We start from the raw sequence: 143678 nt of genomic DNA, 5'->3' as shown, positions 1-143678 counted from the left end.
GGGATTTTCCAGGCAGGAGTACTGGAATGGGGTGCCATTGCCACACATGAGTCTTACTTTCCCCAAAACTCTGTAGGAGTAGTATCTTAAAACTTCTTTTAGTTGACTTAGTTTTTTTTTTTTTTTTTTTTAATTCTAATCTCGAGCTATTTTTCTTTTTTTTTTCCAGATTGGCTTCTTTTATTTAGTAATATACATGTAAGTTTCCTCAATGTCTTTTCATGGCTTGACAGTTCATCTCTTTTTATCACTGGATATTCCATCATCTGGATGTATCACAGTTTATCTATTCACCTATTGAAGGACATCCTGGTTGCTTCCAAGTTTTGGAAAATATGAATAAAGCTGCTATACACATTATGTGCAAGTTTTTGTGTGGACAGAAGTTTTCAGTTCTTGTAGGTGAAGTGCCAATGAACACATTTACTGAATCACATGGTGAAAAAGTCCTAGCTGCCTGCAAAGTGACCGCCATCTTGAATTTCCACCTGCAGTGAATGAGATTTCCTGTTGCTCCACATCCTTGTCAATATTTGGTATTGTGTATTGTCAGTGTTCTGGATTTTGGCCATTCTAATAGGTGTGTAGTGGTTCTATTTTTCTTCTGATCGAGCTATTTTTCTAAGACATAGAATAACCAGAAGAAATAAATTCAATTTCCTTGGCCATAGTGTCTGAAATATTTCAATGGAACATCAATATAATGGAAAAATTGGGCCATTAGATATAACAATTTTGGAGGATAACCTAAAAGTTTATGTATAAAATACCATGGATCAAAAAATCACAAGTCTATTTTTACAAATTATGTAAAAACAGGTAAAAATTTAGTGAATATACTTATTGAATTAACATTTAAAGATTATAAGTTTTATATACATCTTTTAAAAATAAGGTTCAAATTCAAAAATTTAACTTATAAAATTGTATATACTTTTTTTAATCTATGTTAAAACATATGTATAGAAGATTTATAAGAAAAACAATTTAATGCATTGAGGACATTTCCTCCTGAATGTGAGATTATGGTTGATATTTTATTTCTCATGTTTTTCAGTATTTTCTAAATTTCTACAGCTTACATTACTAATTATATCATGAGAAAATAAATATAATTTTCATGTTTTGTCTTAGAGTTGTGATGTTGAAACTATGTTGTTTTAAATTGATTGGAATATGCATGAGAAAACAGACATAGGGAATTGTACTTTTGTAAATCATGGGACCCCAAGAAATATCTAAATATAATTTTAGTTAACTGCTTTAAAGTACATGAAATTGTTATCAATTCACCAACTAGACATAGAGTGAGGACACAACTGGCACTCTTTGACTTGAAAATTAGGATGAAGTGTGAGGCTTCCACGGCTGCCCCATGGGTCACTTATAGTTACCCTAAATCCCATCTTTATTCTACCAAGCAAAAATTTTGGCCTCTGCTTTTAACTTATACCATTTATACATATAGCCAATAAGTCCTCTGAATAATCAACCATATCAGTTTAAAGCAAAGTCTATTTCAACTTACTTGTAATAGTATACACACATTATTCAAATAAACTTTAAGGTAGCATATAAAACTAAGTTTTATAGGACATTAATAATGGCATTATTAATGTTCACTTTTTTCCTGGATCTCAGATTCTCTTATTCTCTTTAGGTATTCTTAAAGCAAAAAGGCAGTGAATAGTAAAATGATTTCTCCCAGTTACACATGGCCAAGTTGAATAATGAGTTATGTGGAAAGGAAATATCTTCCAGATGATCCCACATATTCTTCATTGAGAAGCTAGTTTTAGTGTTCCAAGCCCCAGAATAGTGGTCTCCCTTCTGGATAGCCCAGTGTATCACAGAATCCTTCCAGAGAAGGGAACACCTGAGGAACAAGTTGAATATACTTCTAATTGCTTCTCTTCCCTAGAGAAGATGGCCTTTGGGAGAACCAAGAAACAAATAATATGTTTTTATAATTTCCTGAGGGTCTGTATCAAAGGTTGGATTTCATGATCAAAATCACATAGAAAATTCCAAACATGACCCACCTGTTCTCATTATTTCACTTATTGCTTCAGTTTCTTGAAAACCTTAAAGTAATTAGAACTATGTTTAAAATAATTCTATCTTATCAATGTCTTTGATATCCTCTATTAACTGACAGACTCAAACACATGATCATTTTCTTCTTACGTACTAGACTTAACTATTCCTGCTGGTGCTGCTGCTGCTGCTAAGTTGCTTCAGTCGTGTCCGACTCTGTGCGACCCCATAGACGGCAGCCCACCAGGCTCCTCTGTCCCTGGGATTTTCCAGGCAAGAATACTGGAGTGGGGTGTCATCATTGCCTATTAACACTCAAATCCTCTATGATACATATGTTTGGGGAAATGAGAAATAATGTTAATCTCACAGAGTAATTCTTATCTCTCATAAAGGCATTAATACTACAATTGAGAGGCAATAACAAGCAGATAAACTTCCTTCCAATCAGAGAAACCTTTATTACTTGTTTTTTTTTTTTTTAAGTCCACAGCTCTTTCTTCCTTTAGTTATTTTTTAAAATTTTATTTTATTTTTAAACTTTACATAATTGTATTAGTTTTGCCAAATATCAAAATGAATCCACCACAGGTATACATGTGTTCCCCATCCTGAACCCTCCTCCCTCCTCCCTCCCCATACCATCCCTCTGGGTCATCCCAGTGCACTAGCCCCAAGCATCCAGTATCGTGCATCGAACCTGGACTGGCAACTCGTTTCTTACATGATATTTCACATGTTTCAATGTCATTCTCCCAAATCTTCCCACCCTCTCCCTCTCCCACACAGTCCATAAGACTGTTCTATACATCAGTGTCTCTTTTGCTGTCTCGTACACCGGGTTATTGTTACCATCTTTCTAAATTCCATATATATGCGTTAGTATACTGTATTGGTGTTTTTCCTTCTGGCTTACTTCACTCTGTATAATAGGCTCCAGTTTCATCCACCTCATTAGAACTGATTCAAATGTATTCTTTTTAATGGCTGAGTAATACTCCATTGTGTATATGTACCATAGCTTTCTTATCCATTCATCTGCTGATGGACATCTAGGTACTTGTTTAAATTCCATATACTCTAACATTATAAGATATAAACTTTTACTATCAATCTGCTTTTTCTCATTTTTAATAGAATGCAGAGATTAAATTTCCACCATGTGGTTCTTAAGGGCTTCCCAGGTGGCACTAGAGGTAAAGAACCTGCCTGCCAGTACAGGAGACATAAGAGACACAGGTTCAATCCCTGGGTCAGGATGATCCCCAGAGGAGGTCATGGCAACCCACTCTAGTACTTTTAACTGGAGAATCCCCAAGGATAGAGGAGCCTGGTCAGTGATAGTGCATAGGGCTGCAAAGAGCCGGACATGACCGAAGCAACTTATCACACATTGTTCTTATAATAATCTTAAAATGTTGTTGAGTTTTTGCTATGTGCTATCATTATACTGCTGCTGCTGCTGCTGCTAAGACGTTTCAGTCGTGTCCAACTCTGTGCGACCCCATAGATGGCAGCCCACCAGGCTCCCCTGTCCCTGGGATTCTCCAGGCAAGATCACTATACTACAAGCTTTATATACACTATTCCATTTAACAACACTAGTATCTGTAGTCTAAAGAAAAGTAAATGTGGTGAGAAGGTAAACAATTTGTCCAAGTCAAAATGATAAAAAAAAAAAATAAAAAAATAAAGTCTGTATTAAAAACCAGGATGTCTGGCTCTAGCTCTTTGGAATTTAGCTCTCTAGTGTAGATCCAGTTTACTACTGGGAATCAGCAATGTCAGAGTTCTGACAAAGCTACCACCTGTGACCATATGTAATCCATGGCAGCTATTTAGCTAAGCTGTGAGATGTACAGTTAGATGTTAATGAGTTCAGGATCTATTTAACAATTGCAGAGTTTTTGTGCCCTAAAATTCTTCCGGTACTAAGGAATAGTTCGGGAGTTTTGGATGGACATGTACACATTGCTAGATTTAAAATGGATAACCAACAAAGACCTACTGTATAGCACATGGAACTCTGATCAATGTTATGTGGCACTGAGGATAGGAGGGGAGTTTGGGGGAAAATAGATACACATATGTGTGTATGGCTGAGTCATTGTTAATTGGCTATACCCCAGTACAAAATTAAAAGTTAAATTTTTTTTTCTAGGACTTGTATTTTATCAACTCATATTCTCTTTAAAGATGAAGGAGCTGAGGTCAGAGAATAAACACAGCTGATTAGTAGCAGATAAGAATCCAAGTTTTCTAATGATTTTTTTTTTCCCACCACCACACCTTACCTTCCTTAAGATGACTGAAGTCCAGTGTATACAAGGGCAAAAAAAACAAAAAACAAAAAACAAAAAAACACCTTATGGTGACAAAGAAAATTAACTTTCATCTTTTATCTTCAGCAATATGCATCTTGCCTCTCTAAGATCAAAGTCTAAGTCTGAGGTCAGGGATGCAGAAATTCAGTCATATTGCAAAGACCACATCTATTTCCAGCAGAAATAAGATCTTACCTGGTTAGAATATCCAAGAATGTTTAAATATAATCAGAATAAAAAGTTACCCAGAGCTTGGGATTTAATGTATATTCCCAACTACAGCAAAGGGTACGTTCATTATAGCATTCTTGTAGATGCCATATATTAATGCATTTTCCACTTGGAATTCAATATTTGAGCTGAAGATTTCCTTCAAAGAACAAAATCTAAATGCTGACCTTCCCTTTAGTCCCAGGCTGACTTAAAAATTGACTTCAGAATCCACAAATTATAATCCTATTCTGGATAAATTACAGATAAATCCATATATATGGAGGAGAACAAATATTTCTGCAAAAGATCCCAGGGTATATAAAAGTAATCCATAAAATATTAGGAAGTAAATCTTTAATGATTTTCATTGTAAAAATCCCTTAGAAGAAAACAGAATTGTAAAAACTCGAGAAAAACAACAACAACAAAAAATAGCAATTCTAATTCACTTACCATGGTTGACTCTGTAGTTAAGGAGAATGCCCAAGGCATTTAGTAATAAGAAATAACCATTACTTGTAATGTCAAATCATACATATTTCTCAAGTCCCCACTGCCTGGACAATTCTAGAGGAAGCAGAGATGTAAAGATGACACAAATTTATTTAAATGGATTCAGCATCCTCCAATGCCTTGGAAAACCAAGTCAAAATAAAAGAAAATGCTCTGTTGAAACCCAAAGTCTTAGGTACTAAGGGGAATCTTCTGATCTTTAGAACCTAGTCTATGGCTAATAGAACAAGAGACACAAATATTTCTGTTACCTAATAAGCTTTTCTTAAGTTTTCTCTTAAAATTAGGAAACATCTTCTCCATGAATGCTAGTGTTTAGAGAGAATACTGAGAACATCAAAGAACCAATCTTTCTATCTAAGGTTTTATCCTCCCTGGAATTAATTACCTCTGTTTTGTAATATTTTGCCAGAAGCAGATATTCGGGAGAATTCATCCATGAGCAACACATTATCACCTTATTGGTTCTTTCCCTACACTATAACAGCCTACATTCTTGGTCTGGAAAATTATGTGGTAAAGCTGAGGCATGAAGGACTCTAAATGATGGAACCATGGTGTTTCATCCAGGTGGAATATCCCTGAGAAAATTTACTCACTGACTGATGTCACCAGAGGAGGCTGAGATACATATAGGTTCATGATTATTATATCTTGAGTAACTGACTATTTATTTAATCATTATAAAATGTCTTTCTTGGTCTATAGCAACAATTTATGGCCTAAAGTTTATTTTGTCCTATATTTGCATTGTCCATTCTTTCACCTCTCTTTTTGTTACTATTTCCATAATATATACTTCTTGACATTTTCACTTTCCACTGTGTCTTTGGATTATGAACCTTGTAGATAAAATATATATGAGTCATGTTTTTTGTCCATTCTGCTAATCTCTGCCTATTAATTGGAGTGCTAAACCAATTCTACTTTATATAATTATTGATAAGATAGGATTTACATCTTACATCCACTCCTGCTAGTTCTTTCCCCTTTCCACTCCTTCATCCTTTCCCCTGTGCAGGTCTATAAAATTATGGAAACCTTTTATTCAGGGCTCCCTCAGCAATGAGATGACTCGCATATCTGTGCTAATCCACCTGACTCCTGGCTGTGCAATGTTTCATGAGGGATGATGGAACAGGGGGAAGTTGATACTTACTCTACTTTTGACCTGTCACTTATACTATGTCAGCAAATGATTGCTTTCATTTGTGACTTATTAATTTATTCATTCCTCTGTCATCTGACAATTCAGTTCTCTTTTCCTCTCAGCTGAGCCCTTGAGTCTATATATAAAATTATGATATCTGTGAATAACAATGGTCTTATATTTTATTTTCCCATCTTGATACCTTTCATTTTATTTTCCTATTGTATTGTATTGAATAAGCTTCCCAGATTGTGCTAGAGAACCCATCTACCAATGCAGGAGACATAAGAGATACAGGTTCTATCCCTGGGTCGAGAAGATCCCCTGGAGGAGGGCATGGAAAGCCACTCCAGTATTCCTGCCTGGAGAATCCTGTGGACAGAGGAGCCTGGTGGGCTACAGTCCATAGGGCTGCAACTGAAGTGACAGCACAATATATTGGATAAGACCTCCAATATTATATTAAATATAATATATCCAATGTTATATTAAATTTCTGAGTCTTTTCAGAAAACAATTTTCCAGAAATCCACAGATTCTATCTTTTGACTCCTGGTAAAGTCATTAAATAAAAATCAGTCATAATTATTCATCTCCTGCATATATCACTTATAAAACAGAAAAGAATAGAATGACATCTGCCAAGCTGCTAATGCCTTGTATCATCAAATGAGGTGTGGGCATTTTTAAAAGAAGCATTTCATTTAACCAAATATTTCACCACAAACTTGTTCATAAGGATGCACGACTTTGATAACCGTTTTATCTCCTCTGACCACTAAAATTTAAACTTAAAGAAAAGTATCAATGTATTGATTATATAACAATTCATTGATTGTTAACTAACTCTAGTTCCTCCTCTAACACATCAGCTTTCATCTAATGAATATCATGGGGAGATTTTAATTCAATTTCCTAATATGTTTGATCATCAATATCAGTATTATCACAGATTTCATTGAAATAAAATTAATCCTACCAGTTATACCTGTATTAATCCCCCAAAAAGGTACACTATTATTTATTTATTTATTGGCTCCCTTTTTAGCAACAATTATTTCTTTCTATTATTTGAATTAATTTTCACTCAGATTCCCCTATTTGATATAATCCAGGGTTCCCCTTATCTTCCAGTTATCTAAGGCCCATTTTGCAGACTCTATTATGAATCCATTGGATACTTAGTGAGAATCAGTAGTCCATCTGATGCCACTACCATTATAATCCATTTCTCATTCCACAAGGAACGCCGCTCTTCATTCTACTCACTGAATGGATTTACATTTTCCTCTTTAGTGAATTAGTTTCTATGCTGCTACTTACCAGATTGAGAAATAGCTTTTCACTCTTGAGCCACCATTTGTAAATAATACTGATTTTAGGCATCTTCCAATAACTGATCATAGGGAGGGACTCCTTCAGCCATGAGGTTTTGATGGTCTTCAGGAGGATCTAGTATAGGGCTTGAAGGCAAAGCAGCCATTGTTCATACATGCAATGATTACTGTATTCACATATTCTTAAATTTGATTTCCTATTTGATAAAATAACTCTTCTGTTCATTTTCCTACATACTAGAATGATTATCTGACATAATTCAGGGTAGTTTAGATCTCAATAATGTATGTCCTCTAGTAATAAAAAGCAGTTTCAGGTAAAGTTCAATTACAAGCTAGAAAATCATCATTCAGTGTGTTCTCTTTAAGTGTTTCAGGTAAATTCTCAGTCCAAAATCCCACTGATTAACAATAAGTGGCAATTCTGGCATCCCCTTGCAAAAAAGCATTATTCAGAAAAGAAAAAAATTGTTTTATAACTCTTTTTAGGAACAGAGAAGCATCACTCAGAAGTGCACCCACATGTGGAGAAAAGGGAATGCTCCTATGGAAAATAGGATGGAGGTTCCTCAAAACAAAACAAAACAAAACAAAAAAAAAACCAGAGTTGCCATATGACCCAGCAATTCCACTTCTGAGCATATACTCAGACAAAACTAATTTGAAAAGATACCATTCCTACATTCATAGCAACACTATTTACAATAGCCAATACAAGGAAACAGCCTAAATGTCCATGAACAGAAGAATGGGTAAAGAAAGATGTGGTACATATATACAGTAGAATATTATTCAACCATCAAAAGAATGAATCAATGCATTTGCAGAATATGGATGGACTAGAGATTATAATACTAAGCAAAGTAAGTCAGAAAGAGAAACATAAATACCATATGATATCACTTATATGTGGAATCTAAAATATGACACCAAAAAATGTGTGGGTATATGTATATGTATATGTATATGTATATGTATATGTATATGTATATGTATAATTACTTCACTTTGCTATACACCTGAAGCTGACACAACATTGTAAATCAATGATATGCCAATAAAAATTTTAATAAATAAATAAAATATGACACAAATGAACATATCTACAAAACAGAAACAGACTCACAGACATAGAGAACAGAGTTGCAGTTGCTAAGGGGGAGATTGGGTAGGGGAGGGAAGGAATGGAATGGGAGTTTAGGATTAGCAGAGGCGAACTAGTATATACAGGATGGATAAACAAGGTCATATTATTTAGCACCAGGAACTATATTTAATATCTTGTGACAAATCATAATGGGAAATAATATATATTCTAAGTCACTTTGCTGTACAGAAGAAATTAACAGAATATTGTAAATCAACTATATTTCAATCAAATTTTTTTAAAAGTAATACCCAGAGTTTTTTTTTTTTTTTTCCTTAGCTAGAATTGTGTCACATGCCTATTCCTAAGTTTATCACTAGAAAGGAGAAAAACATAGTCATAGTTACTTAAACTAATTCAAAGTCACACTATGGTCTGGAGATGGACCACAGTTTCCCCTGAACACATGGTCACCTGGCACCAGAACAAATGAAGCTTTGGTTGAAAGAAAGAAGATGAGAAATAGCTACTCTGTGGACAACTGTCTGCCATACCTAATAATCCTCTACTGATTACTCCTTCTCACTCCTGTATCTATAACTTTATTACTCCTTCCCTGCCCCTTCCATTTCCCTTCCCCTCCTCCTTCCTCTGCCTCTTCCTCTTCTTTTCTTCTCTCCCAATTTCTCACCCTCCCTCATCTCCTCTCTTTTTAAGCTCTTCCATTGGTATTTAGACACGACCAACTTTCTCCGTTTTGAAAAACAACCATCTTCAATCCCATATCCCAAGATAGTACCTAAGTACCTAATTTGATTCTAATCAACCTATGAGATACTGTTATTATCTCTCTTTATAAGATAGAGGAAACTGAGGCACAGAGAAGTTGAATAACTAACCAAAGATTACACAGCTTAGCCAGGATTCAATAAATGATGATCAACAGTATTATAGTTGTGGAGAAATGCAAAATTTTCAGGAAATATTTTTATGCATAAAGCACTAATGGGTAATTGTATATGATATTTTTTGGTGTTCCTCCCAATAACCCCTATTTATTTAAGCTGTATTTAAGCTGTTTAACAGGTTCTGGTAAGTTCGATGACAAGCATAAAATCTACAGTAAATAGAACTGATCATCAATACACAGGTTCATGTCTTTGGTATATTATTTCTCTAGGACTCTACCATGCCCCATTCATATAGAGAATATCCCTGGTCCTAGGTCTGAACATCTGCTTAGTCTTCCATTCTACTCTGAAAACATCAGGAAATTTATAGAATGAAAACTCCCAAGAAAGTGCTTAGGACGATATCCCAGATAGGGGCCAAATGTGGAAAGGGAGATGAGAAATATTCTCTTTTCTCAATGGTCCTTTCTGGTCAGTGCTACACAGGGGGCATGTCTGAGGAATATGTATTCCTTGCCACTGGTGGTAGAAGCAAAGCCTCTAAATAATGTACAGTTGGTCTGAATCAGCACCTTTTCCCTCACCAATACCACTGCAAAAAACACATCACAGAATCAGTGCCTGGTGCCCTATAATAACATAATTGTTAGAGCTCAAGCTTAGAAATTAGACCAGCTTGTATTTCAATCCAAGGTCTACTTATTATTAGCCTTTTGATCTCAAAAGATGCTCACAGTAAACATCAATTTTAATTTACATAAAGTAGGAGTATGTGAGAATTAGATGAAATACCACACTTAGCGGAGTGACGTAAATACAGAGTGCTCATTATCTGTTAGTTCTCATTGCATCCACATTTCCTGTATCTCCTACAACCTTCCTAGGACTCAACTAAACTGTCAGATTTTTTAGTGAGAGAAGGCTGAACATCCATAGATTTCTGGACTATAGTGACTTTTGAATCAGTATTCAATACTTTAAAATTTAACCTTCCTTCTCTCTTAATTTCTGTATTTGTCCAGATTTTACCAGCCATAAGAATAAAGAAGCCATGTATGTGATTTGAGACAATTCTTTCAGAAACTTGAATCAGTCAAGCCATGTGCTCTGGTTTTGTATACAGAAAGTGACGAAAGACAACAGTGAGCTTTTGGTTTATGCCAAGCACTGTTGTAAGCACTTTACATGTGCTCACTCATAGAAACCCCACAATATCCTGTGACAGGTACTCCTATTGCCCTCTTCTTACAAGTATTAGAACTCAGGTATAAAGAAAGAGGCTGAGGAACTTGCCCAAGATCACATAATTAGCAAACAGAAGAGGCAGCAAAACTCTTAACAGTTAATCATGATTCATTATTCTATTACTAAAAGCAGTTTCTCTAGCCTGGCAGTTGCTCAGTCATGTCTGACTCTTTGCAATCCCAAGGACTGTAGCCCCCTAGGCTCCTCTGTCCATGGAATTCTCCAAGAGAGAATACTGGATTGGGTTGCTATTCCCTTCTCCAGGGCACCTTCTCAACCCAAGGACTGAACCCAGATCCCCTGCGTGGCAAGCAAATTCTTTACCTTCTGAGTCACTCTAGCCTACATGCCTTTATCTACTGGGCATTAGCAGTAGAATAGCAGTTCTGCAGGGACTTAGATATTTCCACATGTTCTCTTCCTCAATCCCCCCTACAACTCTGTGTGACAGGTATGAATAAGGCTGTTTTATGAACACTAGGGAGCTCATGCATCCATTATCCCATGACTAGGACCTTCTGTGCCTTGGGTCCCAGAGTCCAAGATAATTTTCTAAACACAGTCATAGACGGGGCGCAAGCCCAGCCCAGATGCCCCTCCCTCGTCTCCTTGATCACAGGCGCCATGGCCACAAGAGAGAATGGATAAACTGGTTTGGCTGCCATCTTGGTTGAAGCTGCTAGTTCTTATCCTCTGGGAGTTGAGAGATCAGAGACTTCCTAACTCCTTGCACTTGAGTAATACGTATTTAAATATTTCCCTGTAACCACACTGGAAAGTGTTGATAAAGATGAACCCCAGAAGACCATATAAGCATAACCATCCCCAGATCACAGAAACTGTGTGGTTTTGAGTCTCCAACACATTTGGATCCAGATTCCCAGGAACCAAAGAAGATCTCTATAGGCTAAGCACAAGTTTAGTAAGAAGAATATTTGAAAGATTTGCCAACCATTTGGCATCACTGACTCGATGGACATGAGTCGCAGTGAACTCCGGGAGTTGGTGATGGATAGGGAGGCCTGGCGTGCTGCGATTCATGGGGTTGTAAAGGGTCGGACATGACTGAGCAACTGAACTGAACTGAACAAATATTTATAACTGTACAGTGGGGTGGTATCATAGCAGAAAAAGAACTAGACCAATGACAGAAACTTAAGTGAGTGTCAAGAGTACAAATTTGTTCATCTCCAAAGACAATTCTGTCCACTTGCAAATACTTCTTCCTGAGTTTTTTTTTTTCCCTATCACATAAGATGCTGTGTTCTATTTTTGTAAAAGAAGGTCATTACCATCAAATACTCAAATGATCTGGAATGCTCATTGCTTGCAATCCCTCATTACCCCATAGTAAAAATAAATGGAAAGACAAAAGGTCCTCTATAAATAAATGAGCTCAGTTCTGAGAGTGCATTTGTAATTACAATTTGTAAGTCCAACTAAGTTAGCCTATGTACCCAATTAACACAGTCGGCAATATACGTTCATAACAGGTACAATAATATGTTTATGGTACAAACAAATAATACACATATAAAGAACAAACACAAAAATAAAGACAACACTTTCAATTTTACAGTACAGTACCTTTAAAAGTTCACTAGTACTCTTGCCTGGAAAATCCCATGGACGGAGGAGTCTGGTAGGCTACAGTCCATGGGGTCGCTAAGAGTTGGACAGGACTGAGCGACTTCCCTTTCACTTTTCACTTTCATGCATTGGAGAAGGAAATGGCAACCCACTCCAGTGTTCTTGCCTGGAGAATCCCAAGGACGGGGGAGCCTGGTGGGCTGCCGTCTATGGGATCGCACAGAGTGGAACACGACTGAAGTGACTTAGCAGCAACAGCAGCAGTACTGTGAAATGGCTGGCAAACAGGAGCTGACACCTATGTTCGCACTTTGAAAGTTTGCAACTTGAATGTCTGTATGTAGGGGGTTTACTGTATTAGTTATTTTGGCTTTTGATTAATAATTTAATAAATAGGGACACTAAAATACAATCCCAGAACCAAAAATGCTTTATTATGACAAATACAGAATGATTATAATTTCATTGATTTAGGAGACTTATACTTTATTATGCTGGTCAATAAGTCCAAGTTTCTCAGGTGCATAATGAAATAATGCACATGGGTAAGAAAGCAGGAGTGTTTCATTTACAAAGTACATTACAAGGTGACCTCTGTCCATCACTGAAATGGTAGCTATTAATAAGAGTCATTATAACAATGACATACCTTTATGTGCTATGAAAGTAAAGTGTAGATTTTTCCATCATAATCTTCATGGCCACCTTTATCATGCACAAACGTTGGGAGACACACTTTACGATTTCTTATATACTGTCTCAGTTATATGGATCATATGATTATTTTCAGTATGACTTTTTGCATGCTTTAATGAACTTTATATTGAAAATTCCAGTTTTAGAATTTATACTTACTCTTTGCAAGAGTTAAAACGTGGTAAACTTAAAATCATTATGATCCAAGGATATTGCTGACAATCTTTTTTGATTGCTTTTTAAATTTATATTTAATAGGAGGATAAATGTTTTACAAAATTGTGTTGGCTTCTGCCATAGGACAATGCAAATCAGCCTTACATATACATATGCACCCTCCCTCTTGAACCCCACTCCTACCTTGCACATCATCCCCCTTCTCAGTTGTCCCAGAGCACCAGGTTGAGTTTCCTGTGTTGTACAGCAACTTTCCATTAGCTCTCTGCTTTACATATGGTTATGTATATGTTTCAATGCTGCTCTCTCAATTCATTCCACCATCTCCTTCCTCTGCTGTGTCTGAAGCCAGTTCTCTATGTCTGAATTTCTATTCCTGCCCTGCAAATAGGTTCATCAGTACCACTTATCTAGATTCCACATATTTCACACCAGGGTGATTTTAATACAATATCTCTATACCCCAATCACTCTATACTCGAATATTTAATATCACTGATATATGATACATATATATATATATACCCATCCACCAACACAAACATACACATTATTTATGTATTATATGCTTCTCTATTATCCAAAAATAGGGATTTGATTTTGTATCTCATGCAACAAATTGGCCCCCAATAATTGTCTATAAAATACAAAGCAAAGATATTTTGAGCTATCTTAAAAGTTGAATAATATTTGATTATTTTAGGACCCCCTGAGATAGACAAGAGTGGGGAAAGAGGATATGCATTGCAGAGTGAGGGACCAGTCTGAAAGTGATCTTGAGTTTGAAGGGGCAAGTAGACAGAATCTGGTTCTATAAAGACCCACCAATTCCATGAACTTAAGTCCACTAAGCTGTGAAAACACATGAGTTTTGATGACTGATGCTTTAGATACCGCATCATAAGTTATATTGAAAAACAAAGTGTCATAATTTCAATGAAAAGCAATGTTTAAAGAATTATAAGTAATTCTGATCATGAAAACAATTTTCAGAAAACATAAATATTTTTCAACTATGAAAAGACTTGGAGAAAAGCATTTGAATGTATGACTTTATGTAAAGAAGCTCTGTATTAATTTAGATATTCAAAGTATTAATTTCACGCTTACTAGGCTATTTATTTCACATGTATTTACATTATGAGAGGAATGGGCATCAGATGATATGATGTGAGTAATGGAAAAATGACAAACGAGTTTTATTTCATTTACTTTAGAACATGTTGGAAGCTGAGCAAACACAATGTTAAAGGAAAACTACACAGAGGTGACTGAGTTTATCCTCCTGGGACTGACAGATCGAGCTGACTTGTAGCCTGTCCTTTTTGTGGTCTTCCTAGTCATCTACCTGATCACAGTCATTGGTAATGTGGGCATGATTTTGTTAATCAGAACTGACTCAAAGCTTCAGACTACAATGAATTTCTTCCTCAGCCACCTCTCTTTTGTAGATCTGTTATGCCACCAACATCACTCCTGAGACGCTGGTTCATTTCCTATCCAAGAGAAAAATAATTTCCTTCCTTGGCTGCTTTATACAGTTCTACTTTTTCATTGCCTTGGTGATTGAAGATTATTATATGCTCACAGTGATGGCTTACAATAGCTACATGGCCATCTGCAAACCCTTGTTATATGCCAGCAAGATGTCCCGAGGTGTCTGCCTCTCTCTTTTTGCTGTTCCTTATACCAACCTAGATAGCATATTCAAAAGCAGAGACATTACTTTGCCAACAAAGGTTCGTCTAGTCAAGGCTATGGTTTTTCCTATGGTCATGTATGGATGTGAGAGTTGGACGGTGAAGAAGGCTGAGCGCCGAAGAATTGATGCTTTTGAACTGTGGTGTTGGAGAAGACTCTTGAGAGTCCCTTGGACTGCAAGGAGATCCAATCAGTCCATTCTGAAGGAGATCAGCCCTGGGATTTCTTTGGAAGGAATGATGCTAAAGCTGAAACTCCAGTACCTTGGCCACCTCATGCAAAGAGTTGACTCATTGGAAAAAACTCTGATGCTGGGAGGGATTGGGGGCAGGAGGAGAAGGGGACGACAGAGGATGAGATGGCTGGATGGCATTGCTGACTCGATGGACGTGAGTCTCAGTGAACTCCGGGAGTTGGTGCTGGACAGGGAGGCCTGGCGTGCTGCAATTCATGGGGTCACAAAGAGTCGGACACGACTGAGCGACTGATCTGATCTGATACTTACGGCTTTGCAAATGGTCTTGTGCAGACCATCCTGATGCTCCGTCTCTCCTTCTGTGGACCCAATGAAATCAACCACTTTTACTGTGTGGACCCACCTCTCCTAGTCCTGGCCTGCTCAGATACTTATGTCAAAGAGACTGCCATGTTTGTAGTTGCTGGTTCCAACCTCATGTGTTCTCTCACCATCATCTTCATCTCCTACATTTTCATCTGTAGAGCCATTCTGCATATCTGCTCTGCAGGAGGGAGGCACAAGGCCTTCTCCACCTGTAAGTCTCATGTGACGGCTGTCACTATATTTTATGGGACACTGTTCTGCATGCATCTGAGGCCCTCTTCCAAGACCTCTGTAGAACTAGGCAAAACTGTAGCTGTTTTTTACATTTTCTTGAGTCCTATGCTAAACCCTTTGATCACTGCCTTCAGAACAAAGATGTTAAAAACTCAGTAAGGAGAATGATGCAAAGGAAATTTTTTCCCAAATAGGGTGCACATTTTGATCACAGATATGTAATATATCCATATTGTCTGATCAATTAGTGAGTTATTTAAATTAAAAAATAATTTTGGCTATGAATTATTCTTTTTCTTTTGAAATTCACCTATAAAACTTGGAGGAATGTTAGCCTATTGTTAGTTGTGACTTAGTGTATTAAAAAAATACCACATATAAATTAAAACACAAGACCAAGCAGCATTGTTATTGCTGTATAAAGTTAATAAAGGAAAGTTTATTCTACCCACTTTACTCATAAGTGTACAGAGTTTTAATATACAGACCTAAAGCCTTCCAAACAAAGATGTAAAAAGAGAAATAAGCAAAGTGTTTCAGGAGAAATTGTTGATCAATTCAGATACACATTTCACCAGAGGTATATAATATATTTGTATTCTCTAACTAATCAGAGATAATTTTCAGTACATAAATCACTCTTCCTATTTTTTTTTTTCTTTTGTAATTCACTTATGAGACTTGGAGGAATGTGTCAGATCATTAGCTTGTGTTATTTTAGTGTATTTAAAATAAATGTCACATAGGAATTTAATGACAAGACCAGACTGCATTGTTATTGTTATGTAAAATTACTAAGGACAGATAATTCTATTCACAGTGCTCATAATAGTCAGTCAGTCAGTTCAGTTCAGTCGCTCAGTTGTGTCCAACTCTTTACAACCCCATGAACCACAGCATGCCAGGCCTCCCTGTCCATCACCAACGCCCGGAGTTCACTTAAACTCATGTCCATCGAGTTGGTGATGCCATCTAGCCATCTCATCCTCTGTCATCCCCTTCTCTTCCTGCCCCCAATCCCTCCCAGCATCAGGGTCTTTTCCAATGAGTCAACTCTTTGCATAGTACAAAGTTATAAAAGACAGATTTACCAAACGGTGCTAAGACAATGAAATTTTTTTGATTTGGAAGGTTTATAGTTTCTGAAATATTTTCAAAAACTTGTCAGCCATATCATGAAGAGAGGTTTTTCTCTTTGTTTGCTTGATTTTTCCTTGGTTCACATTATGTATCAGTGAATATCATTGGGTATCTTAAGTTATTACTCTAAGAAAGTTGTTTAGATGTTAGTACTGGTCCAATGGAATCCTCATTCTTAAATCATTTGGCAGAAATGCCAAATTGCCTTTAGATTTTGAAAAAAAAGATTCTTATGATTTGTTTTACCTACAAGTGTCCTTTTAAAATTGATATTTTACTTTCTTTTTTTTTAATTTTATTTTTTTTTAATTTTATTTTATTTTTAAACTTTACATAATTGTATTAGTTTTGCTAAATAGAGGGATGGTGTGGGGAGGGAGGAGGGTTCAGGATGGGGAACACATGTATGCCTGTGGTGGATTCATTTTGATATTTTACTTTCATTAATAATTTTTTATTATGATCTTTTACCAGCTCACAACCATAAACACAAAATAATATAAAGAGCACTTGTCTAAGCATAAGAAATCATTGCTAAGTATTCTCACAATGACACTTTTGTTTAGGATTTTCACATATCTCCATGTCATGGACCCCACTGCTCACCTTTGGCATCTCTTTCTGAGGCATACAAGTGGGGGAATCTTATGGTGCTGGAAAATTCTCAGAAGAGATGGCAGTTGAGCAAAACATGGTTTTATTCTGCCAAGTTAGTTGATTTCTCTGCTTTTGTCAGATCTTCAGTATCCCCACACAAGTTTTATTGTTTCACACATAAGACATGAGAGAGATGTTTGTGGGTTTTTCTCTTTTCTTTTCATAGTTCTCTAAATATGGAGTTTATATTATTAAATTATGTCAAGTAATAAGTTAGTATTATTCCTCATATCATTTATAGTTTCTATCCCATCTCTGATACTTAAAAACTAAAAGTTGTTTCTGATAATCATAGTTCTTTAGCAGTACATTTATTGTTTCCAGTTCAGTCAGTTCAGTTCAGTTCAGTTGGTCAGTTATGTCTGACTCTCTGCAACCCCATGGACTGCAGCATGCCAGGCTTTCCTGTCCATTACCAACTCTCAGAACTTGCTCAAACTTGTGTCCATCGAATCAGTGATGCCATCCAACCATCTCATCCTCTGTCGTCCCCTTCTCCTCCTGCCTTCAATCTTTCCTAGCATCAGGGTATTTTCCATTCAGTCAGTTCTTCACATCAGGTGGTCAAGGTATTGGAGTTTCAGCTTTAGCATCAGTCCTTCCAGTGAATATTCAGGACTGGTTTCTTCTACGATAGAGTGGTTGGATCTCCTTGCAGTCCAAGGGACTCTTGAGAATCTTCTCCAACACCACAGTTCAAAAGCATCAATTCTTCAGTGCTCAGCTTTCTTTATAGTCCAGCTCTCACATCCATACTACTGGAAGAACAACAGCTTTGATTAGAAGGACCTTTGTTGGCAAAGTAATATCTTTGCTTTTTAATATGCTGTCTAGATTGAGGTTCCCTGGTGGCTTAGAGAGTAAAGCATCCACCTGCAATGCAGGAGACTCTGGTTCAATCCCTGAGTTGGGAAGATCCCCTGGAGAAGGCAGTGGCAACCCACTGTAGTACTCTTGCCTGGAAAATCGCATGGACAGAGGAGCCTGGGAGACTACAGTCCATGGGGTCGCAAAGAGTCGGACATGACTGAGCAACTTTCACTTTCCTAGATTGGTCAAAGCTTTTTTATTTTACCCACTGTGAATTAAATCATATTTTCTAAGCTTCTTTTCTTTTTACTCCTTGTTTGACTATGACACATTCTATCATCTATTTTCAATAAATTGACTTAAAATTTATATTCATACTTGTCTTAGTCATTAATCAGTACATCTACTTTATTATTAAATAATAAAAGGAGCTTAAAATATTTTAATTATGAATTTATCCTGCTTCTAACTAATAAACTTTCATCTGCAGGCACAGAATTCATCACTAATAATAAATTATTTAATAATGAAGTTTACACATTGTCTATGTAGTATATGATTTCAAGTATATTTATATTAAATATTGATTCAATATCCATGTTCCTTTAACTTTAGTGACATTTATCCCTGTTTCTGTAACAATTCTCTTTGCTGCCACTCTTCGTTTATGGTTTAGTTTTCTTCTGAGAGTTATGAACCCTTAATTAGTTCTTTTAGTGAGAGTCCCTTCAATCCACTTATCTAAGAATATCACTTGTCCATTCGGAATGGAGCATTCATTTGGGTATGAATCAGTCCAGTTCAGTTCAGTCGCTCAGTTGTGTCTGACTCTTTGCGACCCCATGAATCACAGCATGCCAGGCCTCCCTGTCTATCAACTCCCGGAGTTCACTCAGACTTATGTCCATCAAGTCAGTGATGCCATCCAGCCATCTCATCCTCTGTCGTCCCCTTCTCCTCCTGCCCCCAATCCCTCCCAGCATCAGTCTTTTCCAATGAGTCAACTCTTCGCATGAGGTGGCCAAAGTACTGGAGTTCAGCTTTAGCATCATTCCTTCCAAAGAAATCCCAGGGCTGATCTCCTTCAGAATGGACTGGTTGGATCTCCTTGCAGTCCAAGGGACTCTCAAGAGTCTTCTCCAACACCACAGTTCAAAAGCATCAATTTCTCAGTGCTCAGCTTTCCTCACAGTCCAACTCTCACATCCATACATGACCACTGGAAAAACCATAGCCTTGACTAGACGAACCTTTGTTGGCAAAGTAATGTCTCTGCTCTTGAATATGCTATCTAGGTTGGTCATAACTTTCCTTCCAAGGAGTAAGCGTCTTTTAATTTCATGGCTGCAGTCGCCATCTGCAGTGATTTTGGAGCCCCCCAAAATAAAGTCTGACACTGTTTCCCCATCTATTTCCCATGAAGTGATGGGACCGGATGCCATGATCTTCGTTTTCTGAATGTTGAGCTTTAAGCCAACTTTTTCACTCTCCTCTTTCACTTTCATCAAGAGGCTTTTGAGTTCCTCTTCACTTTGTGCCATAAGGGTGGTGTCATCTGCATATCTGAGGTTATTGATATTTCTCCCAGCAATCTTGATTTCAGCTTGTGCTTCTTCCAGCCCAGCATTTCTCATGATGTACTCTGCATAGAAGTTAAATAAGCAGGGTGAAAATATATAGCCTTGACATACTCCTTTTCCTATTTGGAACCAGTCTGTTGGTATGAATATGCCAAGACAAATACTTGTTTTCAGTATTTAAAATATATTTTATTTTCTGGCTTCTTCTAGTTTAATTATAGAGAGAGATGCACTATCAGATTATCTTTCTCTGTGGGTAAAGTGTTATCGTTATTAGTTTTCTTATTTTCAGTTTCAGTGTTGTGCTAGCTGTGGAAACCTGTCTTCAGGTTGAGGTATGGAAACCACCTATGACTGAAACTGTAGACAGTTTGGTTTCTGAAGGCAGGAACTCAAACACTACCTGAACACAAACTAGCCATGTAGGACAAGGTAAGTTAGTGACACAATTTTCCTTTAAAAGCATCTCTATCTGTTTAGCTGAAACTTCAAGAGTGAGTCACTGTCTCTTTGGGTTGTTTTGAGGAATCAACTTACCTATATAAATGATGTTTGCCAATCACTTTGCCAGTTTCAGACTCCTGTTAAAGCCTGACCTGTTCAAGACATGCACATGCATCATGAAGGATATTGATAAGAGCTCTGAATTTTAGAGAGGAAGTCATTTCATTATAAAAGAAAGGGAAAACATAAAACAAGCAGTCATCAAACTTTCAATTTGATATTTTTTGTGTGCCCACATACAGCTTTTAAGGCAAACAGTGGTTTGAAATTATGGAGAATAAGACTAAGACATGATTTTCTCTCTGGTCCCAGGTGTTACAATGAATCTCGAGAGGGATGATTCCCAATGTCACATTCAGGTCCCTACTTCCCATATCCTGCTAGAAATGTGGTTACATTTCTCAGCTTGCTGCTGCTGCTGCTGCTGCTAAGTCACTTCAGTCGTGTCCGACTCTGTGCGACCCCATAGACGGCAGCCCACCAGGCTCCCCCTTCCCTGGGATTCTCCAGGCAAGAACACTGGAGTGGGTTGCCATTTCCTTCTCCAATGCATGAAAGTGAAAAGTGAAAGTGAAGTCGCTCAGTCATGTCGGACTCTAGCGACCCCATGGACTGCAGCCCACCAGGCTCCTCTGCCCATGGGATTTTCTAGGCAAAAGTACTGGAGTGGGGTGCCATTGCCTTCTCAGCTTAGAGAGGATCAATGAACTATCTTAATCAGAGGTAGAGAAAACAAGTGCACATCCAAACCAGAAGTAAACCTTTGTGTTTCTACTTTCTCTTTTTAGTCAAAAGAAACTTTAGTAAAGTCTCAATCTAATGCCTACAATTTACACTTTGTTTTATCAAGTTATGTGCAGACATTCCTTTCTGTTTTCAGTGTCAGTTTGAAATTCAACTAATTTCCTAGGCAACAAAGTTATTGAAATGTCTATTGATCTTTCTGAGCAATATTTTACAGAGCTGTCAGTGGTGCAGAAGAACCAAGAAAGGCAAACATTCTGCTCCTCACATACTAATATAAGGACATGTCCTCAGGCATATGATGGACCTGATCTAGTACAAGAGATTTTATCATTAGAGGCAGACAACCTAAGAACCACTTGTATATTGATTTTTTGATTTCTTGTTAAGATTGTGTGGGGTTGCCTTATTTTTATTGAGGATCCATGATTTTAATATACTTTTGAAGGTTTTCATGAGATATAAAGCAAAGCAAACAAATAAAACAGAGGATGTGAAAACCATCTTACAGTGAATTCATGCTAAAATTTTACCTTTACTGATTTTTTCTGAAACAAAATATTTTCTCATTGACTTGTAATTAAATATCTTAAAAAATTCATCTGTACAAGTAGGTTGCCCTCTGTCTTACAGGAATGGTATGCTTTGTGTACATACAACTAGTATGTTAACAGTGTTTTGGTCTCAGAAACCCTTATATTAGATGCAATGCTCTCCTCTCATTGTCTTGAAATGCTTGATAGTTTTTGACAAGGATATAGTATATTTGTTATTGTACTGGATCTTATCTATAATGTACAAAGTCCTACTTCCAGGTTTAACAATTTGTAGCTTTCTACCATCCTTGAGCTAATCCTTTGATATATACTTTTTCCAACAGATAGAGGCTCTTCTTGGCTATGAACTAGTAAACCCATAAGTACCTTGTTCAGAAGATACTCATCTTCACTCCAGCCTGACCAGGCAGCCAGGTCAACTGTGATTTTCTTTCTGTGTATCCAAATTCTCTCAACAGGCCTTTTTTTTTTTTTTTTTTTTTTTTTTGTCTTTCCATTTATCAGTAGCTCTATTCTACTTCAGTTGTTGTATGTCTGGATCTCACATAAGTCATTGAGCTTATGAGTCAAGACTACTTTGAGTTCCACAGGCAAACATCAAGTGATACATAATAAATGAATCCTTCAACTGAACTTCTCTAGTTCAGTTTCCTACACATCTTTATACATTTGAAATTCCCAAGTCTTGATCATTTTCCTTCCATTTTTCTCTGTTCTGGTAATCACCACTTATTCTATCTCTTGAGTTGCTTGTGTGTTAAAGATCATGAAAATTTTCCTAAGCCATCTTGATGCTATCATACAAATGAATATGCTGTTTTCAGAGTGTTTCCTCCTAAACGCTCCTTTAGAGGACCTGTAACTCGGTGCTAACTCTTGTTCTCCAGCAAAAGTTGTTGCATCTTGACTGGAAACTCATAGACAGAAATGAGTCACAGCCTCAATGAAGTAAAACATTTGTGTTTGAGGGAGCAACTCACATATGATTTACTGCAGTGCTCTGTGCTGTGTGCACCCACACATGCCTACAGTTTCCAAAGTAAGATTATACTTTTTTACTAGTGAAAGATTTTTTTAAATTCTACAGTGCTTTAAAATTTTCAAGAGTTTCATACACATAAATATTCTCATAATAACTCGATTTTCCTGTAGCCCTATTCTGCCTTTCCCCATTTCCCTCTCCCCAATGGCAGCCATAGCTTGGCTTCTGTATCTGTGAGTTTGCTTCTTTTTTGTTTAATTCACAAGTTTGTTATATTTTTTATATTACACATGTGTGCGATATCATCCAACATTTGTGTGTTTTCTCTTTATGCATTATTTCGGTAGTTTAATGCCCTCCAATTTAATCCATGTTGTCACAAACAGCATAACTGTATTCATATACAATAAGTCCTTTACATATGAACCTTCAATTTGTGAATTTTCAAAGATGTGAATGTGTTGTTCACATGTCAGATCACATAAGTTAGTTCTTGTGACTGGTGTACATTATGTGTGCGCATCCTCTACAAGTGGTTGTGTTTTTGTGTATTCTACTGTACAGTATCTTTATTTCATCCAGAGGCAAGTGTAAAAGAAGTACTGACTTTGAAGGACATTTCAGATGCTCTCTATAGATTCCCACTTACCTACACTGGTTTGAATTGAAGTCTCTTAGTCATGTCTGACTTTGAGACCCCAAGGACTGTAACTTATCAGACTACTCTGACCATGGGATTTTCCAGGCAAGAAGGCCAGAGTGGGTTGCCATTTCCTTCTTCAGAGGATCTTCCTGACCCAGGGATCAAACCCAGGTCTCCTGCATTGCAGGCAGATGATTTACCATCTGAGCCACCAATGGAAATACATAACATGATGAAAAAGATCACTGCAGGTGCCTCATCATCAATAGAAATGTCCTTTTCTGCTCAGTGTGGTTGATACCCATGTCCATCTCAATCAGACATGCTGCTTGGTCATGTCAAGAAGGAGGAGGGAGTAACAGTCCTCTGACTATTCTGCTGTGCCTGGGTGACTCTAATTCTCAAGAAAGGGGTAGAGAGGCATGTCTAAGCCACATTCTCATATCCAGTTTTATCTGCAAGAATGCTGGTATTTTAGCTGGTGAAGAATCCACTTGCAATGCAGGGGGCCCTGGTTCAATTCCTGGGTCAGGAAGTTCCCCTGCAGAAGGGATAGGCTACCCACTCCAGTGTTTTGGGGCTTCCTGGTGACTCAGAAAATAAAGAATCTGCCTGCAATGCAAAGACCTGGGTACAATCCCTGGATTGGGAAGATCCCCTGGAGGAGGCCATGGCAACCCACTCCAGCATTCTTGCCTGGAGAATCCCCATGGACAGAGGTGCCTGGCAGTCTACAGCCCATGATGTCACAAAGAGTCAGATCTGTTGAGTGAATAAGCACAGCACAATGCTTAGCAGACTGAGGCACAAAGAACAGTGGCACTCCTCAGTCAAATTTGTTTCTTTGAAGTGGTTTCAATTTTGGTGAGTCCTTCCAACTCAAAATACTTCCAACAGTATTTAGAAGGCAAAAGCACCTTTTTTGAGAAAAACTTCCCCGTCCAGATCCATGAAACAAAAATAGATTTATGGTGAAAACTGAAAATGAGCACAGAGAAGAATAGCAAAGTCAGTGGTTTGGTCAGATGGGGTTTTTTGTTGTAGTACTTTTTGATTTCTGGTGTGTTTGGTGTTTCATTTCTAATGTGTTTTATAACTACAAAATGGTTATTACATTTTGTAGCAATTTAAAACCAAAGTTGTTAGCATCATTTTACTGTTGTACCAGTTAATATTCAGATTCCTATTAAATGTGCTAAGAATACTAAATGTAGAAGAAACAGTCTGGTAAACAGCATTCCAGTAGGAAAATAATAATACTATCCCACATTGGGGCTTGACCACAGTCCCCCTCGCTGGACATGTGCTGAGCTTCAGACCTTGATTGCTGGACTCCTGTCATTTAATACCTGTTTCTCTTTACAATGGCACCCCACTCCAGCACTCCTGCCTGGAAAACCCCATGGATGGAGGAGCCTGGTAGGCTGCAATCCATGGGGTCGCTAAGAGTCGGACACGACTGAGCAACTTCACTTTCATTTTTTCACTTTCATGCATTGGAGAAGGAAATGGCAGCCCAATCCAGTGTTCTTGCCTAGAGAATCCCAGGGGCAGGAGAGCCTGGTGGGCTGCCATCTATGGTGTCACACAGAGCCGGACACAACTGAAGTGACTTACCAGTAGCAGTAGCAGCAATGCTAGTAATTTTAATCTCTGACTCCTGCATGTAGTCGGCAAGTGATCCATGACCCAGAAGGATGGTGATTCAATGGCCCCTTTAGTATCCAGCAATGGTGAAGCCAGAAATATCACTTCAATCACAACATTTATTGAGTAATTATTGTGTAACACTCTGGTCTGACAAAACAAAATCCTACTCACATGTTTTAACTGAAGAGAATTTAATGGAAAGAATTTAATTTAATGAGGAGAATATTGGCAGTGTTAAATAAATCAGTCCAAGAATTTGAAGCACCTGGAGGCTAAGGTCATAAAGCAATTTTCATACAAGTCTGAAGCAGCCAATACAAGGGGCTCTGTCAGCGTTCTAGTGTCACAGGATCCAGGAAGAACTTGCCAGGCCACCTTTTCAACACACACCTCAACAGGAATTTTCCTTGAAAAGATGCAGCCACCTTAACCTTCATTGTGAAACTGGGAGAAAATGAAAATTAAATTTGGATACTTTTCCCTTCTTCTCATCTCTATTATGCTCCTGGTTTCTCTCGGTGGCCTAACTCAGATGGAAACTAGACACTTGAGGAGCTCTATTGATGGAATTTAAAGATTAAGCTCCAGGTAGACCAAAAAAAAAAAAAAAAAGATAAAAAAGACAAACTGTATAGATGGTCTAGACTGACAAACGAAGCATCATCAGCATATTTATATTATCTGTATATCCATGGTATTCCCTTTGCTAGTTATTTATTATTATAGCAATTTAAAATATAAAGAGCAGGGAGGGTATGGGGAGGGAGGAGGGAGGAGGGTTCAGGATGGGGAACACATGTATACCTGTGGTGGATTCATTTTGATATTTGGCAAAACTAATACAATTATGTAAAGTTTAAAAATAAAATAAAATTAATTAAAAAAATAAATAAAATATAAAGAGCAATGTTCAGAATCAGTAAATAAGTAGTTCAAATGCAGCAAAAGTTATCTGACTGAGGGTTTTCCTATATCATTCAGTCTTCTATCTGCATGGGAACTTAGTAACTTTTCCAAGTCAAGTCTCAAAATATCAAGACATTTAAGCATTAGTTTTTTTAAAAAAATGAGTCCCATTAGTATACCATTTCAGATTTGATTCCCTAAAGATACTGGGGAGAGGCAAGAAACATGTCCTCAATGAGTTTAAGATTTTAAAAAGAATAAATCACTCATGGTGGTTTATAGTCTAGATGATTTTCTGTGAGAAATAATTGAACCCTAGGGTGTTGGCCCCTCTGTGACAATTTTGGTATAAATTCCTCAGCTTCTTCATATCCATTCTGTCACTGGGAAATCATTCTTCTTTCACAGGTAGGACTACGTATTGGACAGTTTGCTGTGCTCTATGCTGAGTCATTCAGTTGTCTTTGACTCTTTGCGACCCCATGGACGGTAGCCCACCAGACTTCTCTGTCCATGGGGATTCTCCAGGCAGGAACACTGGAGTGGGTTGCCATGGCCTCCTCCAGGAGATCTCCCCAATCCAGGGATCAAACCCAGGTCTTCTGCATTGTAAGCGGATTCTTTACTATCTGAGCCACCAGAGAAGCCCAAGAATACTGCAGTGGGTAGCCTATCCCTTTCCCAGGGGATCTTCAGGACCCTGTAATCAGAATGGGGTCTACTGTTTTGCACTAAGTGAAGTTGCTCAGTTGTGTCCAGTTTGCAATCCCATGGACTGTAGTCTACCAGACTTATCTATCCGTGGGATTTTCTAGGCCAGAGTACTGCAGTGGGTTGCCGTTTCCTTCTCCAGGGGATCTTCCTGACCCAGGGATTGAACACAGGTCTCCTGCACTGCAGACAGATGCTTTACCCTCTGAGCCACCAGGGAAGCTCCTTCATTGCATGCATATTCTTTACCAGCTGAGCTAAATTCTATTTTTTTCATATTACAAATATTTATAAATATGCCATGGAGTGGTATCACAATGGAAAAAGAAATAGATCAAAGGCCACAAGACAGAACCTCAGGTTGAGAGTCTTTCAAGAATACCAAGTTTTATAGTGCCCAGAGCCACTTCTGTCCACGTCTCTCTAAGTTTTCCTTGCCAAGTCATCTCTTCCCATCAGGTGGCCAAAGTACTGGAGTTTCAGCTTCAGCATCAGTCCTTCCAATGAATGTTCATGACTGACTTCTTTTAAGATGAACTGGTTGGATCTCCTTGCAGTCCAAGGGACTCTCAAGAGTCTTCTCCAACACCACATTTCAAAAACATCAATTCTTAGGTGCTTAGCTTTCTTTATGGTCCAGTTCTTACATCCATACCTGATTACTGGAAAAACCACAGCTTGGATTAGACAGACATTTGTCAGCAAAGTAATATCTCTGCTTTTTAATATGCTATCTAGGATCGTCATAGATTTTTCTTCCAAGGAGATAGTCTCCTTTATCATGTACTAAAGATGAGAAATGCACTTTATGATTTCTTACATACTGTCTCAGTTTTATAGATAATATGGTTATTATTAACAGTATGACCTCTACAGACTCAAATTGAATCCCTATCATACAGTTTATTTTTATTTTCTGAGAGTTAAAATGAGGTAAAATTACAACAAAATTATTATGGTTTGGGGATGGGTCTGTCAATCACTCTTTAAAAAATTGTCTTCTTCTCAAGAAGAAATTTTTAATATGTTATTTTACCCCAATTATTCCTTCTTTTAATATTTAATACCACTGATAAATGTGGATATATAAAAATAATCATGTATTGTTTATGTACTGTATTTTTACCTGTATTTATACAAAAACACTGATTTAATTTTTTCCCATGAGCCAATTATTGCCCTAAATAATTGGCTGAAATATACAAAGCTAAGGATAGCCTGGGATATCTAACTGAAGTAAGATCTGGTCATGTGAGGGCCACCTGAGGTAGGCAAGGGTGCATAAAATGAACATGCAATGCAGTGTGAGGGACTACCTAGAAAATAACCTTGAGGTTAGAGTGGCAGGTAGACAGACACCGATTTTATAAAGATCTATTTGTTCTATTTCCCTAAATCATTCACCTGTGGGGAAAAAAACAATGAATTTCAATTATTGACACTTTAGACACTACATCAGGATTATTCTGAAAACAAAAAATCATAGTTTTAAAGAATATAAATATAAATCATATATTTAAAGGGATTGTAAGTGACCAATCCATGGTAATGATTTGTAGAAAAGATCTAAGCTTCTCAACTATGAAAAGACTTGCAGAAAAGTATTTGAAACTATGTAAATGTATCCTATATTAAGTTAAATATTGAAGCATCTACTACATTATTTCTGGATATTTAAAGACAAATTTGATGAGAAACATTTTTAAAGACTACTGAATTTCTTATAACATTGCTTCTGTTTTATGTTTTGTTTTTCTGGCCATGAGGCATGTGGGATCATAGCTCCCTAAAAGGGGATCAAATCTTTGTTCCCTGCATTGCAAAATGAAGTTCTAACCACTGGATAACCTAAAAAGTCCCTTATGTAACTTCTTTATGCCACATATATTTAGAAGTTTGAAAGAAGTAGGCATTGATGAAATGATGTTAATAATGGAGAATGATAAAAAAATGCATTTTTATTTCATTTACTTTAGACATCATTGGAAGCTGAGCAAACACATTGTTAAAGGAAAATTACACAGAGGTGACTGAGTTTATCCTCTTTGGACTGAAGATCAAGCTGACTTGCAGCCTGTCCTTTTTGTAGTCTTTCTAGTCATCTACCTGATCACAGTCGTCGGTAATGCGGGCATGATTTTGTTAATCAGAACTGACTCAAAGCTTCAGACTCCAATGAACTTCTTCCTCAGCTACCTCTCCTTTGTAGATCTCTGTTATGCCACCAATGTTACTCCTCAGATGCTGGTCAATCTCTTATCCAAGAGAAAAACCACTTCCTTCCTCGGTTGCTTTATACAGTTTGACTTTTTCATTTCCTTGGTGCTCAGAGATACCTATATGCTCAAAGCAATGGCTTATGACCACTACATGGCCATCCACAAACCCTTGTTATACGGCAGCAAGATGTCCCGAGGTGTCTGCCTCTCTCTCGTTGCTACATCTTATATTTATGGCTTTGCAAATGGTCTTACCCAGACCATCCTGATGCTCCGTCCCTCCTTCAGTGGACCCAATGAAATCAACCACTTTTACTGTGCTGACCCACATTTCCTAGTCCTGGCCTGCTCAGACACTTATGTCAATGAAACTGCCATGTTCGTGGGGGCTGGTTCCAGCCTCATGTTTTCTCTCACCATCATCCTCATCTCCTACATTGTCATCTTTACAGCCATTCTGCAAATGAATTCTCCAGAAGGGAGGCACAAGGCCTTCTCCACCTGTGGGTCTCATCTGACAGTTGTCACTATGTTTTATGAGACACTGTTCTGGATGTATCTAAGGCCACCTTCTGAGGCATCTGTAGAACAGACCATGCAGCTCTTTTTATGTCTTTCTGAGTCCTATGCTAAACCCTTTCATCTACAGCCTTCAGAAAAAAGATGTTAAAAGAGCAATAAGGAAAGTGTTTCGAGAGAATTTGTTTGTCAAATCAGGTACACATTTAGTCAGAGGTATGTATTCTCTGACCAATTAGAGAAAATTTTCTACTAATAAGTCACTTTTTCTCATTGACTTGTCTTTTTCTTTTGTAATTCACTTATGAGACTTGAAAGAATGAGTCCAGTCATTAGCTTGTGTTACTTTACTGTGTTCGAAATGACTACAACCTTGAATGGAGAAGAAAATGGCAATCCACTCCAATATTGTTGCCTGGAGAATCCCATGGACAGAAGAGCCTGGCAGGTTACAGTCCATGGGGTCTCAAGATTTTGACAGGACTCAGTGACTAAACCACCACCATCCACCATGCTGAAATTCATAAAGCATTGCTATTTTTCTGTAAAATTAATAAATGTCAGATAATTCTACTCATAGTACCCATAATGGTAGAAATTTATGAAATTTCAAATTTCATAATGCTAAGACAATGACAATTTGTTTGTTATGGAGGGCTTAATAATTTGCAACTGTTTACCAAAATCTGTCAACCATATCAGGAAGAAAGATTTTTCTTTCTTTGATTCTTTTGGTCAGTTTTTCCTGTTTTCACCTTATATATCAGTGAAGATCAATGGGTATCTTAAATTATTAATCTAAGAAACATATGTAGATATTAGTACTGATGTAATGGAATCCTCATTCATAAAACTTTTGAGAGAAATGCCAAATTTCCTTTAGGTTTTTAAAAAGCTTATTTATTTTGACTCTTGTTTGCTTGTTTTACCAATATGCTTTTCACTTTAAAAGTGATACTGTGTTTTGATTTAGTATTTTTTTTTATTATGAACTATTAACAGCTCACAGCCAGAAGTAGAAAATAATGTAAAGAGCACTTGACTATGCATAACTAATCATCAGTAAGCATTTACACAAGGACACTTTTGTTTAGGATTTTCACACATCTCCATGTCATGGACCCCACTACTCACCTTTAGCATCTCCTCCTGAGGCATACAAATTGGGGAATCTTATGGTGCTGGAAAACTCTCAGAAGAGATGGCAGTTGAGCAGAACATGGTTCTATTTGGCCAAGTTAGTTGATTTCTCTGTTTTTTTTCAGATCTTCAGCATCCCTACACATGTTTATTACTTCATACATAAAACATGAGAAAGGTTTGTGAATTTTTCTTTTAATAATTATTTAAATATTGAATTTGTATTATTGTATTATGTCAAGTAATAAATTAGTATTATTCCTCATATCATTTATAGTTTCTATCCCATCTCTGATACTTAAAATCTAAAAGTTGCTTCTGATAATCATAAATCTTCAACAGCACTTTTTATTGTTTTTAGTTGGTGCTTATTTATATATGTCCATTCTTTTAAAAATTAATTTATAATTGATTTATAATTTATAAGTTTCAAGTGTATGACATAAGGATTCACTATTTTTAGAATTTATAGGAAGCTTCCCCATTAGCTCAACAATAAAGAATGCCTACAGTGCAGGAGACTCAGAAGATTCTGATTTGAGGTCTAGTCAGGAATATGTCTTGGGGGAGGAATTGTTAAAAAAGCAATAAGGAGAGTGACTCAAGAGAAATTATTTGCCAATAGGATAGATATTTTGGTCACTTGTATATCACATATCCATATTCTCTGGTCAATTAGTGAGTACTTTAAATCATTTTGGCTATAAACTATTGTTTTTCTTTTTGTAATTCAGGTATTAGACCTGGAAAAATGTTTTCAAATAGTTAGTTGTAACTCAATGTATTAAACAAATACCATATATAAATTAAAACACAAGACCAAAAATCATTGCCAGTGCTCTATAAAATTAATTAAAGGCAGATTATTATGTCCACATTACCCATAAGGGTACACAGTTTTACCAGACAGAATTAAAAAATTATGCTAAGGCAATGACATTTTGTTAGATTTCTAGGGCTTTCTAAGGTTTCCAATCTATTTTCCAGGAACCTGTCAAAAATGCATGTGTATTGTCTGTTGATATTTTTCTTTTATTTACTTTTTTCCAAATTATATAAGAATGAAGATCATGAGATTTTTTATGTAAATGTAATATATCCTATCAGATCAGATGAGATCAGATCAGTCGCTCAGTCATGTCCAACTCTTTGTGATCCCATGAATCACAGCACTCCAGGCCTCCCTGTCCATCACCAACTCCCAGAGTTCACTCAGACTCACGTCCATCGAGTCAGTGATGCCATCCAGCCATCTCATCCTCTCTCGTCCCCTTTTCCTCCTGCCCCCAATCCCTCCCAGCATCAGAGTCTTTTCGAATGAGTCAACTCTTCCCATGAGGTGGCCAAAGTACTGGAGTTTCAGCTTTAGCATCATTCCTTCCAAAGAAATCCCAGGGCTGATCTCCTTCAGAATGGACTGGTTGGATCTCCTTGCAGTCCAAAGCACTCTCAAGAGTCTTCTCCAACACCACAGTTCAAAAGCATCAATTCTTCGGCGCTCAGCCTTCTTCACCGTCCAACTCTCACATCTATACATGACCACAGGAAAAACCATAGCCTTGACTAGACGAACCTTTGTTGGCAAAGTAATGTCTCTGCTTTTGAATATGCTATCTAGGTTGGTCATAACTTTCCTTCCAAGGAGTAAGCATCTTTTAATTTCATGGCTGCAGTCACCATCTGCAGTGATTTTGGAGCCCCCCAAAATAAAGTCTGCCACTGTTTCCACTGTTTCCCCATCTGTTTCCCATGAAGTGATGGGACCAGATGCCATGATCTTCATTTCCTGAATGTTGATCTTTAAGCCAACTTTTTCACTCTCCACTTTCTCTTTCATCAAGAGGATTTTGAGTTCCTCTTCACTTTCTGCCATAAGGGTGGTGTCATCTGCATATCTGAGGTTATTGATATTTCTCCTAGCAATCTTGATTCCAGCTTGTGTTTCTTCCAGCCCAGCGTTTCTCATGATGTACTCTGCATAGAAGTTAAATAAGCAGGGTGACAATATACAGCCTTGATGTATTCCTTTCCCTATTTGGAACCAGTCTGTTGTTCCATGTCCAGTTTTAACTGTTGCTTCCTGACCTGCATACAAATTTCTCAAGAGGTAGATCAGGTGGTCTGGTATTCCCATCTCTTTCAGAATTTTCTACAGTTTATTGTGATCCACACAGTCAAAGGCTTTGGCATAGTCAATAAAGCAGAAATAGATGTTTTTCTGGAACTCTCTTGCTTAATACTTTTATTATTCTGTTAATGTTTTAAAACAATTTATACCCCTATCATAAAACTAGTCTTGTGGTTTCACTTTTATTTATTTTTTGTTATGAACTATTTTGAATACACAGCCAAAATACAAACTCATATAAAGACCACCAGTTTCAGTAACTAACAGGTAATATCTTCGAGCAATGCAACATTTTTCTTTTTCATTTTTATTTGATACTGGAGCAGAGTTGGTTAACAATGTTGTGTTAATTTCAGGTGTACAGCAAGGGGACACAGTTATACATATACATGTAACTACTTTTTTCAAATTGTGTACCCATTTAGATTATTATAGAGTATTGAACAGTGCTTCCTATTCTCTAACAGCAGGTCCTTTTGTTTCATATATTTTAGAAACTCAGATCCTGCACCTCTCCATGTCATGGACCCTACTGCCCATCTTTGGCACCCCCTCTGAGGTACATTTGGGGGGAAGACTATGATGCTGAAAGTGCTTATAGGAGATGAGAACTGAGCAGAGCAGGGTTCTATTACTTCCATCTACTGCAATGTATTCCTAAAGATCTTCCATAGCCTTAAAAAAGTTAGAATTTTCTTATGCAACAATGGAGAAAGATGATGTGGATTTGCCTTTTTAAAAATTTTTTAAAATATATTGAGGCTGTATGATTAGGTCTAGTCAAGTACTGAACTAGTGTTATTCATTTTAACATTTATGGTTTCTATTCCTTATATGATATATAAAGTCTAAAACTCTGATATTCACATATATTGGGCAGTGTTTTTTTTTTATTTTTTAAATTTTATTTTATTTTTAAACTTTACAATATTGTATTAGTTTTGCCAAACATCGAAATAAATCCACCACAGGTATACCCGTGCTCCCCATTGATTTTAGTTGGTTATGCCTGTTATGTATATTTCAAAACTTTTATTTTCAGGTCCTGAGTCCTTTTAATCATTGTGTATCTTATTTTATTGTGAGGGTTGACACTTTTGAATATTTTCTAACAAGTTAATTTGTGCTTTTCACAAATTGTCTTTATGTGTTTTTCCCCCTTTACCTACTATGAATTAAATCATATTTTTAAGTTTCTATTATTTTTGATCTTTGTTTATCTATGACACATTCTTTTATTTATTTTTAATAAATTCCTGTAAATTATATGCATACTTGTCTTAACTTAGTCTTCATTAATCAGTACATCTACTTTTCTAATAAAATAGTAAAATGAACTGAGAATATTTTAATTGTGAATACATCCTGCTTCTAACTTATAAATGGTTATTTACAGGTATAGAATACATCACTAATAATAAATCATTTAACAATGAAGTTTAAATATTATCTATATTGTATCTGATTGCAATTATAATTATTTAATATCAATATTCCTTTAATTTTAATTATAGTGACAATTATAAATATATCACTCACAATTCTTTTTGTTCCCACTCTTAATTTACAGTTTAGTTTTCTTCTCTGTGTTATAAACCCTTATTTAGTTCTCTTTAGTGAGATTCTCTCCCTATTCACTTATCTGAGAATATCACTTGTCGGTTCTCAAAGAAACATTTATTTGGATATAAATGTAGAAAGTCAGATACTTGCTTTCAATACTTAAAATACTTTATTTTCCAGTTTCTTTTAGTTTGGTTATACAGATAGATGTACCATAAGATTACTTGTTATTTCTCCATTGGTAAAATATTTAATAATTTGCTATTTTTCAGTTTCATTATAGGGATTTAGTTATATTGTTCCTTTTATATTTCCAATGCTTCCTTGGCTGATCTCTTAAAGTCATATCCTTTTAGGATATGTTTTCAAAATAGCATATAATTTTAATTCATAGAAATTTGGCAACTGTAGTTTTAATATTACCAGTGTGATTGTCTCATGATTTTATCATCTGCAGTATTCTCAGTTTCATGAAGATCAGATCTATGGTTCATGTCTGGCTTTGCTCACTAACTTAAAGTCAGAAATTATTCCAAAACCTAGAGTTCTCAATAAATATCTACTGAGTTAATAAACTAATAAACTATGCCTACTGCATTATAGTTCTTTGAGTATTGCAAGCTCTATTCTCTTCCATTTCCAACACAATTTTCACTAATTCTTAACTATTTAAAATCTGATTGTACAACTTCTATGCCTCATCTCTCCCATCATGAAACAAAAACTTTTGAAGGACAAAAAAACATCTTTTGTCTTTTTCTTTCACTTTCTTCATCGACCATACAGTGGCAAACAAGGGATTATCTCTGAATATTTGATAACTATATGAACACATGAATGAATGGATTAATGGATAAATGAATGCCACTTTACCCAGAAAATGTGTAGTGAGAGAGTTAATTCGTATGTAGGTTGATAAGGAGTCTGGATATCTCAAGGAGGAAAGAAAGACAACATTTTTGTCTACATTCCTTTGCCTTAGACACGTAAGACTTTTTCCTTAAATTCTGAGTTATTATGACAATAATCTATATGACTGACTTCCTTTAAGCCTAGAGCTAATGATTATAGAACAAAACAACTCACCTTGTTCAAGGGTATGTTGTTCCTTAAGCTCTGTGCTGGAGCAGCCGTGAAGAGATACCCCACGCCCAATGTAAGAGAAACCCAAGTAAGATGGTAGGTGTTGCAAGAGGGCATCAGAGGGCAGACACACGGAACCCATACTCACAGAAAACTAGTCAATCTAATCACACTAGGACCACAGCCTTGTCTAACTCAATGAAACTAAGCCATGCCCATGGGGCAACCCAAGACAGGCAAGTCATGGTGGAGAGGTCTGACAGAATGTGGTCCACTGGAGAAGGGAATGGCAAACAACTTCAGTATTCTTGCCTTGAGAACCCCATGAACAGTATGAAAAGGCAAAATGAAAGGATACTGAAAGAGGAACTCCCCAGGTCAGTAGGTGCCCAATATGCTACTGGAGATCAGTGGAGAAATAACTCCAGAAAGAATGAAGGGATGGAGCCAAAGCAAAAACAATACCCAGTTGTGGATGTGACTGGTGATAGAAGCAAGGTTCGATGCTGTAAAGAGCAATATTGCATAGGAACCTGGAATGTCAGGTCCATGAATCAAGGCAAATTGGAAGTGGTCAAACAAGAGATGGCAAGAGTGAATGTCGACATTCTAGGAATCAGCAAACTAAAATGGACTGGAATGGGGGAATTTAACTCAGATGACCATTATATCTACTACTGCAGGCAGGAATCCCTCAGAAGAAACGGAGTAGCCATCATGGTCAACAAAAGAGTCTGAAATGCAGTCTCAAAAAAGACAGAATGCATTCTCAAAAAAGACAGAATGATCTCTGTTCGTTTCCAAGGCAAACCATTCAATATCACAGTAATCCAAGTCTATGCCTCAACCAGTAATGCTGAAGAAGCTGAAGTTGAAGACCTACAAGACGTTTTAGAACTAACACCCAAAAAAGATGTCCTTTTCATTATAGGGGACTGGAATGCAAAAGCAGGAAGTCAAGAAACACCTGGAGTAACAGGCAAATTTGGCCTTGGAATACGGAATGAAGCAGGGCAAAGGCTAATAGACTTTTGCCAATAAAATGCACTGGTCATAGCAAACACCCTCTTCCAACAACACAAGAGAAGATTCTACACATGGACTTCACCAGATGGTCAACACCGAAATCAGATTGATTATATTCTTTGCAGCCAAAGATGGACAAGCTCTGTACAGTCAACAGAAACAAGACCAGGAGCTGACTGTGGCTCAGATTATGAACTCCTTATTACCAAATTCAGACTTAAATTGAAGAAAATAGGGAAAACCACTAGACCATTCAGGTATGACCTAAATCAAATCCCTTATGATTATACAGTGGAAGTGAGAAATAGATTTAAGGACCTAAATCTGATAGATGGAGTGCCTGATGAGCTATGGAATGAGGTTCATGACATTGTACAGGAGACAGGGATCAAGACGATCCCCATGGAAAAGAAATGCAAAAAAGCAAAAAGGTTGTCTGGGGAGGCCTTACAAATAACTGTGAAAAGAAGAGAAGTGAAAAGCAAAGGAGAAAAGGAAAGATATAAGCATCTGAATGCAGAGTTCCAAAGAATAGCAAGAAGAGATAAGAAAGACTTCTTCAGTGATCAATGCAAATAAATAGAGGAAAACAACAGAATGGGGAAGACTAGAGATCTATTCAAGAAAATTAGAGATACCAAGGGGATATTTCATGCAAATATGGGCTCGATAAAGGATAAAAATGGTATGGACCTAACAAAAGCAGAAGATATTAAGAAGAGGTGGCAAGAATACACAGAAGAACTGTACAAAAAAGATCTTCACTACCCAGATAATCACGATGTTGTGATCACTGACCTAGAGCCAGACATCCTGGAATGTGAAGTCAAGTGGGCCTTAGAAAGCATCACTATGAACAAAGCTAATGGAGGTGATGGAATTCCAGTTGAGCTATTTCAAATCCTGAAAGATGATGCTGTGAAAGTGCTGCACTCAATATGCCAGCATGTTTGGAAAGCTCGGCAGTGGCCACAGGACTGGAAAAGGTCAGTTTTCATTCCAGTTTCAAAGAAAGGCAATGCCAAAGAATGCTCAAACTACCACACAATTTCACTCATCTCACATGCTAGTAAAGTAACGCTCAAAATTCTTCAAGCCAGGCTTCAGCAATATGTGACCCATGAACTTCCTGATGTTCATGCTGGTTTTAGAAAAGGCAGAGGAACCAGAGATCAAATTGCCCACGTCTGTTGGATCATGGAAAAAGCAAGAGAGTTCCAGAAAAACATCTACTTCTGCTTTATTGACTATACAAAAGCCTTTGACTGTGTGGATCACAATAAACTGTGGAAAATTCTGAAAGAGATGGGAATACCAGACCACCTGACATGCCTCTTGAGGAAACTGTATGTAGCTCAGGAAGCAACAGTTAGAACAGGACATGGAACAACAGACTGATTCCAAATAGGAAAAGGAGTACATCAAGGCTGTATATTGTCACCCTGCTTATTTAACTTCTATGCAGAGTACATCATGAGAAACGCTGGGCTGGAAGAAACACAAGCTGGAATCAAGACTGCCAGGAGAAATATCAATAACCTCAGATATGCAGATGACACCACCCTTATGGCAGAAAGTGAAGAGGAACTCAGAAGCCTCTTGATGAAAGTGAAAGTGGAGAGTGAAAAAGTTGGCTTAAAGATCAACATTCAGAAAACTAAGATCATGGCATTTGGTCCCATCACTTCATGGGAAATAGATGGGGAAACAGTGGCAGACTTTATTTTGGGGGGCTCCAAAATCACTGCAGATGGTGACTGCAGCCATGAAATTAAAAGATGCTTACTCCTTGGAAGAAAAGTTATGACCAGCCTAGATAGCATATTCAAAAGCAGAGACCATTACTTTGCCAACAAAGGTTTGTCTAGGCAAGGCTATGTTTTTTCCTGTGGTCATATATGGATGTGAGAGTTGGACTGTGAAGAAAGCTGAGCATCGAATAATTGAGGCTTTTTAACTGTGGTGTTGGAGAAGACTCTTGAGAGTCCCTGCAAGGAGTGCAGGAGATCCAACCAGTCCATTCTGAAGGAGAAGCCCTGGGATTTCTTTGGAAGGAATGATGCTAAAGCTGAAACTCCAGTGCTTTGGCTACCTCATGCGAAGATATGACTCATTGGAGAAGACTCTGATGCTGGGGGGGGATTGGGGGCAGGAGGAGAAAGGGACGACAGAGGATGAGATGGCTGAATGGCATCACTGATTCGATGGACGTGAGTCTGAGTGAACTCCGGGAGTTGGTGATGGACAGGGAGACCTGGTGTGCTGTGATTCATGGGGTCACAAAGAGTCAGACACGACTGAGCGACTGAACTGAACTGAACTGAACCTAAATCTGATGAGAATGGAGAGAGTCGTGACTCAGGGAAAGCTAAAGGAATGTTTAAAAAAAATACTGAAGGGAGAATGGACAAATTGTGTCTTTTAGTTTGAGGAATGGAAACTATCTATGACTGAAAAAATAGTCAACAGCGTTTTTGAAGGCAGGAATTCAAATCCTACCCTGAAACATACTAGCCGTGTGGCACAGGTGAATTAGTGATTCACTTTCCTTTAGAGGAAACGATCTCTTTAGCTGAAACTTCAAGAGTAAATCACTGTCTCTGTGTTTAGAGGAATCAATTAAATTACCTACATAAATGGTGTTTACCAATCACCTTGGCACTTTCAGAATCCTGGTCATTCCTGACCTGCCCAAGACATACATGTTCATCAGGAGGACACTGGTGAGAGTTCTGATTTTGAAGAGGAGGCAGTTTCGGTATTAAAGAAAAGGAAAACATGTAAAATTGAATGCTCATGAAATTTCAAGTTGAAATATTTTGTGTGCCTGCATAGAGCTCTTAGGGAAATTGGAGATTTGAAATTATTTAGAATAAGACTGAGGCATATGATTGACTTTCTGAACCCAGATGTTCCAGTGAATCTTGTGTGGGTTTATTCCCAATATCACATTCATAGCTACTGTTGCTAAGTCCTTCTGAGATTTGATTTAAAAGCAGGCCTTTACCTCCCATATTCTGCTAGAAATATGGTTGTCTTCTCAGTTTAGAGTGGATCAGTGAACTTTCTTAATCATAGGTAGAGAAAATAGAAGCATACCCAAACCAATATTAAGCCTCCGTGTTTCTACTCTCTATTTTTGGTTGAAAGGACATTTTATTACATTCTTAATATTATGCCCACAATTTGCACTTTGTTTTCTCAAAATATGTACATGCAATCCTTTCTGTTTTCAGTGTCAGTTTCAAATTCAACTAATTTCCTGGACAACAGAGTTACTGAAATATTGATCTTTATGAACAATATTTTACAGAGCTGTCACTGTTGCAGAAGAATCAAAATAGGCAAATGTTCCACTCCCCACAGACATGTCCTCAGATGTAGAATGAGACTGATTCTAGTACAAGAGATATTATCATTAGAAACAGGCAATCTTAGAACCACTTGAAGTGGATTTGTTTATTTCTTTGGAAGATTTTGTGTCAGTCATTCAGTCATCTCAGTTGTGTCCAACTCTTTGCTACCCTATGGACTACAGCACACCAAGCTTCCCTGTCCATCACCAGCTTCCAGAGCTTACTCCAACACATGTCCATCAACTCGGTGATGCCATCCAATCATCTTGTCCTGTCATCCTCTTCTCCCCCTGTCATCAATCTTTCCCAGCATGAGGGAAATCAGTCTTAAATATTCATTGGAAGGACTGATGCTGAAGCTGAAGCTCCAATACTTTGGCCACCTGATGCAAAAAACTGACTCATTGGAAAAGATTTTGTGTGGGTGCATTGTTTTTATTGAGGATCCATGATTTTAATAGCCTGTCATCATTTTCTCATAAGATTTAAAACAAAACAAAGGAGTTGGGAAACTTGAGAAATATTCTTACAGTGAATTCTTGCAAAGAGTTTATTTTTGATGCTTTTTTTCTGCGGAAAAAAATAGTTTCCCTTTCACTTGTAATAGAATGTCCTATGAAATTCATCTAGACGGGTGGATTCTCTTTTTGAACAGTCTCACAAACACTTAGCTGGAGGAGGAAATGTCTCCCATTTCAATATTCTTGCCAGTGAAATTCCCATGGACAGAGAAGCCCACTGGCTACATCCATGGCATTGCAAAGAGTGAGAATCGACTTAGTGACTGAGCACACACACTACACAAGCACTAAACACTTGATTTGGGGAGCAATTTTCCTTTCTCTTTCCATTTTAAAAATATTTTTGTAGGTTTTAGGATACTTTCCTTTTTCCCTCCATACTCCATTGGCAGCTCTGCTTACAAACTGTTGCAGAAATGCAAGCTTCATGCAGATCCAACTTGTGCAGTTAGCATGCTTCTTTTTTCAGAAGCCCATTTCATGCTCTACTCTCATTGTCTTGAAATGCTTGATAGTTTTTGAACAGTGATTGAGAACATTTTCCTTTGTACTGGATCTTGTCTATGGTATACAATATCCTAGTTCTAAGTTTAACAATTTGTAGATTTCTAATTATACAGTGGAAGTGACAAATAGATTCAAGGGACAAGATCTGATAGGCAGAGTGTCTGAAGAATTATGGACAGAAATTCCATAGTACAGGAGGCAGCTACTTTTTCTTTTTACCCAAGAAAGAGAAATGCAACAAAGCAAAAGTTTTAGGAGGCTTTACAAATAGGTCAGAAGAGAAGTGAAAGACAAAGGAGAAAAGGAAAGACTTACCCATGTGACTGCAGAATTCCAAAGAATAGCAAGAAGAGATAAGAAAGTCTTCCTAAGTGAACAGTGCAAAAAAAAATAGAGGAAACCAATAGACTGGGAAAGACTAGAGCTATCTTCAAGAAAATTAGAGATACAAAGGGAACATTTTATGCAAAGATGGGCACAATAAAGGACAGAAATGGTAAGGACCTAACAGAATCAGAAGATATTAAGAAGAGGTGGCAAAAATACACAGAAGAACTGTACAAAAAAGGTCTTAATGACTCAGATAGCCATCATGGTGTGATCACTTGCCTGGAGTTAGACATCCTGGAGTGTGAAGTCAAGTGGGCCTTAGGAAGCATTACTATAAATAAATCTAGTTGAGGTGAAGAAATTCCAGCTGAGCTGTTTCAAATCCTAAAAGATGACACTGTTAAAATGCTGCACTTAAAAGGCCAGCAACTTTGGAAAACTCAGCAGTTGTCACAGGACTGGTAAAGGTCAGTTTTCATTCCAATCCCAAAGATGGGCAATGCCAAGAAATGTTCAAACTGCCACACAATTACACTCATTTCACATGTTAGCAAGTTAATGTTCAAAATCCTTCAAGCTAAGTTTCAAGAGTATGGAGACTGAGAACTTCCACATGCACAAGCTGAATTTAAAAAAAAGCAGAGGAACCAGAGATCAAATTGCCAACATCCATCAGATCATAGAAAAAGCAAAGCAATTCCATAAAAAACATATATTTCTGTTTCATTGACTATGCCAAAACCCTTAACTGTGTAGTCACAACAAGCTGTGGAAAACTTTCAAACAGATAAGAATACCAGAACACCTTACCTGCCTCCTGAGAAATCTGTATGCAGGTCAAAAAGCAACAGTTAGAACTGACATGGAACAGCAAACAGGTTCCAGGTTCAAAATTTGGAAAGGAGTATGATAAAGTTGTATATTGTCACCCTGTTTATTTAACTTATATGCAGAGTAAATCATGCAAAATGCTGGACTGGATGAAGCACAAGCTGAAATCAAGATTGCCCAGAGAGGGGAGGAGCCAAGATGGCGGAGGAGTAGGACAGGGAGAACACTTTCTCCCCCACAAATTCATCAAAAGAGCATTTAAACGTCAAGTAAATTCCACAAAACAACTTCTGAATGCTGGCAGAGGACATCAGGCACCCAGAAAAGCAACCCAACTCTTCAAAAGAGGTAGGAAAAAATATAAAAGACAAAAAAAAAGAGACAAAAGAGGGAGGGACGGAGTTCCGTCCCGGGAAGGGAGTCTTAAAAAGAGAGAAGTTTCCGAACACCAGGAAACCTTCTCGCTGCCGAATCTGTGCCGAGCTTTGGAAGCACTGAGGGCAACATAACAGGGAGAAAAAATAAACAATTAAAACTCGCAGATTGTGAGCCCTACGGTAACTCCCCCAGCGGAGAAGCAGTGCAGACGCCTGCATCCGCCATTAGCAAGCGGGGGCTGGGCAGGGAGGCGCGGCGCGGGCTGCATCGCTGAGAATAAGAATCTGGCCTGAATACCCTGAGCGCTATCTGAGCGAAATAATTTGGGCTAGCAAACCAGATGGAGGGATATCTACCACGCGAAAAGCCAGCCCTAACCTAAGACACCGCCAGGCCCGTGCACGGAACAAAGGACTGAATAGAGATAGCCAGCTGCAAACCTTCCCCCTCCGGTGACAGGCAGCCAGAGCCGGAAGGGGGCAATCGCAGCCCCAGAGAGACATTATCTATAAAACTGTAAGCAGGCTTATTTGCTATCTAAAACTTATTGGGGGTCTGGACGGTCAACATCTGCCTGAGAAGGTGGTTTTACACCCAGATAACTGAGTGGCGGGGAGGCGATAAGTCGCAGCATTGGCGCTCGCCAAACACCTCATCACCTGAGCTGCTCGGACCTGGGAAGAGCACAAAACAGAGGCCCAACTGAGTCTGCGCCTCTGAGGACTACCCAAGTGCCTGAACCTGAGCGGCTTGGATCTGAGAGGTACATTCAGCCCAGGGCCGGCCTCGGATTGTTCCCAGCGGAACAACCTAGAGCCTGAGCAGTGTAGGCAGGGAGGCTACATGCGCCGTGAGCGGGGGCAGACCCAGTGTGGCTGAGGCATTGTGAGCGCACGCCAGTGTTATTTGTTTGCAGCATCCCTCCCTCCCTCCCCGCAGCGCGACTGAACAAGTGAGTCTTTAAAAAAAAAAAAAAAAAGTGTCCTCCACCATCCCCTTTGTGTCAGGGCGGAAACCAGACACTGAAGAGACCAGCAAACAGAAGAAGTTATAACAGAAGGAAACGCCTTGGAAGCTACAGGCAATAGATTAAAACCCTGTGGTTACTACGGACTACATAGGAAGGGGCCTATAGGTCTTGAGAAATATAAGTCGGACCAAGGAACTAGCCAAAAATGAACTGAACCCACAATACTCACAACAAAACCGAAGAAAGTCCTAGATATATTTTTACTATTTTTTACCACCATTCTTTCTTTTTTTTTTTTTTTAAATTTTAAGTCCTCTATTGTTCCTTTAATTTTCACTTTTATAACCTATTACTTTGCAAAAAAAAAAAAAAGACCCTATTTTTTTCTTCTTCAGCAAACTTCATATATATATTTCTTATAATTTTTTGACCTTGTTTTTTTTTTTTCCTTCTTCTTCTTCTTCTTTTCTTTAACATTGTATTTTTGAAATTCCAAACTCTACTCTAGATTTTTAATTTTAGCTTTTTGGTATATATTATCAATTTTGTACCTATAGTCTTTTTTATGGTTTCTGTGACTTTTTTTTTCTTTTCTCTGTTTCTTTCTCTTCTTCTTTTATATAACACTGTATATCTGAAATTCCAAACTCTACTCTAGATTTTTAATTTATGTTTTTTGGTATTTGATATAAATTTTGTACCTGTATTTTCTTTATAATTTTTGTGACATTGTTTGTTTTTGTTTGTTTGTTTTTTCTCTCTTTCTTTTCCTTCTTTTCTTTAACATCGTATTTTTGAAATTCCAAACTCTACTCTAGATTTTTAATTTTTGCTTTTATGTTATGTATCTGTTACTAATTTTGTACCTTTAAGAACCCAATCTTCAGGACCCATTTTTCACTAGGGAGCGAGATTACTGGCTTGACTGCTCTCTCTCCCTTTGGACTCTCCTTTTTCTCCACCAGGTCACCTGTGTCTCCTCCCTAACCCCTCTCTACTCTACCCAACTCTGTAAATTTCTGTGTGTTCCAGACTGTGGAGAACACTTAGGGAACTGATTACTGGCTGGATGTGTCTCTCTCCTTTTCATTCCCCCCTTTTTATCCTTCTGGCCACCTCTGTCACCTTCCTCCTTCTTCTCTTCTCTGTATAACTCTGTGAACATCTCTGAGTGGTCCAGTTGTGGAGTGCACATAAGGAAGTGACTACTGGCTAGCCCACTCTCTCCACTACTGATTCCACCTCATCTCATTTGGGTCACCTCTAACTCCCTCCTCCCTCTTCTCTTCTCCATGTAACGCTGTGAACCTCTCTGAGTGACCCTCACAGTAGAGAAACTTTTCATCTTTAACATAGATGTTTTATTAATGGTGCTGTATGGAAGGAGAAGTTTTGAAACTACTGTAAAAATAAGACCAATAACTGGAAGCAGGAGGCTTAAGTCCAAACCCTGACTCCAGGGAACTCCTGACTCCAAGGAACATTAATTGACAGGAGCTCATCAAATGCCTCCATACGGACACTGAAACCAAGCACCACACAAGGGCCAACAAGTTCCAGGGCAAGACATACCAAGCAAATTCTCCAGCAACAAAGGAACACAGCCCTGAGCTTCAAGATACAGGCTGCCCAAAGTCACCCCAAAACCATAGACATCTCATAACTCATTACTGGACATTTCATTGCACTCCAGAGAGAAGAAATACAGCTCCACTCACAAGAACACTGACACAAGCCTCCCTAACCAGGAAACCTTGACAAGCCACCTGTACAAACCCACACACAACGAGGAAACGCCACAATAAAGAGAACTCCACAGAATACAGAAAGGACACTCCAAACTCAGCAATTTAAACAAGATGAAGAGACAGAGGAATACCCAGCAGATAAAGGAACAGGATAAATGCCCACCAAACCAAACAAAAGAGGAAGAGATAGGGAATCTACCAGATAAAGAATTCTGAATAATGATAGTGAAATTGATCCAAAATCTTGAAATTAAAATGGAATCACAGATAAATAGCCTGGAGACAAGGATTGAGAAGATGCAAGAAAGGTTTAACAAGGACCTAGAAGAAATAAAAAAGAGTCAATATATAATGAATAATCCAATAAATGAAATTAAAAACACCCTGGAGGCAACAAATAGTAGAATAACAGAGGTAGAAGATAGGATTAGTGAATTAGAAGATAGAATGGTAGAAATAAATGAATCAGAGAGGATAAAAGAAAAACAAATTAAAAGAAATGAGGACAATCTCAGAGACCTCCAGGACAATATTAAATGCTACAACATTCGAATCATAGGGGTCCCAGAAGAAGAAGACAAAAAGAAAGACCATGAGAAAATACTTGAGGAGATAATAGTTGAAAACTTCCCTAAAATGGGGAAGGAAATAATCACCCAAGTCCAAGAAACCCAGAGAGTCCCAAACAGGATAAACCCAAGGAGAAACACCCCAAGACACATACTAATCAAATTAACAAAGATCAAACACAAAGAACAAATATTAAAAGCAGCAAGGGAAAAACAACAAATAACACACAAGGGAATTCCCATAAGGATAACAGCTGATCTTTCAATAGAAACACTTCAAGCCAGGAGGGAATGGCAAGACATACTTAAAATGATGAAAGAAAATAACCTACAGCCCAGATTATTGTACCCAGCAAGGATCTCATTCAAGTATGAAGGAGAAATCAAAAGCTTTTCAGACAAGCAAAAGCTGAGAGAATTCTGCACCACCAAACCAGCTCTCCAACAAATACTAAAGGATATTCTCTAGACAGGAAACACAAAAATGGTGTATAAATTCGAACCCAAAACAATAAAGTAAATGGCAACGGGATCATACTTATCAGTAATTACCTTAAACGTAAATGGGTTGAATGCCCCAACCAAAAGACAAAGACTGACTGAATGGATAAAAAAACAAGACCCCTACATATGTTGTCTACAAGAGACCCACCTCAAAACAGGGGACACATACAGACTGAAAGTGAAAGGCTGGAAAAAGATTTCCCATGCAAATAGGGACCAAAAGAAAGCAGGAGTAGCAATACTCATATCAGATAAAATAGACTTTAAAACAAAGGCTATGAAAAGAGACAAAGAAGGTCACTACATAATGATCAAAGGATCCATCCAAGAAGAAGATATAACAATTATAAATATATATGCACCCAACACCGGAGCACCGCAGTATGTAAGACAAATGCTAACACGTATGAAAGGAGAAATTAACAATAACACAATAGTAGTGGGAGACTTTAATACCCCACTCACACCTATGGATAGATCAACTAAACAGAAAATTAACAAGGAAACACAAACTTTAAACAATACAATAGGCCAGTTAGACCTAATTGATATCTATAGGACATTTCATCCCAAAACAATGAATTTCACCTTTTTCTCAAGTGCATATGGAACCTTCTCCAGGATAGATCACATCCTGGGCCATAAAGCTAGCCTTGGTAAATTCAAAAAAATAGAAATCATTCCAAGCATCTTTTCTGACCACAATGCAGTAAGATTAGATCTCAATTACAGGAGAAAAACTATTAAAAATTCCAATATATGGAGGCTGAACAACACGCTGCTGAATAACCAACAAATCACAGAAGAAATCAAAAAAGAAATCAAAATTTGCATAGAAACGAATGAAAATGAAAACACAACAACCCAAAACCTGTGGGACATGGTAAAAGCAGTCCTAAGGGGAAAGTTCATAGCAATAGAGGCACACCTCAAGAAACAAGAAAAAAGTCAAATAAATAACCTAATTCTACACCTAAAGCAACTAGAAAAGGAAGAAATGAAGAACCCCAGGGTTAGTAGAAGGAAAGAAATCTTAAAAATTAGAGCAGAAATAAATGCAAAAGAAACAAAAGAGACCATAGCAAAAATCAACGAAACCAAAAGCTGGTTCTTTGAAAGGATAAATAAAATTGACAAACCATTAGCCAGACTCATCAAGAAACAAAGGGAGAAAAATCAAATCAATAAAATTAGAAACGAAAATGGAGAGATCACAACAGACAACACAGAAATACAAAGGATCATAAGAGACTACTATCAACAATTACATGTCAATAAAATGGACAATGTGGAAGAAATGGACAAATTCTTAGAAAAGTACAACTTTCCAAAACTCGACCAGGAAGAAATATAAAATCTTAACAGACCCATCACAAGCACAGAAAATGAAACTGTAATGAAAACATCTTCCAGCAAACAAAAGCCCAGGTCCAGACGGCTTCACAGCTGAATTCTACCAAAAATTTAGAGAAGAGCTAACACCTATCCTGCTCAAACTCTTCCAGAAAATTTCAGAGGAAGGTAAACTTCCAAACTCATTCTATGAGGCCACTATCACCCTAATACCAAAACCTGACAAAGACCCCACAAAAAAAGAAAACTACAGGTCAATATCACTGATGAACATAGATGCAAAAATCCTTAACAAAATTCTAGCAATCAGAATCCAACAACACATTAAAAAGATCATACACCAAGAAAATGAAGCAACTGACAAACAACTAATCTCAAAAATATACAAGCAACTCCTACAGCTCAACTCCAGAAAAATAAATGACCCAATCAAAATATGGGGCAAAGAACTAAATAGACATTTCTCCAAAGAAGACATACAGATGGCTAACAAACACATGAAAAGATGCTCAACATCACTCATTATCAGAGAAATGCAAATCAAAACCACTATGAGGTACCATTTCACACCAGTCAGAATGGCTGCGATCCAAAAGTCTACAAATAATAAATGCTGGAGAGGGTGTGGAGAAAAGGGAACCCTCTCACACTGTTGGTGGGAATGCAAACTAGTACAGCCACTATGGAGAACAGTGTGGAGATTCCTTAAAAAACTGGAAATAGAACTGCCTTATGATCCAGCAGTCCCACTGCTGGGCATACACACTGAGGAAACCAGAAGGGAAAGAGACACGTGTACCCCAATGTTCATTGCAGCACTGTTTATAATAGCCAGGACATGGAAGTAACCTAGATGCCCATCAGCAGATGAATGGATAAGAAAGCTGTGGTACATATACACAATGGAGTATTACTCAGCCATTAAAAAGAATACATTTGAATCAGTTCTAATGAGGTGGATGAAACTGGAACCTATTATACAGAGTGAAGTAAGCCAGAAGGAAAAACACCAATACAGTATACTAATGCATATATATGGAATTTAGAAAGATGGTAACAATAACCTGGTGTACGAGACAGCAAAAGAGACACTGATGTATAGAACAGTCTTATGGACTGTGTGGGAGAGGGAGAGGGTGGGAAGATTTGGGAGAATGACATTGAAACATGTAAAATATCATGTAAGAAACGAGGTGCCAGTCCAGGTTTGATGCACGATACTGGATGCTTGGGGCTAGTGCACTGGGATGACCCAGTGGGATGGTATGGGGAGGGAGGAGGGAGGAGGGTCCAGAATGGGGAACACATGTATACCTGTGGCGGATTCATTTTGATATTTGGCAAAACTAATACAATTATGTAAAGTTTAAAAATAAAATAAAATTAAAAAAAAAAAAAAAAGATTGCCCAGAGAAATAACAATACCCTCAGATATGCAGGTGACACCACCCTTATGGCAGAAGGCAAATAGAAACTGAAGACCTTCTTGATGAAGGTTAAATAGAAGAGTGAAAAAACTGGCTTAAAACTCATATTCCAAAAGCTAAGATCATGTCGTCAGGTCCCATCACTTCATAGTAAATAGATGGGGAAAAAATAGAAACAATGACAGATTTTATTTTCTTGGGCTCCAAAACCACTGTTGATAGTGACTGTAGCATGAAATTAAAAGATCCTTGCTCCTTGGAAGAAACGATTTTACAAACCTAGACAAGGCATTAAAAAGCAGCAACATCACTTTGTCAACAAAGATCCATATTGACAATGTTATGGTTTTCTCAGTAGTCATTTACGGATGTTTGAGCTAGACCATAAAGAAGACTGAGTGCTGAAGAACTGATGTTTTTGAATTGTGGTGCTAGAGAATACTTTTGAAGAGTCCCTTGGACAGCCAGGACATCAAACCAGTCAATCCTAAAAGAAATGAATCTTGGATATTCACTGGAAGGACTGATGTTGAAGCTGAAGGTCCAAAACTTTGGTCATCTGATACGAAGACCCTGATGTTGGTAAAGATTGAGGGCAGGAAGAGAAGGGGGTGGAAAAGGATAAGATGGTTGGATGACATAGTGGACTCAATGGACATGAGTGAGCAAACTCAGGGAGATATTGAAGGACAGGGAAGCCTGGCATGCTGCAGTCCATGGAGTCACAGACTCAGACATGAATGAGCGACTGAACAACAACAAATATTTATATATGTATAAATTTTATGTTATGTTATTCTATTATCTTTATTGGCTGAACCATTCTTTAAAATCTGTAGTGCTTTGAAATTCTGGCTCAGATGGTAAATGCGGGAGACCCAGGTTTGATCCCTGGGTCGGGAAGATTCCCTGGAGAAGGAAATGACAACCCACTCCAGTACTTTTGCCTAGAAAATCCCATGGAAGGAGGAGCTTGGTGCAGGCCACTGTCCATGGGGTCGCAAAGAGTTGGCACAACTGAGCAACTTCACTTTCTTTACATGTGATTTTATATATTCTCATAACAACTCCTTTTTTTTCCCTAATGCTGTATTGCATTCCCCTGCTTCCCTCTCCCACCGATAACCACTAGTTTGTCTATATCTGTGCCTCTGGTTCTTTTTTGTTTACCTCACAATATTGTTGTATTTTTTTATATTCCACCTATATGTGATATCATACAGCATTTCTTTTTGTCTCTTTCTGCCTTATTTTAGTAGTTTAATGTCCTCCAAGTACATCTATGCTGCCACAAACAGCAAAACTGCATTCACATACAGTAGGTCCTTTACATATGAGCTTTCAAGTTGTGAACTTTCAAAGGTGTGAGTGTGTGTTCACATGTCAAATCACATCAGTTAGTTCACATGTCTAGCCTACTTTATGTGCGTGCATCCTCTACCACTAACTGTTTGTGTGTACTCTTCTGTACCATACTGCAGAGTACACTGGTACAGTACCTTTATTTCAAGTCAAACACATCTGGAAGCAACTGTAAACACACTGTGACGTGAAGTACACTTCAGATACTCTCCACTTATGCCTACTTACTTACAGGTGATTGGTAACAATGTCCCATCTCAGTCAGACACGCTGCGTGGTCTTGGCTCTGGAAAGGGGAGAAGGGAGCAATAGTTATCTCACAGCTTTGCTGTGCCTGGGTGATTCCAGTTGTCAAAAAAAAGGGGGACAGAGAAGCACCTCTAAGACACATTCTCAAATTCAATTTTATCTGTGATAATCCCAGTAATGTTAATCTCTGATTTTTGTGTTTAGTCTGCAAGTGACCCACGATCCAGAAGGATGGTGATTCAATGACCCTTTTAGCATCCAGCAATATTGAAGCCAGAAATGCATATTCTACTGCAGCATTTATTGAATAACTATCATGTGACACCCTGGTATAAGTAAGGGATGAGAAACAAAATTTTACTCAGATGTTTTAACTAAAGAGAATTTAATGGACCAAATTTATAAAGACAATGCAGTCAGAGTTAAAGAAATCAGTCCAAGAAATTGAAGTATCTGTGGCTAGGTTTAGAATGCAAGTTTAGTCCCAGACCTGAAGAGGCCAACACAAGAACTACTGTGAGGAGTCCAGTGAAACTATATCCAGGAAGAATGTCCCAGTCCACCTCAGCAGGAATTTTCTTTGGAAAGATGCAGCCACCGTAGCACTTCATTATGAAACTGGGAGAAAAATGGAAAAGAAATTTGGATATTTTTCTCTTACTCTCACCTGTGTTATGCTCTTGATTTCTCCCATTGGCCAAACTCAAAACTAGTTACCCTAGGTGCTCTATTGATGGACTCTAAGGATTAAACTATGAGTGAACAACAACAAAAAAATTGTAGAGAAAAAAGACAATAGATCTAGATGGGCTAGACTGATAGAGGAAGAATCAGCAGCACATTTATATTATGTCTACCCACAGTGTTCCCATTGTTATGTGTTTATTACTATAACTACCTAAAATATAAAAAACAAGAATCAGAATCAGGAAATAAGTAGTCCAAATGCAACAAAAGTTGTCTGATCATCTGATGGTTTACCTATATCATGAACTCTTTCATCTTGTTTCTTGTAAACAGGAGAACTTAATGTGTTCCCCAAGTCAAGTCTCAAAATATCAAGATATTTAGGCATAAGTTAAAACAAATAATGGATCCCATTGCTTCACCAGTTCAGGAGATTTTATTCCCTGATGATACTGGGGAGTGGCAAGAAGTTATGTCCTCAATGGACTTAAGATTATTAAAAGAGTAAAAAACTTGTTTACAGTCTAAATGATTTTATGTAAGAAATAACTGAACCCTGGGGAGTTGGCTCCTCTGTGACAATAATGGCAACTCCTTAGGTTTCCACTTCCATGCTGTCCCTGGGAAATCACTTTTCTTTCACAGGTAGGACTGGTTATTATTAAAATATTTTAGAATCTAAAAATAAATATTTTAATCAAAAGAATAAAGTCATGGCCTGAAGCCTATTCTCATAAAATAACAAATTTTTTTAACAATTCTTAAATGAATTTTAATAAAATTTCTACATTAAAGTAGGAAAGAACAGTACATATTTAGAATAAATGCAATGGAAGAAACATCCTTCACTGAATATTGCATGGAAATCATTATTATTTTATAAGCTAGGCAAAGTTCTTTTAAAAGTTATTTTTCTTCTTTTTCTCTATAACGGAGGTAAAAGAAGAATTAACTGTGCCTAGATCATCACTAAGTAATTACTGCTTATTGAGTACTTTCTGCTATGAAGATGAAAAAAAAAAAAAAAAAAAAAGTGAAAGGGTTAGTCCTTCAGCCATGTTTAACCCTTTGCTACCCCATGGACTGTAACCCACTGGACTCCTCTGTCTATGAAACTCTCCAGGCAAGAATACTGGAGTGGGTAGCCACTCCTTTCTCCAAAGGATCTTCCCAACTCAGGAACTGAACCGGGGTCTCCTGCATTGCAGGCAGATTCTTTACCATCTGAACTACCAGAGAAGTCCCCTTTCTGCTATCCTGCCCTTCTAATTGCTAACTTTCACCTGATGAAGGGGATGTGCTCCCCGCAAAGAAAAGGATGTCATAAACACATGCATCAAATATAAGACACAATTCAGTTTGTGAAATGCTAACAGTTCAGTTCAGTCGCTCTGTCATGTCAGACTCTTTGAGACCCCATGGACTGCAGCATGCCAGCCTCCCTGTCCATCACCAACTCCCAGAGTCTACTCAAACTCATGTCCATTGAGTAGGTGATGCCATCTCCATCAGTGCCATTTCGGTCAGTAAAATGCTATAATGTAACTCAAATTCAGGTATTGCTTCTAAATACCGGCCATTTCTTTCACTTCTCTCTGAGTTTTTCTTGTGCAATCTTGTAAGATACTGTGTTGTGTTTTTGAAAAGAAAGATCATGACCATAAAATACTCAGGTAAATGAAATGGAATGTTCATTGCTTGCACTGTCTCATTTTTGCACAGTGAAAATTGAATGGAGATGTTAATTATTTGGAGTTTAGGTTGTTCAGTTCAGTTCAGTCACTCAGTTGTGTCTGACTCTTTGCAACCCCATGAATCACAGCATGCCAGGCCTCCCTGTCCATCACCAACTCCCAGAGTTCACTCAGACTCACGTCCATCGAGTCCGTGATGCCATCCAGCCATCTCCTCCTCTGTCGTCCCCTTCTCCTCCTGATCTCAATCCCTCCCAGCATCAGTCTTTTTCAATGAGTAAACTCTTTGCATGAGGTGGCCAAAGTACTGGAGTTTCAGCTTTAGCATCATTCCTTCCAAAGAAATCCCAGGGCTGATCTCCTTCAGAATGGACTGGTTGGATCTCCTTGCAGTCCAAGGGACACTCAAGAGTCTTCTCCAACACCACAGTTCAAAAGCATCAATTCTTCAGCGCTCAGCTTTCTTCACAGTCCAACTCTCACATCCATACATGACCACTGGAACAACCATAACCTTGACTAGATGGGCCTTTGTTGGCAAAGTAATGTCTCTGCTTTTCAATATGCTATTTAGGTCGGTCATAATTTTCCTTCCAAGGTGTAAGCGTCTTTTAATTTCATGGCTGCAATCACTGTCTGCAGTGATTTTGGAGCCCCCCAAAATAAAGTCTGACACTGTTTCCCCATCTATTTCCCATGAAGTGATGGGACCGGATGCCATGATCTTTGTTTTCTGAATGTTGAGCTTTAAGCCAACTTTTTCACTCTCCACTTTCACTTTCATCAAGAGGCTTTTGAGTTCCTCTTTACTTTGTGCCATAAGGGTGGTGTCATCTGCATATCTGAGGTTATTGATATTTCTCCCGGCAATCTTGATTCCAGCTTGTGCTTCTTCCAGCCCAGCATTTCTCATGATGTACTCTGCATAGAAGTTAAATAAGCAGGGTGACAATATACAGCCTTGATGTACTCCTTTTCCTATTTAGAACTAGTCTGTTGTTCCATGTCCAGTTCTAACTGTTGCTTAGGATTCAATAAATACATATTAAAGACACAATCCTTACCCTAAAGTATGTTTACTTATTACAAGAAAAGCTATAATCTTCAGTTCAGTTCCATTGCTCAGTCATGTCCAACACTTTGCAACCCCATGGTCTGCAACACAGTAGACCTCCCTGTCCATCACCAACTCCCAGAAATGACTCAAATACATGTCCATCAAGTCGGTGATGCCATCCAACCATCTCTTTCTCTGTCATCCCCTTCTCCTCTGGCCTTCAATCTTTCCCCAAATCAGGGTCTTTTCAAATGAGTCAATTCTTTGCATCAGCTGGCCAAAGTATCGGAGCTTCAGTTTCAGCATCATTCCTTCCAACTAACTGTAATCTTAGGAACTTATAAAAAGAAAACCAAATGATTGTGATCTTAATTGATTTAGATGACTTCTCTTTCATTTTATGACCCTGGTCAATAAGTTCACATATCTCAAGAGGATAATGAAGTAGTGTAAATCGCAAAAAAGCAAGCGTGGTTCATTTACAAAGTGATTTAAATGTGACTCATGCCCATTCTTGGCACTGTAGCTACTAATAAGTGTCATTATAACAATGACATACCTGGTTATGTGCTATTGAAAGAAAGTGTAGATTTTTCTAGCATGGCGTTCATGATCTCCCTTATCATGCACAAATGTTGAGAAATGCACTTTATGATTTTTTTACATACTTTCTCAACTTTATGTGTAATATAATTATTCTTATCAGTGTTTCCTTTTACATGCTTTAAATAACTTAGAATTCTTGTTGTTGAGTATATCTTTATTCCCTACAAGAGTTAAAATGAGGTAGTTACAATAAAATCATTACAGTTTGGGGATGTGTCTGTCAGTCAGTCATCTTAGAAAAATTGTCTCTTCTCCTAAGAGGAAACTTTTCATACATTGCTTTACCCCAATAACACATTTAATGAATTATTACCATCGAGACCAGCTCAACAAGCAAGGTTTCTGAAAGCATGATACCATGAGAGAATGAGAAAGAGACACAAGAATTCAGAGAAAAGAGAGGATCAGGAGACCAACACCGCTCCAAGGTGAAGATGTCGATAATGAATCCAAGCCAGCTTTATTATACTTTATTATAACTTTATTATACTTTTTATATGAATGAAAGAATATGCGGGGAGTTAAACTATAACTCATGCGGCCTTCAGGGCCAAAGAACAAAATGATCATTAACCATTGAGTAATTAGGAAACAGTAATCAATAACAAATCAGTAACTAAGACTAATATTCTTATATATAGATTTTCCTCCAAATACATAAAACATGTGACTCTGATAAGCCAGTTGAGAAACAGTCTGGGGTCGGTTTTCTGACCCCAGGATCATATCTTGTTTTCAAGATTATGAGTTGTTTCCTCTGGACTTGTTCCAAGAGTCTCATGCCTTATAGTATCCAGTTTATCAATAATTATAAATTTCTTTTGTGGCCCTTGCTGGGGCCTGCTTTTCTTTTATTCTTCCTGTCTCTTACAATTACATCTCCAACAATGTGTTTAATACATTTAATACATTATTGCTCCCCAAATAATATGTTTAATACATTATTGCTCTTTCATTTAATAGTTACCATGTATATATATATATATAAATATATACATATTGCTTATGTACTAATTGCTTACCTGATTTTGCAAAAAAAAAAAAACTGGTTTATTTTGTACCCTAGGAACCAATTTTGCCCTCAATAATTGACTGTAATATAGGAAGACAAGGATATCTTGAGATGTCTTAAAAGTTAAGTAAGATTTGGTAAGGGCCACCAGAGATAGGCAAGAGTGGATAAAATGAACATACATCGCAACGTGAGGGGCTATCTTTAAAATGACCTTGAGGTTAGAGTGGCAGATTAGAAGACAGACACTGCTTCTATAAAGATATATCTATTCCACTTACTTAAGCCCAATCAGCTGTGAAAAAATGAGTTTCAATTACTGATGCTTTAGACACCACATCAAAATTATAGTAAAAACAAAGGAACATAATTTCAAAGAGAAACAATATTTAAAGGAATTACCAGTGGTCAATTCATGCTAATGTTTTCTAGAAAAGATAAAAGCTTTTCAACTATTAAAAGAATAGCAGAGTAGCATTTTAAAATATGATTGCCTTTATGTAAAGAGACTGTATTAAGTTAGATATCGAAAATACATAGTTCATGCTTACTAGCTTATTTCGGTCTTTAAAGTACTTTCTGATGTGGCCCATTTATAAATTTTTTACTGAATTTGTTACATTATTAGTATAGTTTTATGTTTTGGTTTTATGGCCACGAGGCATCTGGGATCTTAGCTGTCTAACTGGGAACCAAACACACATGCACCACATTAGAAGGTGACGTTTTAACCACTGGATTGCCAGGGAAGTCCCCTATGTTATTTCTTTATACCACATGTATTTACGAGTTTGAAAGGAATAGGCCTCAGATGACATGATGTCAGTAGTGGAAAAATGACGAAGGACCAATTCATTTTAATTTCCTTTACTTTAGACATCACTGGAAGCTGAACAAACACAATGTTAAAGGAAAACTACACAGAAGTGACTGAGTTTATCCTCCTGGGACTGACAGATTGAGCTGATTTGCAGCCTGTCCATTTTATGGTCTTCTTAGTCATCTACCTGATCACAGTCATTGGTAATGTGGACATGATTTTGTTAATCAGAACTGACTCAAAGCTTCAGACTTCAATGTATTTCTTCTTCAGCCACGTCTCCTTTGTAGATCTCTGTTATGCCAGCACTGTTGCTCCTCAGATGCTGGTCAATCTCTTAACAAAGAGAAAAAATATTTCCTTCCTTGGTTGTGTCATACAATTTCACTTTTTAATTGCCCTTGTGATCACAGATTATTATATTTTGGCAGTGATGGCTTATGATCGCTACATGGCCAACTGCAAACCCTTGTTATATGCCAGCAAGATGTCCCGAGGTGTCTGCCTCTCTCTCGTAGCTGCTGCTTATATTTATGGCTTTGAAAATGATCTTGCCCAGACCATCCTGATGCTCCGTTTCTCCTTCTGTGGACCCAATGAAATCAACCACTTTTACTGTGCGGACCCACCTCTCGTAGTCCTGGCCTGCTCAGATACTTATGTCAAAGAGACTGCCATGTTTGTAGTTGCTGGTTTCAACCTCATGTGTTCTCTCACCATCATCCTCATTGCCTACATTTTCATCTTTACAACCATTCTGCATATCCATTCTGCAGAAGGGAAGCACAAGGCCTTCTCCACCTGTGGGTCTCACCTGACGGCTGTCACTGTATTTTATAGGACATTGTTGTGCATGCATCTGAGACCCCTTCTGAGACCTCTGTAGAACAGGGGAAAATTGAAGCTGTTTTTTATATCTTTGTGAGTCTTATGCTAAATCCTTTGATCTACAGCCTTCAAAACAAAGATGTTAAAAGAGCATTAAGGCAAGTAATTCAAAGGAAATTGTTCAACAAATAGGGTAAATGTTTTGGTCACAGGTATTTAACATAGCTGTATTCTCTGAGCATTTATTAAACATTTTAAATTAAGTCATTTTTTGTAATTGGCCTATTATATTTATAAGAATTTATCAAATTATTAGCTTGTGTTGCCTTAGTTTATTTAAAATGAATACTGCACAGAAATTAAAATGTAAGACCAGACAAAATTATTATTGCTCTATAAAATTAATAAAGGACAGAAAATTATATTGGCAGTATTCAGAGGGATACATGTTATAAAAGGCAGAATTTCAAAAAAATGTTACACTTATGACAATTTGTTAGATTTTGGGGGTTTAAAATTTCCAGGTGATTTTCCAGAAACTTTCAACCATAGCCAGTGTGGTTTTGTTTATTTGTTTGTTTTTCCTTCATTCAAATTATGTATCAATGAAGATCTTTCAGAATATCATGCTGTTAATCTAAGGAGTATTTTTAGATCATAGAACTGGTCCAGCGAAATCCTCAAAAACTAGCACTTGAAGGAAATTCCAAATTTTCTTTGAAAGTTTTTTTTTTTAATTTCTTTTATTTTTTTAAATCAATATGCAGCCATATCTTAAAATATTTAGCCATCTGTATGTCTTCTTTGGAGAAATGTCTATTTAGTTCTTTGGCCCATTTTTTGATTGGGTCGTTTATTTTTCTGGAGTTGAGTTGTAGGAGTTGCTTGTATATTTTTGAGATTAGTTGTTTGTCGGTTGCTTCATTTGCTATTATTTTCTCCCATTCTGAAGGCTGTCTTTTCACCTTGCTAATAGTTTCCTTTGATGTGCAGAAGCTTTTAAGGTTAATTAGGTCCCATTTGTTTACTTTTGCTTTTATTTCCAATATTCTGGGAGGTGGGTCATAGAGGATCCTGCTGTGATGTATGTCGGAGAGTGTTTTGCCTATGTTCTCTTCTAGGAGTTTTATAGTTTCTGGTCTTACGTTTAGATCTTTAATCCATTTTGAGTTTATTTTTGTGCATGGTGTTAGAAAGTGGTCCAGTTTCATTCTTTTACAAGTGGTTGACCCGATTTCCCAGCACCACTTGTTAAAGAGATTGTCTTTAATCCATTGTATATTCTTGCCTCCTTTGTCAAAGATAAGGTGTCCATATGTGCGTGGATTTATCTCTGGGCTTTCTATTTTGTTCCATTGATCTATATTTCTGTCTTTGTGCCAGTACCATACTGTCTTGATAACTGTGGCTTTGTAGTAGAGCCTGAAGTCAGGTAGGTTGATTCCTCCAGTTCCATTCTTCTTTCTCAAGATCGCTTTGGCTATTCGAGGTTTTTTGTATTTCCATACAAATTGTGAAATTATTTGTTCTAGCTCTGTGAAGAATACTGTTGGTAGCTTGATAGGGATTGCGTTGAATCTATAAATTGCTTTGGGTAGTATACTCATTTTCACTATATTGATTCTTCCAATCCATTAACATGGTATATTTCTCCATCTATTAGTGTCCTCTTTGATTTCTTTCACCAGTGTTTTATAGTTTTCTATATATAGGTCTTTAGTTTCTTTAGGTAGATATATTCCTAAGTATTTTATTCTTTCCGTTGCAATGGTGAATGGAATTGTTTTCTTAATTTCTCTTTCTGTTTTCTCATTATTAGTGTATAGGAATGCAAGGGATTTCTGTGTGTTGATTTTATATCCTGCAACTTTACTATAGTCATTGATTATTTCTAGTAATTTTCTGGTGGAACCTTTAGGGTTTTCTATGTAGAGGATCATGTCATCTGCAAATAGTGAGAGTTTTACTTCCAACATCACTCATTATCAGAGAAATGCAAATCAAAACCACTATGAGGTACCATTTCACACCAGTCAGAATGGCTGCGATCCAAAAGTCTACAAATAATAAATGCTGGAGAGGGTGTGGAGAAAAGGGAACCCTCTCACACTGTTGGTGGGAATGCAAACTAGTACAGCCACTATGGAGAACAGTGTGGAGATTCCTTAAAAAACTGGAAATAGAACTGCCTTATGATCCAGCAGTCCCACTGCTGGGCATACACACTGAGGAAACCAGAAGGGAAAGAGACACGTGTACCCCAATGTTCATCGCAGCACTGTTTATAATAGCCAAGACATGGAAGCAACCTAGATGTCCATCAGCAGATGAATGGATAAGAAAGCTGTGGTACATATACACAATGAAGTATTACTCAGCCATTAAAAAGAATACATTTGAATCAGTTCTAATGAGGTGGATGAAACTGGAGCCTATTATACAGAGTGAAGTAAGCCAGAAGGAAAAACATAAATACAGTATACTAACGCATATATATGGAATTTAGAAAGATGGTAACAATAACCCGGTGTACGAGACAGCAAAAGAGACACTGATGTATAGAACAGTCTTATGGACTGTGTGGGAGAGGGAGAGGGTGGGAAGATTTGGGAGAATGGCAATGAAACATGTAAAATATCATGTAGGAAATGAGTTGCCAGTCCAGGTTCGATGCACGATGCTGGATGCTTGGGGCTGGTGCACTGGGACGGCCCAGAGGGATGGTATGGGGAGGGAGGAGGGAGGAGGGTTCGGGATGGGGAACACATGTATACCTGTGGCGGATTCATTTTGATATTTGGCAAAACTAATACAATTATGTAAAGTTTAAAAATAAAATAAAAAATATATTTAAAATATTTCTTAAAATTCTTATAGAGATGGGAATACAAACCACCTTACATGCCTCCTAAGAAACCTGTGTGAAGCAACAAGAAGCAACAGTTAGAACCATACATGAAAAAAAATGGACAGGTTTAAATATGGGAAAGGAGTATATCAAAGCTGTATATGGTCACCCTGCTTATTTAACTTGTATTCAGAGATCCTTACGTGAAATGCTGGACTGGATGAAGCACAAGCTGGAATCAAGGCACCTGGGGGAATATCAACATCCTCAGATATTCAGATGACACCATTCTAATGGCACAAAACAAAGAAGAATTAAAGAATTATTGAAGAGGGTTGAAAGAGAAGGGTAAAAACAGTGGCTTAAAACTCAACATCCAAAAAACTAAGATCATGGTATCTCTCTTGCTCTCTCTCTGTCTCTTTAGTTACTAAGTCATGTCCAACTCTTGAGACCCAATGGACTATAGCCTGCCAGGCTCCTCTCTCCATGGGATTTGCCAGGCAAAAATACTGATCCCATTATTTCATGATGAGTAGATGGGGAAAAAAGTGGAAACAGTGACAGATTTATTTTCTTGGCCTCCCCAAATCACTGCAGATGGTGACTGAAACCATGATATTAAAAGACACTTGCTCCTTAGAAAGAAAGCTGTGACAAACCTAGACAGTGTTTAATACAATATATTTAAATATATTACTTTAATATTAAAAATCAAGGACATCACTATGCCAACAAAGGTCCATCTGGTCAGAGCTATGATTTTTCCAGTAGTCAGGTACGGATATGAGATTTGGGCCATAAAGAAAGCTGAGCAGCAAAGAATTTGATGCTTCAAATTGTGGTGATGCTTCAAATTGTAGATGACTGTTAGGCATCCCTTGGACAACAAGGAGATCAAACTAGCCAATCCTAAAGGAAATCAGGCCTGAGTATTCATTGGAAGGACTGATGCTGAAGCTGAAGCTCCAATGCTTTGATCACTTGATGTGAAGAGCTGCCTTATTGGAAAAGACCCTGATGCTGGGAAAGATTGAGGGCAAGAGGAAATGGGAATGTGACAGAGGATGAGATGGTTAGATGACATCAGTGATTCAATGGACAGGAGTGTGAGCAAACTCAGGGAGATAGTGAAGGAGAGGGAAGCCTGGATTGCAACAGTTCCTGGGGTCACAAAAAGTCAGACATGACTTAGCAACAAACAAAAACAACAATCTCATCTTAAAACTGGTTTTGTGTTTTCACTTTTTTGTTTATTTATTTTGTTATGAATTATTTCCAATATAGAGCCAAAAATAGAAACTAATAGATCACTGTCCCAAATATATGTAATAATTAATGTTTACATATCTATTTTTTATTTTTTTACATATCAATTTTTATTCAGATATTTTAAAAATTCAGATATTGGATCCCATTCCACGTTCTGAAGCCCTACCTGTCATTTTGGCATTTCCTCTTGAAGCATATCTCAATTTTCTGGTGCCAATAAGCTTTCAGAAGTAATAGGAGTTGAGTATAGCAATGTGCAAATAGATCAATTGGAGGGTATGGCCACCTACTCCAGTTTTCTTGCCTGGAGAGTCTGTAGGGACAGAGGAGCCTGGAGGGATACAGTCCATATGGTCACAAACATTTGAATACTACTGAAGCGACTTAGAATGCACACTCACATACTTGATTTATGCTTGCTTCTTTCTTCTGATCTTCAGTATCCCTACTAATGTTTTATTGTTTCATCTATAAAACCAAGAGAAATGTTTGTGTATTTGTCTATTTCTTTTTGTAATTTTTTTTTCTTTAAACACTTAGGCTATATTATTAATCACATCAGTAATGAACAGGTATTTTTCCTTTTATCATAGATAGTTTCTATCCCTTCTATGATGTATAAAGTCTAAAAGTTTAATTTGTCTGATATTCATAGCTCTTCAGCAGGATTTTCTGTTTGTTTTTAGCTAATTCATGCTTATTATGACTATTTTTATCCTTTTTTAAGTTGGAGTCTTCCCTGGTGGCTCAGATGGTAAAGTTTCTGCCTGCAATGCAGGAGACCTGGGTTCAATACCTAGATCCAGAATATCCCCTGGAGAAGAGAACAGCTACCCACCCCAATATTCTTGCCTGGAAAATTGCATGGATGGAGGAGACTGATGGGCTAGAGTCCATGGGGTCGCCAAAACTTGGATATGGCTGAGAGACTAACACTTTCACTTTTTTTCATAGTTGACTTACCATATTATGTTTCAGATGTACAACATAATGATTTTGATCCACTTATAGTTATTATGATATATATTGGCTATATTCCTTGAGCTGTACAATATATCCTTGTATCTCACTTATTTTATATATAGTAGTCTCTAGTGTGTCCATCCCTACTCTTATCTTGCCCCTCCCCTTTCTTCTTCCCACAGGCAACCACTAATTTGTTTTCTATGTCTGTGAGTCTGATGGTTGTTTTTGTTGTTGTTATACTCACTAAGTTGTTTTAATTTTTATATTTCCAAATAGAAGTGATATTGTACAGTCTTTCTCTGTTTGACATTTCACTAAACATGATACCTTTTTTTTTCTTGATACCATGAGTTCCTCTAATCATTGACTTTCTTATTTTGTTGTAAATATTGATACTTTGGAATACTTTCTAACAGTTTTGTGCTTTAATTTTTTTTTAATTATTAACTGTCTTCTATTAGTTTTTTAATACAAATGTTGCATTACCAGATTACTTGATATTTCTCAGTCTTTTTCTAATTTCCTAATTTTTAATTTCAGTGTTTGTCTTTTTGGGGATTTAGTTATATTTTATCCTTTTGCATTTTCAGTGCTTTCTTGACTCATCTTTCAGTCATATCCTCTTAGGATATGTTCTCACAATATCATATAACTTTAATTTACAGAACTGTTTTCAACTGTAATTTTAACATTGTGTATGTGATTCATTCATGGTTATATTGTCCTCAGGATTGTCAGCTTCATGAGAGCCAGGTCTACGTCTGGTTGTGCTCATTAATTTTTTTTTTTTAGCAACTTGCTGCTGCTGCTGCTAAGTCACTTCAATCGTGTCCGACTCTGTGCGACCCCATAGACGGCAGCCCATCAGGCTCCCCCATCCCTGGGATTCTCCAGGCAAGAACACTGGAGTGGGTTGTCGTTTCCTTCTCCAATGCATGAAAGTGAAAAGTGAAAGCAATGTCGCTCAGTCGTGTCTGACTCTTAGCGACCCCATTGACTGTAGCCTACCAGGCTCCTCCATCCATGGGATTTTCCAGGCAAGAGTACTGGAGTGGGGTGCCATTGCCTTTTCCGTTTTAGCAAGTTAAAACAATACAAATTTATTATTTCACAATTCTGCAGGTCAGAAGTTGGATTGGTTCAGCTGGTTTTTCTGGTTGTGGGCAGAATTTCCTGCCTTATGTTTGTGGGATTGAGGTCCTGTTTCCTTGACGGCTGTCAGCCAAAGTCTGCTGTTAGCTCCATAAGGCTTCTTACTGGTCCTTGCTCAAGGGACCCTACATCTCAGGGCCAGCAACAGGGTGTGGTACTATTTTCACATTTGGAATCCCTCCAATTTCCTTTCTGCTCACTAAAGTTAACATTTATCCCCAAATCTAGAACACAGATCATTCTCAGTAAAAATCTATTGAGTTAATAAACTATCACTATGTCATTAGATTTTAGTCATTTAAGTAATGCAAGCTTTACTTTCTTCCCTTCCACTTTCCAACATGATTTTCACTAATTCTTAATAATTTAAAATCTGATTATATGAACTCCATGCCTCATCCCTCCCATAGTGAAGCAGAAGCACTCTAAGGACACAATCTTTTGGCTTTTTCTTACATTTTCTTCATTGACCATATGGTGGCATGAAGAAGGTTTTCCCTGAATACTTGTTAACTATAAGGATGAATGAATACATTGATGGTTGAATGAATGTCCTCACTATACTCATAGAGTGCATAGTGTTTTGTAAGCTTGTCATGTTTCTTTTCTAAATAAAGTGATATCAAATGCTATTGACTATACTGTTTGAATACAAGCCTCACAATTTATTAGTAACCTATACCAGAAGTTAATTACCCTCTACTTGCCTCACTTTCCCCACTAAAAAATAACAGTCCATGGAGTTTGTGAGGATTAATTGATCTAATGCTTTATAGTGCTAAGCCTAATTCTGGCACATATTAAGTATCAGTGCCTATTACCTGTCAATAATTACTCCCATTTTATTTTCTTTCCTGTGTTTTTTTTTTTTTAGTAAGGGAGTCACTCATACTACAGAGAGGCCCCAGACTTAACAGTTTCTCCCCTGTGGACAGGAACTCCATAAAACAAGGATGATAGAGGAGATGGGCCCTTCTCATATTAGAGATAAAAGACCACATATTCCTCATTCTCCAAGTTAAGGAGACCTCCTGACTATCTATGTGCATAAATGCTCAGAACATCAAAAGAGAGGTGGCATTATTTCACAGTAAATGATGCAACTACTCATAGGCCTTTTCACTAGAATCCATCGAGACTAAGAGAGGGGCACACAGACACGTGGAAGGATCCTGAGATATACCCAAAATGGTATATTTTATTATGATTATTGGCATATCAAATCAAAATGATTAGTCAAGGGAAACTAAGATCAAAATGACTGACCAAAGAAAACCCAGAAGAAATGGCCCATAAAAGTGATTCAGACCACTGTGAGGGCGCGACTTTCCTGAGTCTGCACATGTGTCTATTCACGTGTACTGTACTCTTTTTCTTCCTAATAAATATTTTGTTTCATTACTTTAAATATCTGTGGGAATTTTTTTCTGCAAAACCAAAGAACCAGGGCCTTGTCACTGACCACTGGTAAAGTGGCTAGGATTTGGTGCTCTCACCATTGGAACTTGGCCTCAATCTCTGGCCGGGGAACCAAAGCCTCACTTCAAGCCACTGCAGGCTGAGGCCACCCGAGATCAATGGCATATCACCTCGTTAGAGTTTTGGTTTTAAGGGGTAAGGATATGTGTTCAATGAAATGCAAAGTTATCTGAGAGGGGATAACCAGGATTTGCAGTATAATCACTGAATTAGATACATATTGCACTCTCAAATTATTCAACATGTTTGTTCATCTGTTATTTCCAGAGACTGTGCTAGCTGCCAGAGAAGGCAATGGCACCCTACTCCAGTACTCTTGGCTGGAAAGTCCCATGCACGGAAGAGCCTAGTAGGCTGCAGTCCATGGGGTTGCTAGGGTCGGACACGACTGAGTGACTTCCCTTTCACTTTTCTCTTTCCTGCATCAGAGAAGGAAATGGCAACCTATTCCAGTGTTCTTGCCTGGAGAATCCCAGGGACGGGGGAGCCTGGTGGGCTTCTGTCTATGGGGTCGCACAGAGTCGGACACGACTGTAGTGACTTAGCAGCAGCAGTGCTAGCTGCTGAGTTCATAGTCTGTGCTCATAAGGGTTTGCAGTCTAGTGATAGCAATAGAAATATTAGTAGGTAATGGAAATAGAGTGTATCAGCCAAGGATGGGCCTGAGTAGTAAGATGGTGTGGAGGATGAAGGTCATACCAAGTTCTGTGAAGGAGAAAAAAAAAAAAGCATTGTTCGAGAACACTTCCACATAAGTAAGCTTTTTCTATTGTCAGGATCAACTTGAATAAGATGAGAATGATACAAGCACTGACTGGAGGAAACTAAGGGAAAGTTGAAAAAGTGATGAAGGAAAGATGACAAGCTGAGTTCAGTTCAGTTCAGTCACTCAGTCGTGCCCGACTTTTTGTGACCCCATGGACTGCAGCATGCAGGCTTCCCTGTGCATCACCAACTCCCAAAGCTTGCTAAAACCCATCTCTACTGAGTCTATAATGCCATTCAACCATTTCATCCTCTGGTGTCCCCCTCTCCTGCCTTCAATATTTCCCTGCATAAGGGTGTTTTCCAATTCTTTGCATCAGGTGGTCAAAGTATTGGTGCTTCAGCATCAGTCCTTTCAATGAATATTCAGGACTGATTTCCTTTAGAATGGACTCGTTGGATCTCCTTTCAGTCCAAGGGACTCTTAAGAATCTTTTCCAGTACCACAGTTCAAAAGCATCACATTGACTTTAAATGGAAACTAACTACAATTGAAAAAGTAATCAATTGGGAATGTGAAGGCAGGAATTCAAGTCACACTCTGCCACTTCCTAACTATGTGGCACAGGGTTTACTGTTCCTTTAGTGGAGGGTCTGGTTCTTCAGCTGAAAGGATAGGAGAGAGTCTCTGCCTCTTAGTGTTATCTTGAAGGATCAATTAAATTGCCTACAGGAAAGTACTCTACACACAAGAATTGCTCAAAAACTGATTTCCAATCATTTTGTCTGTTTCACAGTCCTGCTTATGCCTAATTCTGCCCAAGACTTCAATGTCCATCAGAAAGAACATTGTTAAGAACTCTGGATTTTAGGAAAAGAGGCTGTTTCAAGTATAAAAGAAAAAAAAAATCAGACCTTCTTCAAAATGCAAACATGCTTTTTGTGTGTGTGTGCCATCCACCATACTCTTAGGGCATATAGTAAATTAGAAAATATCAAAATTATGACTGAGGCATATGATTAGCTTTATAATACCAAGCACATTCTGGTAAATTCCCAAAGGGCTGCATCCCAAAGACACACTAATTTCTGATGTTCCTAAGTCCTCTAGAGATTTGCTTTAAAAGCTGGTTCCTAACTCCCATGTTCTGCTAGAAATTCAGCTGTGCTTCTCAGCTTAGTGAAGCATCAGTGAACTTCCTTCATTAGAGGTTCAGAAAATAGATGCATATCCAAACAACAAGTAAGTATTTGTGTATCTATTTTCTTTCTATTTCTTAGTCAAGAAGAGACTGTAGTAAAAACTCAGACTGAGGTCCACATATTTTTACCATGTTTGCTCAAAATATGCACATGCTAAACTTTATGTTTTCAGTAGAAGAATTTGAACCTCAATTGATTTCCTAGATGACAAATCTATTGAAATTTTTATTGAGCTCCCTGGGAATATTTTATAGCCCTGGCACAGATGCAAAAGAACCAGGAAGGCAAACAGTCAGCAGACCACTCACAAATACGAGTACATTTTCAGTTGTGGAACACAGAAGAGCCTAATACAAGAACTCTTATACTTTGCAGCCTGGTGAAATCTTACCCCTTTATATATGGTTCTGTAGATTTTTTGTTGCTGTTTTTAAGATTTTGTGATTACACATTGATCTTGGTTGAGAATCTATAGTTCCAACAGGTTTTCACAGTTTTCTATGAAATTTGGAAAAAAAAAAAAAAGAAGAAGAAGCTTAAGGGCCATCTTGCCAAGAATTCTGCTAAATATTTCTCTTACTTTTACCTCTGCTTTTTTTCTTTTATTTTTATTTTTCCTCCTGAAACAAAATCTCTTCTCTGGCACTTGTAATTGACTGGCCCACAAAATTCATCTAGAACACTAGCCCATTGAGCTGGGTGACCCTCTAGGATAATCACCCAAGAGCTGAACCCTAGCTTTCAGCTTCTTTCTCTGTCTTCTTTTCCTTTCCGTCTACTTTTTGCAGACATGAGGATGCTCTCCTTCTCCCTCCATGTACCCGCATTGTCAGCTCTGCTGGTCTCTGTTGCAGGAATGTCTGGCTTCATGGACATGCAGCTTGTGCAGTTGACAGGGCTCTATTTTCAGAAGCCCTTCAAATCAGGTTCAATCTTCTGCTCTGTCTTAATAATTTTTGAAAAGTGATGCTGTACATTTTGTTTAGTACTGGACTCAGTCTATATTGTACCGTGCCCTAGTTCCAGGATTAAAAATTTGTAGCTTTCTACTGTCCTTGAGCTACCCCATTCTTGGTTCTTCTTCCATCAGACAGAAGTTCTCCTTGGTTGTGAGCTAGTAAAACCACAAACACCTCTTTCAGAAGATGTTCATCTGTCACTCTGGTCTGGCTCGGGCTGCCAGGTCAGCTGTGATATGACTTCTTTATTGTCTGTAGACATTTTTGCATCTCATCACTTAGTTCTTCTGCTCCTTTTCAGTTGTGATATGTCTGGATCCACTGGGATTGTGAGTCAACATCATTTCAGATCCCACAGACAATCATTATATGTAACATGTCATCAATGAGTCCTTCTGCAAATGAACTTCTCAAGTCGAGTTTCCTACTGTGTCTTCATAAATGTGAAATTCCTACATCCTGATCTTTTTCTATTATTTTCTCTTCTAGTAACTACTACCTATTCTCTTTGGGGTTTCTTGGGTGCTGAACAATAGGAAAGATCTCTTAAGCCGCCTTGCTCCTGGCATACAAATAGATATCCTGCTTTCAGCTGATATCTAGACATTATTTATTATTTATTGGCTAGACATTTCTTGCAGAGAAGCTGCAAATAACCACCAATGCAAGTCCTTTTTTCCAGTGAACGTTGTGATATCTTGGTTTGTCTAAGATATCTTTGATATCTAAGTCACTTCAGTTGTGTCTGACTCTATGCAACACTATGGACTGTAGCCCACTAGGTTCTTCTGGAATTCTCCAAGCTAGCATACTGCAGTGGGTTGCCATGCCCTCCTCTAGGGGATCTTCTCAACCCAGAGATTGAGCCTGCCTCTCTTACATCTCCTGCATTGGTAGATGGGTGCTTTACCACTAGTGCCAGTAACTTGTTAAGAATCTCATAGGTACAGATGAATCAATCTCTCAATAAAGTGAAACATTTGTGCTTCAGGGGACATCTCAGCTATAATTTTCTGATATCCTCTGTGTGAATTTTATACATGCACATATGCTGCAAGTTTCAGAACTTGTTTTGCTTCTGGTCCTTAACTTTCCTACTGTGGAATATCCTTCTTTTAATAGCTTTATGGTTTTTTCTCTTTCTGTATCAGTTTGTTGCTAAACACATCACATTTGTATGATTTGTTACATCACCTTTATATGAATTCATTTTTTTTTCTTGAAAGCAAATTTTTTATGTTAAAAATTATTTATTTAAATTGGAGGATAATCACTTTCCAATATTGTGATAGTTTTGGCAATACATCAACATGAATCAGCCACACATGTGTCCCCCAAATCCTGAACCTCCTCTACCTCCCTCCCCAACCTATCCCTCTGGGTTGTCCCAGAGCACCAGCTTTGGGTGCCCTTCTTCATGGATCGAACTTACACTGGTCATCTGTTTTCATATGGTAATGTATATGTCTCAGTGCTATTGCTAATGTTCCTGTTTAAATTTTGAATACCCTTCCCTCTGACTCCATTTTCTGTCTTTCCCTCTATATCAGTGTCATCCGAAAAACGATTGGCTTATTTCATTATTATGTTTCTGTGTTCACTAGAAGGTGGATGCCACAATGGCAGGGGTTTTGAACTTGGTTCATTTTGGCATTAGTGGTGCCTAAACACATGATGTGTTGTGTATTAATAAATATATTTTGGAGGAGTTTGATGTCCATAACGACTTGAGAAGAAAGCAGAACTGATACTATTCCCATTTACAAACAGGGAATGAAGTACCTCATGGGTAAGAATCATTATCTATTATTAAGAACTATTATTAGTGCATTCAACAAATATCTATTAAGTACTTCAAATACTAAGGTAGGGAGCTATAGGTTGAAAAAGAAATATTTACTGTATTTCTAAAATATAACTAAAGTAAGCTTTTCTGACTCACTTTGAAATAAGACAAAGATTTGAGCAAGTTTTAAAAATATGATATATGAAAGAGAAAGGTATAAAAACACTTGGAGTGTAAGGAATAGGAGACTCAGCACTAGTTTAGAAGTGAGAACAAGCTAATAAATCCATAGATGTTTTATTAATAATAATATATCTATACAGATGGAGTTTTGTTTAGCAACTTAAATATGAACTATGTGAAACTTATTATTTTTCTTTATGAACCATTCTATCATTGCTGTAGACCATTCTCAAAACACTGTGTGAGAATTCATTTGATCTGACAGTTCTTTGTTCATTTATTTGTCATATGTCTATGGACAAGAACCTGCCTGCAATGTAGGAGACTGTCAGCAATGCAGGAGACCCAGGTTCAATCCCTGGTTTGGGAAGATCCCCTGGAGGAGGGAATGGCAACCACTCCAGTATTCTTGCCTGGGAAATCCCATGGACAGAGGAGCCACATAGGCTCCAGTCCATGAGGTTGCAAGATTCGTACACAACTTGGTGACTAAACCACCACCATCATGTTTATGGAAGCACTGTTACTGTGGCTTTTTAAACTGTGATTCTGGGAACATCTATGTTAGAATCACCAAAGTAGTTGTTAGAGGTTAGGTTCCAATATCCCACATGAGACTTTCTGCTACAGACTTTCTGTAGATTAGCTTTATTAATAAGCTTCTCAAGCAATTGTTCTGATACAAGTTCAAAGCTTTTAATTATCCTATGGAGGTATGACATTGTGAAAAGTTTTGTGGGGTTTCAGAGGTGACAGATTGCAAGGAGTATGGTATTTCATGCTCACATTATTTTTCCTTTTCTTTTTAAAATGTAAATTTTACAAAACTACATATTTAGTATGTAAACATGTGGTTAGAAATCACAGTACAGTAATGAAATAGAATTTGCTCTACCCCTGGAGAACTAATACATGAGTAGAAAGTGGATCTCTTCTGATGATGTAATGTGCTAAGGAATAAATTAGAGTATATAGGGTATCTGAGAAGTATAAAACAGAAGGGGATTAATTCAATCTCAGGTATAATGAGAGAAGAGTGAGAAATGCTTCACATGGGACTAGCCTTGAGGTTGGCTTTATAAGATAAGTAGAGTTGCAGAAGAAAAAATAGTGCAGGAGATAGGAAATATGCAGCTCACTTGTGACTGTGAACATAGCTATGGTTAGAAGCATACTTATCTAAAGACACAGCCATAGATACAAGAATAGGTAAGAGATGGAAATAAAATAATTGTTCATTTGTAAAGAAGCTGAAACAATGCCTTAATAGAAGTAAAGCAGCAGTGTATGACAGTATTCATTTTGAATAACATCTCGAGGTATATAAAAATCATTTTAATTGTAATAAAATGTGTACCTTCATATTTCCTTTGACTGCACTTGTTTCAAGTGCAGAAAATTCCCCTCACCAATGACAGTAAACTAAGAGAAGTCATTCTCCTCGGGCTCACAGATCGCCCAGAGCACCAGCCTCTCCTCTTTGTGCTGTTTCTGGTCATTTACCTTGTCACCCTCCTAGGCAACCTGGGCACAATGGTGTTAGTCAGACTGGACTCTCACCTTTACACACCCATGTCCTTCTTCCTCACTCATTTATCCTTTGTAGACTTGTGCTATACCTCTACTGCAGCCCCACTGATGCTGATTAATCTGGTATCACAGAAGAAGACCATCAGCTTTGCTGGCTGCTTTGCAGTGTTACCTTCTCATAGCACTTCTCCTCACTGAGTTTTACATGCTGGCAGCAATGGCCTATGCCCACTATGTGGCCATATGCAACCCTCTGCACTACAGTGTGAAGATATCCAGGTATATCTGCATAAGCTTGGCCACATTCCCTTATGTCTATGGCTTCTCATATGGACTCTTCCAGGCCATCCTGACCTTCCACTTGACCTTCTGTAGATCCAACACCATCAACCATTTCTACTGTGCTGACCCACCATTTTTTCTTGCTCTGATACTTATGTCAAAGAGCATGCCATATTGATATCAACAGGCTTCAACCTCTCCAGCCCCCTCATCATCATCCTGATTTCTTATGCCTTAATTCTCACTGCAATCCTCAGGATTGAATCAGGAAAAGGAAGGCACAAGGCATTCTCCACCTGTGGTTCCCACATGATGCTGTTACCCTATGTTATGGGACACTCTTCTGCATGTATGTAAGACCAGCAACAGAGAAGACGGTGGAAGAATCCAAGATAATAGCTGTTTTCTACACTTTTGTAAGTCCAGTACTTAGATGTAAAACAAACATTGAAGAGAGTCCTTCGAAGAAATATGGTCACTAAGATGGCAATGCCTTGATTTCCAATAAACTATAACTCTTAATCTTTGGCTCAAATATCTTTACATTTATAAGACCAGTTTTCATACTCTTTGTGTCTGTGTTTCAATTGTTCTTGGGACTGAGAACAAATAAGCTGTACTTAGTCTAAACTGCTGCTGCCCTTTAATACGTTTTCCTGGGTTGGCAGTAGTAACATTTCCTTGGATATTGTTAGAAATGAAGCTCAGATTTCTGCACCTCAGATCCACTATTTCAAAACTGCTTTTAGAACCAAATTTTAGGTTCGTTTAAATCATTACATTTTGAAGAGGCCCTCTCTAAGTGAAAATCTTGACTAGGTATTCCCTGGAACACTGGTATCCTCTTACTGCTTAAAACAGTAAACAAGATACACATGCTCTGAGCTCAGTTCTTTGAATTTATTCTCTTTTTATTACCATCTATTTTGAGGGGCTAAGACCTGCCTCTTGAGAAATTTATACGCAGCTCAGGAAGCAACAGTTAGAACTGGACATGGAACAACAGACTGGTTCCAAATAGGAAAAGGAGCACATCAAGGATGTATATTGCCACCCTGCTTATTTAACTTATATGCAGAGTACATCATGAGAAACGCTGGGCTGGAAGAAGCACAAGCTGGAATCAAGATTGCTGGGAGAAATATCAATAACCTCAGATGCACAGATGACACCACCCTTATGGCAGAAAGTGAAGAGGAACTAAAAAGCCTTTTGATGAAGGTGAAAGAGGAGAGTGAAAAAGTTGGCTTAAAGCTCAACATTCAGAAAACGAAGATCATGGCATCTGGTCCCATCACTTCACGGGAAATAGATGGTGAAACAGTAGAAAGTGTCAGACTTTATTTTTTTCGGCTTCAAAATCACTGCAGATGGTGACTGCAGCCATGAAATTAAAAGATGCTTACTCCTTGGAAGAAAAGTTATGACCAACCTAGATAGCATATTAAAAAGCAGAGACATTACTTTGCCAACAAAGGTCTGTCTAGTCAAGGCTATGGTTTTTCCTGTGGTCGCGTATGGATGTAAGAGTTGGACTGTGAAGAAAGCTGAGCGCTGAAGAATTGATGCTTTTGAACTGTGGTGTTGGAGAAGACTCTTGAGAGTCCCTTGGACTGCAAGGAGATCCAACCAGTCTGTTCTGAAGGAGATCAGCCCTTGGATTTCTTTGGAAGGAATGATGCTAAAACTGAAACTCCAGTACTCTGGCCACCTCATGGGAAGAGTTGACTCATTGGAAAAGACTCTGATTCTGGGAGGGATTGGATGCAGGAGGAGAAGGGGACGACAGAGGATGAGATGACTGGATGGCATCACTGACTCGATGGACATGAGTCTGAGCATACTCTGGGAGTTTGTGATGGACAGGGAGGCCTGGCATGCTGCGATTCATGGGGTCGCAAAGAGTCAGATATGACTGAGCGACTGAACTGAACTGAACTGAAGAATCTTTAAGAAGACCAACCTTCTGTACTCTTCCCCTAACTTACAAAGTAAAACTGTGAACTATGGGTCATGATAATATTTTTCTGGTTCTTATGAATGCACTTGTTTGATGATCAGTCTAGAATGAGAAAAAAGAAGAATATAATCGTCCTTCTTTTCCCAGACAGCTGCTTGTGGATCTGGTTTGAGGCCTCTGTTCTGTAGGAAACCTACTGTCTCCCTCAGATCTGCAAATGTGAATCCACATACTTAGGTCTAGGGAAAGAAAAAACACTTTTTGTATCATTGGATCTGAAAAATTTAGATTACTTGGGGTTACCTTTTATTTTCTTTTCTAGATTTTTTTAATGATAATTTGAAATATTTATTTGAGTCTTGTTTCTTTTCTTATATAAAATCTTTGTATATTTCACATATGTATTGCTTGAGCTGAAAGTCATTCACTTTGATATATTTTATCCCTGAGTTTGAAATATGTTCTTATTTTTCTGTGCCTTTGTTAACTTCTATGCTATTTAGAAAACAGTGCTTAATTAACATATATTTGGGATTTAAAGAGATATTTCTTTATCACATGTTATTTATTTCTGTTGTCAGAGATGATATATCTTATGATTTTAACTTTGAAATTTATTACAACTATGTTTATCCAGCTTTATTGATATATATTTGACATAAAAGATTGTATAAGCTTAAGATGAGATGCTTTGATATATGCATGTATTACAAAATGATTCTCATAATAATATTAGTTGTCACATCTATCATCTGATACAAGTACAATTTTTTGTTGTTATTATTTGATGGTGAAAACCTTTAACATCTACTCTCAGCACTTTCACATATACATCATATAGTTAAGTGTTGTCACTATGCTGTATATTAGATTCCCAGAATTTGTCTTATAACTGGAAGTTTGTTCCTTTGGCCAACTTCTTCCCATTTCCCTAACCTCCAGATCCTGATAATCATAGTTCGATTCTATACTTCTCTGAGTCTGATGTTGGAGATTCCACAAAAAGATCATGCTGTATTTAATACTTTTCTTTCTGTTTGTCTGACTTGTCACCCTTAATGTAATACCTTCAAGGCTCATTTATGTTGTAGCAAATAGCAGTTACCCTCTTTTATTTTGACTGAATAATATTCCATTGTATATGTGTTTATATATATATATATAAACACACACATATATATATATATATATGTATATATTCAGTTCAGTTCAGTCACTCAGTCATGTCTGACTCTTTGCGACCCCATGAACCACAGCACACCTGGCCTCCCTGCCCATCACCAACTCCCAGAGTTCACCCAAACCCATGTCCATTGAGTTGGTGATGCCATCCAGCCATCTCATCCTCTGTCCTCCTCTTCTCTTCCTGCCCCCAATCCCTCCCAGCATCAGAGTTTTTTCCAATGAGTCAACTTTTTGCATGAGGTGGCCAAAGTACTGGAGTTTCAGCTTTAGCATCATTCCTTCCAAAGAAATCCCAGGGCTGATCTCTTTCAGAATGGACTGGTTGGATCTCCTTGCAGTCCAAGGGACTCTCAAGAGTCCTCTCCAACACCACAGTTCAAAAGTATCAATTCTTCAGCGCTCAGCCTTCTTCACCATCCAACTCTCACATCCATACATGGCCACTAGAAAAACCATAGCCTTGACTAGACGGACCTTTGTTGGCAAAGTAATGTCTCTGCTTTTTAATATGTTATCTGCTACTGCTAAGTCGCTTCAGTCATGTCCGACTCTGTGCGACCCCATAGACGGCAGCCCAACAGGCTCCCCCGTCCCTGGGATTCTTCAGGCAAGAATATTGGAGTGGGTTGCCGTTTCCTTCTCCAATGCATGAAAGTGAGAAGTGAAAGTGAAGTCACTCAGTCGTGTCCGACTCTTAGCGACCCAATGGACTTCCATCCATGGGATTTTCCAGGCAAGACTACTGGAGTGGGGTGCCATTGCCTTCTCCGAATATGTTATCTAGGTTGGTCATAACTTTCCTTCCAAGGAGTAAGTGTCTTTTATTTTCATGGCTGCAGTCACCATCTGCAGTGATTTTGGAGCCGAAAAAAATAAAGTCTGACACTGTTTCCACTATTTCCCCATCTATTTCCCATGAAGTGATGGGACCAGATGCCATGATCTTCGTTTTCTGAATGTTGAGCTTTAAGCTAACTTTTTCACTCTCCTCTTTCACTTTCCTCAAGAGGCTTTTTAGTCCCTTTTCACTTTCTGCCGTAAGAGTGGTGTCATCTGTATATCTCAGGTTATTGATATTTCTCCCAGCAATCTTGATTCCGGCTTGTGCTTCTTCCAGCCCAGCATTTCTCATAATGTACTCTGCATATAAGTTAAATAAGCAAGGTGACAATCTACAGCCTTGACATACTCCTTTTCCTATTTGGAACCAGTCTGTTGTTCCATATCCAGTTCTAACTGTTGCTTCCTGACCTGCATACAGATTTCTAAGGAGGCAGGTCAGGTGGTATGGTATTCCCACCTCTCTCAGAATTTTCCACAGTTTATTGTGATCCACACAGTCAAAGGCTTTGGCATAGTCAATAAAGCAGAAATAGATGTTTTTCTGGAACTCTCTTGCTTTTTTGATGATCCATTGGATGTTGGCAATTTGGTCTCTGGTTCCTCTGCCTGTCCTAAAACCCACTTGAACATCTGGAAGTTCAGTGTTCATGTATTTCTGAAGCCTGGCTTGGAGAATTTTGAGCATTACTTTACTACCCTGTGAGATGAGTGCAATTGTGTGGTATATATATAATATAAACCATAGTAAGAGCTTTGATTTCAATATATCCTTCAGATGATATGTTCTACAGAAAGATTCACCTGTCTCCAGATTTTCCAGTTAGACTAAGAACTTCTTAAGCACATGGTTTATACCATTTTTATTTTTGCATCTCTTGAGTAAGATAATTGAATACTTCGTAAATGAGAAGAAAATGCAGTCATGCTATCTTCACCTTTATCCTGTATATTTTCATTTGCGGTCAAATAAATAGCATTGCTAAATTACATGCTCACAAGGTTTCTATAAAATATTACTTTCCAACACCTGGACCTCACATTTTGCACTGACTTTATGACAACTCATTATGATATGTTGTCCAAGTGATTTTTCTCCCTGTGCCTTATAATTTAATCACTTTATTCTGGGTATTAAAGTCTTTTTGACAAGCATTCACTGAATAGTAATTTAGGGGGAAAGCACTTACAAAAACACCATTCAGACTGAAATGGTAACACAGAAACATCATAGTGTATGAATTATATAATCATTTTATACCTTTATTAATTGTTCTATTGACCCAATTGAAAAAAAAATGGTGATGCACAATGCAAAAATCTCTTGACAATCCAAAGCCATCAGTTCAAAATAACTCAAACTGATGAAACAGCATTGTGAAAATCCCAAGACTCTAATGAGTATAAATTCATATAAATTACTATTTCTCAGGAGATTTCTCTTGCAATAACATTGCAATTATTTTTTTCAGAGTGTGCTGAAAAATGCTTTAGGGATAAAAGCTCCAAATTATAAGGTGGGTATAAATCATTCTTAGCAAACACATCACTTGGGCTACTTAAATCTCTGAGAGAATCTTTCCTTCGGTCAGGTAGGAATGAAAATTCTGACTTCTGTACTTGCACTTTCTCTTACTGTTTCAGTTTTGGATCTTTAGCCAGTAGGAGTCAGATGACAACAAAAGCAGTTTTGAAACCTATCTTAATTTCTTAGCTAGTTAAAATGAGTCACTGTGCATAAATTTCTTATTTAGGTTGGTCTGTGTTTACACTCCTCATTCTACAAATAACATTATTTTCATTCATTCAGTAATTTAACACACATCAAATAACCATATTACAGTGAGCACTTGACAATCATATGTCTTTTTAGAATAATATCTGTTGAAAGAATATCCCACCACCCTCAAAAAAAAAAAAAACTGTATGAAATAATTTAAGAGAGAGACAGATTCAACAGGAATTATACTCATTGTAGCAAAAAAATAAAACTGATTTAAAAAATACATAGATAAAGTCTGATATTGAATAGGTGAGGACTCTGAAGTCCCTGGGAGAAAGTCATCTATAGCAAGATAAAAAGATTATTTTATAAATGAAGACTCAAGAGAGATTTACTGATATAGCATTGGGTAGTATGAAACCACTGTGTGTACTGTAATCAGATAATTCACTTTGTCCTTACATTGTGAGATATTGGACTGGAAAGACATAGGAGGGAGAAGAGCTGGGTTTATTATGGCACAGCAGACAAGGGCTGCTCCCCTTGGGAAGTTTATATTCACTTGAGATGCATGAGTCCATCAACTACATGACTCATCTGTCTTCTTCATTTACTATCTTAAAATAGCATTACTTGCTAAGCTATTCTTAGAGACTTATCTCTGTCTTTATGACAAGTTGAGATAGTTTCTAGACTGAAACTGAATTTCAATAACTCACTTCCACTTTCTGTTGTCCTTTTCTGGGCTTCAGTATACCCTAGTCTCCTACTCATTTCATCTTAAATGGCCACAAAATTGTAGATTTGGGTACTTAAATTTTTTAGCAAATGTGACAACAGTTCAAAATTAGTCTGCTACACTATTTTCAATGGACCCGGAAGAGGGCAAACTTTTCTCCTATAAGCATTTCAATGAGTAGTATTCCAGGTAATAGTGTCACTTGAAGAGGTGAGTTTTGTACTTTCAGTGATTGATGTTTTTCTTGTTGTGATTTGTTTTTCTTGGAGAGGGAGAAGAGGAAATTCTTGGAACTCCAAGATTCTACCAAATATTTACTATGTTTATCAATTTACCATAAATAGCACCTCTGGTTTTTGGATCAATAATTCCTACTAAATTGCAAGTAAAGCTTTTTTTCTCACACCTGTGCATAGCAAAGTATAAACATATATGAATATCAATATCTTTGTGAATCAAGTTCATTAGGATAAACAAATCTATATTTTCACTGTTACCTAGCTTATTCTGGTTTGTTCCAATCCAGAGGAAAGCAGTTTGACATTATTGAGCCAGTGAAACCTAATGTGGAGTTTATTTCAGTTATATTTCTTGAGAAAAGAAAAGTAACCTAGACTTTCAAAAAATGATAACTATCTACCTTGACTACTAATGACCCAGAATTTCAAACTGGACATTAAAAAAAAAAAAAAAAAGTATATCAATGTCCCATGAGAAAACCATTTTTAGAAGGGTGTCTAGTTCCTTGCCTTACCGAAGCTTACTTAATGTTTGTGTGTGATATTTCTCCAACAGAGAGCAAAATATTCATGGTTATTTTAAAATGAGTTCAGCAATGACTCCAATAATTTTTCCCCAAACTTTAAACTTTTTATTTTATATTGAAGTATAGCTGATACAATAATTTAATACAAATTACTTAGTATTCCATATCAGAAAAGGAGTTAAAAATGAGAGTTGTGGAGGATAAATTTAGTTACTACTTTGATAAGTATCAAATAAACAATATTTCTAACCATAGGAAATACCGGGTGCAGTAAAAATTAAATGGAAGGCTATCAAAAGTCATTCTCATAGCCATTGGACATGAGTCTTTGACATATCTCAAGCTCTATAACCATTTGCTTATGGAAACAGAACGAATATTCAATTGAATTTCTATTAAAAGTTCAGATATTTTCAGTGGGAAAAAAAAAAGGCTTTAACTCTAAAGCAATGCCTGAATTTATCAAAAAATCTTTAATACCATTTATATTTGCAAGATGCACATTTAGGTTTTCAAAGAATTTTTAACTAAGATGTTGAGAATTATGTTTTCCAGTTACCACAGGCCGTTAAAGTGTGAGTTAGACCAAAAACGTAATTAGAGCTCTCTTGTGGAGAAGGCGATGGCATCCCACTCCAGTACTCTTGCCTGGAAAATCCCATGGACGGAGGAGCCTGGTAGGCTGTAGTCCAGGGGGTCGCGAAGAGTCGGACACGACTGAGCGACTTCACTTTCACTTTTTACTTTCATGCATTGGAGAAGGATATGGCAACCCACTCCAGTGTTCTTGCCTGGAGAATCCCAGGGACGGGGGAGCCTGGTGGGTTGCTGAGCACTCTTGATAATAGTGTCATGGATGGCAAAATAGAGGTGAAAAAAGAGAAGTGGAGAAACTCAGGCAGATATGATTTAAAAAGAGCTTAATATTACTAATTTCAACACAATTTAAAATGTGTGAAAATTATAAATATTTGAAAGTCCTTAAAATATTTGCTTTCACAGTAGTTGTAGTGCACAGGCTTAGCTGTCCCTCAGCATGTGGGATCATCCTACCATGGATCAAACCCATCTCCACTGCGTTGACAGGTAGATTTCTTACCACTGAGCCACCAGGGAAGCCCTGCTGAATAGTTTTGAAAATAATAATATAAAAAATTCAGGTTATAGCAAACAATGTTTATCTCTGCCCCATTATCCTCATTATTAATACATCTTCTTTATATCAGTTGCAGGATTTTTTTAAAGGTAAAATAAAATAAAAAAGCATAATTGCTTTGTAAAATTGAAGCAACCATGTGCATGGGAGGAAGTACTACTTCAAAATATAGTCTCTCCCCCCCCCCCCCCAAATTGTGGAGTGTGCTCATTGAATCTATTTAAAGGAAAGAATAAGAAGTAGTCAGATTAAATTCTCTCTTTTATTTTTGGTTATATCTATTTTTGTCTTTTTTTGTTCAGTTGCTAAGTCATGTACAACTCTTTGCAACCCCATGAAGTGTAGCATGCCAGTCTTCTCTGTCCATCATTAGCTCCAAGTTTGCTCAAACTCATGTCTATTGAGTCAGTGATGCCATTTAGCCATCTCATCCTCTGTTGCTCCCTTCTCCTCTTGCCTTCAATTTTTCCCAGCATATGGGTCTTTTCCATTGAGTCAGCTCTTTGCATCAGGTGGCCAAAGTAGTGGAGCTTCAGCTTCAGCATCAGTCCTTCCAATGGATATTCAGGATTGATTTCCTTTAGGATGGACTGGTTTGATCTCCTTGCTGTCCAAGGGACTCTCAAGAGTTTCCAGCACAGTAGTTCAAAAATGTCAGTTCTTCAGTGCTCAGCTTTCTTTGTGGTTGAAGTCTCACATCCATGCATGATTACTGGAAAAAACCATAGCTTTGTCTATAGGCAACTTTGTCGTATTTTTGTCTTTATTAGTTGTTAAAGGTAATACAGTGACTAAACAGGTGCTGTTATTTAGGGCATAAGTGTAGAGATTTAAAGATTAGATAAGTATCTTTATGCCATGAAACAGAAGCTTTGTATATTCTAAACAAATATTTTCCAAATGGACTCATCATTCTGGTGAGTGAAAGAATTAGTTGCTCAGCTGTGCCTGACTCTTTGTGCCCCAGTGATTGCGTCCTCCATGGGATTTCCAGGCAAGAATACTGGAGTGGGCTGCCATTTCATACTCCAGGAGATCTTCCCCACCCAGGGACTGAACCTGGGTCTACCTACATTGCAAGCGAATTCTGTACCAATAAGCCAGAGAAACCCAAGTGCTCTGGTAAGAATACTCCTGCTATTTACATAAATTCTGATTCTCTAATTATTGTATTTTCCTCCCAAAGACCAAAGGTATAGATTTAAGCCCAGAAAATTATTTATTTGACAAGTTAACAGAAAACATTGGATCTAATCCATCTCCATAATTTGGGTGTAATACATACTTTCCAGAAAAATTCAAAGATATGCTACCTTATAGCTTTCAAGGATATCTACACTTCTTAGCTTGTGATGGGGACTTCAGTTTATTTAACTGTTTTCCCTTTAAAATGTTTTCTTCTGTACTGTGAAAAATTCATGCTTGTAGAAAATTAATCCTTGAAAATATACCTATGGGTTTATTTGATTTCTCTTGAAAGCCTTTTGTCTCTTCATGTTCACTCTATCTGAAAGTACTCTTTACCCTTGTCCTTGTAGAAAATTCTTAGTTTTCCTTCAAACTCTTGTTAAATGCTATTATTCTTCAATCCATATACTGATTCTAGAACACAGTTAATTACTCCATTCAAATCTTTATTATTGAACTAATCGCGTCTGATGTTAATGTTCTCTTCATTTATCTCCTTTACCATGAAGACACCAAACAGATCTTTTGAGGCAAGCAGTGTTACCATTTACTTTTATTTCCCCGGGAAAATGACTCACATACATGTAGGGCTGACTGCTGTTTATGTACAAAGATTACCTTATTATAATGACTAACTCTTATGCTATCTTGGAAGTATCACAAAATTAAAGTAGCTAACTTCTGAGGGTACTTCATTCAACTGCTAGGAACAACTTAGATACTGTAAATATAGTCAATATATTGTTATCTGAATTTCAATATATCAAGCACACAGATTTGTTATGCTCTGGTTGAGAATAGGTTTATTTTTTTAATATAAATTTATTTATTTTAAATGGAGGTTAATTACTTTACAATATTGTATTGGTTTTGCCATACATCAACATGAATCCGCCACAGGTATACACGTGTTCCCCATCCCAAACCCCCCATCCTCCTCCCTCCCCGTATCATCCCTCTGGGTCATCCCAGTGCACCAGCCCCAAGCAACCAGTATCATGCATCGAACTTGGACTGGTGATTCATTTCATATATGATATTATACATGTTTCAATGCCATTCTCCCAAATCATCCCACCCTCTCCCTCTCCCACAGAGTCCAAAAGACTGTTCTATACATCAGTGTCTCTTTTGCTGTCTCGCATACAGGGTTATCGTTATTAAAATTCAGATTATTTGCCAATGCTATATTTTGTAAGTTTTACATAAAAAAAAACAATAAATTCTGATATCTCTTTAAATTTGGAAGCTCTTAAGGTCTTAGCTCTTAAGACTTCCCTGGTGGCTCAGACGGTAAAGCATCTGCCTACAATGTGGGAGACCTGGGTTCAATCCCTGGGCCGGGAAGATCCTCTGGTGAAGGAAATGACAACCCACTCCATTACTCTTGCCTGGAAAATCCCATGGATGGAGGCGCATGTTTGGCTATAGTCCATGGGGTCACAAAGAGTCGGACACGACTGAGCGACTTCACTTCACTTCACTTCACTTCACTTAAGATCTTGGACGGCTCATATGATAAATAATCTGTCTGCAATGTGGGAGACTCAGGTTCAATCTCTGAGTCAGAAATATCCCCTGGAGAAGCGAATGGCAACCCACTCCAGTATTCTTGCCTGGAGAACTCCATGGCAGAGGAGGATGGTGGGTAACAGTCCTTAGGGTTGCAAAGAGTGACACAACTGAGTTATTCACACACACACACACACACACACACACACACACACAAGATCTTAGAACACACAACTTGGAACGACCAGTTAAAATTAGACTATCGTGAGTGGCTGCTGGGTTAGTATCAGAAGCGCACCGGCAGTGATAGTGCAGAAGCATGGCCAAGAGGAACTACCCCTCGCCCAAGGTCAGGGGCAGCGGCTGGCAGCTGAGAGGAGCTACCCCACGCCCGAGGTCAGGGGCGGCGGCTGAGAGGAGTAACCACAGGTCCCAGGAGCGGTGGCTGCATGGGCGCAGGAGGGCCGAAAGGAGCTACTCCAGGTTCAAGGTCAGGAGGGGCGGCCATGAGAGGATACCCCTTGTCCAAGGTAAGGAGCAGTGGCTGCACTTTGCTGAAGCAGCCATGAAGAGATATCCCATGTCCAAGGTAAGAGAAACCCAAGTAAGATGGTAGGTGTTGCAAGAGGACATCAGAGGTCAGACACCATGAAACCAAATCACAGACAACTAGTCAATCTAATCACAAGGACCACAGCCTTATCTAACTCAATGAAACTAAGCTATGCCATGTGGGGCCACCCAAGACAGGTAGGTCATGGTGGAGAGGTCTGACAGAATGTGGTCCACTGGAAAAAGGAATGGCAAACCACTTCAGTATTCTTGCCTTGAGAACCCCATGAAAAGTATGAAAAGACGAAATGAAAGGATACTGAAAGAGGAGCTCCCCAGGTCAGTAGGTGCCCAATATGCCACTGGAGATCAGTGGAAAAATAACTCCAGAAAGAATGAAGGGATGGAGCCAAAGCAAAAACAATACCCAGTTGTGGATGTGACTGGTGATAGAAGCAAGGTCTGATGCTGTAAAGAGCAATATTGCATAGGAACCAGGAATGTTAGGTCCATGAATCAAGGCAAATTCGAAGTGGTCAAACAGGAGATGGCAAGAGTGAACGTCGACATTCTAGGAATCAGCAAACTAAAATGGACTGGAATGGGGGAATTTAACTCAGATGACCATTATATCTACTACTGTGGACAGGAATCCCTTAGAAGAAATGGAGTAGCCATCATGGTCAACAAAAGAGTCCGAAATGCAGTATTTGGATGCAATCTCAAAAAGGCAGAATGATCTCTGTTCATTTCCAAGGCAAATCATTCAATATCACAGTAATCCAACTCTATGCCCCAACTAGTAATGCTGAAGAAGCTGAAGTTGAATGGTTCTATGAAGACCTACAAGACCTTTCAGAACTAACACCCCAAAAAGATGTCCTTTTCCTTATAGGGGACTGGAATGCAAAAGCAGGAAGTCAAGAAACACCTGGGGTAACAGGCAAATTTGGCCTGGGAATACGGAATGAAGCAGGGCAAAGGCTAACAGAGTTTGGCCAAGAGAACGCACTGGTCATAGCAAACACCCTCTTCCAACAGCACAAGAGAAGATTCTACACATGGACATCATCAAATGGTCCACACTAAAATCAGATTGCTTATATTCTTTGCATCCAAAGATGGAGAAGCTCTATACAGTCAGCAAAATCAAGACCAGGAGCTGACTGTGGCTCAGAACATGAACTCCTTATTGCCAAATTCAGACTAAAATTGAAGAAAGTAGGGAAAACCACTAGACCATTCAGGTATGACCTAAATCAAATCCCTTATGATTATAAAGTGGAAGTGAGAAATAGATTTAAGAGACTAGATCTGACAGAGTGCCTGATGAACTATGAATGGAGGTTCATGACATTGTACAGGAGACAGGGATCAAGACCATCCCCATGGAAAAGAAATGCAAACAAGCAAAATGGCTGTCTGGGGAGGCCTTACAAATAGCCGTGAAAAGAAAAGAAGCGAAAAGCAAAGGAGAAAAGAAAAGATATAAGCATTTGAATTGCAGAGTTCCAAAGAATAGTAAGGAGAGATGAGAAAACCTTCCTCAGTGATCAATGCAAAGAAATAGAGGAAAACAACAGAATGGGAAATACTAGAGATCTCTTCAAGAAAATTAGAGATACCAAGGGAACATCTCATGCAAAGATGGGCTAGATAAAGGACAGAAATGGTATGGACCTAACAGAAGCAGAAGATATTAAGAAGAGGTGGCAAGAATACACAGAAGAACTATACAAAAAAGATCTTCACGACCCAGATAATCACGATGGTGTGATCACACACCTAGAGCCAGACATCCTGGATTGTGAAGTCAAGTGGGCCTTAGGAAACATCACTATGAACAAAGCTAGTGGAGGTGATGGAATTCCTGTTGAGCTATTTCAAATCCTGAAAGATGATGCTGTGAAAGTGCTGCACTCATTATGCCAGCAAATTTGGAAAACTCAGCAGTGGCCAAAGCACTGGAAAAGGTCAGTTTTCATTCCAATCCCAAAGAAAGGCAATGCCAAAGAATGCTCAGACTACCACACAATTGCACTCATCTCACACGCTAGTAAAGTAATTCTGAAAATCTGCAAGCCAGGCTTTAGCAGTACATGAACTGTGAACTTCCAGATGCTCAAGCTAGTTTTAGAAAGGCAGAGGAACCAGAGATTAAATTGCCACCATCTGCTGGATCATCGAAAAAGCAAGAGAGTTCCAGAAAACATCTATTTCTGCTTTATTGACTATGTCAAAGCCTTTGACTGTGTGGATCACAATAAACTGTGGAAAATTCTGAAAGACATGGGAATACCAGACCACCTGACCTGCCTCTTGAGAAGCCTATATGCAGGTCAGGAAGCAACAGTTAGAACTGGACATGGAACAACAGACTGGTTCCAAATAGGGAAAGGAGTATGTCAAGGCTGTATATTGTCACCCTGCTTATTTAACTTCTATGCAGAGTACATCATGAGAAATGCTGGGCTGGAAGAAGCACAAGCTGGAATCAAGATTGATGGGAGAAATATCAATAATTTCAGATATGCAGATGACACCACCCTTATGGCAGAAAGTGAAGAGGAACTAAAAAGCCTCTTGATGAAAGTGAAAGAGGGGAGTTAAAAAGTTGGCTTAAAGCTCAACATTCAGAAAACTAAGATCATGGCATCTGGTCCTGTCACTTCATGGGAAATAGATGGGGAAACAGTGGAAACAGTGGTAGACTTTATTTGTTTGAGCTCCAAAATCACTGCAGATGGTGACTGCAGCCATGAAATTAAAAGACACTTGCTCCTTGGAAGGAAAGTTATGACAAACCTAGATAACATATTGAGAAGCAGAGACATTACTTTGCCAACAAAGGTGTGTCTAGTCAAGGCTATGGTTTTTCCTGTGGTCATGTATGGATGTGAGAGTTGGACTGTGAAGAAAGCTGAGCGCTGAAGAATTGATGCTTTTGAACTGTGTTTTGCAGAAGACTCTTGAGAGTCCCCTGGACTGCAAGGAGATCCAACCAGTCCATCCTAAAGGAGATCAGTCCTGGGTGTTCTTTAGAAGGACTGATGCTAAAGCTGAAACTCCAATACTTTGGCCTCCTGATGTGAAGAGTTAACTTTTGGAAAAGACTCTGGTGCTGGGAGGGATTGGGGGCAGGAGAAGAAGGGGATGACAGAGGATTAGATGTCTGGATGTCATCACCAACTAGATGGACATGAATTTGAGTGAACTCGGGGTGTTGGTGATGGACAAGGAGACCTGGAGTGCTGTGATTAATGGAGTCTTAAAGAGTCGGACATGACTGAGCAACTGAAGTGAACTGAATTGAACTGCAGTTCTGTATTAAGAATGATTCCTCCTCTGTTGATTAGGTTTATATATATATATATATATATATATATATATATATATATATATATATATATATATAACTTCTGGACATTGCAATCTCTAAAGAAGATAATTGAACTATTTATTATATAAATTGACCTAAATTGAATTAATTGAACTATATGATGCTAGGAAGGTTAGAGTCAAATTTTTGTTCCCCTAGCAGCACAATGTTACCAAATTTTGTTATATGCTATGAACTCCTTAAGTGCTATCTTGGATAAATGAAAAATGAATACATAAATGGATAAGCAAACAAAACTATGATCTAAGTTTTTGCCACTTCTCTTTTTCCCTATCCAAGTCTCTCTTGCTTTATTCACATAAACTCTTCTGAATGAAAAATTCTTCCTCTAGTTCATCCAGGTATTTGTTATTTCTGAATCTGGAGTCTTTGCCTTTGGTCTATTCACAAAGAATGCTACATCATTCTGTATTGTTGGGACATAGTAGTAAAGTGGGACTTCCCCGGTGGCTGAGACTGTAAAGAATCTGGCTGCAATGTTGAAGACTCAGGTTTGATGCCTGGGATGGGAAGATCCCTTGTAGAGGAGAATGTCTACTCACAATAGTATGATTGCCTGGAGAATTCCATGAACAGAGGAGGCTGGTAGACTATAGTCCATGAGTTAGCAAAGAGTTGGAGATGAGTGATCAGTAAAATAGGCCTCAGTAATTTTTCTTCAAATTCCTATAATGTGAGACTCTAATACTCAGTGGTAAAGAATCCACCTGCCAATGCAGGAGATGCGGGTTCAATCCCTGGGTCAGGAAGATCCCCTTAAGAAGGAAATGGCAACCCACTCCAGTATTCTTGCCTGGGAAATCCCATGGACAGAGAAGCCTGGTAGGCTGTAGCCCATTGGGTCACAAAAGAGTTGAGCATCACTTAGCAACTAAACAACAACAGCAATACAGTAAGTAGGAAATACAATTCTCTAAGTTTGAATTTCTAAGTATGCACATACTGGGAAGCTTCCATGGTGGTCCAGTGGTTAAGACTCTACTTCCACTGCAGGGGGCACAGGCCAGGTCCCTGATCCCTGGTCAGGTGACTAAGATCCTGCATGTGACATGACTAATAAACAAATAAATATGCACATACTATTAAAGACTGCAAAAGTGTTTCCAAACATGTTCACCATTTTGTCCAGAATCGTCCCTGGGACCAATGATGAATCTACAGTTTTGTAGCAATCTGTAAGTAACAGTTGGTGGTTGAAGCCATTTTAAGCTAAACTTTGGGTTATATTTCCCTCATTCCAATGAGACTGCCCTGGTGGCTCAGATGGTAAAGCATCTGCTTGCAATGCAGGAGACCCAGGTTCAACCCCTGGGTTGGGAAGATCCCCTGGAGAAGGAAATGGCAACCCACTCGAGTACTCTCGCCTGGAAAATCCCATGGACAGAGGAGCCTGATAGTTACAGTCCATGGGGTCACAAAGAGTCGGACATGACTGAGTGACTTCACTTTCACTTTCCCTCATTTCAAAATAAGGTGGAGACACAAGAGCCATTCTGCTTGGGAATCATCTGCACATTGTATACCTAGCTATTAGGGATTATGACCTTATTAAAAGTCTTACCTCCTTCAGTCTTAGACTATGTCTGGTAATAGCTATGTGTGAGGGTAACAGGGTCAAAGAAAATAGAGAAAGGGAATACAAGAAAGAGAGAAGAAATGTATGATGGACTTCTCATTCACTTCTTTTTTTTTTTTTTAAGTTCACGTACTTTATTTGCAGGAAAACAATTCAGGCCCTTGCTTTCAACCAATTTACTCTTTTTTTTTTTTATTTCTACTTTAATGGGCTACTTTATTTATCTAAGTGAATAATTTTAATTTACCTAAGTGAACTCGCAAAGAGTCAGACACAACTGAGCAACTGAACTGATTGACTGACTGAAGTGAACAATGCTGGCACCTAAGAAAATGGGCAGAGGAAATTCCACCTTGGTGACTGAATTTGTTCTGTTGGGATTAACAGATCGCCCAGATCTTCAGCCCATCCTCTTTGTGCTGTTCCTGGGGATCTATCTGATCACTGTGGGAGGGAACCTTGGGATGTTGTTATTGATCAGGATAGATTCATGCCTCCACACCCCTATGTACTTTTTTCTTGCCAGTTTGTCCTGCTTGGATTTGTGGTATTCCACTAATGTGACTCCCAAGATGTTGTTGAACTTCTTATCAGAGAAAAAAAACATTTCCTACACTGCTTGTTTAATCCAGTGCTATTTTTTCATTGCCATGGTGATTACTGAATATTACATGTTAGCTGTAATGGCTTATGATAGGTATATGGCCATCTGTAATCCTTTGATTTATAGCAGCAAGATGTCCAAGTGGGTCTGCATTCGCCTGATTGCTGGTCCATATATCTACGGGCTCCTTAGTGGCCTGATGGAAACCATGTGGACATACCGCTTGACCTTCTGTGGCTCCAATGTCATTAATCACTTCTATTGCGCTGACCCACCCCTCATTCGACTCTCCTGCTCTGACACTTACATTAAGGAGACATCCATGTTTGTGGTGGCAGGATTTAACCTTTCCAGTTCTCTTCTCATAATCCTCATCTCCTACATCTTCATTCTCACTGCCGTCCTGAGGATGCGCTCTGCTGAAGGCAGGCACAAAGCTTTTTCCACCTGTGTGTCCCATCTGGTGGCAGTGACTGTGTTTTATGGGACCCTGTTCTGTATGTACCTTAGACCTCCCACAGACCAGTCAGTGGAGCAGTCCAAAATCATTGCTCTTTTCTACACTTTTGTAAGCCCTATGTTGAACCCCTTCATTTATAGTTTGAGGAACAAGGATGTGAAACAAGCTTTTTGGAAATTGATTAGAAGAAAGGTACTTTTGAAATAAAATTGCAGTGTCTTTTTCTTTATATATTAAATAAGTTATATTTATGAGAACCAGGCCAAGTTTAACTGCATTACAGAAATGTCAATTTTAAATCCATGACTAAAAGCTATAAGCTAATGACAGAAAAGCTAAAGACTCAGTTTATAGTTTTACAAGTGATATGGGAGTGTATTGTGTGTAAAAGGTTGGGCATTATATATGTAGGTATTTTATTTTTATGTTTATATCTGTATATATACATTAATTTTACATTAAAAAGTTATACATTCTCATAGTAAAACATTTAATCTCTAAAAGAATATAAAGTAAAATATTTCCTTTTCTTTGTCCCACTCTGATCTTCCAATCTCACTTCTCAAATTTACCATTACTAACATTTTTTTATATTTCTCGGATATTTCTCTATATCCACAAATCAATATAAGATATGGCCATATATGTACATATATATACAAAATTGTTAATAACACATGTTCACTATGGTAAGCTAAGTTATAGTATTTTATAATTTTGTAGCATTTACCATGCAGGGGCTTTGATCTCATGGTTTAGAAGAATATGATCACAACTGCTGATAAGATTTGCTGTCACCTTGGGGAGACAATGTGTGATGGCACCCTCATGTCCATGAATGACATCCATTTATTTTTCTCCACCTGTGACAGTCATTTTCAATAAGACATTTTCTCCTTAGGCCATAACAGAAAACAAAAATTTCCAAACAATTTATTTTTATATATTAATTCCTAAAACAAAGAATGGTTCAAACAAACATTTAGGGTTTGCCTCCGGAGGAATTATATCATCTCTAGAGTTTATCAACGTCATTCTGACCTCTTAGGGTTTTCATGCTTTCTCTCCTCTCTAGTAATCTATTTTTTCAGAATGTGGCAGATATTTTTTGTCAATACCATAGTTCAAATTTTACCCACAATTGTCCTTTGTCACAATTAATTCTTATATATCCAAGTTGATGAATGTTTAGCAGGTATCTACAATGAGCCAAGAACTGCTTCATATACCGAGGAACCTGCAAGGAGCACTAGTGTTGCACAGTTTCATGAAACTGTAAATATACAAGTCAAAAAAATGTGTTAAGTGCTATAATAAAGAAAAGGAAAGGGCTGATGCTATAGAGGAGGGAATCCATTTATTCTGAGTAAATTGAAATGAGTCTTATAATTGCACAAAACAAAAACTTGTTCATCTTTTATGCACCTGCCAAAATATACCAGTAAGTCCCATTCAATATTATGTCAGACCAGGCAGTGTCTGAACAAAATCAGTGTTGGATGTTACTTTCAAAGGAAAAGGATGACACAGATATTATTATCCCAACTGACACCTTTTTTTTCTCATTTTATTTCAAAGCATCCTTTTCACCTTAGAACTTATTTTTGCTCAATATTTTTATAGTCATTAATTCTATGCTATCCCATACAATTATTTCTATCTTTCCATTATTAGATATTGTTATCGAAATAACTTTATTTTGAAAGTCAGATTGCTTATAAATTTTGTTAAAACATACATACAAATAGCTATTCTTTTAACTTGTAACATTCAATTTATAGTTTGTTGAATTCTACTTAAATATCTAGAGATCTGTTGTTTTTAAGAATACAAACATATTCAGTTATGTAAAACTAGCCCTTTAATTATTTTTCAAATGTTGTGATCCCAGGGTCCATGTGTCTATCTTTACAATCTAGATGGACTTGACACTAAATAAAGGTTCAGTACTGATTGCAGCATTAAAAAATGCCCATTTTGAAAGTGAACAAAGTGCCTCCCTTTTTACAAATATAAGAAAGTTTCTGGAAGGACCAAGTGACTCTGAGGAAGCATTATTTTTAAGCCAACAGTACTGTTCAGAAATTCAGGTGACCCACGCTGTCACTGATGTTTATAACTGACATTAGCAATATGGTGATCATAGTTATGTGCTATTGCACATACATTTGAGATATAAGAGGATTTCACCCACTGCTTTCATGAATTGACTAACTGGCCTCAAATAACCTTTTTTTTTTTTTTTTTAGTTTCTATTGAACACCATGTTGGCCATAGAATAAGTATGTGCTCATGAAATGCTTTTTGAAGTAGTGAAGTACTTCAGTTCAGTTCATTTCAGTCCAGTCACTCAGTCGTGTCCGACTCTTTGCGACCCCATGAATTGCAGCCCGCCAGGCATCCCTGTCCATCACCAACTCCCGGAGTTCACTCAGACTCATGTCCATCCTGGGTTTCCCTGGTAACTCAGATGGTAAAGAATCTGCCTGTAATGCAGGAGACCCGGGTTCAATCCTTGGGTTTGGAATATCCCCTGGAGATGGCAACCCACTCCAGTATTTTTGCCTGGAGAACCCCATGAACAGAGGACCTTGGATTTTTACCTAAAAATAAGGCAATCACTTTATTAATGATAAAGTCTCTCTTGAAAAATGTTTGAATTGTCCCTTAAATCACTGTCCTTTTCCTTTTAAAGTTAAATCTGACAGATCCTAGTTACTGAACAAATTGAGCAATGTGATGATTGATGCTTCCATGAGAAAATAGAGAATATTTAATGAACTTTCCCTGTTGTTGTTTGCTGTTCAGTCACTAAGTTGTATCCAACTCTTTGTGACCCCATGGACTACAGCATACCAGGCTTCCCTCTTCTCCACTGTCTCATGTCCATTGAGTTGGTTGTGCTATCTAATCATCTCATCCTCTGCCACTCTCTTCTCCTTCTGCCTTCAATCTTCCCCAGGGTCTTTTCCTATGAGTCTGCTCTTTGCATCAGGTGGCCAAATTTTTGGAGCTTCAGCTTCAGCATCAGTCCTTCCAATGAATATTCAGGACTGATTTCCTTTAGGATTGACTGGTTGGATCTCCTTGCAGTCCAAGGAACTCTCAAGAATCTCCTCCAGTGTCACAGTTCAAAAGCATTAATTCTTCGACGTGCAGCCTTCTCTATGATCCAGCTCTCCCACCCATACATGACAACTGGAAAAGCCATAGCTTTGACTAGACGGACCTTCATCAGCAAAGTGATGTCTTTGCTTTTTAATATGCTATCTAGATTGGTCACAGCTTTCCTTCCAAGGAGCAAATGTCATTTAATTTCAAGGATGCAGTCACCATCCACAGTGGTTTTGGATCCCAAAAATATGAAGTCTGTCACTTCTTTTCAATTTCTATTTGCCACAAAGTGATGGGACTGGATACCATGATCTTAGTTCTTTGAATGTTGAGTTTCAAACCAGCTTTTTCATTCTCCTCTTTCACCCTCATCAAGAGGCTGTTTAGTTCCTCTTCACTTTCTGCCATTATAGTGGTATTATTTGCATATCTGATGCACTTTCCTAAGGAGCAATAACTGTTGTAACATAGCTTCATTTTCCCTTCCACCTATCTGAAAGATCATCAGCTCTAACTCTAGTTTTGTTTGTGTTTTTTTTTTTTTTTAAGTGAAAATCAGTCCTAGTGTATTTATACAAATAGTTGAGTATTTCAGGAAACAATAATGCTATAAGTCTAATATTTTTATTCATACATGTTTTCTTTGGAGTAGTGGATATTTGAAGAATGTTTAGACTTTCACACTCACACATATACATATGGAGGAGAGAAAAAGAAATAATAATTTTCAAAGATCAGGCACTGTTTTAATATTGGGTTGCCCGAAATGTTCATTTGACTTCTTCTGTCAAATCTAGCAGAAAACCTGAACGAATGTTTCTGGCCAACTTAATACCTGTTGTTTCACTTAATGTTATCACCAATACTATTATTTCAGTATTATAGTTCCCATTTTAGAGATGAGCATACAGAGACTACAGATTACTAACATAAAATCACATAACTTAGAAAGTGAAAAGTGAAAGTGGCTCAGTTGTGTCAGACTTTGTGACCCCATGGACTGTATCCATGGAATTCTCCAGGCCAGAATACTGGAGTGGGTAGCCTTTCCTTTCTCCAGGGGATCTTCCCAATGCAGGGATAAAACCCAGGTCTCCCACATTGCAGGTGGATTCTTTACCAGCTGAGCCACAAGGGAAGCCCAAGAATACTGGAGTGGGTAGCCTAGCCCTTCTCCAGCGAATCTTCCTGACCCAGGAATTGAACCAGGATATCTTGCATTGCAGGCAGATTCTTTACCAACTGAACTATGAGGGAACCCCATGTTTGTATGAATATTGGAGTGGGTATCTTTGAAGACTATTTCAAATATATTTGACTTCCAAGTTTATTGTTTTTTTTTTTTTTTACTATACCTTCCTTTTTGTCACTATAGTTTGTTGATGACAAAAACCACACAATGAATAAAGCTATAATTTTCTGTCTTCCAATAATGCTATTGACCAGGTATTTAACTGTTCCTGGACACTGAATTATATAATCCACCATGAGAAGACGTCCTATGTTATTATCTATAATAAATTCAACATGTTTAATAAAGTAAGATTTATAATCAGATCCTGCCTCCATCATTTGTCAACTAAAGTAAGAGTTAAAAGCATGAATTCTGGAATCAGATTCACTGAGCAGATTACTCAACCTCTCCCTGCCCCAGTTTTCTCATCTGTGAGATTAATATATGGTGCTTTCTCATAGGGAAGCTCTGTAGAGGAAATGGATTATTACCTAAAATATTTAGCACAGTACCTGTTACATATTTTTCACTCAATAAAATTAACTCATTTTATTATTAAATAGAAAATTACTCAGTTGTTTGAGACTCTTACTCCTCATAGTGTTATTTTTCCATTATTACATTTAGTACTGTTTAGATATAATACCCTTATAGATTTGGTTATTTAATTTAAACCAATGTTTCCCATGATACTATAAACACCTTAAAAAAAATTGAAAAGTGAAATCGCTCAGTTGTGTCTGACTCTTTGCAACCCCATGGACTGTAGTCTGCCAGGTTCCTCTGTCCATGGAATTTTTCAGGCAAGAGTACTGGAGTGGGTGGCCATTTCCTTCTCCAGGGGATCTTCCTAACCCAGGGATCAAACCTGGGTCTCCCACATTGCAGGCAGACTCCTTACCATTTAAGCCACCAAGAAATCCTTTTAAATAAACATCTTAAGGCCAGATATAACATTTGAAAGCAGTTATTTCTCTACTACTTAGCCTGGTACATAGTCAGTATTCCCTAAAACATAGGTATGTGGTAGATAGAAGATAGATAGATGGATAGATAGACGTATAGACAACTTTTACAAAGTGGAAATTGCAAGTCTTATAATGTGAAGAGAATTAAACACCATGTCAACATACTGATGGTATCATAAATGTATATAATTTATTCATGTGTAATAAATCTGTTTTTGTTTCCTTAAACAGGAGAATTCAACTGGAAATGTTCAGAATAAATCAGACAAGAAGAAGGATTTTAGCCTCCTGAAACTGACCAGTTGTTCAGCTTTGCAACTTGTCTTCTTCATCTTATTACTATTTCCCTGTATTCTCTTTCTTGTTGAAAACTTAGACCTAACTTTAAGATTCACACCCTCGTACTGCCACTTTGCCAATCTGCCAATCTCACACATTCTGGTTAATATTTTGTTTAAAAAAGTCATTTTCTTGTCCAACTTATTTGAAGAGTATAATATGATTACATTCCTGATAACTCAAGATTTCATTCCTGCTGCTCTCTATGATCATTACATCCATATGGTTACCTACTTTTCATGTAGTTTCATGTACTCTTCATGTCGTTAAGTCCAAAATGTACACTTGTGGCTACCATTGCCTATACATGAGGTTTTGCATAGATTTGTATACTACATCACAGTTGTTTTCTGCAGAGCTGGTGATATGGAGCAACATTATGGTGTCTTGCCACTTTGTAACTACTAAGATCAAATGAAATTGTTATTTATCATAGATCATATTGGAACTCCAAAATATGATTAAGAGTATATGGTAATCTCAAAACTTTACATTTTTACCAATGAATTTTTCATCTTTTTAATCTTTGCAAGCCAGAAAAATATCCCTGCTTTGTAATCCTCTTATGAATACGGTACTTCCTTGGAAGAATGCAAAGCAAAATTGAAGTAGTGTCTCTCCTACATGTTTGTGATTCTTCATTTGAGCTGCCAAACATATAGAAAGTAAGGATATAAGGAATACCACATTTGAATTACTACATATTACTCTTTATCCATAAGGATGAAGAATCACTACCTGAAAAATTTGAACGGGTCATATTTGATTATCTTTTACTATGGGATATTGTAAACATGATTTTTTGTTTTATTTGAATAATAGAATAAATATTATGTGTTTTAAGAATATTCAATCTAGAGCCAAGTAATATTTATTTCAGGGACTTACTTAAAATCCTTGGTTCTGAATCCTTGATTCCTTACTTTAAAAATCACCATCAAAAAATAAATAAATAAAATAAAACTCATCTCACATTCTACAAGTAGATGTTCAATTGAAAATTAATTGTTGAAAAAAATTTTCTGAGTTTTAAAGAAATAATATGACACTCATTATTGAACTTAGAAAATCAGAATGCATGTAAAATTAGTCATTGATTTGGAAATTACAGTATATTTAATTTATTTTTTATTTTTTTGCTATTAATATGATTGTTTATTTTTTATTATTTTTAATTAATTATTTTTTTTACTTTACAATATTGTATTGGTTTTGCCATACATCAACATGCCACAGGTGTGCACATGTTCCCCATCCTGCACCCCCCTCCCACCTCCCTCCCCATACCATCCCTCTGGGTCATCCCAGTGCACCAGGCCCAAGCTTCCTGTATCCCTCATCCAACCTGGACTGGTGATTTGTTTCTTATATGATATTATACATGTTTTAATGCCATTCCCCCAAATCATATGCCCCTCCCTCTCCCACAGAGTCCAAAAGACTGTTCTATACATCTGTGTCTTTTTTGCTGTCTCACATACAGAGTTGTCATTACCATCTTTCTAAATTCCATATATATGCGTTAGTATATTGTATTGGTGTTTTTCTTTCTGACTTACTTCACTCTGTATAATAGGCTCCAGTTTCATCCACCTCATTGGAACTGATTCAAATGTATTCTTTTTAATGGCTGAGTAATACTCCATTGTGTATATGTACCACAGCTTTCTTATCCATTCATCTGCTGATGGACATCTAGGTTGCTTACATGTTCTGGCTATTATAAACAGTGCTGCGATGAACATTGGGGTACACGTGTCTTTTTCAATTCTTGTTTCCTTGGTGTGTATGCCCAGCAGTGGGATTGCTGGGTCGTATGGCAGTTCTATTTCCAGTTTTCTAAGGAATCTCCACACTGTTCTCCATAGTGGCTGTACTAGTTTGCATTCCCACCAATAGTGTGAGAGGGTTCCCTTTTCTCCACACCCTCTCCAGCATTTATTGCTTGTAGACTTTTGGATTGCAGCCATTCTGACTGGCGTGAAATGGTACCACATTGTGGTTTTGATTTGCATTTCTCTGATAATGATTGATGTCGAGCATCTTTTCATGTATTTGTTAGCCACCTGTATGTCTTCTTTGGAGAAATGTCTATTTAGTTCTTTGGCCCATTTTTTGATTGGGTTGTTTATTTTTCTGGAATTGAGCTGCAGGAGTTGCTTGTATATTTTTGAGATTAGTTGTTTGTCAGTTGCTTCATTTGCTATTATTTTCTCCCATTCTGAAGGCTGTCTTTTTACCTTGCTTATAGTTTCTTTTGTTGTGCAGAAGCTTTTGATTTTAATTAGATCCCATTTGTTTATTTTTGCTTTTATTTCCAATATTCTGGGAGGTGGGTCATAGAGGATCCTGCTGTGATGTATGTCGGAGAGTGTTTTGCCTATGTTCTCCTCTAAGAGTTTTATATTTTCTGGTCTTATGTTTAGATCTTTAATCCATTTTGAGTTTATTTTTGTGTATGGTGTTAGAAAGTGTTCTAGTTTCATTCTTTTACAAGTGGTTGACCAGATTTCCCAGCACCACTTTTTAAAGAGATTGTCTTTTCTCCACTGTATATTCTTGCCTCTACATTCTTGGGTTTATCTCTGGGCTTTCTATTTTGTTCCATTGATCTATATTTCTGTCTTTGTGCCAGTACCATACTGTCTTGATGGCTGTGGCTTTGTAGTAGAGCCTGAAGTCAGGCAGGTTGATTCCTCCAGTTCCAGTCTTCTTTCTCAAGATTGCTTTGGCTATTGGAGTTTTTTTTGTATTTCCATACAAATTGTGAAATTATTTGTTCTAGCTCTGTGAAGAATATTGTTGGTAGCTTGATAGGGATTGCATTGAATCTATAGATTGCTTTGGGTAGTATACTCATTTTCACTATACTGATTCTTCCAATCCATGAACATGATATATTTCTCCATCTATTAGTGTCTTCTTTGATTTCTTTAACCAGTGTTTTATAGTTTTCTATATATAGGTCTTTAGTTTCTTTAGGTAGATATATTCCTAAGTATTTTATTCTTTTCATTGCAATGGTGAATGGAATTGTTTGCTTAATTTCTCTTTCTATTTTCTCATTATTAGTGTATAGGAATGCAAGGGATTTCTGTGTGTTGATTTTATATCCTGCAACTTTACTATATTCGTTGATTAGTTATAGTAATTTTCTGGTGGAATATTTAGGGTTTTCTATGTAGAGGATCATGTCATCTGCAAACAGTGAGTTTTACTTCTTCTTTTCCAATTTGGATTCCTTTTATTTCTTTTTCTGTTCTGATTGCTGTGGCCAAAACTTCCAAAACTATATTGAATAGTAGTGGTTAGAGTGGGCACCCTTACCTTGTTCCTGACTTTAGAGGAAATGCTTTCAATTTTTCACCATTGAGGATAATGTTTGCTGTGGGTTTGTCATATATAGCTTTTATTATGTTGTGGTATGTTCCTTCTATTCCTGCTTTCTGGAGAGTTTTTATCATAAATGGGTGTTGAATTTTATCAAAGGCTTTCTCTGCATCTATTGAGATAATCATATGGCTTTTATTTTTCAATTTGTTAATGTGGTGTATTACATTGATTGATTTGTGGATATTGAAGAATCCTTGCATCCCTGGGATAAAACCCACTTGGTCATGGTGTATGATCTTTTTAATGTGTTGTTGGATTCTGATTGCTAGAATTTTGTTAAGGATTTTTGCATCTATGTTCATCAGTGATATTGGCCTGTAGTTTTCTTTTTTTTTTTTTGTGGCATGTTTGTCAGGTTTTGGTATTAAGGTGATGGTGGCCTTGTGGAATGAGTTTTGAAGTTTACCTTCCTCTGCAATTTTCTGGAAGAGTTTGAGTATGATAGATGTCAGCTCTTCTCTAAATTTTTGGTAGAATTCAGCTGTGAAGCCATCTGGACCTGGGCTTTTATTTGCTGGAAGATTTCTGATTACAGTTTCAATTTCTGTGCTTGTGATGGGTCTGTTAAGATTTTCTATTTCTTCCTGGTTCAGTTTTGAAAAGTACTTTTCTAAAAATTTGTCCATTTCTTCCACATTGTCCATTTTATTGGCATATAATTGCTGATAGTAGTCTCTTATGATCCTTTGTATTTCTGTGTTGTCTGTCGTGATCTCTCCATTTTCATTTCTAATTTTATTGATTTGATTTTTCTCCCTTTGTTTCTTGATGAGTCTGGCTAATGGTTTGTCAATTTTATTTATCCTGTCAAAGAACCAGCTTTTGGCTTTGTTGATTTTTGGTATGGTCTCCTTTGTTTCTTTTGCATTTATTTCTGCCCTAATTTTTAAGATATCTTTCCTTACAGTATATTTTATATTTTATTTTTTTTAATTTTTTTTAGTATATTTTAAATTATTGTTTATTTTGATGATTTTGGGTTGAGAACTCTATTATAATAAAATGGACTTTTCCTAAAAGACTTTCTCTATTTAACAACCTTAATGGAAGTTTGCTTTAGCTAGGCAAGACTATGTTGAGGGAAAGTTTGCTTTTATTTCACACCTAAACTGATAGAGATTTTTTTAAAGAAATTATATGATAATATATCTGATAAAAATATATTAATGGTCATGTGTTAACTTAGCTCAACACAAGTAATTAAAGTTTGTCAAAGGTAGAAAACATAGGTTTTAAAAATGATTAAATAGACACCCACTGCCATGTTTATTTATGAATAAAATTCACATTTAGTTACCATACAACTTCCTAGGATAAGGGAAACAGTTGATGAATTTTTTTTTTATAAAAATGTTTTGTGAAGAGAAATAAAATATTAATTCTGACTAAGATTTTCGGGATAGGGATAGGCTTTGGAAACTGAGTATAATTTAAAAAGGTAGAAGATGGGTGAAAAAGGCATTTTCTAGAGAAAGAGGCAATAAGAGGCAATTGATGGAAGGAGAATAACTTGATCATGCCTGGGGCACCAATCATGGATAGAAAATTGAGAAATAGTACACAGGATCACATGAGGTGGGATGGAAATGCTTTGCTAACATATGTAGGATTAATTTGTTATAGATAGGAACCATAAATACTGTCAAACCTGAGTAGTGACAAGAAGGGTGTAAGACTTTGCCATTATTTGTTATGTTTCTGAGAGACAAGAACTCTGTGAAGAACAATGATTTATTTTACCCAAGGTAGACAGTGACTACAGGAGTGGCCACCATTGTTAGTCTGGCAAATGAGTTTCCTTCCCAGACCTTTTTTATTCCCCACCAAGATGTGTAGTTTTTTGCTTTCATCTAGGGATACACTTTAAAAAAAAAACACATATGAATTGGTTATTTGTATGTGTGCATGCTAAGTCTCTTCAATCATGTCCGACTTTCTGGACTGTAGCCAGCCAGACTCTTCTGTCCGTGAATCCTCCAGGCAAGAATGCTGGAGTGGGTTGCCAGTTCCTTCTCCAGGGGATCTTCTGACTTAGGGATTGAACCCGGGTCTCCCACATTGCAGGCAGATTCTTTACCATCTGAATGACCGGGGAAGCCCAATAAAAGTGAAGATGCAGCTGACTTGAGGGACAGTAACTGAGAAAGGAGGTGAGACGTGGATCTGAAGTAGTGTTAATCTTCTCCTTGCTTTAGAACTTGGGTCTTTTATAAGTTTGTTTACTGTGTTAAAAATTCATTAAGCTGTACATGTTTGTGTTGTGCACATTTTGTATGTGTGTGTTAACCTTCACTATGAATAGTAAAAATATATAAAAATGATACTAGTCTTCAAAGGAAAAAAAAAAGCTTCAATCCAATATCAACGCATTTTATTTGTCTGTAGAACACAGAGCATGTTGATTTTATAGGACTGCCATAACCAAGTACCACACACTGGTTGGCTTAAACCAGAGAGATGGATTTCCTCCCAGTTTGGAGGCTACGAATTCAAGATCAAAGTGTCAGTAGAGTTGGTTTCATTCTGAAGCCTCTCTCTGCCTTGTAGATGGCTGTAATTTCCCTGTGTCTGTAAGTACTCTATCCTCTGTGAGTTTGTGTACTGATCTCCTTTTTTTTTTTTTTTAATAATAAAAACAGCAGTCATCTTTGGTTTAAACCAACTCATACAAACTTATTACACTTTAATTTCCTCTTTAAAGGCACTATCTCCAAATTAATTCATATTCTGAAGTACTGAAAGCAGAGATTTTGATATATGGATTATGAAGTGAAATGAAAGTCGCTCAGTCCATTCAATGGACTATACAGTCCATGGAATTCTACAGGCTAGAATACTGGAGTGGGTAGCCTTTACCTTTTCCAGGGGATCTTGCCAACCCAGGAGTTGAACCCAGGTCTCCCACACTGCAGGCGGATTCTTTACCACCTCAGCCACAAGGGAAGTCTGATATGGATTATGTGTGTGTGTGTATTAATCACTCAGTCATGTCTGACTCTTTGTGGCCACATGGACTCCTCTATCCATAGGATTCTCAAGGCAAGAATACTGGAGTGTATTGCCATTTAAAGGAACACAATTCAACCCATAAGACTAAGTAAGGTGGTAACACATTGTGACACAAAGTTACAATAATGGTGTGGAAGAGATTGCATTAAGCTATTATGGCAAATATAATGTAGTATGAGCATCCATGGTAGACATCAATACTATGGTGTAGACTTCCCCATGTAAGAAAAAAATATTGAGACTGAAGGTTGGGTCGCATGGTAAATCTGCATTTTGCCCAACTGTTATTTCTCCAGAGAACTCATGTATTGAAAAATAATTATCTTAAAAAGTAATTATTTCACCCTCATTTGTTTGTGCAATCTCTTAGGAAAACGGTATCAACCTACAAATGACATAAATTGTGCCTTAATCATTCCTCAGAAGAGCCATTGATATTCTTTCTTAAGACAGCTCTTCCCCCATAGGTAGATTTCTTTATTCTACAAGTATTTATAACTATCAAAACTTTCTTATTTGTGCAATCATGTATGATACCAAAATTAGACCTATGATTTATAAATAACTATATGGAAAAAAATAAATGTCAATGAACATAAAAGTGCAGACATTTAGTGAATATAGATGAAGTCTACATAGAAAAGCAAACACATATTTTAGTTATTATTAGTTTGAGTATTTATTTATTTATTTTTATTTCTTGCCAAAACAGAAGTCAACTCTAGCTTTCTCAAGCAAAAATAAACTGTTTTGGAAACACATGTAGTGTTGCAATCAATGTGTAGCCAGAAAGCCAGGCATAAAGAAAAAAACCCAAGGAGTCTGGAGACCTGTCAGCTCAGACTTCATAGAGTCAGTCTTCCTTTGCAGGATCAGTCTGGCCTTTAAAGCACACTGCAATCTATTTAATGGAAATGTATACTGCATTACGGTGACCACCTTAAATCAGTGACTCATGTAAGATATCCAGGGATGAGAGTTTGATTTCTGCATATTCCTCTTTGAACAAAGAATCTTGGCCCTCAGATTTCACACTGAAACCAGAAGTGAGACCAGGAACTGAAGATTTTTATCACTGCCAACTCCATACAGTGGGAAATTCTCTATAAAATAACCTAATGGAAGATTAATGGATGGAGAATTTAAAACCTTGTCAACTGCCAGAATATAATTATGTATTTATGTTTGAAAAAGTGAAGGAAAATTTGAGTTATTCACCTAAAAAATCCTTATTCTATTGAGTCTGAAAAAGTTGCAAAGCATAAAACTTGCCCAATTTAATTATTTTGTATTCTCCAGTAAGGAATTGATTAGGTGAAAATTATCCAAAATGAATTAGGTCATTTGGGAAAATATTGTTCTTTGATATCATACTCTTTTCTCTTTCTAATCTCTTTCTCACATGTTTATATAATTAGATATAAACAAACCTGACTGTAATATTTGAGGATGACTATGCCACAGGACTGGAAAAGATCAGTTTTCATTCCAATCTCAAAGAAAGGCAATACCAAAGAATGCTCAAACTACTACACAATTGCACTCATCTCAGATGCTAGTAAAGTAATGCTCAAAATTCTGCCAAGCCAGGCTTCAGCAATACGTGAACCATGAACTTCCAGATGTTCAAGCTGGTTTTAGAAAAGGCAGAGGAACCAGAAATCAAATTGCCAACATCTGCTGGATCATCAAAAAAGCAAGAGAGTTCCAGAAAAACATCTATTTCTGCTTTATTGACTATGCCAAAGCCTTTGACTATGTGGATCACAATAAACTGTGGAAAATTCTTCAAGAGATGGGAATACCAGACCACCTGACCTGCTTCTTGAGAAACCTATATGCAGGTCAGGAAGCAACAGTTAGAACTGGACATGGAACAACAGACTGGTTCCGAATAGGAAAAGGAGTACATCAAGGCTGTATATTGTCACCCTGCTTATTTAACTTCTATGCAGAGTGCATCATGAGAAACTCTGGGCTGGAAGAAGCACAAGCTGGAATCAGGATTGCTGGGATAAATATCAATAACCTCAGATATGCAGATGTCACCACCCTTATGGCAGAAAGTGAAGAGGAACTAAAAAGCCTCTTGATGAAAATGAAAGAAGAGAGTGAAAAAGTTGGTTTAAAGCTCAAAATTCAGAAAAAGAAGATCGTGGCATGGTCCCATCACTTCATGGGAAATAGATGGGGAAACAGTGTCAGATTTTATTTTGGGGGGCTGAAAAATTACTGCAGATGGTGACTGCAGCCATGAAATTAAAATACGCTTACACCTTGGAAGAAAAGTTATGACCAACTTAGATAGCATATTGAAAAGCAGAGACATTACTTTGCCAACAAAGTTCTGTCTAGTCAAGACTATGGTTTATCCAGTGGTCATGTATGGATGTGAGAGTTGACTGTGAAGAAAGCTGAGCACTGAAGAATTGATGCTTTTCAACTCTGGTGTTGGAGAAGAGTCTTGAGGGTCCCTTAGACTGCAAGGAGATCCAACCAGTCCATTCTGAAGGAGATCAGCCCTGGGATTTCTTTGGAGGGAATTATGCTAAAGCTGAAACTCCAGTACTTCGGCCACCTCATGCGAAGAGTTGACTCATTGGAAAAGATTCTGATGCTGGGAGGGATTGGGGGCAGGAGGAGAAGGGGATGGTAGAGGATGAGATGGCTGGATGGCATCACTGAATCGATGGACATGAGTCTGAGTGAACTCTGGGAGTTGGTGATGGACAGGGAGGCCTGGCGTGCTGCGATTCATGGAGTCGCAAAGATTTGGACACGACTGAGCAACTGAACTGAACTGATGCCCATAAAGCATATTTTTCAAACAAAGAGGTCAAGGCAGAGAAAGAAAAGGAGAGAGTAGATAAAGAAAAAAGTACGAGAAGCACAATTAGAAGGGAAATGAAAAATAAGGAAATAAAAAAAGGGGGGGAGGCATGTCAAAAATGAAAGAGATGCTTTGAATAACATAAGATTTCATTGCCATGTTGAGATTGTGCTTACTGAGAATGAACAAGAGTTGAAAAACAGTAATAAAAAAGAAAGAGAAAGAAAAGAAATTGGTGAAAAAGCCATTAGTGACATAGTAATATCAATTTTTCCACTTTATTGTAATCTAATATAAATGTAAAAGTCAATATCTCATGGAGGAAATTATGAGAAGAACTTCACATTAATGACTGAGTTAATTCTCCTTGGACTATCTGGTACCCAGGAATTGCAGATTATCTTCTTCGTGCTGTTTTTCACCTTATATATGGTCACAGTGGCAGGAAATCTTGGCATAATTGTCCTCATCAGGGTCAATGCCTGCCTCCACACCCCCATGTACTTTTTCCTGAGCCACTTATCCTTCGTGGATCTGTGTTTCTCTTCCAATGTGACTCCAGAGATGTTGGGAATTTTCTTATCAGAGCGGAAAACCATTTCTTATACCGCTTGCATGGTTCAGTGCTGCTTTTTTATTGCCTTGGTCCATGTAGGGATCTACATCCTGGCTGTCATGGCCTTTGATCAGTACATGGACATTTGCAACCCCCTGCTTCATGGCAGCAGAACGTCTAAAAGTGTGTGCACGTCCCTCATCATGGTGTCTTATGTATATGGATCTCTCACTGGCCTTATGGAAACCATGTGGACCTACAACCTAGCCTTTTGTGGTCGCAATGAAATTAATCACTTCTACTGTGCTGACCCACCACTGATTAAGCTGGCTTGTTCCAACACCTATAATAAAGAGTTGTCCATGTTTGTTGTGGCTGGTTTTAACTTCACTTGTTCTTTCTTCATCATCCTCATTTCTTACATCTACATTTTTCTTGCCACATTGAGGATTCATTTGACAGAAGGCAGGTGCAAAGCTTCTCCACCTGTGGCTCCATCTGAGAGCTGTCACTGTCTGCTATACAACTCTTTTCTTCATGTACCTTAGACCCCCTTCAGAAGACTCTGTGCAGCAGGGGAAAATGGTGGCTGTGTTTTGTACCACAGTGATCCTCATGTTGAATCCCGTGATCTACAGTCTGAGGAGCAAGGATGTGAAAGAAGCTTTTATCAAAGAATTGTTCATCAGGAAACTGCTTTTTATTAATAAATAAATCCAATGTTACTGCTTTTAAGAATTTTTATTTTCTATAGACAATAACTTCCTCCTATTGCTTAGTTCAGTAATGTGTCCAAATATATATCCTTTCCTTAAGGAGATGGGGGAAATTTACATGGAGAAAATCTTACTAAAGTGTATTTGACATTCCATGTCAATAGACAGAAATTTTGAGTTCTCTGAGAAGACTTTGCTTGCCCAGACCCAAAATTAAGAACTTATACATTGAGGAATCAATGTCAGCCAAAAAGCTAATTTATATCTTGGAGAATAAAAAATATTAATGCTGGAATACTGTTTTTTTTTTGGGGGGGAAGGAATTGGTCATTGTTTTAGACTATCTCTTAATGGGGTGATTTGTCAAAAAATGTAGCTGATAACTTTCAAAAAATTGTATGGTATGGACCTAACAGAAGCAGAAGATATTAAGAAGAGGCGGAAAGAATACACAGAAGAACTGTACAAAAAAGATCTTCACGACCAAGATAATCACGATGGTGTGATCACTCACCTAGAGCCCCAGGATGACTATCATCCTGGAATGTGAAGTCAAGTGGGCCTTAGGAAGTATCACTATGAACAAAGCTAGTGGAGGTGATGGAATTTCAGTTGAGCTATTCCAAATCCTGAAAGATGATGCTGCGAAAGTGCTGCACTCAATATGCCAGCAAATTTGGAAAACCCAGCAGTGGCCACAGCACTGGAAAAGGTCAGTTTTAATTCCAATCCCAAAGAAAGGCAGTGCCAAAGAATGCTCAAGCTATCACACAATTGCATTCATCTCACACGCTAGAAAGTAATGCTCAAAATTCTGCAAGCCTGGCTTCAGCAGTACATGAACTGTGAACTTCCAGATGTTCAAGCTGGTTTTAGAAAAGGCAGAGGAACCAGAGATCAAATTGCCAACATCTGTTGGATCATGCAAAAAGCAAGAGAGTTCCAGAAAAAAACAAACAAAACAAAACAAAACAAAACAAAAAAAAACATCTATTTCTGCTTTATTGACTATGCCAAAGCCTTTGACTGTGTGGATCACAATAAACTGTGGAAAATTCTGAAAGAGATAGGAATACCAGAACATCTGACCTGCAGATGGTGGTTGCAGCCATGAAATTAAAGACACTCCTTGGAAGGAAAGTTATGACCAACCTAGATAGCATATTGAAAAGCAGAGACATTACTTTGCCAACAAAGGTCCGACTAGTCAAGGCTATGGTTTTTCCAGTGGTCATGTATGGATGTGAGAGTTGGACTGTGAAGAAAGCTGAGTGCCAAAGAATTGATGCTTTTGAACTGTGGTGTTGGAGAAGACTCTTGAGAGTCCCTTGGACTGCAAGGAGATCCAACCAGTCCATTCTAAAGGAGATCAGTCCTGGGTGTTCATTGGAAGGACTGATGCTAAAGCTGAAACTCCAGTACTTTGGCCACCTCATGAGAAGTGTTGACTCATTGAGAAAGACTCTGATACTAGGTGCGATTGGGAGCAGGAGGATAAGGGGACGATAGAGGATGAGATGGCTGGATGGCATCACCGACTCGATGGACATGAGTTTGAGTGAGCTCTGGGAGTTGGTAATGGACAGGGAGGCCTGGCATGCTGTGATTCATGGGGTCGCAAAGAGTTGAACATGACTGAGTGACTCAACTGAACTGAACTTACTAAATAAGCATGCCTTCCTTACCACTGAAAACAAACACTTGAACTTTCAAAGAGGGGAAACATTCCTCCTTACCTTGTTTGAGTTCTTTTGACTGGTCTATAAATAAGTTTACACAGATACATAAAGAGGAGAAAAAAAAAAAAAAAAAAAAAACTCATATGTACAGAAGTCTCATAGAAAGAAACACCCAAAGTGACAAAACGAAGTTGTTTATGTGTCAGTTCCAGACAAAGACAATTATTTGTGAAGATTTTACGAAATAAAGGGACTTGTGCTTGGGGTTGTGATCTAATGAAAAAGTCGCAGTTGGTTTACAGTTTTCTTAACTTGACTTCTCTAACTCTGGTGATAAGGATGATTTCTATCTTCCTGGTGTTCAGAGGGTACCCTCACAGGTGAGATTTATTTTCCACCTTTGAGGAAAAGTGGAGGGCTAGAATGTGTTTTTTGAAATAATCAATGAGCCATTGCAGTTTATCTTGCTGTGACCTTTTTTGAGCCTCCACGAAATCATTCAGTCAGCAGTATGTCTCACTCCTTTATACTTACCCGTCAGCTCAGTTCCATACCCTGCTTCCATCAGCACTCTCTTTAGCCTGAAGCACAAGAGACATGGTCCTCAGCAAATCACACTTTTGTCCCAGGATCTACCTCTGGCTTTTTTTTTTTTTTTTAACCTTGAGAATTTTGTTGAGGGGGTGGGGGGCAAGATTAATTGGTCAAATTCAGTGCTACCTAAAGGTCTATGTAAAGAAATATACATAGATATACATAGTTCCCTTGGACTTGAAACAGCCAATTCTATTTTCTCCTACAGGAGCCCTGGATAATAAAATGGAAACCCACTCCAGTATTTTGCCTGGAGAATTTCACAGACAGAGGACCCTGGTGAGGTACAGTCTATGGGATCACAAGGAGTTGGACACAACTGAGCAACTAACACAAACACATAAAGAGATAAAAAATGCCTTGATAATCAGTTCAGTTCACTCGCTCAGTCATGTCCGACTCTTTGCAACTCCATGGACCTCAGCACGGGCTTCCCTGTCAATCACCAACTCCAGGAGCTTGCACAAACAACTCATGTCCATGGAGTCAGTAATGGCATCCAACCGTCTTATCCTCTGTCATCCCCTTCCCCTCCTGTCTTCAGTCTTCCCAGAATCAAGGTCTTTTCCAGTGAGACAGTTCTTCTCATTAGGTGGCCAAAGTATTGGAGTTTCAGCTTCAACATCAGTCCTTCCAATGAATATTAAGGACTGATTTTCTTAGGATTGATTAGTTTGATCCCTTGTAGTCCAAGGGACTCTCAAGCATCTTCTCCAACACCACAGTTCAAAAGCATAAATTCTTCAGTGCTCAGCTTTCTTGATAATACATGTGTCTAAAACTACTATGTCAACCCATATTGCTTAAAACACAGCTATAATAATATAGAATAATTCCATGTTATACTATATATAATATAATAATAGTAATACTTCACATTTGAATACCAATTTGCAAACCACACAGTCCTTTACCTTATCTCACTTTATTTCACAGAATATTAAGAGTAGAAAATACTTATTTTCAATGGAAACCCCGTGGAACTGAAATTATTTTTCCTGTTTAGAGACAAAGATACTGCAATTCAAATCTCAAAGTGATGAGAGATAGTCCAGTCCAGCACCACCTCTGCCAATCATGTAGACTTGTGTTTTATACATGCTGAGACCAATAGATCATCTAAAGGTAACTCGGTCTTTAAGTATAATTATTTAATGGAATATGAGAGGCCAGTGATAAGGTTCACAAAAAGCAAGGAGCTAGAATAGATGTCTCTCATGAAATTAAGATTGTTGTAGGCCTATAACTTCAACAGAGGTATAGAGTCAACAATAACAGCAGTAACAACAAAATCAAAGTAATTTACTTAGGTTTTGATGAATGGACAAGTTAAAAATAATTTTTACTGAAAATCCAAAAAATAATACATCAATTTTTTTTGTCATTTTGGGTTTAGATTTACAGTGTTTTAATGAGCTGTCAAATTCATTTAAAGTGAATTTAAGGTGTTCCTACTTTAAAATAAGCTTTGTGGGACTGGAAAACCATAAATACAGAAATGAACTATCAACCACTCACACATGAAGGAACTTCCATAGATAAAGTCCTTGTTCATGCAAATTTCCAGAAAAATAGAAAAAAAAAAAAAGGAAGGATACTGTTAACTTCAGATATTGAATTTATATTATGCAAATTATACATTTAATATTTGAAAGAAATAAAGGTTAACACTAAAGCCATGGGACTATAAAGAATAAAGTGGACAACTAGAACTTGTGAAGAAACTTTTCAATTAGGATGGAGTACAAGGAAAACAAGAGCTTCCCTGGTAACTCAGAAGGTAAAGAATCTGCTTATAATGTAGGAGACCCAGGTTCAATCCTTGGGTTGGGAAAATCCCCTGGAGAAAAAATGGCAACCCACTCCAGTATTCTTTCCTGGAGAATTCCATGGACAGAAGAGCCTGGCAAGCTACAGTCCATAGGGTCACAAAGAATCAGACATGACTGAGAGATTAACACTTAACACAAAGAAAATAAAATCCATCAATGAGAACAAACTTGTGACTAAATATACATAAATACAGATCATATGGAACAACAGTATAAATTTGGGTAGTTCAAAAGACAGAACTAACTTACTGAAAAGAAACAAATTATAAAGAGAGAGGAAGAAATGGTAGCTAAAATGGTTTTTATTCTGCATTTTTAAAGCCAAAGAAAAAAACATTGGATGACTTCAGAATTTATTAAGCTTAGTGTGGATGTTAGAATAACAAGTGATACTAGTGAAAGACCAAACATAGAGTATAGTTTGCAAAAACATTAGAAGGCAGATTAATAGACAATCCATGTATAGTGTTGCTTATATGCCAAACAATAATCAGCACATATTTTACAGATCTTTTCCCCCAGATATTTACAGATATTATGTCAATGGCCATTGAAACAACTGAGACAGGTGATGTTACTGTCTCAGATTTGTACTTGGGAGAACCTGAAACAAAGAACCATTAAACAACTGCCACAAATTACAGGTATTAAGTGACAGAGCTGGAAATATTAATGTGATTTAAGTCTAATTCATTATAGAATGTTAGAATATTACCCAATTAATTCATGGAAATGAATGAAAAAAAGAAAAGCAAATCATGGAAATGTTCTCAACAAAGATATATTCAAAAAACTGAGTAATATGTGACATATCTTCAATTTCAATGGAAATTAGAGAAATGAAAATTAGAACTATAAAATATTTGTACCTACACACAAACCTAGCATACAAAAAAATTTGATAAACACCTTGTAATATTAATATTGGTGAGACCATGAAACAAAACTACTTAAATAGTGCTAATGGGAATGTAATTAATATAACCAGTTTGTGAAACTATTTGCCAGTTTAAGCAGACTATATACCTCATCTGTAAATCAGCAATTCTATCCAAAATTTTATCAAGCAGAAGTGCACGGATATATTCATATAGAGACAGGAGCAAGAATGCATTTTGTAATAGCCACATCAGGAAGCACTCTAGACATTTTTCAAAAATAAGAAGAATACATAAGTTTAGGTACAGTCATGTACCTAAATGGATACTATGCTGTTGCTGTTCAGCCACTCAGTCATGTCTGACTCTTTGTGACCCCCATGGATAGCAGCAGACCAGGCTTCCTTGTCTTTCACTATCTCCTGGAGTTTGCTCAAATTCATGTCTGTTAAGCTGGTGATGAGTTGGTGATGAGTGGCCAGTTGGAGTTTCAGCTTTAGCAACAGTCCTCTCAGTGAATATTCAGGGTTGATTTCCTCTAGGATTGACTGATTTGATCTCATTGCAGTCCAAAAGACTCTCAAGAGTCTTCTCCAGCACCACAATTTGAAAGTATCAGTTCTTGAGTGCTCAGCCTTCTTTACGGTCCAATTCTCACATCCATACATGGCTACTAAAAAAACAAACAAACAACAACAACAGAAAAAAACCACCCTCTGTCAGCCAAGTGATGTCTCTGCTTTTTAATATGCTATCTAGATTTGCCATAACTTTCTTTCCAAGGAGAAAGCCTCTTTTAAGTTCATGGCTTCAGTCACCATCCACAGTGATTTTGGAGCCCAAGAAAATATAATCTGTCACTGCTTCCAATTTTTCCCCTTCTATTGGCCATGAAGTGATAGGACATCCCATGTAGCACTAGTAGTAAAGTACCTGCCTAGAAATGCAGGAGACATAAAGGATACAAAATATTCTGGTTTGATCCCTGGGTAAGGAAGATCTCTTGGAGAAGGGCATGGCAATCTACTCCAGTATTCTTGCCAGGAGAATCCCCATAGACAGAGAAGTCTGGCATGTTACAGTCCATGGGGTCACAAAGCATAGGACATGACTGAAGTAAGTGAACACGCATGAACAATGGGACTGATCTTAGAGTTTTGAATAATGAGTTTCAAGCCAGCTTTTTCAATCTCTTCTTTCACCCTAATCCTCTTTAGTTCCTCTTCACTTTCTGACATTAGAGAGGTATTATCTGCATATCTGAGGTTGTTGATAGTTCTTCTAGCAATCTTGATTCCAGCTTTTTATTCATTCAGCTCAGCATTTTTTATGATGTATTCTGCATATGTTAAATGAACAGGTTGACAACATATAGCCTTGACATACTCCTTTCCCAATTTTGAACCAGTCTGTTATTCCATGTCCAGTTTTAACTGTTGCTTCTTGACCAACATACAAGTTTCTCAGAAGACAGCTAAGGTGGTCTGGTACTCCCATCTCTTTAAGTTTCTCTACAGTTTGTTGTGATCCACACAGTCAAAGGTTTTAGTGTAATCAGTGAAGCAGAAGTAGATTTTTTTTTTTTATTTTTTAGAACATTTTTGCTTTCTCTGTGATTCAGTGAATGCTGGCAATTTGATTTCTACACTTAAAGTAATAAAAAAACAATTGCTATTTAGATGTGAGGGCTTTAGGGAAGTGATTAGGTCATGGAGGCTTTGCTTTGCCCTCATGAACTGAATTAATACCTGCACATGCTTAGTCATGTCTGACTCTGTGACCCCATGGAAATTTATGTTTTGTGCACATTTTGAATGTGTACTATAATGGTTTAAAATATATTAAAAATGATACTCTTCAAAGAAACTAAATTTCCTTTGAATATGAAAGCAGTCTCTTTGTCAACAGAAGGCAGAGCATATTAGTTTGCAAGGGCTGCTATAATTAAGTACCACAGCCTGGGTGGCTTAAACAAAGGAGACTGATTTCTTTCCAGTTTGGAGGATACTAACTCAAGATCAAAGCATTAGTAGGGTTGGTTTCATGCTGAAACTTCTGTCTGCCTTATAGATGGCCATCACCTCGTGTCTGTCACAGTCTTTCCTGTGTGTACTTTTGTGCCCTAATCTCCTTGCTTAAATATGACACCAGTCATCTTGGGTTAGGATGCACTCATCTGAACTCATTACAACTTAATATCCTATTTAAAAACTATATCTACAGATTCAGTCGTATTCAGAAGTATTGGGAGTCAAGATTTTGATATATGGATATTAAAAAAACTATTCAACCCATAACCCAAAGTAAGATGGTAATAGGTTGTGGCACAAAGATATGATAATTGTTTGGAAGAAACTGCATTAAATTGGATTAAGCAAATATTACAGGTAACAGAATATGGTATGAGTATCGATGGCAGATATCAATATTATGATGTGGACTTCCCAACCTATGAAGAAAAATATTGACAATGAACCTAAAAAAGAAAATCACTAGAAAAGCAGTTGGGTCCCATGGCAAATCTGCATTGTACCCAGTTGTTATTTATCCAGAGAATTCACTTAGTGCAAAATACTATCTAACAAAGTAGTTACTTAATACTCACCTATATGTGTAATCTCTTAGGGAAATGTATCAATTGACAAATAATATAAATTCTGCCTGCATTATTCAGAAGAGCCATGAAATTGATATTCTTTCCAAAGATGGCTCTTTTTTAATAGATATGTAGACTTCTATATTATACATTTATTTATTTATAACCATAAAAATTCTGCTTTTTTATTTAGACAATCATGTGCATTACCAAAACTAAACTTATGATTCATAAATGACAAGATAGAAAAAGGAAATACCAATGACAAGAAAAGTGTGGATATTTACTATTTTAGGTACTGTTACTTATAAAATTCATTAAATCATTTAGGTGGATGATAAGGAAATTGAAATATATTGAATGCCATTGTCTAGGATTCTTTACTTAATGACTAATAGCTATGATTACTAAGAACTAGCCAGTCTATTGGTGTACAAAGTGTCAGAAATAACTAAGCATACACACATACAGACAGACATGTATGTAGAACAATATTTTCTGTATTGCATATTTCTACTGTATAATCCTCAAAATAACCCTATCCATATAAGGAATCCATTTTGAGTAGATAAAAAAATCATGAAGCCCAGAAATGTTAAGAAATATTGTCCAGAGTGCTTGGATCAAAATTGCTAAAGCCAGAATGAGAATTCCACAAGCTGACTTCATAGCTCATGTTTTCACAAGTAAATTCTCCTCAGTTCAGTTCAGTCACTCAGTCGTGTGTGATTCTTTGTGATCCCATGGGCTGCTGCATGCCAGGCCTCCCTGTCCATCACCAATTCCCAGAGTCCACTCAAACTCATGTCCATTGAGTTGGTGATGCCATCCAATCATCTTATCCTCTTTTGTCCTCTTCTCTTCTCTACTTCAATCTTTCCCAGCTTAAGGGTCTTTTCCAATGAGTTAGTTCTTCTCATCAGGTGGCCTAAGTATTGGAGTTTCAGCTTCAGCATAATTCCTTCCAATAAATATTCAGGACCAATTTCCTTTAGGATGTACTGGTTGGATCTCCTTGCAGTCCAAGGGACTCTCAAGAGTCTTTCCTGACACCACATCCAAAACCATCAGTTCTTCAGTAGTCAGCTTTCCTAATAGTCCAATTCTCAAATCCATACATGACTACTGGAAAAACCATAACCTTGACTAGATGGACCTTTCTCGGCAAAGTAATGTCTGCTTTTTAATGTGCTGTCTAGGTTGGTCATAACTTTCCTTCCAAGGAGTAAGTGTCATTTAATTTCGTGGCTGCAATCACCATCTGCAGTGATTTTGGACACCCCCCAAAATAAAGTCAGCCATTGTTTCCCCATCTATTTGCCATGAAGCAATGGGACCAGATACCATGATCTTAGTTTTCTGAATGTTGAGCTTTAAGCCAACTTTTTCACTCTCCTCTTTCACTTTCATCAAGAGGCTCTTTAGTTCTTTTTCACTTTCTGCCATAAGGGTGGTGTCTACTGCATATCTGAAGTTATTGATATTTCTCAAACAAACTTGATTCCAGCTTGTGCTTCATCCAGCCCAGCATTTCTCATGATGTACTCTGCATAGAAGTTAAATAAGCAGGGTGACAATATACAGCCTTGATGTACTTCTTTTCCTATTTGGAACCAGTCTGTTATTCCATGTCCAGTTCTAACTATTTCTTTCTGATCTGCATACAGATTTCTCAAGAGGCAGGTCAGGTGGTCTGGTATTCCCATCTCTTTCAGAATTGTCCACAATTTATTGTCATCCACACAGTCAAAGACATTGCTGTAGTCAAGAGAGCAGAAGTAGATGTTTGTTTTTTTTTTTTTTTATTCTGGAACTCTCTTGCTTTTTTAATGATCCAGTGGATGTCAGCAATTTGATCTCCTAATCCTCTGCCTTTTCTAAATCCAGGTTGAACATATGGAAGTACAAGATTCACATACTGTTGAATCCTGGCTTGGAGGATTTTGAGCATTACTTTGCTAGTGTGTGAGAGGAGTGCAATTGTGTGGTAGTTTGAACATTCTTTGACATTGCCTTTCTTTGGGATTGGAATGAAACTGACTTCCAGTCCTGTGGCCACTGCTGAGTTTTCCAAATTTGCTGGTATATTGAGTGCAGCACTTTCACAGCATTATCTTTGAGGATTTGAAGTAGCTCAACCAGAATTCCGTTGCCTCCACTAGCTTTGTTCATAGTGATGCTTCCTAAGGCCCACTTGACTTCACATTCCAGGAAGTCTGGCTCTAGGTGAGCGATCACTCCATCATGATTATCTGGGTCATGAAAATCTTTTAAGTATAGTTCTTCTCTGTATTCTTGCCATGTCTTCTTAATATCTTCTGCTTCTGTCAGGTTCATATAATTTCTGTCCTTTATTGAGCCCATCTTTTCATGAAATGTTCCCGTGGTATCTCTAATTTTCTTGAAGAGATCTCTAATCTTTCCCATTCTATTGTTTTTCTCTATTTCTTTGCAGTGATCACTGAGGAAACCTTTCTTATCTCTCCTTGCTATTTTCTCTGAAACTCTGCATCAAATGGGCATATCTTTCCTTTTTTCCTTTGCCTTTTTGTTTCTCTTCTTTTCTCAGCTCTTTGTAAGGCCTTGTCAGACAACCATTTTGCCTTTTTGCACTTCTTTTTCTTGGGTATCTTCTTGATCCCTGTCTCCTGTACTGTATCACGAACCTCTGTCCATAGTTCTTCAGGCACCGTGTCTATCATATCTAGTCCTTGACTCTATTTGTCACTTCCCCTGTATGATTGTAAGGGATTTGACTTAGGTCATACCTAAATAGTCTAGTGATTTTCACTACTTCAATTTAAGTCTGAATTTAGCAAGTGAATTTGGCAAATGGATTTGGGTAATCTATGTTACCTCTTTTTTTTTTTTTTTTCCCAAAAGTGAACCACTTTCTATACTCTTTTCAGAGTTGTTTCAGTGTTGCATGAAGAATGATAATGTCAAGGTCATTGGTTATGTCATGTTCCTGGTTTTAGCTTCCAATATTCAAACTAATTTGTGTGTGACCTTGAACCACTCATTTTGTGTCATTCATCTAGTTAATTTTTAGGATGTAGTATCTGATCTCCAAGATCACTACTGGTTCATAATTTCCCCAAAATCTGGATTCTTTCTGAGAATTTCAAGCAATTTTGCCATTTACAGGAAATTCAGGATGGTTTTGTAACATACTTTTAAAAAATGGATCTCATTCATACATTTATTTATATATCTATCAACTTTGTTATAGTTAAGCATCTGTAGTATAAAATGTATTTAACCTTCACTCTCTTCCTTGCTCTCTCCTGCTTTAACACACACCATATACACACACACACAATGCTTTCTTGTTTTAAATTTCATTTTTCTCTAGGGAGTGCATGTTAAGTTATAATAATGTGGGCCAATGAGTTTGCCTGATGCTATTTCTTCATAAAAGGTGAGAAGGAACTAAGGAGTCTGGGGTCCTTGGGCACTGAAGAATACAGAGGAAAGCTTTGCCTGAGTATTATTCTGTCCATGATTTTCCAGCAAAGTTGAGGTAGTACAAATCAGAGTTTATGAGCAATTTTGTTTTCCATTCAGAGTTTTTAATCTGCTAGCTATCTTTAATGTCTGAGCCACTAGGGGAGCACCAACAATACTGGAGTGGATAGCCATTCCTTTCTCCAGAGGGTCTTCAGGACCCAGGGATCGAACATGAGTCTCCTGCATTGTAGGCAGACTCTTTTCCATCTGAGCCACAAGGGAAGCCCCTACTATCTATACTTTGTGGAAAAATTGAACCTCAGAATTATTTTACATATGCTTTTTTTTACCCTTCAACACAGAGATAATACTGATCACAATCACAAATAGGTGGTGAGACTGTACTTGTGAACTGTTAATAGGTGAAACTACACAGGTCATTTAAATTTTTTGACGGCTTCATCAGAGACAGGCATTGTACTAAGAATTTCCCAATGTTATCTGTGATCCCCACACCTCACTGTGAGACAGCAGTTTCCTTTTTCTACACATAAGCTTTGGAACTGAAAATCCTTACTTTTCCAAAGACAGGTAGTTGACTATGGTGCAGACTTACGATGTTATTTCTGATCTGACTGACATTGAAGTTGATGCTCTACTGACTCCCAAAAGAGCCTCAGTGCACTGATAAGTTGTTCTACTACAATCAACTTCTCCACCAATGACCTCTACTTGTACTCATTCTCCCTAGATGTTTCCATGTGATCTGTACTTTTGAGGCACCCGGGATCTCTTCAACAGCCATGAGATGCATAAAATGTGCATTGCTGTGTTTGGCCTGAAAGATAATGATTACTAGAACTAAAGCACAATAGAAAAGAAAGTTACTGAGGAACATTTTATAATGCAAACCAAGAATGCTTTCCTGAGGTGCAAGGTGTTTTCCTGAGGCAGATATTATACCATGTGAAGATGGGAGAGATTATATCATGAAATTAAGGATATTGGTCACTAATGTTATCAGAAGACATTCTTCTGATTCATCCTCCTTAACTTCCCTTACTCCTGAGACGTTTCTATAATTTTAATTATAATTTGTTTCATCATTATCTGGATAGTTCCTTGGGGAAATGCTCTCAATGTGTGCAGTGTTCAAGACTCTATTATAAATAGTGAGAAATTATCATTGTTTTTTTGTTGCTGCCGAAAGTAGGTCTGCAAATTTTATACTCTGCAATACAGATTAATGCAATCACATTTTTAATTTTTTTCCTCTTTTTGAAGAGGAGACTAAGACCTTACTTGTGGACCTATTTGTTATCACAGTGTTTGATTGTCTGGAATTATATACTTGGGGAATATTAATATTTATATTAATAGTTGATATAAAAATTCATAAGAATATCTTGCTACCATAGGGACTGACAAGAATTTTTGCTCTTCAGGTTTTGACTTTTATGTCTTCTCTACAAAAACCAGTGATTTTCACATTGTGTTTTAAAATGTATCTGAGTGGAATTGAAGGTATTGTGTCATTGGGAATTATTGTTATTGTTCAGTCACTAAGTTGTGTCCTACTGTTTGCCATCCCATGGACTGTAGCATGCCACACATCCCTGTCTTTCACTATATTGGACAAAAATTATACTTTTGCTGTATTGTGTGTTTGTATAAAATTCCTAAAAAGTTAATGAAAGTGATTTTTTTAATTTGTAAATTATATATTCTATAGGCTTAATTGCTTTAAAAGATGATGCACAGTTATTTAACAAAGTGGCTCTCTATAAGAAATTACTTCAGTCATCTGGCCCTAGGACTATAGGATCACCAAACCTTGAGAGGCTTAGATAATGGTGGTCCAAGAACTCTGGTTTTAGGGCTCTAGGGCATTGCCAAGCTCTTCTGGTTCATCAAGCATGAATTATCAAAAGGATAAAATTTCCCCTTTTTTGGAGGATAATCAAACTGAATTTTAAATGTAGGGAAATAGAATATTAGAAAAAGTTATCAAAGAGGCAGCAGTGATATAAAGTTATTAAGAGTGTACCCTTAGAGTCCAATTAATTGGTTTGCATTTCCATCTGGCCAATTTGCACATGTCTGATCCAAGGAAATCCTCTTAGTCTGTCAGTGCTTCAGTTTTCTCATTGTTTAGAAAGATACACTAATTTGAACCTCTCTCATGAGACCTTTGCTTACAAAAGATTTTGTAAGGATTCAACAAAAGTTAGCTATTATCTTACCTTAAAGCTGAGACTGCTGCCACTAGAACAATTTTTTAATAGAAATTTTATTAGTTATGAACACAGTAATACATTCTATGAAGCTGATCTGGAGATCACGATGCTTAAAAATCATGTGTGACTATCCATGAATGTCTACAATATATAACAACTAATGTAGTCAGTTTGAAGTGTTCTAAAATGAATGAGACAAACTCTACTATTACAGAGCTAGTGATTATGACAAGTGGAAGAAAACCCACATATCACACAGGAAGGGAAATTGGAGAAGTAGTATTATTACTTTATGTTTCTTAGGTGCCTTGATGATTTTTTATATTTTCTATATTTAGTTGCTGTTGTTGTTCAGTCACTAAGTTGTATTCAGCTATTTGAGACTCCATGCACTGCAGCATGCCAGGCTCCTCTGTCCTTCACTATGTCCCAGAGTTTGCTAAGGCTCATGTCCATTGTGTTGGTGATGCTATCTAACCATCTCATCCTCTTATAATTAGTAGTACCAATAATCCAAATCGAACTCTGTTAATTAGTTAATTATGGCTTCACCAAGAAGAGTCAAGAGTTTTTATATATGAAAATTCTTGGTCTTAGCTCTATCTCCCAGTCAAAATCATCAACTCATATCTGGCTTAGTATATCCACACTTAGCAGCCAGAAGATCTACAGTCATGAAAATATAGGGTACAGGTGAATCCAGACCAGAACTGAAATATGAGTGCCTATGTTACATGCCCAAATCATTTTCTCTGTGGTGCATCTAATACCCATATGAATGATTTCAGAGGTAGGAAAATAGTTCACAGATATTAATCAAATTACAAATTGTGAGTTGCTACCCTTTTCCAACAACACAAGAGAAGACTCTACACTTGTACATCACCAGACGGTCAACACTGAAATCAAATTGATTATATTCTTTGCAGGCAAGGATGGAGAAGCTCTATACAGTCAGCAAAAACAAGACCAGGAGCTGACTGTGGCTCAGAACATGAACTCCTTATTGCCAAGTTCAGACTTAAATTGAAGAAAGTGGGGAAAACCACTACACCATTCAGGTATGGCCTAAATCAAATTCCTTATTATACAGTGGAAATGAGAAATAGATTTAAAGGACTAGATCTAATAGACAGAGTGTCTGATGAACTATGGATGGAGGTTTGTGACATTGCAAAGGAGACAGAGATCAAGACCATCCACAAGAAAAGAAATGCAAAAAAGCAAAATGGCTGTCTGAGGAGGCCTTACAAATATCTGTGAAAAGAAGAGAAGCAAAAGGCAAAGGAAAAAATGAAAGATATACCCATTTGAATGCAGAGTTCCAAAGAAGAGCAAGGAGAGATAAGAAAGCCTTCCTCAGTGATCAATGCAAAGAAATAGAGGAAAACAATAGAATAGGAAAGACTAGAGATCTCTTCAAGAAAATTAGAGATACCAAGGAATATTTCATGCAAAGATGGGCTCAATAAAGGACAGAAATGGTATGGACCTAACAGAAGCAGAAGATATTAAGAAGAGGTGGCAAGAATACAGAGAAAAACTATGCAAAAAAGATCTTCATGACCCAGATAATCATGATGGTGTGATCACACACCTAGAGCCAGACATTCTGGAATATGAAGTCAAGTGGGCCTTAGGAAGTATCACTATGAACAAAGTGGAAGTGATGGAATTCCAGTTGAGCTATTTCAAATCCTGAAAGATGATGCTGTGAAAGTATTGCATTAAATATGCCAGCAAATTTGGAAAACTCAGCAGTGGCCACAGGACTGGAAACGGTCAGTTTTCATTTCAATGCCAAAGAAAGGCAATGCCAAAGAATGCTCAAACTACCACACAATTGCATTCATCTGACATGCTAGTAAAGTAATGCTCAAAATTCTCCAAGCCAGGCTTTAGCAATATATGAACCGTGAACTTCCAGATGTTCAAGCTGGTTTTAGAAAAGGCAGAGGAACCAGAGATCAAATAGCCAACATCCACTGGATTATCAAAAAAGCAAGAGAGTTCCAGAAAAACATCTATTTTTGCTTTATTGACTATACCAGAACTTTTGACTGTGTGGTTCACAATAAACTGTGGACAATTCTGAAAGAAATGGGAATACCAGACCACCTGACCTGCCTCTTGTGAAACCTGTATGCCGTTCAGGAAGCAACATTTAGAACTGGACATGGAACAACAGACTGGTTCCAAATAGGAAAAGGAGTACAGCAAACCTGTATATTGTCACCCTGCTTATTTAACTTCTATGCAGAGTACATATCATGAGAAACACTGAGCTGGAAGAAGCAGAAGCTGGAATAAAAATTGCCAGGAGAAATATCAATAACCTCAGATATGCAAATGACACCACCCGTATGGCAGAAAGTGAAGAACTAAAGAGCCTCTTGATGAAAGTGAAAGAAGAGAGTGAAAACATTGGCTTAAAGCTCAACATTCATAAAACTAACTTCATGGCATCCGGTCCCACCACTTCATGGAAAATAGATGGAGAAACAGTGGAAACAGTGGCTAAATTTATTTTGGGGGGCTTCAAAATCACTGCAGATGGTGATTGCAGCCAAGAAATTAAAAGATACTTACTCCTCCAAAGGAAGGTCATGACCAACCTAGACAGCATATTAAAAAGCAGAGACATTACTTTGCCAACAAAGGTCTGTCTAGTCAAGGCTATGATTTTACCAGTGGTCATGTATGGTTGTGAGAGTTGGACTATAAAGAAAGCTGAGCACCAAAGAATTGATGCTTTTGAACTATGTTGTTGGAGAAGACTCTTGAGAGTCCCTTGGACTGCAAGGAGATCCAACCAGTCCATCCTAAAGGAGATTAGTGTGGGTGTTCATTGGAAGGACTGATGTTGAAGCTGAAACTCTGGTATTTTGGCCACCTGATGCAAAGAGCTGATTTATCTGAAAAGACCCTGATGTTAGGAATGATTGAAGTCAGGAGGAGAAGGGGATGACAGAGGATGTGATGGTTGGATGGCATCACCGACACAATGGACATGAGTTTGGGTAAACTCCAGGATTGGTGATGGACAGGGAGGCTTGGTGCACTGCGGTTCATGGGATCGCAAAGAGTCTGACACTACTGAGTGAACTAAACTGAACTGAACTTATTGGAGGGAGCCATGATACAATCATAGAGTTTATACACTTTTTAAAATAGTTCCTCTTCTAACTTTTTGTATATTTATTTTCCTCAATATTTTTATATAACTGGCTACTTGCCCATAACTGAAAAGTCAATCCTCAAAGAGATCTTTGACTACTCTGTGTGCATCCTGCTTCTGCTTATTTCTCTGTTTATCAGCATGCTCCATTTTTGTCTCACAGTAGTTCCATTCCCTAAATTGTCTCATTTGTATGCTTTTCATTCACTCATTTTCAAAAAGAATCAATAATGATACAAACCAGAATCTCACATAGCTTGTTCAATTTCATATTATAAAACTTAGGCTACTTCTAGATACTTCTAAAATACCTCTTAGATATAATGTAATACATAATAAATATAACATAGCAAATATATTTGGCATAAAATTGGTTTTAATGTCTGTAAATTAATTATTATAAGCAATTATAACTGCAGCCCATTTTATGTCATAATATTCTCTTCAAGCAATATTATTATGAGGATCTTAAATTCCCAAGATGATGTTAATCCTACAGATGCATCCCTAAGTACTCAGAGCAGTTTACTTCTCAGAAGACGTATCTGGGGAAGTATATTAAACAGAGAAAACATTCCTTGTGGACATTTTCCTTGTAATGGCATTGAATTTGAAAATAAATAATTGGACATATAATGGATTGTTGCTTAAAAGCAGTAGAATCTGAAATAGGACAGTAATTTTAAAAACATGGCACCTGAATTTTATATGTAAATAGAATTAATCATTTGATATAATTTTGATATGGTGATTGAACCACTTGCAGTTTACTTTTCTAAGATAGCTGTTAAATTGATACAGTCTGTGTCGTTAAATACCTGTTACCTCATCCTGCAAGGAGCAGTAATCAAGCAAGTGAAATATATAGCTAAATAAAATAAAACATGACTAGGATTTTCATAAGATGAAAGCTTTTTATATCCTATGCTGGCATAGTGTAGAAAGGTATGCCAAGGTATGACTAGATTGTAAGACCAAGATTTAAGACAATCATCCCATAAAATTGTGTAGATAAGAAGATATCTTCTGGACTTCCTTGGTGGCTCAGTGGATAAGAATATGCCTAACAATGTAGGGGACACAAGTTCAATCCCTGGTGGAAGGAAGATTCCACATGCCATGGAGCAACTAAGCCCAAGAGCCACAGCTACTGAGCCTGCACTCTAGAACCTGTGATCCACAGCTATTTAAGCCTGCTCATCTAGAGTCAGTGCTCCACAACAAGAGAAGCCACTGCAGTGAGAAGCCCACACACCCCAACCAAGAGGAGCCCAAGGGCAGCCAAAAATAAATACACAAATACATTTTTTAAAAAGGATATCTTTCAAGTCATAGGGAAATTAGTAAGTTAATATTACATGTATTTGTATTAATATTGACAATGAGAGGCAACCATCATACACAAAAATAGTATTCAATGGAATTTCAATGATTCACTCTTATTACTTCCCTATTCAGCACAAAGTGGTTGTCTGACCTTGGTTGAATATTTATGAGTCTCAAGTCTTTTCCTATAAGACAATATGTTGAAATGGATTTGGTCATTCTCTGATGACTCTCGGTCTACCTTTACTTCTATTAACACTCTATGATGTTAACATCATTGTAATAATTTAGCAAAAACAAGTGTCTGATACTAGTAGTATATGAATGTAATTGTTTTAGAGTTAAGAAATTAATAAATATTGCAATAATTACCTATAAGGCCTATTAAAGGAAATAAATGTTATTATATAGTCTTATATTAGACTGTGCAAAGTCTACATTGACTTTTATATTATTTGAACTAGGATACTGAAAAACATGACTCAAAATTTTCAAGAATAAAATAAATCTATTTGTTTCTTTTAATTTGTCCATAGGCAATGCAGACTGGGTCTAAATGAAGGCAATGCCAAATTTCACAGATGTGACAGAATTTATTCTTCTGGGGTTGACCAGTCATCAGGAGCTTCAAGTTCTCTTTTTTGTGGTGTTTCTAGTAGTTTACATGATCACTCTGATAGGGAACATTGGTATGATTATTTTGATCAGCATCAGCCCCCAGCTTCAGAGCCCCATGTACTTTTTCTTGAGTCATTTGTCTTTTGTGGTTGTGTGGTTCTCTTCCAATGTCACTCCAAAGATGCTGGAAAACATACTATCAGAGACAAAAACCATTTCCTATGTGGGGTGTTTGGTGCAGTGTTACTTCTTCATAGCCCTTGTCCATGTGGAAGTATATATCTTGGCTGTGATGGCCTTTGATCGCTACATGGCCATCTGCAACCCTCTCCCTTATGGCAGTAAAATGTCCAGGACTGTCTGTGCTCATCTCATCTCTGTGCCATACATCTATGGATTCTCTGTTAGCCTTATCTGCACACTGTGGACATATGGCCTGTACTTCTGTGGAAACTTTAAAATCAACCATTTCTATTGTGCTGACCCTCCTCTTATCAAGATTGCCTGTGGAGGGGTCCACATTAAAGAATACACCATGATTGTTATTGCTGGGATTAATTTCACTTATTCCCTCTCTGTGGTTCTCGTTTCCTATACCCTCATCATAGCAGCCATGCTGCGCATGAGCTCTGCTGATGGCAGGAGGAAGGCATTCTCCACCTGTGGGTCCCACCTGACAGCTGTTACCATGTTTTATGGGACTCTCATCTTCATGTATCTCAGGAGGCCCACTCAAGAGTCTGTGGAGCAGGGGAAGATGGTGGCTGTATTTTACACCACAGTGATTCCCATGCTGAATCCCATGATCTACAGTTTGAGGAACAAAGATGTGAAAGAGGCGGTTAACAAAGCAATCATCAAGGCAAACTTGAGGCAGTGAACCTGCAGTACATAATTCTATGTATGCAGCTTCCTGTTATAAATGTCCAGGCATATAAATTCCCTGTTTAAAATAGACTGTATACGGGCAACACTTAAATATACTAAGAGGTCCAGTCTAACACAGTGATGGTTTACTCCATGAATGGACTCTCAGGACTAAGCCTCCTTTATCTACATATGCAAACATACTAACCCTGACCTATTACTGTTAGTCCCAGTGTATGCAAAATTGTGCTAAGTGTAGTCATCGGATAACTCATAAATACATTTGGATAAGCACATGTTAATTTGGAGGTATCTTTGTAAGAGTTGAATATGATTTCTTAGGATATTTTGCATATATAATTACTCTTCACTTGTTTTATAAATAATACATAATTTCATGAGAAAAAATTAAGACTTCATCACTTTTCCATGAATATAAAAGTTGGTGGATCCTCATTTACCAAAAGAGCTTTCCATAACATTCATACATACATGGGCTTTGAAAACAAAAATGTATTCACAATCTTCAACTAGTGTCATGAATCAATCATAAGGTTAATTCTCAGTATGTATTGCTCTATAATTAACACTATTTGTGTTTCAAGCAATCTGTTGACTCACCATAATTCTACTCTTTGGTTTGGATTTTGGCTAGTTTTTCTCTTTATTAATTTAAATAGGTGAAAAATTTAGACTAAAGCCTATCATGTCCTTCTCATAGTTTAAAAAGATGAAGCAATATGGATTTTTTTTTCATTTAAAATCTAACTTTTGATCAGAAGAATGTCCTATTAAACATTTGATTGCTATGATGAAGCTATTGTTTGATTCCAAATTCTTGTCACTAACATTACATTCTTAGGTCTGTGTTTAGCTGCTTAAGTCAAGGTTTTAATAACTAGAATGGATCAACCAGATAAGAATCTCTGTAAAACTGAATGCCATTGCACTCAACATGTGTTAAAATGTGATCAGCACAGCTCAGACTGGTATCCATTGGGATCTGATTACAAGTTCACTATTCAACTTATGTTGATTGGTGTCAACTTAATCTACCTTCATTCTTAATATAAGTGGAATAAAATTTTTGTCCTTGTTGACTCTTGCTAATATTACCAGCATAAAAGCAAGTCAGAAGCAGAAGTAATTTCTCATGAATGAGTTTATTCTTGTTTAAGGGCTAATGCAATTAAAAGGGGTGCACAACTGAACATGTGTAGAAAGACTCTGAGAAGTAACATTTACTTGTGATAATATCACTGGAAAGATGGATTCATTTAAGCACAGAAAGTATTGTTACTCAGGCTAATTTACTAATTTCTCACAAGACACATTCCCTCAGATTGGTTCTGAGAAAAGGCAGTCAGTGGCAGGAGAGTTCTTTTTCATAACTTTAGGTTCTGAACAGGAAGAAAGAGTACCATTTGATTAGCATTGGAAACTACATTAACAAAGTTTTTTTTTTTTTTAATGTTTTCAAATCACCCAAGTTTGCTTCTAACAAGTTGGTTTCAAGTATGAAACAATAGGCTGCTCAAGAAATAATCATATTGACAGAGATCATTGTAAGAGATCATTGTAACTTGTCTGTCCTTATGGCAGACATATTCCTCAGTGTCCAGTATTTTATATTTTATTTTATAAGTAAAACATTTGTCATCCAGCTGTTAACCACCGTTCCCATTGCCCCTTGTCAGTGGGATACATAATGTTGTCAAGTCTTGGCAATGAGCCATCAGTAGAAAGTGGTGCCTGAAACCTAAAGATCACCTTCTCTATGTTAAAGCCATTAGATATGGACTTTTTTCTCTTCCTTCCCACTTGAAAATGTTGCCACTGAAATGATCACTTTTTAGACAAAGATGGCAACCCCATATTGAGGGTCTAATTCCCCTTCCCAAACCTCTTAACTCATACTGCTGCTTGAGAAAAAAATAAATTACTTTATTAAGTCACTGCATCTTGGGAGTTCACTTAGCTATAGTGTTATATTTGCTCTTATAATACTTTCCATAAACATATCTTTGGCACTTCACCTCTGCATCTTATCACTCACTAGGATGATTTTTACCAGAGAATGATCAAGTCTTTTCAGAAACTATTCTGGTATTGAGAGAAGGGCATCTTGTCTTCTGTCTTAACCAGAAGGAGAAAAACTCAAGCTTCTGATCTATATTAGATATTAGGTTATATATCCCTTTGTCCTAACTACTTGATGAGTTCTTGGGCTTGTTATGATCTTTAAGACTCCAGTTGTCACATTAACTGGTTTTGGATCCCTTTTGACCAGTCATCTAGGCCATTTCGCTAGCCTTTTTAGGTACTTGCAGGTCTCTTTCTTAAGCTAGGAAATCTCAGCTATTTTTTTTTTTTTTTCTGCACTATGCCTGCAGGTGCAGATAAGGTGTGTTTTCACCAGACATTTGAGCCAGCACATCTTTAACTGTCCTTACTTATTAGTGGGGCTTCTGCAATGGCTCAGCAGCAAAGAATCATCTGCAAGGCAAGAGACATGATTTCAGTCCCTGGGGGAACATCCCCTGGTGAAGGAAATGGCAACCCACTCCAGTATTCTTGCCTGGAAAATCCCATGGACAGAGGAGCCTGGTGGGTTACAGTCCATAGGGTCACACAGAGTCGAACACAACTGAGTATGCACACACTTACAAGCACTTATTATGAGTGAAATTGTCCCCCCATAAGATGTGTTAAGTTCCTAACCTGAAGAACTGCAGAGTTTGGTTATACAGTCATTGGGTTACAAGGTCATTATTTGAATATAGGGTCACTGAAGATGAAATTGTTAATATGAAGTCATACTGAAGTAAGGTGGACCGTTAATTCAGTGTGAGTGATGTCCTTACAAGAATAAAGAAAATTGGACCCAGATGTAGGGGGAAGAAGACCATGTGAAGACAGCAGAGACTGGAGTGATGTTTACAAGCCAAGGAATGCCTGGGACCATGAGCAGCTGGAAAAAACAAGGAAGGAACCTCCCCTAGAGCTTCATAGAGAGCCTGGTTCCACCAATACCTTGACTTCAGACTTGTAGGCTCCAGAACCATGAAAAAATAAATTTTTGTTGTTTTAAGTCAATGAGTGTGTTTACTTTGTTAACACAGACTGATTAAACTAATATATTTCTTTAGAGTTTTGTTTCAATGTTAGAACTTTGTTTTTTCTTTAGTTTTTTTTAGTCTTCCAGGCTATCACCCTTTCTTCTCTGGGAGCTCTTCAAATGTATCTGAACTATCTTTGGTAAATGGGTGGTTTTGCAGCAACCTCCCCTGAATCCCCCAGAAGGGGCGCCAGATTCCTTTTGAAAGATTCACTAACCTTTAAACCCTTCTCACATTGCCAATCTCAGGTTCACCCTTTACTCTACAGTTTACTATATAGGCTTGCTGCTGTGCTTTTAACTATTTAAATTATACTTTTGGAATTATTTTTTTTAAGCTACAACAAAGATGTTCTATTTTCTTGAGTTTTATCTTTGGCAATTGACAGTCATGATTTCCAAGATTAATTTCTCTGCAACTGTGCTCCCTGACCCTGAAAGAAGTTGATATAAGAACTTGAAAATCAGGATTGTAAGTCATTGTTTCTCTTCAGAATTTGTACAATTTACATCCACTTAGAACACCTCATTGCTGCTTTAATAATGGTGTTGAGGTTAGGTGAGGCATATATTAAAATAAAGTTTAATATAAATAATTTAATAGGGCAATATTGATGTCTCCACATAAATCTGAAAGCTAACTTGACAATGAAATGTGTCCTAAGATAACTTGGATAAAATAAGCTAAAATGTTTCTGAATAACTTATACAATCATTTCTTTTGCCAATATTTCCCAAAATAGCAGACTGTTCAGCATATTCAGGAATGTTTTTGATTTTGCTCTACAAGAATAGTTCACAATATCACCCACATGGTAGACACCAAACATTTGAATCTGAATAAAAGAAAACAAATACATTCCAGTTTAATTGGGTTTTAGATTACATCACTTTACAACCACCCCAACATAGAACTATATTCCTGACATCTGACAACAACCACATTTATAATTTGGTTTTAAACTACCCCTTTCTGTCCCCTCAACCCATTGCAATTTCTTCAAATCCCTAAAATATAAAAGGATCTTAAGCTTTGCAGGGGGAATATAGGAGTATGTCTGCATTTTTGTTTTGATACAGAAAAAGAGAGTATGACTTTCCAAAAGCTGACCCTGATTCCCAGATCTGCATGGTGAAAAATGACATAATTTTGAACAACATGCTGCTGCTGCTGCATCGCTTCAGTCGTGTCTGACTCTGTGCGACCCCATAGATGGAAGCCCACCAGGCTTCCCGTCCCCGGGATTCTCCAGGCAAGAACATTGGAGTGGGTTGCCATTTCCTTCTCCAGTGCATGCAAGTGAAAAGTAAAAGTGAAGTTGCTCAGTCGTGTCCAACTCTAGCGACCCCATGGACTGCAGCCTACCAGGCTCCTCCGTCCATGGGATGAACAACATGAGAACCATGGAATTACAGAGAGAAACCAACAGTGAATCTAGGGGGGATCACAAGCAGAGAGGAATGATTTTTAGTAGACAGGGTACAGTTGAGGAACGGCTACTGCATGAAATGACGTGGGGATGGACAGGAAACTTACTTTATCACTTCCCTTTTTCTGTCTCCACAATGTATAAAATAGAAACATTTTTGAAAGCAGTGGCTAAATCTTATTATCAGTTAAATAGAAACTATCCAGGTTAAAACTGTCAGGTGTCACATATGCAAATAGTAGCGATTTGTTAAAAACGTGCATTATAATTTTTATTTATTTTTTTAGAATCTTTATGTTTTAGTTTATTATCCCCCTCTTGTGAAGCATAAGCACTTTAAAATATATTTTCTTTCAAGTTGGACAAAAGCAATTAACATAACCTCACCCACTTCTTACCGTGTGAACTTAATTACAATCTCAGTTTCAAGAAGATATTTTTCCTTCTTGCTTTTCACTCAATCTGAGGTGCCCCTGCTCAAATATGACGTATACTCTTAGCATATTTAATACACTCTACTGTGACTGCTAAAAACCTTTTTTATCCTTTTTTTTTGAAATATAAAAAAGATTCATCTTATTTATACATTTTATAAAAAATAGAACACATGTGCAAAGTCATTTTGCTTACATAAAAATGGTGAAAATAAAATTAATCTATCAAAGATAATAAAAACAACATATCTGCATGAAGCATAGTTCCAAGACAGTCAGTGTTACAAGCTACATTTTAATGTTTATTAGAGACAGGAAATAACATTTTTCAAAGGCTTTCCTCAAGGCATTTTTTACCTCTTGGTTCCTCAGGCTGTAGATCATGGGATTCAACATAGGAATGACTATTGTGTAGTAGACAAGAGGCCATTTTGTCTGTGTCAAGGGAATGGTTTGATTTGGGCTGCAAATACATGAAGATCAGAGTCCCATAGAATATAGTGACAGCAGTCAGATGAGAACCACAGGATGAGAATGCTTTGTGCCTCCGTTCTGCAGATTGAATTCTCAGGATGGCAGCTACAATGTATAGGTAAGAAATAAGGACTGTGGTCAAAGAGCTGATCATGTTGAATCCAGCTAAGATAAAAATCAAGATCTCTTTGAGGCTGGTGTCTGTGCAGGCAAAAGCCAGCAAAGGGACATCATCACAATAGAAGTAATTAATAACACTGGGGCCTCAGTAGATCAATCAAAAAGTAACAACTGTGTGGAGGAAAGCAACAGAAAAGCTGTATAAGTAAGGGCCTGCTACCAGTTGCATGCACACCTTTTGGGACATGATCACCATGTAGAGAAGAGGGCTGCAGATGGCCACATAGAGGTCATAAGCCATTACTGCAAGAAGGAATGTCTCCAAAATCAAGAACTTCAGGGAAAAGCCCAGCTGTGTACACATGCATAGAGAGATATGGACCTGTGCTTGGTCAGGAGGGTCTCCAGGGACTTTGGAGCTATTGATGAGGAGTAACAAAAGTCTACAAAGGCCAGATTACTGAGAAAAAAGTACATCGGTGTGTGAAAGTGAGGATCCAACTGGATTAAAGAAATCATGCCAATGTTTCCCACCAAAGTTAGAGAAGATACCACTAAAATGAGAAGAAAGAGAAAAATTTCAATCTCTCTCTGGACTGAAAAACCCAAAAGAATGAATTCCATCACCCTGGTAATATTCTCTTCAATCATTTTTTCTAGTCTCTGAACTGCTGAAAAGGGACAAGGTAAAGACAGATAAGTTATCAGGAGTAAGGAATTGTCATCAGATGCCAAAACGTGTGTGTTTTAACTTGAGAAATTATTTCTCATTGAAGCAGAATATCAGAAGAAATAAATATATCCCCCCTTAAACTCTCCTGTTTGACTATTTATAATTTTCTGAAGCCAAAAATTGAGGTTTAATAAAAATAATGTTTATAAAAATATGTAACATTTTAGGTTTAGATTATTTTAGTTATATTTAATAATAGAGAGAATTAACATATTTTTAAATATCCTGCTCCCATATTTACTTCTCAGTGGAATAAAACTTAAATATGTAACATTTTATCTGTTTTAATAGACATTTATTTTAACAAATATACATTATGCTAAATATAATAAAAGCTAAACAGGATATTTAATAGATAGAAAAGTGGAGGCAACAAAATATTTCTATTTGTGAATTAGGCAAATTTTGGCTTCATATGTAATTTGTTCATTTTCAAATACTACTTTATAAAAGTGAAAAAGTACACTTGTAGTTAGAGTTAGAATACACATATATTAAAAAGTACAGCTCTTTACAATCATTTACTCAATGAACATGAGTTTGAGCAATCTCCAGGTGGGTAGTGAAGGACAGGGAAGGCTGGAATGCTGCAGCCCATGGGGTCACAAAGAGCCAGACACTACTGAGTGAGTGAACAGCAACAAATGGTTTTACATAAATTATTTTCAACACTTATAATTAGGAATTCTTTCTAAATTATCTGGTAAATATTTAGTGTAACAGTAGCCTTCACTCCTGCTTTTAAATGGTAGCCATCTGTTTGACAAGAGAAATAGCAATTATACGGAAGTGGTACTCCTATCACGATGTTCAACTTGCATGATGTGGTTTTTGAGAGTTCTATGCTTCTTTCCACTTTTAAGGCTAAGGAAGATAACTAGCTAATTTTAATTTCAGGAGTAAAGTTGAAAAGAAAAAGAAAAAAATCTCACCATAGCAAATTAAAATGAAGTGTGTGAAATAGAAAGAATAACCCCTTACTTTTCCCCTAAACATTTTACCCAAAGGGAAGCTTCATTTTTTGCTGCTGTTTTTTAAAAAGGTACTGTGAGTAGTCAGAAAATGTGTCCTTTTAGTTTTTCCTCCTCTTTCTATTGACTCAGCTCAATGTGATGACTTGTACTAATGTGTTTTCCAGAAAAAAAAAATTACACATGCAACTATGTATATATATATATGTGTGTGTGTGTTAAGTCACTTCAATTATGTCTCACTCTCTGTAACACTATGGATTGTAGTCTGCAAGGGTCCTCTGTCCACAGGATTCTCCAGGCAAGAATACTTCAGTGGGTTTCTGCCCTCCTCCAGGGAATCTTCCCAACCCAGGAACTGAACCTGCATCTCCTTTGGCTCCTGCACTGTAGACAGATTCTTTTACCACTGAGCCACTGGAAAAGTATATATATATATGAACACCCAGAACTTATCCCAATATGCATATATACAAACACATGCATACTTATACATAAGTACATACATAAAATGTGACGTGAAAACTGTTTTCCCCCATTCATTTATTTTCCTCTTGCTAGAGGCAAAACCCAGCTTGTGAAAGGTGTGTTTCAACTAACTTATCTTCCTGAACAGACATCTTAGAAGAGCTATTGGCACTACAGCTCACCATTCTGGCAAAAGAATGGAAAAAAAAAAAAAAAGATAAAATATTGATCTGAACATCATTTGCCCATTTCCATGATGGTAATACAATAACTCTAGATGCTTTCAAACTGTGGTGTTGGAGAAGACTCTTGAGAGTTCCTTGGACTGCAAGGAGATCCAACCAGTCCATCCTAAAGGAGATCAGTCCTGGGTGTTCGTTGGAAGGACTGATGTTGAAGCTGAAACTCCATACTTTGGCCACCTGATGTGAAGAGCTGATTCATTTGAAAAGACCCTGATGCTGGGAAAGATTGAGGGCAGGAGGAAAAGGGGACGACAGAGGATGAGATGGTTGGATGGCATCACCGACTCGATAGACATGGTTTTGGGTAGACTCTGGGTTGGACATAGAGGCCTGGCGTGCTGCGGTTCATGGGGTCACAAAGAGTCGGACACAACTGAGCAACTGAACTGAACTGAGTCTCACTTTGGTCTTCTATGATAAATATCAATTTGGATATTTTAGAGGTAATTAGCAGAAATTTTGATACTGAGTTACTTTTCTTTGATCATACATTGAAATCAGGCTTATTTTCTTATATTTGTTCTTTGTAATAAAAGGAAAAAGAAGCCAAATCCACACAGCCTCATCAATTTTGGGAAAAAAAAAAAAAAAACTCCCTACTTTGTGAATTACTTTCAGCCACAAATGTCTCTTTTGATATTTTTTTTATTTTATTTTTATTTATTTTTTAATTTATTTTTGCTTTGCCATACATCAACATGCATCCACCATGGGTATACACATGTTCCCCATCCTGAACCCCTCTCCCACCTCCCTCCCCATACCATCCCTCTGGGTCATCCCAGTGCACCAGCCCATCAGCAGATGAATAGATAAGAAAGCTGTGGTACATATACACAATGGAGTATTACTCAGCCATTAAAAATAATACATTTGAATCAGTTCTAATGAAGTGGATAAAACTGGAGCCTATTATACAGAGTGAAGTAAACAAGAAAGAAAAACACCAATACAGTATACTAATGCATACATATGGAATTTAGAAAGATGGTAATGACATTTTTTTTTTAAAGATCAAAAGTTTCCCTTGAGAGAAAGACAACATTCATACATACAAATGCTCTTCTTCCTTAGGAATTGGCTTCCACAGTTTCATCAACAATGTGTTTTCCTCTAAAGGAAACCCAAGTCTTGGGCAGAAGTCAAAGAGGATATTTTATTTTGTGTGGGCTAAGAAAGTATTTCATTACTGTGTATACATGTCAGCTTCATCCAGTTGGAGCAGAGTTAGACAGGGTCCTCTGCTGCTGCTGCTGCTGCTGCTGCTGCTGCGTCGCTTCAGTCATGTCCGACTCTGCGACCCCAAAGACAGCAGCCCACCAGGCTCCCCTGTCCCTGGGATTCTCCAGGCAAGAACACTGGAGTGGGTTGCCATTTCCTTCTCCAATTCATCAGGGTCTTCTACTTTCCTTTAAATTGTGAAAAGTGTAGAGGCTTGGAAAAAGAGGGTTATGGAAATGATCAACAGTATCTCTTAACCTACTTCGTTGTAGAAGAAATCTTCCCCTGAAAGTTGGAAGACCCAGACTACCTGAATGTGTGAAGTAGGCCTTTATAAAGTGCAGTGTCTGTTCCTTGGGGAGTTAATTTCTAATATTCCCCAGACATGACTGCACTAGGTTCACTGACTCTCCATGGTGCAACTGTGATTAGAAAGCTTCAATTAGGGAAAAAAAAAAGAGCCTATAAAGACAAAGGTAACAATAGGTCTTATTTTAAACTAGAATGTTGTGAAGTAATTAGCCTTCAATTAAAATAAATAAATTAATTTTAAAAAATAAGCAAAAATAAACTATAATGATGTCATCATGAAATCACTAATGCTTGATTCAGTTCAGCTCAGTCACTCAGTCATGTCCAGCTCTTTGCAGCCCCATGGACTGCAGGATTCCAGGCTTCTCCTATCTATCACCAACTCCTGGAGCTTACTCAAACTCATGTCCATCAAGTGGGTAATACCATCCAACCATCTGATACTCTGTCGGTCCCTTCTCCCCCTGCCTTCAATTTTTCCCACCACATCAGTGTCTTTTCTAGTGAGTCAGGTCTTAGCATCAAGTGGCCAAAATATTGGAGTTTCAGCTTCACCATCGGTCCTTCCAATGAATATTCAGGACTGATTTAATTTAGGATAGACTGATTGGATCTCCTTGCTGTCCAAGGGATTCTCAAGAGTCTTCTCCAACACCACAGTTCAAAAGCATCAATTCTTCAGCTCTCAGCCTTCTTTATACTTCAACTCTCACATCCATACATGACCACTGGAAAAACCATAGCTTTGACTAGAAGGACTTTTGTTGGCAAAGTAATGTCTCTGCTTTTGAATATGCTGTCTAGATTGATAATAGCTTTTCTTCCAAGGAGCAAGGATCTTTTAATTTAATGGCTACAGTCACCATCTGCAGTGATTTTGGAGCCCCCTCAAAAGTGATTTTGGAGGCCTTTGTAAGGCCTTCTCAGACAGCCATTTTGCTTTTTTGCATTGGGTTTTCTCATGGATGGTCTTGTTCACTGCCCCTGTACAATGTTATGGATATCCACCCACAGTTCTTCAGGCACTCTGTCTATCAGATCTAACCCTTTAAATCTATTTGTCACTTCTGCTCTATAATTGTAAGGGATTTGACTTAGGTCATACCTGAATGGTCTGGTGGTTTTCCCTACTTTCTTCAACTTAAGTCTGAATTTACCAGTAAGAAGTTCACGATCTGAGCCACAGTCAGCTCCCAGTTTTTTTTTTTTTTTTTTTTTTTGCTAACTGTATAGAGCTTCTCCATCTTCCACTACAAAGAATATAATCAGTCTGATTTCAGTATTGACCATCTGGTTATGTCCATGTGTAGAGTCTTCTCTTGTGTAGTTGGAAGAAGATGTTTGCTATGACCAGTGTGTTCTCTTGGCAAAACTCTATTAGCCTTTGCCCGGCTTCATTCTGTACTGCAAGGCCAAATTTGCCTGTTACTCCAGGTATCTCTTGACTTCCTACTTTTGCATCCCAGTCTCCTATAATGAAAAGGACATCTTTTTTGGGTGTTAGTTCTAGAAGTTCTTGTAGGTCTTCATCAGTTCAGTTCAGTCACTCAGTCGTGTCCGACTCTTTATGACCCCATGAATTGCAGTACGCCAGGCCTGCCTGTCGAACAACAACTCCCAGAGTCCATCCAAACTCATGTCCATTGAGTTGGTGACACCATCCAACCATCTCATCCTCTGTCGTCATGTTCTCCTCCTGCCCCCAGTCTTTCCCAGCATCAGGGTCTTTTCAAATGAGGCAGTTCTTCACATCAGATGGCCGAAGCATTTGGAGTTTCAGTTTCAGCATCAATCCTTCCAATGAACACCCAGGACTGATCTCCTTTAGGATGGACTTGTTGGATCTCCCTTCAGTCCAAGGGACTCAAGAGTCTTCTCAAACACCACAGTTCAAAAGCATCGATTCTTTGGTGCTCAGCTTTCTTCACAGTCCAACTCTCACATCCATACATGACCACTCAAAAAACCATAGCCTTGACTAGACGGACCTTTGTTGACAAAGTAATGTCTCTGCTTTTAAAAATGCTGTCTAGGTTGGTCATAGCTTTCCTTCCAGGGAATAAGCATCTTTTAATTTCATAGCTGTAGTCACCATCTTCAGTGATTTTGGAGCCCAGAAAAATAAAGTCATCCACTGTTTCCCCATCTATTTGCCATGAAGTGATGGGACCAGATGCCATGATCTTAGTTTTCTGAATGTTGAGCTTTAAGCCTCCATAGAGCCATTCAACTTCAGCTTCTTCAGCGTGACTGTTCGGGGCATAGACTTGGTGTTTTGTTTTGTTTTGTGATATTGAATCGTTTGCCTTGGAAACAAACAGAGATCATTCTGTCATTTTTTTGAGATTGCATCAAATACTGCATTTTGGACTCTTGTGGAATATGATGGCTACTCCATTTCTTCTAAGGGATTCTTGCCCACAGTAGTAGATATAATGGTCATCTGAGTTAAATTCACCCATTCCAGTCCATTTTAGTTCACTGGTTCCTAAAATGTTGATGTTCACTCTTGCCATCTCCTGTTTGACCACTTTCAATTTGCCTTGATTCATGGACCTAACATTCCAGGTTCCAATGCAATATTGCTCTCTACAGAATTGGACTTGACTTCCATCACCAGTTACATCCACAACTGGGTGTTGTTTTTGCTTTGGCTCCATATCTTCATTCTTTCTGGAGTTATTTCTCTATCAATCTCCAGTAGCACACTGAGCACCTTCCAACCTCAGGAGTTCATCTTTTAGTGTCCTATCTGTTTGCCTTTTCATACTATTTATGCGGTTCTAAAGGCAAAAATACTGAAGTGGTTATCCTTGATTGTGCATGTCCAATTCAGTTGCTTGAAACAAAACAAGCAAAAGCAAAAAAAAAAAAAAAAAAAAAAAAAGTGGTAAACTTTAAATATCCCAACTGTTTCTGATGCATTGTCATCATTTGTTTACATCTGTCTCTTCCATTCCCTGTGACCTTCCTAGTTGATGGGATTCTGATTCAAATTATTTGCTTTATAACTACTACCTGTGTTTTTCACCTAGATGTTATAAATCGTAAGTTGTTTTCTCTATTCTTTGTGACATGTAGACCTAAGAACAATAAATACCTGCTGTCTACATCATATATCATTAAAGTTCAACTTTTAAATTACATAGCATTAATTTGTTGTGTGACCTGCAGCAAGAATGTAAGCTATTGTTTTTCCACACAGCGAACTAATTTCCTTAATATTATTAATTAAATAATCCATTCCTTTATATTAATTTATAATTTGCTAAGTTGTTATATCATTTCAGTTGTGTCCGACTCTGTGTGACCCCCATAGATGGCAGCCCACCAGGCTCCCCTGTCCCTTGGATCCTCCAGGCAAGACATTGGAGTGGGTTGCCATTTCCTTCTCCAATGCATGAAAGCAAAAGGTGAAAGTGAAGTCCCTCAGTCATGTCCGATTTAGTGACCCCATGGACTGCAGCCTACCAAGCTCCCCCATCCATGGGATTTTCCAGGCAAGAGTACTAGAGTGGGGTGCCATTACCTTCTTCAATTTATAATTAAAAAGACTTTTAAAAATATCACCTCATTTACTAAAATAACTCAAGAAAATCCATGAGTTTAGAGTTTTAGAAAACTTGATAGGTATAGGGCATTTTTATATATGATTTACTGTATGAAAATATAATTCTTTAGAACATAAATAAAGTATAGTTGACACCTGAACACTAGTAAAGTAATGCTCAAAATTCTCCAAGCCAGGCTTCAGTAATACATGAACCATGAACTTCCAGAAGTTCAAGCTGGTTTTAGAAAAGTCAGAGGAACCAGAAATCAAATTGCCAACATTTGCTGGATCATCAAAAAAGCAAGAGAGTTCCAGAAAAACATCTATTTCTGCTTTATTTACTATGCCAAAGCCTTTGACTATGTGGATCACAATAAACTGTGGAAAATTCTGAAAGTGATGGGAATACCAGACAACCTGACCTGCCTCTTGAGAAACCTATATGCAGGTTAGGAAGCAACAGTTAGAACTGGACATGGAACAACAGATTGGTTCCAAATAGAAAAAGGAGTACATCAAGGCTGTATATTGTCATCCTGCTTATTTAACTTCTATGCAGAGTACATCATGAGAAACGCTGGGCTGGAAGAAGCACAATCTGGAATCAAGATTGCCGGGAGAAATATCAATAACCTCAGATATGCAGATGACACCACCTTTATGGCAGAAAGTGAAGAGGAACTAAAAAGCCTCTTTATGAAGGTGAAAGTGGACAGTGAAAAAGTTGGCTTAAAGCTCAACATTCAGAAAACTAAGATCATGGCATCTGGTCCTTTCACTTCATGGGAAATAGATGGGGAAACAGTGGAAACAGTGGCAGACTTTATTTTGGGGGGTTCCAAAATCACTGCAGATGGTGATTGCAGCCATGAAATTAAAAGACACTTGCTCCTTGGAAGGAAAGTTATGACCAACCTAGATAGCATATTGAAAAGCAGAGACATTACTTTGCCAACAAAGGTCCATCTAGTCAAGGCTATCGTTTTTCCAGTTGTCATGTATGGATGTGAAAGTTGGACTGTGAAGAAAGCTGAGCACTGAAGAATTGATGCTTTTGAACTGTGGTGTTGGAGAAGACTCTTGAGAGTGCTTTGGACTGCAAGGAGATCCAACCAGTCCAGTCTAAAGTAGATCAGTCTTGGGTGTTCTTTGGAAGGAATGATGCTAAAGTTGAAACTCCAATACTTTGGCCACCTCATGCAAAGAGTTGACTTTTTGGAAAAGACTCTGATGCTGGGAGGGATTGGGGGCAGGAGAAGAAGAGGATGACAGAGGATGAGATGGCTGGATGGCATCAGCAACTTGATAGACATGAGTTTGGGTGAACTCCGGGAGTTGGTGATGGACAGGTAAGCCTGGCATGCTGCGATTTACGGGGTCACAAAGAGTCGGACACGACTGAGTGAATGAACTGAACTGACACCTGAACAACATGGTTTTGAACTGCATGGATCCACTCATATGCCATTTTCTTTTCAATAAATACTACTACAGTCCTACTCTATCCAAAGTTGGTTGACTCTTCAGATGAAGAACTGCATATTTAATGCAAAGTTAAGGCAAATTCTACAGTCAGTGGGGTTTATGTTCCCAATCCTACATAGCTCAAGGGTCAAATGTAAATGTTCAGTTCAGTTCAGTCGCTCAGTCGTGTCCGACTCTTCGCAACCCCATGAATCACAGCAGGCCAGGCCTCCCTGTCCGTCACCAACTCTCAGAGTTCACTCAGACTCACGTCCATTGAGTCAGTGATGACATCCAACCATCTCATCCTCTGTCGTCCCCTTCTCCTCCTGCCCCCAATCCCTCCCAGAATCAGAGTCTTTTCCAATGAGTCAACTCTTCGCATGAGGTGGCCAAAGTACTGGAGTCTTAGCTTCAGCATCATTCCCTCCAAAGAAATCCCAGGGCTGATCTCCTTCAGAATGGACTGGTTGGATCTCCTTGCACTCCAAGGGACTCTCAAGAGTCTTCTCCAACATGACAGTTCAAAAGCATGAATTCTTCGGTGCTCAGCCTTCTTCACAGTCCAACTTTCACATCCATACATGACAACTGGAAAAACCATAGCCTTGACTAGACGGACCTTTGTTGGCAAAGTAATGTCTCTCTTTTTAATATGCTATCTAGGTTGGTCATAATTTTCCTTCCAAGGAGTAAGCGTCTTTTACTTTTATGGCTGCAGTCACCATCTGCAGTGATTTTGGAGCCCCCAAAAACAAAGTCTGCCATTGTTTCCCCATCTATTTGACAGGAAGTGATGGGACCGGTTGCCATGATCTTCATTTTCTGAATGTTGAGCTTTAAGCCAACTTTTTCACTCTCCACTTTCACTTTCATCAAGAGGCTTTTTAGTTCCTCTTCACTTTCTGCCATAAGGGTGGTGTCATCTGCATATCTGAGGTTATTGATATTTCTCCTGGCAATCTTGATTTCAGCTTGTGTTTCTTCTAGTCCAGCGTTTCTCATGATGTACTCCGCAAATAAGTTAAATAAGCAGGGTGATAAGATACAGCCTTGATGTACTTGTTTTCCTATGTGTATGAATGCATCATAATAAAATGTGATATACAGAAAAATATGAAAAATATATAGTATAAGTCAGTCACTACAGGTAAGTACTCTTTAAACTTGAAGACAATTCATTGTCCTTCATATTTTATGTACTTTATTAAAATATGCTCTTAGAGTATATGATGATTTACTTCTTATACTGGGACTTCCCTGGTGGCCTCTTTTCCCCAGCAAGTCAGTAGTTCATCAATATCTTGGGGGTGGGGGATGGTTCTAGGACACCTCTCCTTCCTCCCCACCAAACGCAGGGGTGATAAATTCCCTTATACAAAACAGCATAGCATAGCACAATTGCCCCTCCAATTCAGAGGTTCTGCATCAGTGGATTCACCAACCAAGGCTCCTGGGTGAATTGCCAAATTCAGGCTCCACAAATATAAAAGTCTGATGATATATCAGGATTCTGGGCCTCCCTGGTGGCTCAGATGGTAAAGAATCTGCCTGTAATGCAGAAGACTTGGTTCAATCCCTGGGTCGGGAAGATCCCATGGAGAATGGAATAGCAACCCATTCTAGTATTCTTGCTTGGTGAACCCCATGGGCAGAGTAACGTGGCAGACTATAATTCACAGAGTTGCAAAGAGTTGGACACCAGTGATTATCAGGATTTAATACACTATGTAAGATTATTTCCAAAATATGTTTATAATACTCTATAATATATCCATTTTTAATATTTTGTCATTTTTTCTAATTAGTAAAATTCTTCTCTGGTGGCTCAGTAGTAAAGATTCCACCAGCTAATACAGGAGACACGAGTTCTATCCCTGGGATAGATCCCAAGGAGAAGGAAATGGCAGGAAAATCCACTGGAGAAGGTAATGCCAACCCACTCCGGTATTCTTGCCTGGAAAATTCCATGGACAGAAGTTGCTAGCTGACTACAGTCCATGGACATGACTTTTGACCAGAAGAGTTGGACATGACATAGTGACTAAACAACAACAAATTAGAAAATACTAATCCTATAATAAATTATCTTACTCAAGATTGGTTTAGAATGATCCAATATTTTTAAGATTAAATACTGAAAAATAGAAATGTTGAGTAAGACAATAAGTCTACTTTAACATTTTTGCTGTTGTTGTTCAGTAACTAAGTTGTGTCTGACTCTTTTCAACCCCATGGACAGCAGTATGCCAGTCTTCCTTGTCCTTCACTATCTCTGAGATTTTACTCAAGCTCATGTACATTCAGTCAGTGATGCCATCCAACCATCTCATCCTCTGTCACCTCCTTCTCCTCCTGTCCTCAAACTTTCTCAGCATCAAGGTCTTTTCCAGTGAGTTGGCTCTTCACATCAGGTGGCCAAAGTATTGGAGCTTCAGATTCAGCATCCGTTCTTCCAATGAATATTCAGGGTTAATATCCTTTAGGATTAACTGGTTTGATCTCCTTGCAGCCCAAGGACTCTCAAGAATCTTCTCCAGCATTGCAATTTGAAAGAACAAATTCTTTGACCCTCAGTCTTCTTTATAGTCCAACCTTCTCATCTGTACATGACTACTGGAAAAACAAACAAACAAACATAGCCTTGTACTTACTTTACTGCAAAATTATCTTTTTTGCAGCACTGTTCTTTGCAAAGTTGTTTGTGTTTGTATGCTGCCTCCAGTGTATGTCCTCCCACTCCTCATGAAATCATTCCAGTCATCCTTTTATTCCCATTATTCAATATAAAGTCCACTTAACAAGATCATCCTATTTAATCTATTACCATATTTGGCATAGTTTTTCCTTTCTTGATGAATTTTCTCACATTTCAATTTTCATGCCCCCCTGAATTTCTTCCTGAATGTTCATCCTCAGTTTCATTGCTGGTTTCTCTTCATTGCCTTGACCTCTAAATGTTGGACAGACACAAGTTCAAGTCCTTGTCAATTTCATCTGATTATATCTACACATTTTCCTTTACTTGTTAATTTCATTCAGTCTTATTCCATTTAACAGTGTCCATACGCAAATTGTTCCCGATGTAATTCTTCACCTTAGTACATTCTGAATTTTAAACTCTCATATTCAATTTCAGATTGATGTCTTTACTTGATAGTGCACTAAGCATCTTAGATTTAGTGTCCAAAACTGAGTTTCTAATACCATTCCCTTTCTTCTCTCAAGTCCATTCCTCTCAAATGCCTCTGAATCCTATGGTTGCTCCACGCAAATACCTTGAATCACTCTTGACTTGGAGGAATTCAGATTGGTGCTTTCTTCCAATTTATCTGGCATCCAACTTATTTTGCCAGCTAGAATGCTATTCCATGTTTTTATCCATCATCCTTTCAGCTAGGTTCTCTGTTTCCTTCGTTTCTATCTTCAGTTGATTGTAAAGCAGAGTAATTTGTTTAAAGAGTAAATTAGGTTATCTTACTCCCTGGCACAGAATCTTCCAATAGTTGCCCATTTCACCCAGTATAGAAATCAGATTCTTTTTTATGGTTTTTTCAAATTTATTTTGAATTGGAATATAATTGCTTTACAATGTTGTGTTGATTTCTGCTGTACAAAATGTGAATCAGCTTTAAGTAGACATGTATCTCTTTCTCTTGAGTTTCCCTCCCAGTTCCCCCCTCCATCCCATCCCTTTAGGTCATCAGAGAATACCAAATGAGCTCATTGTCCTCTACAGCAATTTCCCACTAGCTATCTATTATACACAGGTGGTATATACATGTCAATGCTACACTCTCAATGTGCCCCACTCTCTCAGATATGCAGATGACACTTCTAATGGAGGAAAGCAAAGAGAAGCTAAAGAACCTTCTGAAGATGAAAGAGGAGAGTGAAAAAGCTGGCTTAATACTCAACATTCAAAAAACTAAGGTCATGGCATCCAATCTCATCACTTCATGGCAAATAGATAGGAAAAAAGTAGAAACAGTGCTAGATTTTATTTTCTTGGGCACCAAAATTTCTGCAGAATGTGACTGTAGCCACAAAATTAAAAGATATTTGCTCCTTGGAAGAAAAGATAATAAATCTAGACAACTTCTTAAAAAGCAGAGATGTTACTCTGCTGACAAAGATCCGTATAATCAAAGCTATGTTTTTTTTTCAGTAGTCATGTAAGGATGTGACAGTTGAACCATAAAGAAGGCTGAGTGCTGAAGAATAGATGCTTTCAAATTTTGGGGCTGTAGAAGACTCTTGAGAGTCCGTTTGACTGCAAGAATGTCAAACTGGTCAATCCTAAAGGAAATCAACACTGAGTATTCATTGGAAGGACTAAGAAAGAAGCTCTAATGATTTGGCCCCCTGATATGAAGAACTGACTCATTGGAAAAGACCGTGATGCTGGGAAAGATTTAGGGCAGGAAGAGAAAGGGGTGACAGAGAATGAGATGACTGGTGGCATTACTGACTCAATGGACATGAGTTTGAGAAAACTCCAAGAGATAGTGAAAGACAGGGAAGCCTGGCATGCTGCAGTCCATGGG

At 37.7% G+C, this 143678-nt stretch overlaps 3 protein-coding genes, 1 long non-coding RNA gene and 5 pseudogenes across 4 annotated transcripts; 8 read left to right on the top strand and 1 right to left on the bottom strand.

Moving 5' to 3' along the window:
* Positions 1 to 14523: 14523 nt before the first annotated feature.
* On the top strand, positions 14524 to 15971 carry LOC139176131 (olfactory receptor 5M5-like; annotated as a pseudogene).
* An 11007-nt stretch (positions 15972 to 26978) lies between these two features.
* Positions 26979 to 29638, top strand: LOC139176130 (olfactory receptor 5M5-like; annotated as a pseudogene).
* Positions 29639 to 30663: 1025 nt separating this feature from the next.
* Positions 30664 to 60346, top strand: LOC139187113 (uncharacterized). Its single transcript, XR_011570763.1, has 3 exons — positions 30664 to 30717; positions 33162 to 33226; positions 60190 to 60346. It is a non-coding gene; the product is annotated as an uncharacterized lncRNA (long non-coding RNA).
* Positions 56403 to 57340, top strand: LOC139187112 (olfactory receptor 5M5-like; annotated as a pseudogene).
* Positions 60347 to 69505: 9159 nt separating the features above from the next.
* LOC139176129 (olfactory receptor 5M11-like) lies at positions 69506 to 71995 on the top strand (annotated as a pseudogene).
* Positions 71996 to 88442: 16447 nt separating this feature from the next.
* On the top strand, positions 88443 to 89381 carry LOC139176128 (olfactory receptor 5M5). Its single transcript, XM_070767587.1, has one exon. The coding sequence runs from the start codon at positions 88443 to 88445 to the stop codon at positions 89379 to 89381; it is 939 nt and encodes a 312-aa protein (XP_070623688.1).
* Positions 89382 to 89851: 470 nt separating this feature from the next.
* Positions 89852 to 105331, top strand: LOC139176127 (olfactory receptor 5M8-like). Its single transcript, XM_070767586.1, is given in 3 exon segments — positions 89852 to 89863; positions 104368 to 105110; positions 105112 to 105331. Coding segments are annotated over 3 exon segments (975 nt in total).
* Positions 105332 to 123668: 18337 nt separating this feature from the next.
* LOC139187111 (olfactory receptor 5M9) lies at positions 123669 to 124601 on the top strand. Its single transcript, XM_070803126.1, has one exon. It carries the CDS (start codon positions 123669 to 123671, stop codon positions 124599 to 124601), a length of 933 nt encoding a protein of 310 aa, XP_070659227.1.
* A 5257-nt stretch (positions 124602 to 129858) lies between these two features.
* On the bottom strand, positions 129859 to 130815 carry LOC139176126 (olfactory receptor 8U3-like; annotated as a pseudogene).
* Positions 130816 to 143678: the final 12863 nt, after the last annotated feature.

The sequence above is a fragment of the Bos indicus genome, chromosome 15, assembly GCF_029378745.1.
Source record: "Bos indicus isolate NIAB-ARS_2022 breed Sahiwal x Tharparkar chromosome 15, NIAB-ARS_B.indTharparkar_mat_pri_1.0, whole genome shotgun sequence".
NCBI lineage: Eukaryota > Metazoa > Chordata > Mammalia > Artiodactyla > Bovidae > Bos > Bos indicus.
This window is presented reverse-complemented; position numbering and strand designations above follow the sequence as displayed.

Bases quoted from the DNA above. Each gene is read 5' to 3' on its own strand.
- LOC139176128 (XM_070767587.1), top strand. From the start codon at position 88,443: ATGGGCAGAGGAAATTCCACCTTGGTGACTGAATTTGTTCTGTTGGGA.
- LOC139187111 (XM_070803126.1), top strand. From the start codon at position 123,669: ATGCCAAATTTCACAGATGTGACAGAATTTATTCTTCTGGGGTTGACC.